The sequence below is a fragment of the Rhinoderma darwinii genome, chromosome 1 (genome assembly GCF_050947455.1).
Source record: "Rhinoderma darwinii isolate aRhiDar2 chromosome 1, aRhiDar2.hap1, whole genome shotgun sequence".
NCBI lineage: Eukaryota > Metazoa > Chordata > Amphibia > Anura > Rhinodermatidae > Rhinoderma > Rhinoderma darwinii.
In genome coordinates this window covers 355,320,556-355,464,734 of record NC_134687.1, presented here as the reverse complement: position 1 = coordinate 355,464,734, position 144,179 = coordinate 355,320,556, and the positions used below count along the sequence as shown (strand labels likewise).

General features: G+C 42.4%; 1 protein-coding gene across 1 annotated transcript; it reads right to left on the bottom strand.

Annotated features, from left to right (window-relative positions):
* Positions 1–68,636: 68,636 nt before the first annotated feature.
* ZDHHC21 (zDHHC palmitoyltransferase 21) lies at positions 68,637–143,832 on the bottom strand. Its single transcript, XM_075851919.1, has 8 exons — positions 143,668–143,832; positions 125,415–125,616; positions 116,188–116,286; positions 110,893–111,004; positions 90,997–91,135; positions 84,367–84,483; positions 70,250–70,293; positions 68,637–69,580 (listed from the first exon to the last, which is right to left on the bottom strand). The coding sequence occupies exons 2-8, from the start codon at positions 125,566–125,568 to the stop codon at positions 69,448–69,450; spliced, it is 798 nt and encodes a 265-aa protein (XP_075708034.1). The 5' UTR covers positions 125,569–125,616; positions 143,668–143,832; the 3' UTR covers positions 68,637–69,447.
* Positions 143,833–144,179: the final 347 nt, after the last annotated feature.

Below are 144,179 nucleotides of genomic sequence, written 5' to 3'. Positions count from 1 at the left end.
AACCACCTCCTGCTTTTATGTTTGTAGACATAAAAACAGAGTGTCATAACGATGCCATATGCGCGAAAATCACGCAGGCACGCACCAAATACGGATGCCACACGGAACTGCTACGCGCGCAAAACGCAGCGGTTTATTTGCGCACGCAATACGCACACGCTCGTGTGAATAAGGCCTAAGACCTTCACACATAGATTTTATTCTGGCAACTTAAACTGTATCAAAAAACACTTTTAAAAACATCAATGTTATTAACAATGTAACATGTGTTTTTTAGGGCATTTTTTGGGTGGCATTTCTCATTTAGTGCCATTTTGTTAATGCTTTTCTCTAGGGTGTTTAAAGTTCTATAGAGAAGCCTATGGGAAAAGCTCTTGAAAAAAGCCATACCCAGAAAATGATGCTTTTGGTAAAAAAAAACACTGACCACAAAATTGCTCCAAAAATGGCACAAACAAAAACGCAGTGTATGTAGTGCTTTTTTTATAGACTTTGTGTAACATCTGGCTGCTAAAAAAAAATAAAAAAAAGCATAAAAAAACGCTTAGAAAAACACCATTAAAAAGGACACCAAAAATGTGAATCCAGTCTAAAACCAAATAAAAAAAATAAAAAAAGTCTGACCTCATTTAAATCCATTAACCAACAGCATTACACTGATATTTATAAAAATGTGGTATTGGCCAATATGTTTCTTCCATCTCAAACTGATAAAATACATTGAAATTAACTGTGACAGATGTTACAACACAGATGGTAAGTAATAGGCTTGAATATTGTTTCTGTGGCATATAAAAATTTTCACGTAAATGTGGAATTTTTTATATAGAATTATCTGTGTTAATATTTAAAATACCTCTCTTCTGAGTTTAAATGTATTAAGTAATTAGAAATGAAGAAATTACCATAAATTAAAGAGGACATTTGGTTTAAATTAAACAACTAATTAGGTCCCATTACATAAGAAATGAAATAGAATCGGTGAGGGTCATGATCACACTGTAGGTGTAACACGTCTTGCACACGATGCTGATGACAGTACATGATTACAGTACGGGACAGTTGTCCGGCAGCGAGGCAGGGACTCCTAGCATCGTACATAACTATGATGCTAGGAGCCCGGCTCCCTGCAGTGTGTTCGGTCCGGGATTAGCGGCCGAAATACGTCCGTCAATTACGGACGTAACATGGTCGTGTGAACCCAGCCTCACAGTCTAAAATCATTTTACATGGGAAAATTTATAGGGGTTGTCCCATGAAGACAACCACTGTCCATATGTCCCATTAGTCCATGTGGATCACATAGAAGGACCCGCTCTATAAGCCAGAACTGGGAGCAGCTCTGTAATGGCCACTGGGTTCACATGTGGCAGATTTTGTTGCAGAAATTTCCGCAACTGAAAATCAATTCCATTCCTCTGAATGAAACTTGCAGAAATCAATGTGCTTGCTGCAGAAACAACCCCATTCAGATGAATGGAACAGATTTTTAGAAATTTCTGCAACAAAATCTGCCGCATGTGAAACTACCCTTAGGGCTCGTCCACATGTAGCGGAATTGCTGCATATTTTCCGTCCGGAATTGCAGAATACAGTAGCAGCAAAGTGGGTGAGCTTTACCAAATCTCATCCACACGCTGCGTAAATATTCTGAGCAGAAATTGACCAGCGGTGCATGTTTTTCGTACTGCAGCATGTCAATTCCTGCTGCGGAAAGTGGACTGAATTGCTGTGTTTTTAAAATGTCTCCATCACTCAACATTGAGAAAAACGCAGCAAAATATGCACAATTTTGTGCAGTTAAAAACGCAGGAAATGGTGCGTTTTTTGCTGCAGCGGAAAGTCTGCTACTTTCAACGGAATTGCTGCAGAAATTTTCTGCAGCAATTCTGTTACGTGTGGACAAGCCCTAATGCTACATTTAAGTGCCTGGTTGGCTGCAGGTTCCCTAGAAAAATAAGCTGCTTGCCGGGGTTGCTGGGAGTCTTAGGCCTTAGGCCCCATTCACACGAATGTGAATTAAGGGCCATGTGCTGCGCATGGAAATCAGGCGCAGCACACGGACCCATTGGTTTCAATGGGGCCGTTCACACATGCGGGAGTTTTCACGCAACAGAGTCCGCTGCGTGAAACTCACTGCATGTCCTATATTGGTGTGTTTTCACGCACCTACGCGCCTATTGAAATCTGCCCATGCACAATCGTCTGCAGTGCGGGATTTACGCATCAATTTGATAGAAGAAAAAAAAAAGATGTGCTTTGGGGGTACATGAATAACGCATGCCAAGCACACTGATGCATAACGCAACACACACAGACCAGGTTCACGCCCGGTTTTCACGCGCGTGAATCTGATACGCTTGTGTGAATGAAGCCTCATTTACACGACAGGGATAATCGGCCAGGTGACGGCTGCATTAAAATCAATGCATGTCTATGGGGCTATTCATAAGGCCATTTTTTTTATGAACCATGTGAACGGCCCGTGAAAAAAATAGGACATGTCCTATTTTTGCCCGTTTCCCTGGATCCCTTAATATAATTAAGTCTATGAGGGATCCGTGAAAACAGTTCCGCACGGGTGCAAATTGACTGTGAAAAACTGTATATTTGCACAGCCGATTTGACACCTGATTGTATGAATACGGTCTTACCTGCACCTCCAAGTTGAAGGGGGTTATCTCTAATTAGACAATCCCTTAAAATACTTTTCAAATAGGAGAATCCCAAATATTTGAATTTGAAAGGGGATTCCCAACGGAAACATTTATGGCATATCTACGGGATAAGCCATAAATGTCTGATAGATGCGAGTCCAAGCTCTAGGACCCAAATCCTCTCTCCAGAATTGGATCACCCTACACCTGTCTGGCCTAGTGAAGCAGCTGACTCATCCTGGCGGAGAATGAATGGCTAGGTGGCCATTCACGTAAGAGTCTCTTTACTGTTATGGCAATACCAATTATGTGTCGTTTTTTTCATTGAATATATATTTTTTCAATAATAAAACATTGCGTAAGAAAAAAAAGTTTGTTTCTTTACTCAGCATATTTTTTTTACATTTTTGTAAACACTTTATCTGACTGGGTTGCAAATAGCTAAATTAGGTACACAGGAGTGATTAAAGAGGCTCTGTCACCAGATTTTGCAACCCCTATCTGCTGTTGCAGCAGATAGGCGCTGCAATGTAGATTACAGTAACGTTTTTATTTTTAAAAAACGAGCATTTTTGGTCAAGTTATGACCGTTTTTGTAGTTATGCAAATGAGGCTTGCAAAAGTCCAAGTGGGTGTGTTTAAAAGTAAAAGTCCAAGTGGGCGTGTATTATGTGCGTACATCGGGCGTTTTTACTACTTTTACTAGCTGGGCGTTCTGACGAAAAGTATCATCCACTTCTCTTCAGAACGCCCAGCTTCTGGCAGTGCAGACACAGCCGTGTTCTCGAGAGATCACGCTGTGTCGTCACTCACAGGTCCTGCATCGTGTCAGACGAGCGAGGACACCGGCACCAGAGGCTTCAGTTGATTCTGCAGCAGCATCGGCGTTTGCAGGTAAGTCGATGTAGCTACTTACCTGCAAACGCCGATGCTGCTGCAGAATCAACTGTAGCCTCTGGTGCCGATGTGTCCTCGCTCGTCTGACACGATGCAGGACCTGTGAGTGACGTCACAGATCTGCACTGTCAGAAGCTGGGCGTTCTGAAGAGAAGAGGATGTTACTTCTCTTCAGAACGCCCAGCTAGTAAAAGTAGTAAAAACGCCCCGATGTACGCACATAATACACGCCCACTTGGACTTTTACTTTTAAACACACCCACTTGGACTTTTGCAAGCCTCATTTGCATAACTACAAAAATGGTCATAACTTGGCAAAAAATGCTCATTTTTTAAAAATAAAAACGTTACTGTAATCTACATTGCAGCGCCTATCTGCTGCAATAGCAGATAGGGGTTGCAAAATCTGGTGACAGAGCCTCTTTAAGGAAGATATATGTAACATATGTGACAATCGGAGAGCAATCTCTCTCCACGTTTGTTGAGTGGGTAGGCTACTCCTGGTGTGATGGCAGAGCTGTGCTGTGTGCACTGAGCCAATTAGATATTTTACTATTTTACTCCCATATAGCATAAGTTTCACTGATCGGCTAAGGTAGGAAGACTCCAGTAGCATCCCCTTCCTCTACTCCTCATCATCAGATAGGTTAAGTGCACACATCTTTTTGGCACTATGTTTAACGTATACTGTATGCCAGGAAAACCATACGTTAAAAATATTAATGAGCCAGAAAGCCACCTGACAGAAAAGACACTCGTTTGGCCTCCGTCAAGCCAATAGGCATCGGCATATCGTTGTTTTAACTGTGTAGGAAAACGCAGTAGTTGAAATCAAATTCTGACAGCAGGCACAAGTGGTTTTATGACAAACTTGTATCATAGGCAGAATACAGACAGCTGTAAAGGGTAACTTTCATTCTGCTGACAGTCTTTTATGATATTAGTGCAAAATTGCTACTGCAAAAGGTGAGCATATCTTTTAAATTTAGCTCATAACCAGATTTTTTATTGCATTTGTATCCCTCTATTACAGTACATAGAAAAATAAATATTTTGATTTAAAGGGGATCTGTCAGCATAATATGCTGCCCTATTTAGGATCACTGAAAGAATGCATCGGACTCTTAGTTATGGGTCCGCTGTATTCATGAGTGCTCCTCCCCACTCTTCAGGCAAATGATTGGAAGGCTGCTGCGTGTGCACTGCAGGGCCGGTTTTAATCAAAGTGTGGCCCTGAACAAAGTTAAAAGTGGGACCCCAAATGCGGAATTAGGGCCTGTTCACATCTGCGTTGAAGTTCCATTGATGGCTTCCGTCAGACCTTTCCGAACCCATGAATAAAAACCAAACAGAAACCATAGCTTTCCATTTCCATTACCATTGATTTCAATGGTAATGTCTCCGTTGCTAATGGTTTCTGTTTGTCTCCGTTCCGTATAGGTTCCCTTTTTTGGCGGAAACGATAGCACAGACGACTGCGCTATTAATTGTGTCCAAAAAAACGGAAACCTTACTGTTTGAATAATGCAGTCAATTCAGAAGGCGGTGTGCCGAGAACTGCATCACTGATTTCTAGTGCGTCCGGAGTGTTGCAAGCCCCAAAGCATATGTCCCCCCTCTCACCCAAAAAAAAATCTATATACATATACAGTTATTAAATCATACCTTCATACTGTTACTGAACATTATAAGACCAATATTACCAATAATAATACAATATAAGGTCCAAATAATACCGCCACTACATAACCACATAGTGACTGAATAATACCCGCATACTGTTACTGAATAATACCGCCACTACATAACCACATAGTGACTGAATAATACCCCCATACTGTTACTAAATAATAGCGCCACTACATAACCACATAGTGACTGAATAATACCCCCATACTGTTACTAAATAATACCACCACACCATAACCACATAGTGACTGAATAATACCCCCATACTGTTACTGAATAATACCTCCTCACCATAACCACAGTGACTGAATACCCCCATACTGTTACTGAATAATACTGCCACAACACAACCATAAAGTGACTGAATAATACACTAAACTGTTACTGAATAATACCGCCACACCATAACCACATAATGACTGAATAATACCCCCATACTGTTACTGAATAATACCGCCACACCATAACCACATAGTGACTGAATAATGCCCAATATTTCCACCATATAGTGACCATATAGTGGTAGATGCCAGTTATACACAGGAGCTCTGCAAATCATAGAAGTGATTACAGCACATGTATATCCAGTGACTCACAGGTGATGTTTTAATTGATTAGAGTTGTTCACTTTCCTTTTTGTCTCCATCCGGCCCAGACCACTGTGATGACTTATTCCAGCCACGACTCGTCTCTGCAGAACTTGACACACAGACATGTTGGTTTCCAGCATCCCTCGCACAGCCCCCTCTTTTATATAGTGCCACACAGCCCCCCTTGTATATAGTGCCACACAGCCCTCCCCTTGTATATAGTGCCACAAGCCTCCCTGCCTTGTATATAGGGCCACACAGCACCCCTCCCTTGTTTAAAATGGCACAAAGCGCCCCTCCCTTGTATATAGTGCCACACAGCCCTCCCCTTGTATATAGTACCACACAGCCCCCCTGCGTGGTATATAGTGCCACACAGCCCCCTTGTATAAATTGCCACAGCCCCCTTGTATATAGTGCCAGACAGTCCCCCCTTGTATATAGTGCCTCACAGCCCCTCCTTTGTATATAGCACCACACAGCCCCCCTTCTATATAGTGCCACATAGCAATGCCCCGGTGTGTACTGCCACACAGCACCCACCCCCCCAAAAAAATATTGTACTTACCTTGCCCCGTTCCCGCGACGGACAGAGTCCTGCACAGCCTCTGGGTGGGATACTTGCACAAACCACCGTAATGCAGTGACGTCATCATGCCTGCCTGTGCAGGGAGTCTTCCCAGCGCCTTATAGGCTGCAGACCTAACGTGGCCTGCAGCCTTTAGTATTCGTTTGTATCTGCCTCCTGAGGACGCAGATACAAGTGAATGTGGCTGTCGCTAGCACCGGGGCCCCCTCTGGTGCTAGTGATGCCACCGGGCATGAAGGGACCCGTGCCACCAGGCCCAGAAATGTTATGGGCCGGGTGGCGCGGGCCCCCTTATCCCTCGGGCCACGAGGCAGCCGTGGGCAGGGGGCCCTAAGAGGATGGGGGCCCTGGGCAATTGCTCAGTTTGCCCCCCCTAACGCCAGCCCTGCCACAGAGAAGGGCGGCTGAGGCAGGAGGAGCATTCCCCTCATGAATATACTGGATACATATCTATGAGTCTAGTGTATTCTTTCAGCGCTCCTATTAGCCACAAGGCAAACATTATTTTAGTGTTGTTTTGGTTACTGGAAGTATGGACCTGTAGCTGTAATATGCTGCCCTTACATAAGGCAGTATTATACGCTGACAGGTCCGCTTTAAACTATAAGGTAAACTTCAAAAGTTAAAGCTAAAGAACATTTATTTTTGTTGTTGTTTGTTTGTCTGTATTTGCTATTCTTATTTTCATGAGTTTTCAGTTATTAAATTCTTATATGCAGATGCCAAGAACAACAATATACTCTTGGTAGAAGAATTATATTGCAGTTTATTATCAAACACCCACAGGCAAAACAATGCATACAGATCTACTTTCTCTAATGAAGCATGTCTGATTTTCACTGAGCTGGAAAATGTAAGTGTTTTAAGCAGGGCAAAGGAGTCAATGAATACAAAAACATATGCTGCGCTCTAATTTCATCTATGATTCATATTTTAGCTATTTCAATTTTAATTTTCTTTGAATTGCATTAGCATTTAGTGTCACACAAATTTAAATAAATTTCTCTTTGTGTCAGTTTAAATAAATACATTATTTCCGGATAAGAAAATAATAACTGTTGGTTTATCTACAGGTCTACATCTACTACAAGAAACACAACTTTCAGGGTAAACTGTTAGGGCCTGTAAACTGTGGGTGAAGCATAATGTGTGTTCTCCAATAAGGGGAAAAAGGGACGGATATACAGTGGATATAAGAAGTCTACACACTCCTGTTAAAATGCCAGATTTTTGTCAAGTTACAAAATCAGTCCAAGATGAATCATTTCAGAACTTTTTCCACCTATAATGTTAGGGATCTGCCAGGTACTACGTCTAGGTATACTCCTGGGATTAATCAATCCACACCTGAGGCCAGACCTGTTAGACCGACACCGTCTCCCACCAACCAGGGTGGCAGGCTCAGGAGTGGGAGAGCCTATCGCGGCCTGGTCAGTCGGAGTTAGCTCCGCCCCCTGTCCTTTATTACCTGCCGTGTTCTCTTCCTCAGTGCTTGTAATTCTTCTGGATTCCTGGCCCTACTGCTGCTTGCTCCAGCCTGCTTCTGCCGTGCTTCTGCCTTGCTGCAGTTCCGCTTAACCTGCTTCGCTTTGCCCCTGGCTTGCTTCCTTCTCCGTGCTCACGTTGGTATACTCCACTTCATCCTGGTCCTGACTACTCATTCCCCGCTCCGTTTCCTCGCGGCGTTCCGTGGGCTAATGCCCCTTCCCTTGCGTGTTCCCTGTTTGTTCTCCCGTGCACTTAGACAGCGTAGGGACCGCCGCCCAGTTGTACCCCGTCGCCTAGGGCGGGTCGTTGCAAGTAGGCAGGGACAGGGCGGTGGGTAGATTAGGGCTCACTTTCCCTTCACCTCCTTCCTGCCATTACATATAATCTGTACAATTGTATTCAAAAACAAACTGAAATATTTTAGGGGGGAAAAATACAAATAAAGAACAAAAATAATGTGCACACCCTTAAACTAATACTTTGTTGAATTACTCTTTGACTTTATGACAGCATTCAGTCTTTTGTCTATCAGCATGGCACATCTTGACTTGGCAATTTTTGCCCACTCTTCCTTGCAAAAGCGCTCCAAATCTGTCAGATTACGAGGGCATCTCCTGTGTGCAGCCCTCTTCAGGTTACCCCACAGATTTTCAATGGGATTCAGGTATGGGCTCTGGCTGGGCCATTCCAAAACTTTGATCTTCTTCTGGTGAAGCCATTCTTTCGTCGATTTGGAGGTATGATTTAGGTCATTGTGGTGCTGAAAGGTGAAATTTCTCTTCATCTTCAGCTTTTTAGCAGAGGCCTGCAGGGTTTTGTGCCAATATTGACTGATATTTGGAACTGTTCATAATTCCCTCCACCTTGACTAAAGTTCCAGCGACAGAAAAACAGCCCCAAAGCATAATGCTGCCTCCACCCTGCTTCATTGTGGGTATGGTGTTCTTTTATTGATGTGCAGTATTGGCTTTGGCCAAACATACCTTTTAGACATATGGCAAAAAAGTTCAACCTTGGTCCCATCAGACCATAACACGTTTTCCGACATGCTTTTGGCAGACTTTATGTAGGTCTTTGCAAAACCTAGCCGGTTTGGATGTTTTTCTTTGTTAGAAAAGGCTTCTGTCTTGCCACCCTACCCCGCAGCCCAGGCATATGAAAAATATGGGAGATTATTGTCACATGCACTACACAACCAGTACCTGCCAAAAAGTCCTGCAGCTGCTTTAATGTTGCTGTAGGCCTCTTAGTAGCCTCCCGGACCAATTTTTGTCTTGTCTTTTCATCAAGTTTTGAGGAACGTCCAGTTTTTGGTAATGTCACTGTTGTGCCAAATGTAATCTGCTTCTTGATGACCATCTTCATTGTGTTCCATGGTCTATCTAATGCCTTGGAAATTCTTTGGTACACTTCTCGTGACTGATGCCTTTCAACAATCAGATCCCTTTGATGTGTTGTAAGCTCTTTACGGACCATGGCTTTTGCTGTTACATGCAACAAAGCAAATGTCAGGAAAATCCTAATAGAACAGCTGAATTTTATATGGGGTTACTCAGAATCACTTTAAATAATGGCGGCTGTGTACGGACTACTATTTAACATGACTTTATATGTGATTGGCTAATTCTGAACACAACCACATCCCCAATTATAAGAGGGTGTTCACACTTATGCAACCACATTATTGTAGCTTTCTTATTTTTATTTTTCCCCTCTAAATGATTTCAGTTTGTTTTTCAATGGAATTGTACAGATTATGGGTCACATTAAAGGTGGAAAAAGTTCTGAAATGATTAATCTTGTACTGATTTTTTGACATGACTTATCCACTGTAGGCATATGGGCATTTTGCTGTCCGACAGTTGATTTGTCACAATACAGTCGCTGTCTTTGGTTTCTCTAGAAAATCCTTCCCCAATGTGCCAACAGTAATTGTGTGCCAAAGGTATCAAACACAATCCCTTGCATGGAATTATGACTATTGCACACACTCCAATGGCATCAGAACCCCTTCTACACTGTGCTGCTCATAGGCATAGCACTCTTGTGTGTAATAGAAAATATTGCCCTGCATGTAGCTCAAAGACACCAGAGATGTCATATTGTGCCCATACACAAAGAAAAGTTGGCAGTGGCTGACTAATATGTATGGGGGGTCTCCTAATCCTCTTGATGGCAGATGGCAGGGAAAAGGTGCTGTAAGGTACTGCAGAACTGTCCTATTCAATTTAATGGGACAACACTGCAATACCTTGCACAGGCGCTACAAATGTAATGGCGTGTGCTAGTGTGAACGAAAATGAAATCAATGTAAGCAATGAAGAGGTTGCGGTGCTTGTACGAGCGCCGCAGCACCTTTAAACAGACGAAGAGTGGGGGTGGTGAGGACCCCCACCGATCATATATTGATGGCCTATCCTAAGGATAGGCCATCAATTTTAAAATCCTGGATAACCCCTTTAATAGTTTACCAGTGATGAGGTTGAAAACATATTACGTTATAAAGGAGATTTGCATAATAGTTTATTTTACAATTAGATCTTATAATGAGAACTGCTAGGAACAGATGTGAGCTGCTGAAAACATTCATGAAAAATGTCAACATTTTATTTACTAATAAGGTACACAGCCTACTAGAAGAGTGGAGAGTCCTGTGATTAATATAAGCGTTGTGCCCCTCCTTGTGGGCAGATGTCTGTACTGCACAGTATTAAACAGTTAATGTAGCTAATGAAGACATCATTATTTACTACGCAGGAGATAACTAAATGTGTAAAATCTCTTAAGGCCGGGTTCCCACGTAGCGTAAATGCTGCGGAACTTCCGCAACTGAATTCTGTGCGGAAATTCCGCAGCATTTACGGTAGCAGCAAAGTGGATGAGATTTAGAAAAAATGTAAAAAAATTGTGTTTTAGTAAACATTAATAATTTGATCTGCAGTGCGGAATTTAAATCCGCAACATTTTAGTTGATTTTCTATTGCGGGTTTTCCCCATTGAATTCAATGGGGATGCAAATCCCGCAACAGAAAGCCAAGTGTTGCGACTTTTGCAGCATATTCGCAGCTATGGAAAAAAAAAAAATACTTACCCAGAAGTCTGTGCTTGCCTTTCCGTTCATGGGTTCCCAAGTTTTAAATTTACTAGTCATAGGCCTACAGCTGTAACAATGTAAAATGCATGGGTAATTAAAAAACACATGGATTTTTCAGATGATTTTTCTCCCAAAAGTTCAAAAACACAACAAAAACGCAACTTGACGCAACACGTGAACTCAGCCTTAGGCTAGATTCACACGAGCCTTTCCTTTTTGCGTCCGCATAAAAACGGAGATGTTTTCATGCGTTGCAGTTCCGTTTGCCACCAGTGTTTGTTCCATGTGGCATTAGTTGTTGATGTCAGTGTTGGTGCATATTTCTTTTTTTTTCTTCTCTGCATTTCAACGAACTGATGCGTGAATCACGGACAGCACACGGATGTACGTCCGTGTGCTGTCCATGATTTTCACGCACCCATTGACTTCAATGAGTGCGTGATCCGCAAAAAACGCACAAGAATATGACATGCAGTGAGTTTTCCGCAACGGAAACACGCTGCGTGAAAAACACTGCTTGTCTGAATGGCCCCATTGAATTGCATAGGTCCGTGTGATGTCACACGGACGTATTCAACGTTCATGTGAATAAGGCCTTAGGGTACCTACATGTTGGCTGTGGTGTGATTGTAATTCCACATGCATAAGCTGAGATTTTTACATGCAATTTTAATTGCTGCAGGTTTTTTTTTTTCTATTGAAGCCAACAAGGAAAATTTGCAGAAAAGTCCAGAAAGATGTGACATTTTGGAGTTTCAAAAAACAGCAGTGTCCTTAAATCCATGCATTCTTTTATTGCATATTTATTATTGTGAACAGAATCTGATCGTTAAATAGGGATCGTATGAGGTTAAACACCATGACCCAAAAGCGAACAAGCTTGGGACAGGTCCCCCAGGTCGGAAGCATATCACCTCTATCAGGGCATCCACAAAAACAGTTAGTAGGGTATCCCGGGACAGCGTGTGCAATACCAACGAGTTAGGACCTTATATGCTGATTCCATGGTTGTGATATTGATTGAATAATGTGAGATTACATCCCAGGAGGAGTTCCAATCTGCAGTCTCACTATGTAGATTAAGGTTTCTTTACCAATTGGTAACATATGAGTGTCCAGTCGGAGTTGGGCAGTGAATTTGTTTTTATACAGGATCGAAATCAGGCCAAAGGAAGTGACCATGAATTGGGTCACTTTGCCTGATTCACCGTGCTTTAATTTTGGGAAGTGCTACCTTTGGTGGCCAACATAGGCAAACATTAACAATTATTATTTACGTTAAGAAGAAAAAAAATACACTAAAAAAAAAAGTTAAATATATAACAAAAATAAATGATGTAATAAAAAAATAAAAAGGCAGAAAGAATGGGGGAGATTTACCAATAGTTTTGCAAGACACATGTATTTACAAGTCAGTCAAAAATTATCTTCACTACACCACCTCATGGCTGGTGTACATACACTATCTTGCTTTAAGTATGTGGGAACCTGTACATCACACCTATATGAGCTTGTGGGACATGCCATTCCAAAACCATACGTGTTAATATGGCATTAATATGGACCTTTTGCAGCTGTAACAACCTGCACTCTTCTGGGAAAGCTTTTTACAAGTTTTTGGAGCGTGACTGTGGGAATTTGTGCCCAATCAGTCAAAAGAGCATTTGTTAGGTCAGAGATGTTTTTACAAGAAGGTCTGGCTTGCAATCAGCATTCCAATTCATCTCAAAGGTGTTTAATGGGAATGAGGTCAAGGTTCTGTGCAGGCCTCGAGTTCCCCTGCACCAAACTCGTCAAACCATGTCTTTATGGACCTCGCTTTGTGCTCAGGAGCATAGTCATTCTAGAACAGGAAAGGGCCTTCCCCAACCTCTTGCCACAAAGTTGGAAGCATACAATTGTCTAAAATGTCTTCGTATGCTGTAGCGTTAACCTTCACTACAAATACGGGGCTTAGCCCAAACCCTGAAAAACAGTCCAAGACCATTACCCCTTCTCCACCAAATTTCACATAGTCTCTATGTATTCCAGTCGGTAGTGTTGTCCAGGCATCTGCCATGCCCAGATTTATCAATCAGACTGCCATAAAGGGAAACCTGATTCATCACTCCTGAGAACATGTTTAGACTCCAACTGATGCTTGGCCTTTAGCATTATAATGTATACCGCTGTTCAAGCATGAAAACCCATGAATCTTTCATTAATGAATCTCCCATACCACAGTTCTTCTGCTGATGTCCCTTCCAGAGGTAGCATATTTTTCGGACTATAAGACGCAGTTTTTAGCAAGAATAAATCTTGCTAAAAAGTCCCTGCGTCTTATAGTCAGCAGTCAAGGGACCGGGTTAACCCCTTCCCGACCCGTGACGTTTCCGGCATATCATGGAGCGGGGCGGGGGGGGGGGTGGTGTATAAAGCGGGCTCCATTCACTGCATGTGTCAGCAGCTAACATGCTGCTCTAACGGCCAGGAACAGCAATTTCGCTGTTCCTGGAGGTTTAAAGGGGTTGTGCCATAAAACACATGTATCCCCTATCCACAGGATAGGGGATTCATGTGCAATTGCTGGGGGTCTGACCTCCAGCGATAATGAGAACGGGGACCGAAGCTCACCAAGAACACTACATGAGAAGCTTTGACGTCCGCGTTCTGTGTCCGGCAGCTTCGTAGAGATGAATGGGATTCGCGAGCGCTATGTATTGAACTCTATGGAGCTGCAGAACAAATAAGCCGGACACAGAACCCGGAAGTCCAGGCTTCTCATGTAGCGCTCTGGGTGACTTTCAGTCACCTGTTCTCCTTATCGCTGGGGGTCCTAGTGGTCGGACCCCCAACGATCCCACATGTAGCCTCTATCCTGTGGATAGGGGATACCTGTGTTTTATGGCAAACCCTTTTAACTAGTTAAATGCCGCGGTCAATAGCGACCGCGGCATTTATAGGGGTTTTCCTATGAAGGACATTTATGACATATCCACAGGATATGTCATAAATGTCAGGTAGATGCGGGTCCCACTTGTGGGACCTGCACCTATCTCTAGAACAGGGCCCCTAAACCCCGTTCTAGATTTCTGTACTCTCCCGTAGTAGGTACGGGAACATGGTAGCTCGCATGCTACACTGCTTCCGTAATTGCCATTCACTACTATGAGAGTTAGGGAAACAGCGTAGCTCAGCGAGTTACGCTGTTTCAGTAACTCCACATGTAATCAAGTGGCTGCTGGTTCAAGTCCCCTAGGGGAACTAATAAAATCTGTAAAAAAAAAAAAAAAGAATGTTGTGAAACAGAATAAATAATTTTTTAACAAATATTTTGTTTCCTATTTTCTGTTGTCTAAAACCCTGGGTGCATCTTATGGTCAGGTGCGTCCTATAGTCCGAAAAATACGGTAGTTTAGAACTCTGTAGTAAGTCATACAAAAGATAGGCGATTTTTACACACCACAACACACACCAGCCCTGGTCTGTGAGTTCTACCGCTTTGTGGCAGAGATTTTGATACACCTAGATGCTTCTACTTCACAATAATAGTCCTTACAGTTGACCGAGGCAAATCACGCATATTAGAAATTTCACTAATTGACTTGTGGAAAAGATGATAGCCTATGACAGTGTCTCGTTTAAAGTCACTGAGATCTTTAGTACGACCCATACTACTACTGATGTTTGTCTATGGAGATAGATTGCATGTCTGTGTGCTTGGTTTTATTTTCCGATTTTCAATGGGTGTGGCTGAAATAACTAAACTTAATATTTAGCAGGGTGTCCACAAACTTTTGGCCATATGGTATATATGCAGTTTACGGAATTTGTGGCATTTTACAATTCATATTACCCATGTTGGTTTACTTTTCAAAATCTGAGGTAGACATAAAAAGTCTTATTCAACACAAAATTAATTTTGTGCACACAGGTTCCATTTGTCTAATTCTACACTTCTCACTTCAAAAAGCCTAGTATTTTCTGATTTTAACAAACGGCAGCTGCAAGCATGCCACTCAATGTATTCCTCTGGACTATCACTTGAAAGTTATACGTCCAGTTGCGCATTAAGAAAGTCATTAGCATAAATCTAAAATTGCTCATAACTCTGTCAAAATTGATAGTTTTTCTAAATAAAAAACACTGCTGTAATCTACATTACAGCGCCGATCACATTATGTAGAAAACAGGGCACTTATAATGTGGTGACAGAGCCTCTTTAAGTCAAAAACTCCACCTGAAATGTTCTGTAAACCTCAAAAGGTGTAACGTTGGTGCTCTGCGCTTGTTGGTGTTCTGCCCAACAAATAAGACTCTTTCTTTGTGGAATAAAAGGTTTGATGCTCCAATAACAGTAAGGAAATTTAGAAAGGTCTTATCTGCGTCTTGAAAATAACTGAGATTAGATTAAATACATTTTCTAACACCAGCGCTCTGCACTCGTCGGCTTGCTAACTCTCACAGCAGGTACAACTGCCAGGTTACCTTTGGTACACGTTGTACGATTCCACACTGCCATGCACGTGCACTTCCTTCTGCTGCTGATGTTGTTAGGTCTGCCCCTAGGGCTGGCGCGTGGTCACTTTCTGCATTTTATAGGGCCAGTCTATCTCTGTCAATCACCAGGTATATTAGTCGGCTTCACTGGTCCCACCCTGCCTGAGAAACATCGGAACAACCTAGTTGTATCTGTAATCAGCCTGTATCCAGCTATCCACAACCAGCCTGTATCCGGCTCTGTTTGATCAGCCTGTATCCAGCTTTTCGCTACAAACCTGTATCCAGCTATCCACTACCAACCTGCATTCAGCTGTTATCAGCATGAATCCAGCTATCTGCAACCAGCCTGTATCCAGCTCTCTGTTATCAGCCTGTATCCAGCTATCCGCTACCAGCCTGTATCCAGTTCTCTGTTATCAGTCTGTTTTGTTATCCGCTGCCAGCCGCAACACTCACCGGTGGAGTAGTCCAGTGGGTCCACAACCCGCTGGTCGTAACAGTTTGCACAGGTCATGGACCCCGCTAGCAATCCCAAACCTATGGCACGGATACTCTATTACCCAATCAAGGAGATCAGTAATCATCAAGATCAAATACTTCAGTTAATAAAGACTTTGGCTGCGCAACAGAAAGTTAATGCTTCTACAGTAACATCACCAGCAGAAGTTAGTGCACGTGCATGGCAGTGTGGAAATCCAGGAATCGTACAACGTGTACCAAAGGTAACCTGGCAGTTTGTCACGGGCACAGGGTATGTGGACCCACTAGGCCGCTCCGCCGTAGCGGGGAGGCAGCTGACCAGGTCACAGTCTAAGCAGAAGTAAATGGCAGACAGTATGCTTGGGTACCTGAAATAGTCCGGGCGGTGGCTGTGGCTTCAGCACGGATGGAGGCAGGTGCGGCAAGTGGCGCCAGACGTGGCGGGCAGTATCCGATGACACTTGATGTGGCAGATGGCACTTGATGTGGCAGATGGCACTTGACGTGGCAGAAGACACTTGACATGGCAGATGGCACTTGACGTGGCAGAAGACACTTGACGTGGCAGAAGACACTTGACGTGGCAGATGGCACTTGACGTGGCAGATGGCACTTGACGTGGCAGAAGACACTTGAATGCGGGTAGGCACAGGAACAACACGGAATACAGGAACGGTAACAGGGCACGGGTAACAGCTGGAACGGGAGACACTACGGAACCATTTGCGAGACAGACTGGGAAAGACTAACAACGCTCAGGCAAGGATTAGAAGGCCAGGGGCCTTCTTATAGACAAGGAAATCGTGGCAGTTGATGGTGATGACGATTTCCAAATTGCGCGCGCTGGCCCTTTAAGGCCGGGCGCGAGCGTGCGCGTGCACCCTACGGAGCGGAAGTGAGCGCTGGCATCTCCTAGGAGGGAGATGGAGGCCAGCGCTCACAGATCCATGGCTGCGGGCGTCGGGAGGTGAGTAAACCCGACGGCCCGCGGCCATGGGCGCTACAGTATCCCCCCCTCTTACGCCCTCTCTTCTTGGGGCCAGAGTGAGAGAGGAACTTTTTAATAAGAGCAGGAGCACTGAGGTTCTCTTCTGGCTCCCAGGACCTCTCCTCAGGACCAAACCCTCTCCAGTCCACCAAATAGAAAGTCCTTCCTCCTACTGTCTTGCGGTCCAGGATCTCCTTTACCTCAAATACATCAGAAGGACCGCTGGGAGCAACTGTGGAACTAGAGGTCTTGCTGTAGCGGTTCAGGACCACTGGTTTCAGGAGGGACACATGGAAGGAGTTAGGGATTCTGAGGGTAGGAGGCAGCCGCAGCTTATAGGAGACAGGGTTAATTTGTTGCAGGACCTCGAAAGGACCAAGGAACCTGGGAGCGAACTTGTATGAGGGCACCCTCAAGCGAATGTTCCGAGAGGACAGCCAGACTTTAGTCCCCGGAAGATACTGAGGCGGCTCTCTTCTCCTAGTATCTGCCTTTCGCTTCATGCATTCGACCGCCAGCAAAATAGAGGACCGGGTCTGTTGCCAGATTTGCAGGAAGTCCCCATATGCAGAGTCAGCAGCGGGAACCTGGGATAAAGTCGACACAGGAAGAGGGACTCTGGGATGTTGACTGTACACGATGTGAAACGGAGTGGAAGTGGTGGACTCACTTGTGTGGTTGTTGTATGAAAACTCCGCCCATGGAAGAAGCTGTACCCAGTTATCGTGCTGTGAAGAGATGAAGTGGCGGAGGTAATTTTCCATGACCTGGTTGATCCTCTCAACTTGCCCATTGGACTGGGGGTGATAGGCAGAGGAAAAGTCCAAACTCACATCCAGGAGTTTACAGAGGGCTCTCCAGAACTTGGAGGTAAACTGAACCCCCCCGGTCGGACACAATGTGAAGAGGCAAGCCATGCAAGCGGAAGATGTGCAGAATGAAGAGACTTGCCAGTCGAGGAGCAGAGGGTAGGCCGGTCAGCGGGATAAAATGTGCCATCTTAGAGAACCGGTCCACCACCACCCAGATGGTGTTGCATCCTGCTGAGAGAGGAAGGTCCGTGATGAAGTCCATAGCAATGTGCTGCCAGGGGGCACTGGGTACAGGCAGGGGTTGAAGCAGGCCGGCAGGCTTGCTGTGAGTCACTTTGTTGGAGGCACACACCGTGCAAGCAGAGACAAAGTCCAGAACATCCTTAGGTAGCGTGGGCCACCAGAAGTGACGAGCGACCAGGTCTTGGGTTTTACGGACACCAGCGTGCCCAGCCAGTTTAGAACAGTGTCCCCAGCGGAGAATTCTTTTTCGGTCTGCCAACCGAACAAAAGTTCTCCCCGGAGGGATATCTCTAAGGTGCAGAGGATTGGCGGTGACAACGCAGGATGGGTCTATGATCGTCTGAAGGGACTCCACCGTGTCTTCCGTCTCAAATGATCTTGACAGGGCATCGGCCCTCACATTCTTGTCAGCGGGACGGTAGTGGAGCAGAAATTGGAAACGGGTGAAGAACAGTGACCAGCTGGCTTGACGGGGATTCAGTCGTTGAGCAGACTGAAGGTAAGTAAGATTCTTGTGGTCGGTGAAGATCAGGATGGGGTGAGCAGCGCCCTCCAGAAGGTGTCTCCACTCCTCCAGGGCCAATTTGATAGCCAGTAGCTCCCGATCTCCAATGGAATAGTTGCGCTCAGCAGAGGAAAACTGTGCCTTTCCTTTGGAGCTCCTCTGGAACAGAAGTGCGCCTGCACCAACAGAGGAAGCGTCCACTTCCAGTGAAAACTGCAGAGATACGTCAGGGTGATGGAGGATTGAAGCTGAGGTGAAGGCTTTCTTGAGGCTAATGAATGCGGACTCTGCCTCTGGAGTCCACACCTTGGCGTTCACACCCTTCTTGGTAAGGGTAGAGATGGGGGCCATCAGAGAAGAAAAGTTCGGAATAAACTGCCGGTAGAAGTTGGCGAAAGCCAGGAACCGCTGTATGGCCCTTAGGCCTTGAGGACGTGGCCATTCCAGGACAGACTTTAGCTTCTCAGGGTCCATCTTAAGGCCTTGATCCGAGATGACGTAGCCCAGGAAGGGCAAAGACCTCTTTTCAAAGGTGCATTTCTCTAACTTGGCATACAAGCGATTCTCTCTTAGTCGCAGAAGAACTTGACGAACATGCCTCTGATGGGTCATCAGATCTGGGGTGAAAATTAGAATATCATCGAGATAAACTACAACACACGTATAGAGGAGATCTCGGAAGATGTCATTAACGAACTCCTGAAATACTGCGGGAGCGTTACACAGTCCGAAGGGCATCACTAGTTATTCGTAGTGCCCATCGCGGGTGTTAAATGCCGTCTTCTATTCGTCACTCCGGCAAATCTGGATTAGATTATAGGCCCCCCGCAGATCTAGCTTGGAAAAAATGTTGGCTCCTCGTATGCGATCAAACAGCTCGGAAATGAGTGGCAACGGGTACTTGTTCTTGACCGTGATCTGATTGAGACCACGGTAATCAATGCAGGGTCGGAGAGATCCATCTCTCTTTTTAACGAAGAAGAATCCTGCCCCGGCCGGGGAGGAAGATTTTCGAATAAAACCCCTCTCCAAGTTCTCCTTGATATAGGCTGACATCGATAAAGTCTCTGGCAAGGAGAGAGGATATACTCGTCCACGGGGAAGAGAAGCATTGGGAACCAGTTCAATGGGACAGTCGTAATTCCGATGTGGAGGCAACGTCTCAGCCTCTCGTTTGCAAAAGACATCCGCAAAACTGGCATACTGAGAAGGTAGATCGGAGAGTGACTGAGGCAGAGGAGGCACAACAGGACGGACTTGTGACAGGCAATGGCTATGGCATCTGGAACCCCATTGAAGAACTTCTCCAGAACTCCAGTCGAGTGTCGGGGCGTGTAGAAGGAGCCATGGCAGACCCAGCAGGATAGGATTGATAGCCTTGGGTAGTACCAGGAAGGAGATCTGTTCCGAGTGAAGAGCTCCGACCCGTAGTGTCAACGGCTCAGTGATGAGCATGATCGGATCAGGCAACGGTAGACCATTCACAGAAGCAACTGCCAGGGGTCTCTCCAGACGGACTGTGGGTAGTTGAAACCGGTCCACTAGATCCTGGTGGATAAAATTAGCAGCCGCTCCAGAGTCAAGATAGGCGGAGGAAGGATGTGATGCCTGTCCGGTGACGATGGCCACAGGTATCGACAATTTGGAAGAGGTTTTAACGTTTGGAGACGTTCCACCTAGAGTTGCCTCTCCAATCAACCCTAGGTACTGGAGTTTCCCGGTTTCTGTGAGCATTGGCGCAAAAAATGACCCTTGAGGCCGCAATACATGCAAAGTCCAGAGGAGCGTCTGCGCTGCTTCTCCTGTTCAGATAACCGCACTCTGTCTACCTGCATGGGTTCCTCAGGTAGCGCACTAGGAGTGGACAATAGTGGTCTCTGGGCAGGGGGTGCTGGTCTGTGGGCCCGGCTCTCCTGACGAACCTCTTGAGAGCGCTCCCGGATTCTCATGTCAACTCGGGTGGCTAACAGGATGAGGGCATCCAAGGTAGAAGGAAGGTCGCGGGCTGCCAGTTCGTCCTTGATGTGAGAGGACAGTCCCTGCCAGGTCGCCACCAGTGCCTCATTGTTCCATGCCAGCTCGGCTGCTAAGGTACGGAAGGAGATAGCATACTCCCCTACTGTGGAGCCCTCTTGCTTGAGGGTCAGCAGAGTGGCTGCGGCAGAGGATGTTCGACCCGGCTCCTCGAACACGGCACGAAAGGACTGCAGGAACAAGGCTAGGTCCGCGGATACAGGTCATTGTTGCTCCAAAATTGGGTTTGCCCATGCGAGGGCCTTGTCAGCGAGGAGGGAGATAATAAATGCCACTTTGGCCTCCTCGGAGGGGAAGAGATGAGGCCGTAGCCTAAAATGCACTGTGCATTGGTTGAGAAATCCTCTACATGCTCTGGGGTCACCGTCGTAGCGAGGAGGAAGAGGCATAGGAACTGAGGATCCGGAACAAACAGGGGGAGCAACAGGCAGTGGCACGGCAACAGCTTCAGGGGGAAGAACCGGGGGTGGAACAGCGAGTAGATCCAGGCGGACCAGGATAGAATTCACCGCCTCAAGGAGTTGATCCTGACGTGTGCGGAGGTCCTGCATCTCTGTCTGAATCTTCTGTACTGGGGTCTTGGGCTGGCCAGCGGGTTCCATGGCCTGAGCGTACTGTCACGGGCACAGGGTATGTGGACCCACTAGGCCGCTCCAGCGTAGCGGGGAGGCAGCTGACCAGGTCACAGTCTAAGCAGAAGTAAATGGCAGACAGTATGCTTGGGTACCTGAAATAGTCCGGGCGGTGGCTGTGGCTTCAGCATGGATGGAGGCATGTGCGGCAAGTGGTGCCAGACGTGGCGGGCAGTATCCGATGACACTTGATGTGGCAGATGGCACTTGACGTGGCAGATGGCACTTGATGTGGAAGATGGCACTTGACGTGGCAGATGGCACTTGACATGGCAGAAGACACTTGACGTGGCAGATGGCACTTGACGTGGCAGAAGACACTTGACGTGGCAGATGGCACTTGACATGGCAGAAGACACTTGACGTGGCAGAAGACACTTGACGTGGCAGATGGCACTTGACGTGGCAGAAGACACTTGACGTGGCAGATGGCACTTGAACGCGGGTAGGCATAGGAACAACACGGAATACAGGAACGGTAACAGGGCACGGGTAACAGCTGGAACGGGAGACACTACGGAACCATTTGCGAGACAGACTGGGAAAGACTAACAACGCTCAGGCAAGGATTAGAAGGCCAGGGGCCTTCTTATAGACCAGGAAATCGTGGCAGTTGATGGTGATGACGATTTCCTAATTGCGCGCGCTGGCCCTTTAAGGCCGGGCGCGAGCGTGCGCGCGCACCCTACGGGATCCAGCCGAACGGAGCGGAAGTGAGCGCTGGCATCTCCTAGGAGGGAGATGGAGGCCAGCGCTCACAGATCCATGGCTGCGGGCGTCGGGAGGTGAGTAAACCCGACGGCCCGCGGCCATGGGCGCTACACAGTTGTACCTGCTGGGAGAGTTAGCAAGCCAACGAGTGCTGAGCGCTGGTGTTAGAAAATGTATTTAATCTAATCTCCGTTATTTTCAAGACGCAGATAAGACCTTTCTAAATTTCCTTACTGTTATTGGAGCATCAAACCTTTTATTCCACAAAGAAAGAGTCTTATTTGTTGGGCAGAACATCCAATTTTAGATTGATACAGATTCTGCTAAAATAATAGTTGCTAATAATATAATGTTCCCTATCGATCACCATTTTTGCTTCCTGTGTTCTCAGTAGTATTTATAAGCCAAAACCAGGAATGGAGAATAAACAAAGAAGTATAATGGTAAGATTGACACCACTTATGTTGCGTTATAGAGCCACTCCTGGTTTTGGCTTACAAATACCGACCAAGATACTGCACTAATAGGGTATGTACACACACGGCGTGTTCTGGGCAGATACACTGTGTAAAGCTTTGGAACGTATCCACCTTGAACACCGCAGGAAATGCCGTCCAAAGAATCATACCACATTGTGGTGCGTTTTTCTGGTGGAATTTCCGCTGCGTAAAGCAGCGTCAGAAAAATAAAAATTCATACTTACCCCCTCCCTCTTCTCTGTGCGCAGACCGGCCTCCTGGGATGACGTTGCAGGTCATGTGACTGCTGCAGAATGCGATTGGCTGCAGCGGTCACATGGGACGAAACGTCATTCCAGGAGGCCGGACTGGAGAAGAAGCAGGGAACTCTGGGTAAGTATAACTTTTCTTACTTGCGATTTTTGCGGTGGAATCACAGCGATTCCACTGTAAAACACCCCCCCCCCCCTTTGTTATGGGTTTAAGCACCCCATGGAATCCAATGGGGAAAACCCGCAACAGAAGAGCTGCGATTTCGCAGCACTAATTGACATGCTGCGGCTGAGGAAACCGCACTGCTGGTCAATTTATGTGCGCTTTTTTCTGCGGCTTTTTTACGCTGTGTGGGCACGAGATTTGTTGAAATCTCACCCGACACTTCTGCTACTGTAACATGCTGCGGAAAATCCGCACTGTTTATGCTGTGTGTGTTCCTACCATTAGAGTGACCAGACCTCATTTAGATGGCAGTATTTAGGTCAGTATTTTACATCAGTATTTGTAAGCCTTTTAAAAGCAGGAGTGGCTCTATAAGGCTGCATTCATATCCACGTCAGGGCTCGGTTCCGACAGAGCTTTCCGTCGGAACGGAGAACTGACTGACACAAACGGAAACCATAGGTGGTTTCGACGGAATCAATAGCGTAGTCAGCTACGCTATTGATTCCGTCAAAATGACGAAACCCCTGCACAACAGAGACAAACGGAAACCATTGGCACCGGATCCGTCACCATTGAAAGCAATGGTGATGGAAACGGAAACCTCTGGTTTATGTTTGTGTCAGTCAGGGCTCCGTTTCGATGGTCTGTCAGAACGGAGCCCTGATACAGATGTGAATGCAGCCTAACATGTAAGAGGTGCCAATCTTTCCATTAAACTTCTTCTCTGTGTAGGTTCCACTCCTGGTTTTAGCTTTCAAATACGACGCAAAATACTGTCATCTCAATGAGGTCTTAGACCGTTTAGACTAAAGGGGGTTTTACACTAGATAATTATTGGGCAAATGATCGTTCATAGAAAGCTTGTTGCCGATAATTACCCTGTGTAAATAGGGTGTAGCGATCAGCAGATAAATCAGCAAGCGCTCAATCATCTGCTGATCGTATCGTTTTATAAAAAAGTAAAATATTATCGTTGTCGCCAGCACATCTCCCTGTGTAAAAAGGAAGACGCGCTGCCGACATGATAATAATGTTTAGGGATGAGCGATCGGAGTAACAACCGCTCATCCCCATACATAGCTCCTTGTGATCGGCGCTCGCTGCACTGGCCCAAATCGTCCGGTGCAATAGGGCCTTTGGATATTTTATACGGATGGTGGCCAAGATCTTTAAAGTGCCCCAGACAACAGAGCAAACAAGAAATGTTATCGGGAAAATAATGAATTTATAAGTAATTAATCTAACCTCTCCACATTACCAAGTAGCTTTCTCTCCTGCAGGCCTCTGTGGGCAAAAATCCTAGCACACAACCCAGCACCTGTTGTCAGAGGTACAGGCACGTCACAGCCATTGCCTGTCATCCCATTGCGAGCACAACGCCTTAAAGAGGCTCTGTCACCACATTATAAGTACCCTATCTCCTACATAACGAGATCGGCGCTATAATGTAGGTGACAGCAGTGCTTTTTATTTAAAAAAACGATCTATTTTCACCACTTTATTAGTGATTTTAGATTTATGCTAATGAGTTGCTTAATGCCCAAGTGGGCGTGTTTTTACTTTAGACCACGTGGGCGTTGTACAGAGGAGTGTATAACTCTGACAAATCAGCGTCATGCACTCCTCTCCATTCATTTTCTCAGCGTATAGGGATCCTTTTAGATCGCTATGTGCTGTCTTATACTAACACATTAACGATACTGAAGTGGTTAGACAGTGAATAGACATTCCACGGGATGTCTATTCACAATCTCTGCACTTCGTTACTGTTTCTATGGTAGTTACAGCAGAGGAAGCGTAATCTCGTTGTAACCTGTCATCTAAAGCGTAATCTCGCGAGATTACGCTTCCTCTGCTGTAACTACCACAGAAACAGTAACGAAGTGCAGAGATTGTGAATAGACATCACGTGGAATGTCTATTCACTGTCTAACCACTTCAGTATTGTTAATGTGTTAGTATAAGACAGCACATAGCGATCTAAAAGGATCCCTATGCGCTGACTAAATGAATGGAGAGGAGTGCATGACGCGGATTGGTCAACGTCATACACTCCTCTGTACAACGCCCACTTGGTCTAAAGTAAAAACACGCCCACTTGGGCATAAAATGACAACGCTGCTTGCTTTATCTGCGCGCTCCTGAGACTGCTATGATACACCATTCATAGCGTATCATAGCTGTCTTTCAGAACGCCCCCACCGAGCGCTTCACCCCTTTACCCAGCAGCGTACCTACCAGTGTATCAGCCATAGTGGCTGATACAGTGCCCTCAGCATAAAGGGTGTCGGTGTTATGCGCGCTCACGCTACAGATTGGGAAGGAGAAAAAATGGAAACGACCAGCACAACGAAATACATCAGACGCAATACAGAGAAGGGCATATGTTACAAACGCTGCACTACAGAAAACAGAAGTTTAGAAATATGTTTATTTTTACATTTCTAGGGCTTGGAACATTGATCTTTATGTTGCAAATGACCCTTTAAAGAGGCTCTGTCACCAGATTTTCAAACTCCTATCTCCTATTGCAGCTGATCGGCGCTGCAATGTAGATAACAGTAACGTTTTTCTTTTTAAAAAACGAGCATTTTTGGCCAAGTTATGAGCATTTTTATATTTATGCAAATGAGCCTTTCTTATGTACAACTGGGCTTGTTTAACCCCTTAATGACCAGCCTATTTTAGGCCATTTTTCAAGTTTTTCCATCGTCGCATTCCAAGAGCTATAACCTTTTTCTTTTTGCGTCGACATTGCTGTATAAGGTCTTGTTTTATGCGGGACAAGTTGTATTTTTTAATAGCACCATTTTGGGGGACATATTTATTGATTAACTTTTATAAACTTTTATTTGGGGGGAAATAGAAAAAAACCTGAAATTTCGCCACTCTTTTTCGCGTCTTAAATCTACGCCGTTTACCGTGTGATATAAATAACACAATAACTTTATTCAGCGGGTTGTTTACGATTGCAACAATACAACATTTGTATAGTTTTTGTATGTTTTACTACTTTCACACAGTAAAAACGCTTTTTTTTCAAAATTATTTGTTTTTGTGTCTCCATATTTGAAGAGCCGTAACGTTTTTATTTTTTCGCTGATGCAGTTGTGTGAGGGCTTTTTTTTTGCGGGAAGACTTGTAGTTTTTATTGGTACCATTTTAGAGTAGATGCGACTTTTTGATCACTTTTTATCACATTTTTTTAAAGTCAGTATTCACAGAAAACAGCAATTTTTCCATAGTTTTTTATTACATTTTTTACGGCGTTCACCGTGCGGGTTAAATAATGTAATAGATTTATAGTCGGGGTCGTTACGGACGCGGCGATACCAAATATGTGTAACTTTTTAACTTTATTTTGTTTTTTTAATAGTAAAGCCTTTTGTAAGGGGAAAAGCTGGGTTTTTCATTTTTTTTCAAATTTTTTTTTTAATTAACTTTATTAAACTTTTTTTTTACTTTTTTACTAGTCCCACTTGGGGACTATAATATGCGATTCTGCGATCGCATTTATAATACACTGCAATACTTTTGTATTGCAGTGTATTACTGCCTGTCCATTTAACACGGACAGGCATCTGCTAGGTCATGCCTGCGGCATGATCTAGCAGGCATTCACTCCAGGCAGACCTGGGGGCCTTTATTAGACCCCCGGCTGCCATTGGAGACACAGACACTCGGCGATCGTATCGCCGGGTGTCGGTGGGGGAGAGAGGGAGCTCCCTCCCTCTCTCCAAAACAACTCAGATGCAGTGCTCGCTATTGAGCACCGCATCTGAGGGGTTAAACGGGTGAGATCGATACTAATATCGATCTCACCCGGCAGAGCAGGGACGCTCCCAACCCTCAGCTGCCTCTGGCAGCTGAGAGCAGGGAGATTTGACAGCTCCCTGCTCTGTTAACTTATGCCGATGCCGCGACGTAAAAGTCTATGGCATCGGAATAAGGCCCGTTAGTGACCGACGTAGAAACACGATGGGCCGGTCACTAACGGGTTAAAGTTATGTCCAACTGGGCGTGTATTGTGTGTGTACATCTGGGCGTTTTTACTTGTTTTACTAGCTGGGAGTTGTGAATAGAAGTGTATGATGCTGACGAATCAGCATCATCCACTTCTCTTCGTTACCACCCAGCTTCTGGCAGTGCACAGACACACAGCGTGTCCTCGCGAGATCAAGCTGTGACGTCACTCACTTCCTCCCACAGGAACTTCATCGCGTCGGATGAGCGAGGACACGCTGTGTGTCTGTGCACTGCCAGAAGCTGGGTGGTAACGAAGAGAAGTGGATGATGCTGATTCATACACTTCCACTTCCATACACTTCCATTCACAACGCCCAGCTAGTAAAACAAGTAAACACACCCAGCTGTAACGAACACAATACACGCTCAGTTGGACATAACTTTAAACACGCCCAGTTGTACATAAGAAAGGCTCATTTGCATAAATATAAAAATGCTCATAACTTGGCCAAAAATGCTCGTTTTTGAAAAAGAAAAACGTTACTGTTATCTACATTGCAGCGCCGATCTGCTGCAATAGGAAATAGGGGTTTGAAAATCTGGTGACAGAGCCTCTTTAAGATCAGAATTCTGACTTGGCCATTACAAAACACATATATTCTTTTTCAACCATTCTTCAGTTGACTTACTCGTGTGATTGGGGAAAATATATTAGAACTGGCATTTCAAACGCTAGTCAAACTAATTTACATCAGTGGAAAATACGCCAAATATAACAAGAGGTGCACACCTCTTAAAAAATTTGGTGCATCTTTGGCTGTCCGTGTGACAGAAATGCAAATCTACGCCTGCTATAAACAGGTGTAAAATTGTGCCATAACTTACACCAATTATGAATTGTAATGAATCTATCGTTCTGGCAGAGGCCCCACACCCTTTGGCTAAACGGTCACTAGTAGCCCAAAACCATAACGATCCCTCAACCTTGCTTGACAATTGGGATGAGCTTTTGGTGCTGGTGTGCAGGGTTCTTTTTCCTCCAACATAGCGTTTTGCATTTGTGATAATACTTTGTCTCATCTGTCTATAGAACATTTTCCATGAACATCATTTTTGTTCCGTTTTTTTCTTAGGGTATGTTCACACGCTTAACCAAAAACGTCTGAAAATACTGAGCGGTTTTCAAGGGAAAACAGCTCCTGGTTTTCAAATGGTTTTTTAAGCCATTCGTGATTTTCGCAGCGTTTTTGACGTCCGTTTTTTAGAGGTGTTTTCTATGAAGTCAATGAAAAACTGCTCCAAACACGGCCCAAAAAGTGACCTGCACTTCGTTTTTTGCAGCCATCTTTTCAAAATGGCCGCGTAAAAAAAACAGCCCGTGGGAACAGAACGCCGTTTTCCCAATGAAATCAGATGTTTGGAGGCATTCTGCTTCAGAATTTTCGCCCGTTTACAGCCGAAAATAGGCCGTGTGAACATACCCTAATAGTTAACACATCAACAGAGGTTTTTGCAGTTTGTAATCTTCAGTAGGTTTTTTGCAGTTAGGCACACGACCGTGATGTTTTTTACTGTCCGCAAAAACGGATCCGTAGTCAACCGCATATATGGCACCCTGACCGCAAATATGGTCCGTAATAAATCTGTATTTACAGATCCGCAAAAAAAAACCCAGGAAGGAATCTTGGGTAATCCCCTGGCGTCACATAGCAACGTTCCGCAATTACGAACGGCTACGTCTCAGTAGCCGTCCGCAATTGCGGAAGGGCCCATAGACTTCTATGGGGAGTCTGTGCCGCGTCTTTGTCTATGGCACGGACACACATCCGTAAATATACGGAAAAGTGTTCGTGGCCAATAGAAATGAATAGATCCGCAATTTGATCCATAATTACGTATCCGTAATTACGGATGAATACTACGTCGTGTGCATGGTGTCCTACCCTTGAGCTTATTTTCACCACTTTCAGGATTGCCCTTTGTGCTTTTGGAGTGATCTTAACGGAAAGCCCACTCCTAGGGAGAGTAGCAATAGTCCTGAATTTTCTCCATTTGTAGACAATGGGTCAGATTTACTATTTCAAATGCGCCAGAATTCTGGCTAAACCCCTTAACGACCATGCCTTTTTTGGCCTTACACTACATTCACACGACAGTGAAAAAAAAATGGCCATTAAAAACTGATCAACTGTCAGTTTTTCATGGCTATTTTGCATCAGTGTCTCCAAATTTTCATCCATTTCCATTACCGTTTTTAATGGCCGTTTGACATCCCTTTTCCATCAGTTTTTCATGGCCGTTAAAAAAAACGGATGAATTTCATTTGTCAGGCTTTTTTTGTCCCAACCCCCTGAAAACACACAAAGGAAGGTCACATGTTCACCTAGACCAGGGGCCTCAAGCACGCGGCCCGCGGGCCGCAGGCGGCCCCTGGGGCTGTCATCTGCGGCCCGCGGGACACAGAGCCGCTAGTATCGGCTCTGCTCCGAGACTCTGGAATTCCCTGACATCGCTGTCCACATATGAACAGCGATGTCTGGGGCTTCCCCAGAGCCGGAGTCCCGAGCAGAGCGCTGGTGTCGGCTCTGCTCCTGGACTCTGTGGAATTCCCTGACATCGCTGTCCACATATGAACAGCGATGTCTGGGGCTTCCCCAGAGCCGGAGTCCCGAGCAGAGCGCTGGTGTCGGCTCTGCTCCGGGACTCTGTGGAATTCCCTGACATCGCTGTCCACATATGAACAGCGATGTCTGGGGCTTCCCCAGAGCCGGAGTCCCGAGCAGAGCGCTGGTGTCGGCTCTGCTCCGGGACTCTGTGGAATTCCCTGACATCGCTGCCCATATATGGACAGTGTGTCAGGGTCTTGCCCAGAGCGGAGCAGAGCGCTGGTGTCGGCTCTGCTCCTGGACTCTGTGGAATTCCCTGACATCGCTGTCCACATATGAACAGCGATGTCTGGGGCTTCCCCAGAGCCGGAGTCCCGAGCAGAGCGCTGGTGTCGGCTTTGCTCCGGGACTCTATGGAATTCCCTGACATCGCTGTCCATACATCGACAATGATGTCAGGGGCTTCCCCAGAGCAGGAGTCCCAGTGATGTCAGGAGCACAGCTGGAGTCCCAGGAAGAGCCTACTAGCGCTCTGCCTGGGACTCCAGATCTGGGCAAGCCCCTGACATCACTGGGGCAGCCTCTACAGAGGGCACTGGGGCAGCCTCTACAGAGGGCACTGGGGCAGCCTCTACAGAGGGCACTGGGGCAGCCTCTACAGAGGGCACTGGGGCAGCCTCTACAGAGGGCACTGGGGCAGCCTCTACAGGCCGAGTTTGAGACCCCTGACCTAGACACTATTTTCTCTGGACCTATTTCTATAAAACTCCTGTATATGATGCCACACAGCCCCCCTGCAGATGCTGCCACAGCCCCCCTGCAGATGCTGCCACACTGCCTCCCTGCAGATGCTGCCACACTGCCTCCCTGCAGATGCTGCCACACTGCCTCCCTGCAGATGCTGCCACACTGCCTCCCTGCAGATGCTGCCACACTGCCTCCCTGCACATGATGCCACACTGCCTCCCTGCACATGATGCCACACTGCCTCCCTGCAGATGATGCCACCTTGCCTCTCTGTAGATGATGCCACACAGACCCGATGTAGATGATGCCACACAGACCCTCCCTGTAGGAATTGTCAGGGACTGTCTCTGTAAATTCTGGACGGTCCCAGAAAATTCAATACAGTTGACCACTATGTACAATGGCCCCTGTACTAGCACCACACTACACTTGTAGTGAGCACAACAATACACTACATTTAACTTTCGTCTACCCTACATACTCACTGATGTAGCGCCGTCTCTCGTCTTCTTCAGGCGTGGTCTCTCGTCTGCACGGGATCTGTGAAGGCGGTGTGATGATGTCATCGCATCACCTTCGCAGAACCCGTGAAGACGAGACCACACCTGAAGACGGCGCTACATCGGTGTGTGTCATAGCGCCGCCTATAGCTGGCAAGGGAACTAGTCGTTCCCTTGCCAATCCCCATCTCACAGATCCATTTGTAACGGTTGTTACATGTATTGACAGCCGTTAAAAACGAATCCATTGACTTCTATGGAGGCCGTCTGGCCGTGAAAACGGCCAAAAATAGGACATGTCCTATTTTTTGACGGCCAATATTCACGGGCTGTTAAAAAAAAAACTTAATTGTTCTGAAAACGGCCGTGTGACAGCCATCACAAGGCTGTTTTTAACGGTCGTGTGAATATAGCCTTAATGACCAAGGATTCTTTTTTTTTTGTCGCATTTCAAGAGTCATAACTTTTTTTTATATTCCGTCGACATTGCCGAATATGTGCTTATTTTTTGCAAGACAAGTTTTATTTTTCAATTGCAGCATTCTGGGTGCATATAATCTAATGATTAACTTTTATTAACTTTATTTTCTATTCCAGCATTGATTTTCGTGTTATAAATTTACGACGTTCACTATACGGCTTAAATAACATGTTACGGATGTAGCCATCTTTAACTTGACTCTGATAACTTGCTGCAACATGATATCACACAACAAAAGTTCATTGAAAAAGTCAAGATAAGAGATCTAGCCATTGTTTATTTAATGCGTTAAAAGCAAGGTAAATACGACTACATCTGTACCTTTATTCTAGGGGTTAGCTTGATTATGGGGATACCAAATACGTAAACATTTTATGTTTTTCTACATTTGCACAATAAAAATCTTTTTAAAAAACAAAATTACTTGATTTTGCATCGCTGCATTCCAAGAGCCGAAATGTTTTTATTTTTCCGTCGATGTAGACATATGTGGGCTTGTTTTTTGCGGGACAAGGTGTCATTTTCATTGGTACTATTTTGGGTCATTACGATTGTGGTGATACCATATATATGTGTTTTTTTTTTTACACTTTTACTAAATAAAATCACTATTTATGGAAAAAAGTAGTTTTATTTTACTATTTTTTACTGTAATCTTTTTATTTTATTTTCATAAACTTTATTTAACCCCTTGGACACACAGCCAGTTTTGGCCTGGTGGACACAGCCTATTTTTTTTTTTTTTAAATCTGACGTGTCACTTTATGTGGTAATAACTTGGGAATGCTTTTACTTATCCAAGCAATTCTGAGATTATTTTCTCGGGACATATTATACTTTATGTTATTGAAAAAATGTGATCGATAAATTCAATATTTGGGAAAAACACAAATTGAGAAAATGTGGAAAAATTAGCATTTTTCTAAATTTAAATGTATCTGCTTGTAAGAGATTTTAATACCACACAAAATAGTTACTAGTTTACATTTCTCATATGTCTACTTTATGTTTGAATCATTTTTTGAACATCCTTTTATTTTTCTAGGTGGTTACAAGGCTTAGAACTTTAGCAGCAATTTCTCAAATTTTCAAGAAAATTTCAAAAAGCTATTTTTTCAGGGACTAGTTCAGCTCTGAAGTGGCTTTGAAAGCCATATATATTAGAAAGTCCCCATAAATCACCTCATTTTAAAAACTGCAGCCCTCAAAGTATTCAAAACAGCATTCAGAAAGTGTCTTAACCCTTTAGGCGTTTCACAGGAATTAAAGCAAAATGGAGGTGAAATTGACAAACAAAATGTTGCCGAAATTCATTTGTAATACAATTTTTCCTGTAACACAGAAGGTTTTACCAGAAAAATGCAACTCAATATTTATTGCCCAGATTCTGCAGTTTTTAGAAATACCCTAGTGTGGTACACAGGCCTCAGGAGCAAAGGAGCACCCAGTGGATTTTCAGGCCTGCTTTCTATTAGAAAATATTTTAGGCACCATGTCAGGTTTGAAAAGGTCTTGTGGTGCTAAAACATAGGGAAACCCCTTGGAAAGACAACATTTTGGAAACTACACCCGCAAGGAATTAATCTAGGAGTATAGTGAGCATTTTGATCCCACAGTTTTTTTGCTAAATTTCTTTGAATTAAACTATAAAAATTAAAATCTACATATTTTCAAATACAACATACAATGAACAAAGGCGAAAAAGCACCCCAACATTTGTAAAGCAATTTCTCCCGATTACGGAAATACCCCATACGTGGTAATAAACTGCTTTTTGGACAGAACAGGGCTCAGGAGGGAAGGAGCGATATTTGGCTTATGATGCTCAAGTTTTGGTGGAATCGTTTTTGGGTGTCATGTCACATTTGCAAAGCCCCTGAGGGACCAAAACCCCCCAAAAGTGACCCCATTTTGGAAACTAAAGCCCTCAAGGAATTTATCGAGGGGTATAGTGAGCATTTAGACACCACAGGTTTTTTGCTGAACTTAGTGGAATTAGTGAAACATCAATATTTTTAACACTAAAATATAGAATTTTTTTCATTTCCACATGGAATAAAGGAGAAAAAGCACCTCAACATTTGTAAAGCAATTTCTCCCGAGTACAGTAATACCCCACATATGGTCATAAACAGCTGTTTGGACACACTATTTGGCATGCAGATCTTGCCGATTTGATTTTTGGGCGCTATGTCGCATTTGCAGTACCCTGAGGTACCAGAGTACAGTGGAAGCCCCCAAGAAGTGATCCCACTTTAGAAACTAAACCCCTCAAGGCATTTATTATTTGCCTGGACAAATGACAGGGCTCAGAAGGTCAAATAGCAATAAAACAAACACCCAAGTAGTGACCTCTACCTTGGAAACTACACCTCGTAGGGCATAATAAGGGGTGTAATGAGCATTTTGACCCCACATGTTTTTTCATTAGAAATTAATGTGTAGCGGATGGTGCAAAGTAAAAATTCAAATTTTCCACTGATGTGCCATTTTAGTGCACAATATATTGTACCCAGTTTGTGCCACTGAAGACAAATATATATCATAAAATGTTAAGCGGGTTCTCCTGGGTATGGCGATGCCATATATGTGGACTAAAACTGTGATTTGGGCACACTGTAGGGCTCAGAAGGAAGGGAGAGCCATTTGGCTTTTGGAGCACAGATTTTGCTTGGTAATAGTTCTGTTTGGGGTTTTGCTGGTATTTCTGTTGATAATGTGGGGGAATATGTAAGCTGTGCGGAGTACATCAGGGCATAATAAGAGGGTATAATAATGGGGTAAATAAAAAATAATTCATAGATGTGTGGCCAGTGACACTGATAAATGGTGTCCAATCTTACCTGTTTTTGGAACACTGTGAGGGCTTATTTGTTGGGGGACAATCTGTAGTTTTCATTGGTACCATTTTGGGGTACGTGTGTTTTTTTTTTTTTTTATCACTTTTTATTCAATTTTTTGGGCAAACAAGGTAACAAGCAAATCTGACAATGTTTTTTTATTCATTTTTTTTTTTTTTCCAGTGTTCACCGTGGGATATAAATGACATTTTACTTTATTCTGTTGGTCGATTCCATTACGGCGATACCATATGTATAGTTTTTTTTTAATATATATTTTACAGCGTTTGCACAATAAAATCACTTTTTTTTTTTATATATATTTTTCATCAAAAAAGCTGTGTAAGGGCTTTTTTTTGCGGGACAGGTTGTAGATTTTATTGGTACTGTTTTAAGGTCCATGCGACTTTTTGATCACTTTTGAACAAAAAATTTGCGATGCTGGCATTGTTTCTTTATTTTTTGCTGTGTTCACCGTGCGGGAAAAATACGATTATAGTTTTACAGTTTGGGCCGTTATGAACGCGCTGATACCAAATATATGTGTACTTTTTTTTTTTTTTAACGGTTTCTTTTTTTTCCTATAATAAAAGACTTATAGGAAAAAAGGAAGTCTTTGTTTTTTTTTATCTTGAAACTTTTATTTTTACACTTTTATTCAACATTATTTATTTTGTCCCACTAGGGGACTTGAACACCTGCACTTCTGATCTTTACTCTAACGGTATTTTCACACGCAGTCAAAAACGTCTCAAAATACGGAGGTGTTTTCAAGAGAAAAAAGCTCCTGATTTTCAGAAGTTTTTGGTGCCACTCGTCATTTTCGCTGCGTTTTTGGAGCTTTTTTTCAATAGTCTATGGAAAACTGCTCCAAAAACGTCCCAAGAAGTGTCCTGCACTACTTTTTTGCGTAAAAAAACGGCTGCAAAAAACGCTCCATCTGCTTCCGATTTTTCAGGCGTTTACGGCCCGAAAAACGGCCGTGTGAACATACCCTAACACATTGCACTACCCACGTAGTGCAATGCATTAGAGCTGTCAGTTATTCACTTGTTGTTCCATTGTTATTCCATTGTTAGGCCCCCGGTTGCTACAGCAAAATCAGCAACCCTGCGATCAGATCGCAGCGATGCCGATCGGCTTCAAACCACTTAGGGTAAGTTCACACGGTGTTTTGAGACGTTTTTCGGGCCGTAAACGTCCCGAAAAACAGCTGAAAAATCGGAAGCAGAATGCCTACAAACATCTGCCCATTGATTTCAATGGGAAATACGGCGTTCTGTTCCGACGGGGCATTTTTTTTAAGCCTCGTTTTCCAAAAACTGCACGTAAAAAGACGCCCGCGAAAAAGAAGTGCAGGTCACTTCTTGGGACGTTTTTGGAGCAGTTTTTCATTGTCAGCTGTAACATACTTAGTATACCAAAGCATTATTGCCTCTCAAAAAAAGTGTAAAACTGACTCTGGCATGGCCTAATACGCAGTTGCTGTAGGCAGACCTGTCGGCCAGTGAAGAGAAGACTGTGTGATTTCATGAGAGAGATCACACAGAAGCCATTCTGACACGGTCCGCAGCGGATAGAACAGTGTCAGAGCGCTACCACGCCCCCTGTCCTTTCCATGTCCAGGAACGCCCCACTGACAGTACAGGGGCTAATTTACATATCCAATAATGTCGACACCAATATCTCCAGAACGGCGAGGGCTAGACAGGTAATTCAAAGTGTCCCAGGGTATGTGCAGCAGCGCCCATAACATGGTGCACTCAGCTGCACATGTATGGTGTAGTGAAAGGTTCTCTTTAAATTGAGACAGAATTCTGGCGTACAAGCTATGCTCCAAATTATTTTTTTTTAACGGTTTTAGAGACTTTTTGCGCCTCATGCAACATCTTATTTCCTTAATTGAAACACATTTTGCCAACTTCCTCTTGGAGAGGTCATTAACAGAGGTTCACGTACTTTTGGATGCTTACACAATGGGGGAGAGGGGTATGTCGAGAGATTTACTGCAGTTTTCTGGTGTAAAAAACTTGCAGATTTTAGTGCATGCCACAGTGGCGCCAAAATTTTCAACTTTTTACGTTTCTCGCCACTTTTAGAAAGTCGAGAGAAAAAGGACATGGCTTAGTCCACCAGAACAACCCATTTTTTTTTTTTATAATTTACATTAGAAAACTTGCGTAAGTTATAGCAGAAATCTGGGTCTCTACCTTACCCCCCTTCCCTATTAGACACATATAATATATATATATTTATATTTCCCTAACCGCTCTTCTCCCCACCGGCTTCCTCTTTATGCCATGGCTCATGCAAGGTAGTGACGCTGGGCAGCATCGGTACCTATGCGATGCAGCACTAATGACGTTGTGTACCTGTGCGTCCATATCAGTCTATGGGGATCCGTAAAACGGGACCCGCACAGGGGCAACTGAGATGTCCGAGTTTCCCCACATTCGTCTGAATTAGGCCTTATACAACACATTCATAAAGTCTTCAGACCCTTTCAATTTTTTTTCACATTTTGTTATGTTGAGGCCTTGTGCTAAAATAAAAAAATTAAAGTTTTTCCCCATATTTCTGCACTCAATACCCCATAATGACAAAGTGAAAACAGAATGTTAGTAATCTTTGCTAATTTATTGAAAAGGAAAAACCAAAATATTGCATTGACATAAGTATTCAGACCCTTTACATAGTACTTGTAGTACAGTAGTTGAAGCACCTTTGGCAGTGATAACAGCCTCCAGTCTTCTTGGGTATGATGCCACAAGATTTGCTCACCTGGAGTTGGGGGATTTTCTGCCATTCTTCTCTGCAGATCCTCTCAAGCTCTGTCAGATTGGATGGGGACAGTCAGTGGACACCCATTTTAGGTATCTCCAGAGATGTTCGATGGGGTTCAAGTCAGGGCTCTGGTTGGGCCACTCAAGGACATTCAGAGTTGTCCCTAAGCCACTCCTGTGTTGTCTTTGCTGTGTGCTTCGGGTCATTGGAAGTTGAACCTTCGGCCCAGGTTTTTTGGATCAGGTTTTCATTACAGGGTAACTAAACGTTCAACAAATTTCTGACACGTCATAGTGACATGTCAGAAGTTTTGATTGTTAGGGGTCCGAGCGCTGATACCCGCCACCAATCACTAAAATGAAGTGGCAGAAGTGCTCATGTGAGTGCTGAGCCGCTTTATTTCTGTTCGGCCTTTTCCGGAAATCAATGTATCGGAGTACAGGATCAATAGAAAGACTATGAGCCTGTACTTCGCTACATCGGCTTTCCGGAAAAAGCCGAACAGAAACAATGCGGCTCAGCGCTCACACGAGAACTTAGTTCTGCCACTTCGTTTTAGCGATTGGTAGAGGTCGAAGTGCTCGGACCACCACCAATCAAAACTTCTGACGTGTCACTATGACATGTCAAAGTTTGTTGAACGTTTAGTTACCCTTTAAGAATATCTCTGTACTTTGCTCTATTCTTCTTTCCCTCAACTCTGACCAGTCTCCCTGTCCCAGCAGCTGAAAAGCACCCTCACAGCATGATGCTGCCAACACCATGCTTCACTGTAGGGATGGTATTGGACAGGTGATGAGCAGTGCCTGGTTTCCTCCAGATATGAAGCTTTCAATTGAGGCCAAAAAGTTTAATCTTGGATTCATCAGACCACAGAATCTGGTTTCTCAGTCGGAGAGTCCTTTAGGTGCTTTTTTGCAAACTTCAGGTGGGCTTTCATGTGTCTTTTACTGGGAGCTTTTTTTCTTGCCACTCTGCCATAAAGCCCAGATTTGTGGAGTGCTATAGTGATGGTTCACCTTCTGGAAGTTTCTCCCATCTGCACACAGGATCTATGGAGCTCAGCCAGAGTGACCATTGAGTTCTTGGTCACGTCTCTTACCATGGCCCTTCTCCCCCGATTACTTGGTTTGGTGGGGAGGCCAGCTCTAGGAAGGGTCTTGGTTGTCCCAAACGTCTTCATTTATGAAGGCCACTGTGCTCTTGGGAACTTTCAGTGAAGCAAGAATTTGTTTTGTACCCTTTTCAAGATCTGTGCCTCCAGGCTTTATATAGACAGGGTGTGTCTTTCCAAATCATGTCCAATCAAATTAATGTACCACAGGTGGACTCCAATCAAGGTGTAGAAACATTTCAAAGATCATCTAGAGAAATGGGAGGTCCCCTGAGCTAAATTTCATGTGTCATAGCAAAGGGTCTGAATACTTATGTCCATGCGAAATTAGTTTTTTCATTTTTAATAAATTTGCAGAGATTTCTAAAATTCTGTTTTCACTTTGTCACAATGGGGTATTGAGTGCAGAACGATGTTCTAAAATAGGAAAAAAATAGATTTTTTTTTGTTTTATAAGACCTGAACATAAACTTTCCGATTGGACTGTAAGGTCCTAACAAATGAAACAATAAAAAAAAATGCCTACATAAGGAAGACATATGGTAAACCTTATATATTTACGTTATTTGTGTGGCATCTATTTTAGAAGCAGATGATTTTAAAATGAGAAAAATGCTAATTTTTTATTTTTTCCATAAATAAGAGTAAACATGCTGACCAAAATTTACCATTAACCAAGTACAATATGTCACAAGAAAACAAAACCTCAGAATAACTTGGATAAGTAAAATCATTCCAAAGTTATAACCACATAGAGTGACACTTCGTTTTGAACTGGGGCTGCATCTGAAATCTAAAATAGGATGCGTCCTAAATGAGCCAATGATGCAATGTACATAATGATAAAAAAACTCTACAGTATTTACTTATATAGGGAACTTCGCATTTTTAGCCCTCACTTTATCTAATTCTATAACCAGACCTTTGATTTGTTTGTTCATTATAATCGAAATATATTAAGATTCTTTGTTGCAAAGCATTATGAATTGCCAACAAAAGCGTCTCATGTCGATCCACAGGGATTGTTTAGAAAACAATGATTGCCTTTATTATAATTGGCAGCTACAGCTCCGAGATGAAGTGGAACAGGAATGCTTAAGTGGTTCTCCAGTATTGAGCTAAATAGGAATGGTCATTTCCTAAATCTTTTGAGATGTCAAATATTTTGATCAGTGGAGGTCCAGGTGCCAAGACACCCACCGATCGCTGAAATGAAGGGGCAGAAGCACTCAGCCAAGCGTTGTTCCCCCTTCTGCCCCTTTGGTTCAGCGAGCGGTTGGGGTTTTAGCACCTGGACCTCCACCAATCAAAATGTGTGACGTCACTAAAACATGTCAACATTTTTAGGAAATGACATTTACTATTTAACTTAATACTGGAGAACCACTTAAGCATGACTGTTCCACTTCATCTCAGAGTTGTCGTTCCAAATTATAATAAAGGCAATCATTGTTTTCTAAACAATAATCCCTATTCACCGATGGCTGAAATGAAGGGGCAGAAGTAAACAGCCTAGCGCTGTGCACCACCGGCTGTAATTAGCTCGGCTGAGCGATTCTGCCCCTTTCATACAGCGATTGGTGGGGGTCTTAGCACCTGGACCTCCACCGATCAAAACGTCTGACATGCAACTATGATTAGTAGGTTTACATTTGTCACCATTTTTAAGATCTCTATGCCATCAGTGAGTAGACGCAAATGACTTTATGAGGCTAAAAAACATTCTAGTTTAATAAAATGATTCAGTGTAAAGAAAGGGAAATCAGCCCTGGACAGGAGAGATTTGTGCTGCTGTTTTCTCTATCAAACAATTTCCTAGACTTATACATTGTAGCACACAGTGCTTCTTATACTGCTACAAAGTCAGAAGGGGGTTTCAGTCTCTGAATGAAAACAATGTTTCCATCCACTGACTACCAGCAGAGATCTTAAAAAGGGTGTGGACTTTCAAACAAAAATTATATTAGAAAAAGGGGAATGGTCCTTGAATAAATAGCTATTTGGACTGCAAGTGAGACCTTTAACCAATGTTGAATGCTTCACACTCAATAGCAGATAACCCACTTGATCATGTACACTTCCATTTTTATTTTGCAGCATGGTTTCTGTTTTTGCACAAAACTCTATAAAATAAATAGATAAAATGTAAACCCCTCCAAACATCCGCCAGACATTTACGAAAGTTAGAAGGCCAAGTATGGACCGAGCTAAGCCCGCTCTGTATGCAATGTGTTTCAGCTATATATTACAGCGAACACCCTGCTCTAAAGGCCAGCTGTATCACTACTTAGATGACACGGTTAATAGCGACCAAGGCACCTAAGCCGTTAGAGTGGGGCCCCCTTTGTCCCTCCACGATGCGATCATGGAGTGCTGATATAGTATCTGCCATCACTACCTCTTGGGGAAGGGCATTTCATTGTTTGACTAGACTAAGGCTGGATTCACACGAACGTGGCGTTTTTGCGGACGCAAAAACGCGGCGTTTTGCGCGCGCAAAAATCACTTGCCAGCTCCGTGTGTCATCCGTGTATGATGCGCGGCTGCGTGATTTTCGCGCAGCCGGCATCATAGAGATGAGGCTTGTCGACGCCCGTCACTGTCCAAGGTGCTGAAAGAGCTAAATCTTTCATCACCCTCGACAGTGAATGCCGAACACAACAGCGAAAAACCTGTAAAAAAAAAAAGATAAAGTTCCTACTTACCGAGAACTTCCCGGCCGTTGCCTTGGTGACGCGTCCTTGGTGACGCGCCTCTCTTGACATCGGGCCCCACCTCCCTGGTTGACGCGGCAGTCCAAGTGACCGCTGCAGCCTGTGATTGGCTGCAGCCTGTGCTTGGCCTGTGATTGGCTGGAGCTGTCACTTGAACTGAAGTGTCATCCCGGGAGGTTGGACTGCAGGAAGGAGACAGGAGTAATCGGTAAGTTAGAACTTCGGGTTTTTTTACAGGTTCATGTATTTTGGGATCGCAAGTCACTGTCCATGGTGCTGAAACAGTTTAACTCTTTCATCACCATGCACAGTGAATGTCTCCCGATTTCGCGGACCGGAATTTTTTTTGCCGGGTTCGGCCAAAACGAGTTTGGCCGAACCCGGTGAAGTTAGCTTCGGTTGTCGGGGTTCGCTCCTCGCAAAGACACTCCGTTTGGATGCTTGGAAACAGAAAAGCACGTGGTGCTTTTCTGTTTCCTTTCATCCTTTTGACAGCTCTTGCGCGAATCACGCAGTTCGCACGGAAGTGCTTCCGTGCGGCATGCGTGGTTTTCACGCACCCATTGACTTCAATGGGTGCGTGATGCGTGCAAAACGCCCAAAGAACGGACATGTCGTGACTTTTTTTCAGCGGACTCACGCTGAGCAAAAACCACGGACATGTCTGCACGGCCCCATAGACACATATAGGTCCGTGCAACGCGCGTGCAAATCACGCGCGTTGCACGGACGTTTTTCACGTTCGTCTGAATAAGCCCTAACTGTAAAGAACCCATTCCTATAATGTCTGAAATTTGTCTTTCTTCCACATGCAATGAGCGTCTTTTGTAAAGTCCTTGGAAAGGACAGATTATGTGCTAGTTCTTTGTATTGACTACTATATACTCAAACAAGGTAATAAGATCACCTCTAAGGACCTGTTCACGTCATAGTTAGGCCTTTCCGTCAAAGGCACCCATGAACGGAAAGCCAAATGGAAACCATAGCTTCCGTTTGCACTACCATTGATTTCAATGGTAATGCTTCCGTTGCAATTGTTTTTTTTTAGCGGAAACAATAGCGCAGACGACACTATTGTTTCTGGTAAAAAAACGAAAGCCTTACGGAACGGAAACAAACTGAAACCGTAATGAAAACAGAAGCTATGGGTTCCTCCGACGGAAAGGTCTAAAGGAACCCATGAACGGAAGTCCAACGCCGATGTGAACACAGCCTAAGGCCCCATGCACACGACCGTAAAAACTCCCGTAATTACGGGCCCATAGACTTCTATTGGCCACGGGTACCTCCCCGTATGCTCACGGGAAGGTGCCCGTGCTGTTGAAAAAGATAGAACATGTCCTATTTCAGGCCGTAATTACTGCACGGGCAGCCCATAGAAGTCTATGGGGCTCCCGTAATTAAGGGTGACTACGTGTGTGCACCCGTAATTACGGGAGCGTTGCTAGGCGACGTCAGTAAATAGTCACTGTCCAGGGTGCTGAAAGAGTTAAACGATCGGCAGTAACTGTTTAAGCACCCTGGACAGTGGCTACCGATCACAATATAGATAAAGCTGTGAAACAAAAAAAAAAGACATTCATACTTACCCAGAACTCCCTGCTTCTTCCTCCAGTCCGGCCTCCTGGGATGACGTTACAGCCCATGTGACCGCTGCAGCCAATCACAGGCCAATCACTGGCTGCAGCGGTCACATGGACTTCCGCGTCATCCAGGAAGGTCGGACTGGATGTCAAGAGAGGGACGCGTCACCAAGACAACGGCCGGGTAAGTATGAATTTCTTTTACTTTTATTACGAAAAGGGCTGTCCCTTCCCTCTATCCTGCACTGATAGAGAGAAGGGCTGCCTATTAGTGCAGTGCAATTTTGCAGCCAAAAACCTGCCCGTAAATGCTGGTGGAATACGGGTGACACCGGACCCGTATTTACGGGCACGGGTCCGTAAATACTGGTGCAATACGGGTCGAATACGTGTGACCAAGGACCCATATATACGCCAGTATTTACGGGTGGACAAAAATACGGTCGTGTGCATGGGACCTAAGGCATCTTTTTTTTCCAAGCTGAACAAGCCCAATTTTTGAAGCATTTACTTGTAAGCGACACCTCCCTTTTAAAAAATCTAGTCGCCCACCTTTGAGCCCCTCTACAGCTCTCTTATATCCTTTTTACAATTTGAAGCCCAAAACTAAATCTCATATTCAAGATGTAGCCTCAAAAGGGATTTATAGAGGGGTAATATTAAATTTGAATCACAGGCTTGTATCGCTTTTTAAATGCCTTAAAATCCTATTTGCTTTTGAAGCTGCTGCTTGACATGGAGTGCTGCTGCTTAGCTTATTTACAACCCGAATACCCGGGTCCTTGTCTTGTTCTGTTACCACCCATTTTATTACATTAAATGTATGTGCATTAATACTATTATTGCGGCCTAGGTGTATACTGTACATCAACATTAAAATTCATCTGCAATGTTTTGCCTATGCTGCCAACTTACCTTGGGGTTTCTGTAATATTTTATAGTCAAGCTGAGTTTTAAGTATCCCACAAAGTTTTATATCGTCCACAAAAACGAACACCTTACTATCAATCACCCATCCACAAGGTCATTAACAAACAGATTTAAAAAAATTAGACCTGACACCGATCCTTGTGGTACCCCACTGCTGACTTCAGCCCATATTAAGTACTACTTCCGTTTTCTATCCCATAACCAATACTTTACCCACGTACATACATGGTCCCCGAGTCCCTGCCTCTGTAGCTTCTGAACAACACGGTTTGATACAGTATCAAATGCTTTTGCAAAATCCAAATAGATCACATTAATTGCATGACCAACATCCAGATTTGCGCTTACCTCCTCAGAGAAATCCATGCTGGTTATCAGTTATTTTATTTACCATTATATACTTTGCAGGTCATCTCTTAGAATACCTTCAAATATTTTACATATCACAGATGTCAAACTTACTCGACAGTAGTTACTTGGTACCACCTTCTTACCCTTCTCAAATATTGGTACATCAGCCGTCCTCAATCCTGTGGCACTGATTCATCTTCTTAGATTCTCTTGTAACAGAGATACAATTTTCTGTCCATTTACTGAGCTCAATTCCCCTAAAACCCATGGACGAATGCAGTCTGGGCCAGGGGCTTTATCAATATTTAATTTGCTCAGACTCAGCTGTACTTCCTCCTGTGTTAACCCCGTAAGGACGCAGCCTAGTTTGGGCCTTAAGGCTCAGAGCCCATTTTTCAAATCTGACATATTTCACTTTATGTGGTAATAACGTCGGAATGCTTAAACCTATCCAAGCGATTCTGAGATTGTTTTCTCGTGACACTTTGGGCTTCATGTTCGTGGTAAAATTTGGTCGATATATTCAGTCTTTATTTGTGAAAAATTGCAAAATTTAGAGAAAATTTACAAAAAATAGCATTTTTCAGAATTTAAATGCATCTGCTTGAAAAACAGACGGTTATACCACCCAAAATAGTTACTAGTTCACATTTCCCATATGTCTACTTTTGATTGGCATCGTTTTTTGAACATTCTTTTATTTTTCTTGGACGTTACAAGGCTTAGAACATAAACAGCAATTTCTCATATTCTTAAGAAAATTTCAAAAGCCTTTTTTTGAAGGTGCCAGTTCAGTTCTGAAGTGGATTTGAGGGGACTATGTGTTAGAAACCCCCATAAAACACCCCATTTTAAAAACTAGACCCCTCAAAGTATTCAAAACAGCATATAGAAAGTTTTTTAACCCTTCAGGCATTTCACAGGAATTAAAGCAAAGTGGAAATTAAATTTGCAAATTTCATTTTTTCTGCTGAATTTCAATTTTATTCAATTTTTTTTTAGTAACAGAGAAGGTTTTACCAGAGAAACACTACTAAATATGTATTGTCCAGATTCTGCAGTTTTTAGAAATGTCCCACATGTGGCCCTACTGCGCTCGTGGACTAAAACACAAGCCCTAGAAGCAAAGAAGCACCTAGTGCATTTTGAGGCCTCTTTTTTATTAGAATATATTTTAGGCAGCATGCCAGGTTTGAAGAGGCGTTGAGGTATCAAAACAATGGAAACCCACCAGAAGTGACCCCATTTTGGAAATTACACCCCTCAAGGAATTCATTTATGGTTTTTGTTATCATTTTGACAGCACAGTTTTTTCACAGCACCTATTTGAATTGGGCTGTGAAATGAAAAAAATGATATTTTTTCCAATAAAATGTCATTTTTGATCAAATTTTCTTATTTTCACAGGGAACAACATACCCCATTTTGTTGCCCAATTTGTCCTTAGTGCGGCAATACCCCATTTGTGGTGATAAACTGCCGTTTGGGCCCATGGGAGGGCTCAGAAGGAAAGGAGCGCTATGTGTTTGTTGGAGTCCAGATTTTGCTGGATTGGTTTTCGGGTGCCATGTCGCATTTGCAGAGCCCCAGAGGTATCAAAGCAATGGAAACCCACCAGAAGTGACCCCATTTTGGAAACTACACCCCTCAAGGAATTCATTTATGGTTTTTGTTATCATTTTGACCGCACAGGTTTTTCACAGCACCTATTTGAATTGGGCTGTGAAATGAAAAAAATTATATTTTTTCCAATAAGATGTCATTTTTGATCAAAATTTCTTATTTTCACAGGGAACAACATACCCCATTTTGTTGCCCAATTTGTCCTTAGTGCGGCAATACCCCATTTGTGGTGATAAACTGCCGTTTGGGCCCATGGGAGGGCTCAGACGGAAAGGAGCGCTATGTGTTTGTTGGAGTCCAGATTTTGCTGGATTGGTTTTCGGGTGCCATGTTGCATTTGCAGAGCCCCAGAGGTATCAAAGCAATGGAAACCCACCAGAAGTGACCCCATTTTGGAAACTACACCCCTCAAGGAATTCATTTATGGTTTTTGTTATCATTTTGACCGCACAGTTTTTTCACAGCACCTATTTGAATTGGGCTGTGAAATGAAAAAAATGATATTTTTTCCAATAAGATGTCATTTTTGATCAAAATTTCTTATTTTCACAAGGAACAACATACCCCATTTTGTTGCCCAATTTGTCCTTAGTGCGGCAATACCCCATTTGTGGTGATAAACTGCCCTTTGGGCCCATGGGAGGGCTCAGAAGGAAAGGACCACCATTTGGCCTACTGGAGCTTTTCTGGTGCTAAGTCATGTGTGCAGAAGCCCCTGAGGTACCAGTACAGTTGAAACCCCCGAGAAGTGACCCCATTTTAAAAACTACACCCCTTAAGACATTCATCTAGAGGTGTAGTGAGCATTTTGACCCCACAGGTACTGTGTAAAAGATAATGCGCAGCAGATGGTGCAGTGTGAGATTTGCAATTTTATATATGTATATGCCATTTCAGTGTCCAATATAGTGTGCCCAGCATGCGCCACCGGAGATATACACCCCTTAAATTGTAATGTGGGTTCTCCTGGGTACGACAATACCCTACATGTGGCTGTTATCAGCTGCCTGGGCATACGGCAGGGCTCAGAAGGGAAAGATGAGGGGGGTAAGCTGTGCGGAGTGCATCAGGGTAAATTGAAAATCAAGGGATGTATGATACATTTTAAAACAATCTTTTATACAGAGCCCTGGTTTTTCGGGACACGTGTCACATTGGTATATTGTGTTCTTCCTTATCCCCCTCTTATAGCAGACTCTGCACCTCTTTTGACTCTTTCCCTTTCCACCGGTTTGGGGACCTTCTCCTGGAAAGTGTTGCCCTGGTACGATGCGCCCCCCCTTCCTGGTCCCTAAAGATTAGATCTTGAAATTCCAGGAAAGTTCCCCTCTGGCCTGCACATCGACGTAGCACATACGCATTGTACAAAGCCATCTGTATGATGTGCCCGGCCAGCTTCTTATACCTCACCGCATGGCGCTGTAGGGCTTCAGGACTTGATTTGACAAGTCCATCCCTCCCATGTACCTATTGTAGTCCAGGATGCAGTCTGGTTTGGGGGTGGCCTTTCCTTCATATATCCTAAATCTGTAGGTATACCCTGATGCACTCTCGCAGCTTATACATCTTCACGCCATACCTTGCCCTCTTACCTGGCAGGTACTGGCGGAATTGAACCCTCCCTTTAAAATGTACCAGGGACTCATCAATAGAAAAACACTTCTCGGGGGTGTATGCTTGGGAAAACCGGGCACTGGAACGGTCTAATAGGGGTCTCCGTTTATACAAACGGTCAAAACTGGGGTCATCTCGGAGTGGGCACGGCTCATTATCAGTATAATGTAAGAAGCGAAGTATTGCCTCATTTATTTATTTTTTTAGGTTCCAGTTAATTTCTGAAGTTGCTTTGAGGGGCCCATATATTAGAAACCCCTATCAAACACCCCATTTTAGAAACTAGACCCCTCAAAGTATTCACAACAGCATTTAGAAAGTTTATGAACCCTTTAGGTGTTTCACAGAAATTTAGAGCAAAGTAGAGGTGACATTTACTCTTTTTATACCATTTTTTTTATAACACAAAAGGATTTATCAGAGAAACGCAACTCAATACTTATTGCCCAGATTCTGCAGTTTAGAGAAATATCCCACATGTGGCCCTCGGGCGGTAATGGACTGAAGCACCGGCCTCCGAAGCAAAGGAGCACCTAGCGGATTTTGAGCCCTCTTTTTTATTAGGCACCATGTCCGGTTTGAAGAGGTCTTGTGGTGCCAAAACATTGGAAACCCCCCAAAAGTGACCCCAATTTGGAAACTAGACCCCTTGAGGAATCCATTGTAGTTTTCATGGGGTGCATGCGGCTTTTTGATCAGTTTTTATTCCATTTTTAGGTGGCGTGGTGACTAATAAACAGCAATTCTACTATTGTTTTTGTATACTTTTTTTTTTACAGCGTTCACCGTGCGCTATAAATGATATATTAACTTTATTCTGCGGGGCGATACGATCACGGCGATACCAGATGTTTATAGTTTTTTTTTAAGTCTTATGGCGTTTGCACAATAAAATACGTTTTGTAAACAATCATTCACTTTTTGTGTTACCTTATTCTAAGAGCCATAACGTTTTTATTTTTCAATCAATAAAGCCGTGCGAGGACTTATTTTTTGCGTAACGAACTGTATTTTCCATCAGGACCATTTTTAGGTACATGCGACTTTTTGATCTCTTTTTATTCCATTTTTTGGGAGGTGAAGTGACCAAACAATTGCGATTGTGGTACGGTTTATTAATATTTTTTTTTACGGCGTTCACCGTGCGGGATAAATAACAAAATAATTTTGTAGTTCAGGCCGTTACGGACGCGGCGATACCAATTATGTATAGTTTATTTGTTTGTTTATATATTTTTATTAATAATAAATGACTGATAAGGGAAAAAGGGGGACTTTTACTTTTATTACTTTTAAAACTTTTATTTTCTTATTTTTACACATCTTTTTTTAACTTTTTTTTTACTTTATTACTTTGTCCCACTAGGGGACATGAGGGCAGGAGGCCCTGATCGCTATTCTAATACACTGCACTACATGCGTAGTGCAGTGTATTAGAACGGTCAGCTACTCACTGACAGCAAGCATAGTGGGTCCTGACGTTGTCAGGACCCACTAGGCTTCCGTCTATGGCATAGCCGGACGCCATTGTTTGGTGTCCGGTTGCCATAGTCACCATCGCCGGCCGCTATCGCGTAGCAGGCCGGCGATGGCAGCTTAACCCCTAAAAAGCCGCGATCTCTATAGAACGCGGCTTTTAAGGGGTTAATCAGCGGGGACACAGCGATCGGTCCCCGCTGTAGGAGCTGTGACAGCTGCTGAACAAGACAGCAGCGTCACAGCTCCTGTATGTGTCGGGAGGACGGCCGAAACGGCCGTTACTCCCGAGACGTACTATTACGGCATGGAGCGCTAACGATACAGCTGCCATGACGTAATAGTACGTCAAGGAGCGGGAAGGGGTTAAGGAAGTAATATCGTGTGGAGAACCCGTATTGCTGTCCCCCTGAATATCTGCCACTGGCAGCTCATCAGTGAAAGAAGCTGAAAAGAACATGTTCAATATCAGAGCACTGCCTTTGACCTCTGCAATTATATTCCAATGGTCCTCTGTAGGAAAGCCAACATTATCAGATTTTTCTTTTCTTTTTGCCATTTATATATTTATAAAAACTTTGGGGATTCATTTTAATGTCATTAGCAATTTTGTTTTTCTGTGGATAACTTTGCTAACTTGATTTAATTTTTACATTCCCTATTGAAATCTTTGTAAGTCTGGAATGCTTTTTCTGAACAGTCCGCCTTCAATTTTTTAAAATGCTTTTTGTTTTTGTCCGATTGTATTTATTACTTTTATTTTTTATTCCTAGACATTGTTACCAGAGGGTATAAACTTACTACACAATTCATGTAATATATCTTTTAAAGCTCCCCATTTAACTTCAGAATCCCGATTTACCATTACATGATCCCAATCTACCTGACTAAGTAAGCTCTTGCCTCAGTCGAGTGAATTTTGCTTTCCTAAAATTCCAGATTTTTGTTGCTCCCCTTCGTATTGTTTTATTGAATATTATATTAAAACTTACCATGTTATGGTCACTGTTGCCCATGTGCTCCACATCTATTATTGTTTCTGGGCTATTAGATAAGACGACACCTAGCTCACTGTTCCCTATGGTTGGTTTATCAACCAACTGAGCAAAATAATGGTCTTGAAGTGTAGCACGTGCAGCAGTCCGTTTTAAAATCGGATGAATTTCATTTGTAAATTTTTTCATCACACACTTCCCTCTGTAGATACTGCCACAGCCCCCCCCTTGTAGTTAATGCCACACAGCTCGTTGTAGGTAATGCCACACACTACCTTCTATAGATATTGCAACAGCCCCCCTGTAGTTAGTGCCACACAGACCCCCTTGTACATAGTCACCCCCCATAGATGGCACCCCCCTACCTTTCTGTGACAGTGAGGTACTTCTCCTGGATCGGAATCCCCGGACACAGTGGTGGGGATTCCGCTTCAGAAGTTCCTGATGTCACTGTGTCCATATATGGACAGTGAAGGCAGGGACTTCTCCTGGAGCGGAAACACCGGCCACATCGCCAGGGATTCCGCTTCAGAAGTCCCTGACTTCACTGTGCCCACATATGGACAGTGAAGTCAGGGACTTCACGTGAAGCGGGATCCCCGGCCACAGCGTTGCCGAAGCTGTGGCCAGGGATTGGGAATTCCGCTCCTTCAGGGAGCAAAAAAAAAAATACCCTCCTCCTCCTCCCGTGCACTTCGCACTGTGAGAAGTAGAGAGAGCGATCGACTGAATACACAGCCGTCACGTGGAGCACATTCAAGTGATGGCCGTGTATTACCCGGCCCCATAGACTTCTACAGGAGCCAGGCGGCCGGCTGGCCGAAAATAGGGAATGTCGCATTTTTTAGACGGCCGGGTTTCCTGTAAAAAAAATAAAAATAAAATGGTTGCGTGAGTAGCCCCATTTGGGGTCTATTGTTCCTACTGCGGCCGTGTGACCGGAGCCTTATTATCTTATTTATACCACATGGTAAACTGCATAAAATTTATAAAAAAAAAAAGGCTTATTTTCCATTACCCACCAAAAAAAAAGTTAAGAAAAGTTAACCAATAGCCTTTATGTACTCCAAAACAGTGCAATTATAAAAACTAGTCTTGCAAAATACAAGCCTTTACACAGCTATAGAAATAAAAAGTTATGACTTGAAATTTGACAATCAAAAAACTGAAAATAAATCAGTCATTAAGGCCCAAAATAGGCTGGTCACTAAAGGGTTAAAATATATTTACCTTGAACGGTGAACACGAGGCCGTAACCACAAAGGGGAATGTAAAAACTTTATGCTAATGTCATACTACATGAATAGCCACACCAGTAAAATGTGCAGAAATAAATTTTCGTATCGGAGTAGACAATTTAATGCGTATTAATATACACTAGGGGCAAAGTGTGGACGTTTTATAAAGAATAATGTGTTTATAGGGATAACCTGGTACATAATCAGGACATTTTGCCTTTCATTCTATGCAGACTCTTTATCTTTCCTAACAAGATGTATTCTGTGCAAATATACCTCCCACTGCACTTAAAACGTGTAGTAATCAACAAAGCCCATTGCAGTCACATTTGCCAAGGAAACCCAGTGGGTGAAAGAGTAGATGTCTTCATAGAAATTGATCTGACTCCCATGAAATCCAATTTTACAGAGTGAGTAGAGAGAGAATACAGAACAAACCAATCCATAAATTATTTAATATGTGACACTGCAGTCCAAGGGTCCATATGTTCGCTTCAATTTTCTGTTGAATTGTCACAGCAAACACAAATGATTTATCTTTGACCTCTTCTCCAGCTTGTCACAGTGGCATCTTATGGAAGCTTGTACTCTTACCCACAATTCTGTTCACATTGTAACATACAAAATGTTGGATTATCACCGAACTACTTAGAAATTATTTGTGACTAAACAGCAAATAAGTGTTTTTATTTCAAAATTTTTCAAAACAAGTAAAAATGTTCACATTTGCCTTCGAGGCGTATGCAGCGCTATTTTACCGCGTCAAAATGATGTAAACCTTCACAGATCTGGCAATGCGTCGTGTCTTTCATTATAAAAGGAAGCCACAAAACACACGTGAACAGTGCAAAACACAGAATGCCAGACACTTCCCTTCATTTATAAAACCCAAAAAATAGAAACAAACCCAAAATTGCTACCCGCTTAACAAAAAAAAAAAATGGATCTTTTTTTATTCTTGCTCCAACTCACACAATCAATCCGTTAATAATGGTAAAGAGCCACATGATAAAAAAAACATTTTACAAAGAAAAATAAAATAAACAGTCCCATACATTGGAAGGTTATGTTTAAGAGCTTAAACAGTAGATTAAAATGATGCGGTGTGCATCAAAATAGTAAAACAATGAAAAATCACAACTCCTTGTAAACCATATAAAGATCCCATAACCCACAATCAGAGAGGTGATATCTGATAACGAAGAAAAAACTGCCCTGGAAAAATGAAAAGTTGCACTAATCAGTTGCCATGGACAACAGGGCGGGTTTTTCTATTAGCCATTTTAGATAAAACCGCCCCAATGCGCTTCGAATAAATTATTGCTGTTAAATTTTGACAATCCATTAAAGCAAAAAAAATATTATATAAAATTTGGAATTTCCGGATAAGGCGTTGTGATTTTGCAATGCCAGGAAAATCTCTCAAATTTATGCAGCAGGAGGCAAATGTCACTATAAACTCATGGCTTCTTGTACTACAAACAGCATAATAAATATATATACACATATATATATATATATTTATTTATTTTAGAGGAAAAGCACAAACAAAAGTATTGACCTCAATGGTATATACAGTCTTATATGTTTACATTTTTTTATAATCCTGTACAGTGTGAACAAAAACTGGTATAACGGTCATACTACATACATATATATATATACTGGATCAATGATATATTTATATATAAAAATACTTCGCAACAACCTTAAGATACTATGAAAAGGCACACATTATAGAACAGGAATAGGGTTTTATGTATCCGTGATTTTCTGTAGATCAGAAATACGACTCCCAATTTATACACAGATAGCGTGTCAACTTCACTAGCAACACACTAAAGAATTAGGCTATTTGTTAGTTCTTTCCCATCTGGCTTCAGTTATCAGTTAGAATAATGTGCAGAATAAGTTCCATGCGGATTCACTGCGGATTTCACCCCTTCTACATTAAAGAGGGTGAAATCTGCTGTGAACACTAATTTTCACGTGGAAAATATTCTGCAGCATGTGAATGAGACATGTTCAAATCTCAGCCACAATACTGGTACTGTAATCGCTGCGGATTTGAGGAAACTGCAGAAAGTGGAAATAAGGCAGACTTATTTTCAATCATAAAAGTTAATAATTTGGCGTTTCTTCCCTTCCAGACGTTGGCATTTTTTTGTGCTTGATGTGGCGATTTTTACAAAAGTGACAACGGAAAGTGAAGCCATAAATTGTATTTTCTAACCCATTGTAACTTTAAACCACATACAACTTACACATGCTACAGGTCCACACCACTTGTGGCATTGTAGATGTCTGGAAGATCAAGCCAATTGGGGCAGGGATTTTTTTTTTTTTCTTTTAGTAAACAGACATTGGGGAGTAGTCATTCAGCGTGCGTGGTTTTACAGAAGCAAGTGCACTGATGGGCTGTCTAGTAATGCCTCTGAGGTACACTACTACATGTGTTATACTGCTATGGATCAGGAGGAGCTCCTCTGGATTCCAGAGTTATCGTCTCAAGTTATATTTTTAAAGTTACAATGGTCGACAAGGAACAAATATCGCAACTTGAGGGACCACTTACTTTGTGATACTAGCCCTCAACATGAGATGGCTGTGTGGCAAATACTCCTTTGGCCGACAGCCATCTCCTTCGACTCCCCTAAACATTCACGTTATTTCTGTTCCTATCAGAAGCTAGAATCCAGGTTAATAGGGACACATAGTATGTAACATTTTCCTCCCCAGGTTGGACAATGTAATATGTGATGTACAGCATAATAACTTGCTCATCAACATTGACCAACAAGTCGGCAGATCAGGATAATATAAACCCCTAGATGAGATAGTACAAGCTCTTCTGAATGAGTGGATCAAGGATGTTTAAAGTCCTTGATCCGCTCCTTTAATGAAACAATATGGTGCTTTAAATAATGTAATATGCAATCTGTCCTACATGGAATATTTTCCTCAGAGGCATTCAAAAACTGAACAAAACCTCATCTGTACTGTAAGGCTTCACATACATAACAAATAGGCAACTCTGCAGTCTATAGTCTACATCATGCAAAAGTACAGTAATTGGGATAAAATAAAGTGTAGACGCTTTAGCACCATTATAAAAAAAATATGATCTATACACCCTACACATAAACATTCAGTAACTGTAGATTATATAAGCGCACGCACACCATGCACAAGAATATATGTACAAAATACTGTCGATTATAGAAGACTGTTTACCTAGGGCAAACCGATAAGATAGTTGCCAAACCCTGAAATTGAAGTACATATCACAGATACAGACATCATATATACACATACAGTTGAGTTTTCAATTTTTGACTGTCTATTCAATAACTGAAGAGGTGTTTAGAACACGTATGTAAATGAACCTACATTAAGTGACATGAGATTAAGTAAATGAAAAAAAAAATTAAAGCACATTTCATTGTGCTCCGGATCAGACAAGATGGACAACCAGGGAATAAGTATGTATCCAATTAGTGCAAAAATCTATTGAAAGTAACCCCATAATTTTGAGAACTGTAATCTACTCAGATTAACAATAAAGACCTTTGTAGAGGGGGAAGGGACGCTTTCTGAGAAATGTATTGTAACAGTGACGTTCAGATGCCGACAATCACTGTCAATCTGCTCATTAATTGCTGCTAGAAAAATATATGGAGTGATATGTACGAACATAATCTCATTATTTGGACCAGAATGGAGAACTTCACTAGAAGACTCTTGCAGACCTGGCAAATTCTTGCATTACAAAGCTGCCCATTTACTCCTCCTGCAGCAACTCGTGGCTGCAATAGCCCCCGATCAGCTGCTTTATCGTCATGCCAGCTTCTTTTTTAAGAGGGGCCGTCTTCTTGAGACGACCCTTTTAAAATAACGGCCTCTCATGCCATCCTAAGACTCTGCAAGGGAGCAATGTGGCACATTACAAACAACTTACGTAAGGATAAATCTATCTATACACCTCTCATACAGGTTAATCATTTTATTGGCACTATATGTGGTTAGGCTCTGCTCACATCTGCATTTTAGCCTCCGTTTAGAACTGAACCCCCAACGTGGTTATAGATCCATTGCATGACAGATATCCCTAGCCCCCCTACAAACCCCAGATGACTTACCCATCAGGTTCTACCGAGGTATGTCATTTTAACCGGAAAAAACAGCGCTGCTTGCAGAGCTATTTTTCAGGTCAAACACTACAGAATCTGCGACAGAGGCTCCTACTGAAGCCTTCGACACGGATAATGGTTTAGCAGATAAAGCTCTATTCACATCTAAGGCTATACAAAAAGACACTATAAAACTCAATAAAAACACACATGCCCAGCATGCATCAAAGGAGCATGGTGGACCTGTAATAGTCTGTAAACATCATATAACCCATTTTTCCATGTGCTATCAATATTTTTAAATGCATATACAGTTGTGCTCTGTCAGACACTGCGCTAGGAGTCAAGAAAAAAGGGTACAAGTCTTGTGTCTGCTACCATTACAGGAAAGCAGACACTAGATTCTTATTTTGCCTTTCAAAAAGAAAAGATAGGCAAATGCTTATCAAAAGGCAACATCTATCTCAATGAGCCTAGGGGTGGATCTTGTAGAGAAGGTTTGACACACGGTCACATTCACGGTCGCTCAACAGTCAGAGATCATGAGAGTCATCTGTTATAATCCATAATTTAGCAGCATCCTCTACTTCTAAGAGGGCTGCACAGGGGTGAAACCCACTAATGAATATTGATGAACAGCCATTTTGGTTGAGAAACACACTGAAATTCAAGAGGGTCATAGAGTAACTTCTAGAAAGAAAAATAACCATCAAAAAATGGACTGTATGTGTAAGATCACTCAAAAGGTAAAAAGAAAAAGAGCTTTTTGATTAGATGCGCTTTACCTCCTTAAACATAATTTCCACCAAAAACATAAAACTGGCCATATATTAGTAACTTAAAAAAAGGTAGAGAAGTAGCAAAAGTTTGGCAATTAATGTTTTTTTATTTACAGTGACATTGGCATTTTACGGCTTTGATGTAAGGCTTATTCACATGACCGTGAAAAACGGCCGTTTTCAGAACAATGATGTTCTATGGGTGTATTCACACGTTCGGTTTTTTAACGGCCCGTGAATGACTGTAAAAAAATAAGATATATCCTATTTTTGGCCGTTTTAACGTCCTGACGGCCCCATAGAAGTCAATGGATCAGTTTTTAACGGCTATCAATACATGTAACAACCGTTAAAAACAGATCTGTGACAGGGATTGGCAAGGGAACTATTAGTTCCCTGGCTGGCTAGTGGCAGCTCGATGACACACTCAGCGCCGACCTCTTCACGTGTTGTCTCTCGTCTTCATGGGTTCCATGAAGACGCGGCGATGACGTCATCGCGCCGCCTTCGCAGATCCCGTGAAGACGAGAGACCATATGTGCAGATGAGGTGAAACGGTGAGTGTCATTGCATTGCCTTCGCAGATCCAGAGAAGACGGGAGACCTTACCTGAAGATGACAGCGCTGCATTGGTGAGTATGTAGGGCATTCATGTCGGGCTGTGTGGCATCATATACAGGGAGGTGTGTGGCAGCATATACAGGGAGGCTGTAAATAGTGTCTAGGTGAACATGTGACCTTCCTTTGGGTGTTTTCAGGGGGCTAGGACAAAAAAAATGCCTGACCAATGAAATTCATCAGTTTTTTTTTTGTTTTTTTTTTAACGACCATGAAAAACTGATGCAAAATGGATGTCAAACGGCCATTAAAAACAGACAGACTGACTGGAAATGGGTGAAAATTTAGAGACAAACTGATGCAAGACGGCCATGAAAAACTGACAGTTGATCCATTTTTAATGGACATTTTTTTTCACTGTCGTGTGAATATAGCCTAAAAATTTACAATGAAGCAAATGGAAAGTTAACAATAAAGCTACACTTCCTGTTGCTAAAGTTTACACAAATGATTAAGGCCTGATTCACATTGTATTTTATACCTACGTTTAGCGTGTGCATTGGGAAGGCTCCCGACGTACACGCTTAATGTGTCCATAGGGCTTCATACGCCGACAGGTGCCAGAAGTGTCCTTTTGGTCTCTGTCGGGCTGGTATACGTCCGTATACCTTCTTTTTTTTTTTGGAGGAGGATTGAATAAGGTAGTAGATTACGTTATTACATCCTGAGGGATACCACTGTATGGCATCAGACAGTGGTATACGTTAAACGTATACCGCGGGGAGCTTCCACAGGGACAGAGTCCATTGGCAGAGCATCAGGTAGTGCTCAGCCTGTGGATTCAGGCCCTGGAGAAGTCCCTGAACCCAGACATTACTGTCCATATAAGGACAGTGATTTAGGGGCTTTCAACTACAGAGAGCTTCCGATGCTCTAGCCGGGGACTCCGGGACTGGAGAAGCCCTGACGTCACGGTCTATATATGGAAAGTGACGTCAGGGGCTTCTCCAGGAGTGGAGACCCTGGGCAGAGCGTTGCCGACGCTCAAGACAGAAGTCCCTGGCCAGTGCACCTGCGATGCTTTGGACGGGGGGACGGGGGACACCGTAGTTGAAAGCCCCTAGCATCACTGCCCATATATGGACCGTGACATCTGGGGCTGCCTCGGGGACAGCGCTTCAAGAAGTTCTCTTCCCAGGAAGTTCGGGCGACATCCCACTGTATGCCTATACAGTGGAAATTGTCACTACCTCCTGTGGCAGGAAAATAACGCAATGTGAAATAGACCTAAACAAAGAAGAAACACTTGCAAAGTAAAATAGCAATAACCAAATGTTGTTAATTAAGTTCCTAACTTTTTATTGTTAACATCTGCATTGGAGGCTTCGTTGTAGTTTCCATTACAATGGACTAGAAAAACACCGCTGCAATGGAGTCAGACGAGCACAGGTGGAATCTCTCATACGGTGAAAACAGGACACAGATGTGAGCAAGGCCTTACTTGTATTTGGCCATTTTTACTGTTTGGGTGGTAATTCTTTATAACTAAGTCAACTTTTGACTTTAGAAGCACAACATTTTTTTTTTATTATTGCCTCTCAACATTAACCCCTTCCCGTCGCAGCCACTTTTGGACTAAATGACAGAGCCCCATTTTTAAAATCTGACGTGTCAATTTATGTGGTAATAACTTTGGAATGCTTTCACCTAGCCAAACGATTCTGAGATTGTCTTCCCGTGACAAATTAAATTTTACCCCTGACATAAAGTACAGTCACTAAATTCATTGCTTATTTTTGAAAAACACCAAAAATTAGCTTTTTCTAAACTTGAATGTATCTGCTTGTAAGGCTTGATTCACATCTGCATTGTGGTATCAGTTCCGTTGAAAATGTAATATTTTTTTTATTTTTTTAAAAAGACAATGCAACGGAAGGTAAAATATGTTTGTTTTTGACGGATCAGTTTACCATATCCGTCCAAACAAACTGACTTTTCCTTGAGTTTGTCATCAGTTATACTGTTTTTATCTTTGTATCTTTCTTGCTTTCATTTTTAAACTGCGCATGTGCACAAAACAAATGGAGCCGTTAAATGTAATGCATAACTGATACAAACGGATGGCATATCCTTTTGTATCCACCATCCATTGACTTCAATGTTTAAAAAAAACAAACTGGAAAGCTCCTTTCTGTCATGTTTGACGGAAATAGCGCAGCAGACTACGGTATTTTTTCTGTCAAAAAAACGTAAACCTGATGGAACGGAGTCCAACTGAGCACAACTGATGCAAAAATGAAACTTATTGAAATCAATGTTTTTTTTGACAGAAACGTTAGCTTCCGTTCTTGTGGTTCTCTGACTGATACGCTAGAACGAAAACCACAAAGTGTTACAGAGTGTTACGAATTAACATTTCCCATATGTCTACTTTGTTGGCATTGTTTTTTTAACATTTTATTTTTCTAGGACGGTACAAGGCTTAGAACTTTAGCAGCAATTTCTTACATTTTCAAGAAAATGTCAAAAGCCTATTTTTATAGGGTCCAGTTCAGTAGTGGCTTTAACCCCTTCTAATCGTAAACCACTTTCAGATTTTCATTTTCGTTTTTTCCTCCCCACCTTCCAAAAGCCATAAGTTTTTCATTTTTCCGTCAATTTAGTCCTATGAGGGATTGATTTCTGCGGGACGAGTTGTAGTTTTTCGTAGCGCCATTTATTGTGCCATATAATGTATTAGGAAACTGGCAAAAAATTATTTGTGGGGTAGAAAACTGAAAAAAACTTGATTCCTCCATTGCTTTTTGCGCTTCGTTTTTACAGAATTCACTGTGCAATTAAAACAACATGTTAACTTTATTCTGCGGGTCAATAAGATTACATCGATACCAAATATATATCGTTTTTTCTATGTTTTACTACTTTTAAAAAAGGCAAAAACTAAGTGCACAAAATAAAATTTATTTTGTGTTGCCAAATTCTGAGAGCCATAACTTTTTCATTTTTCCGTCGATTTAAGCGGTATGAAGGCTTCTTTTTTGCGGGATAAGCTGTAGTTTTTCATGATATCATTTTGGGGTACATGCGAGCTTTTGATTAATTTTTATTCCATTTTTTGTAGGAGGATTCTGGCGGTTTTCATTTTTTACGGCGTTCACCGTGCGGTTTAAAGAATGATATATTGTAATAGTTCAGACTTTTACGGATGTGGCGATACCAATTATGTTTATTTATTTTTTTACATTGCTCTAGGGGGAAAATGGGAAAAGTTTTTCTCTCCAACTTTTAATATATATATTTTTTTACATAAAAAAACAAAAACTTTATTGTACTAATTTTTTATTAGCCCCCCCCCTAGGGGAATTCAACCAGCTAATACTGAGGTATTGAAATACTAAGGTATTGAAGTATATTGTCTTTCTGATAGGCTTCTATTAAGCCCTGCCATAGCAACCATAGTCACCCCACGATTGCATTGCGGGGGGCGCGATGAGCTGCTAGAGGGGGGTCGCCCCCCTCTTTCTATTTCAATGCCGCGGTCGCTATTGACCGCAGCATTTAACGGGTTAAACGAGTGGGATCGGGCACGAGCACTATCCCGCTCGTTACCGTGTCGTGTCGGCTGTAACAAAGCCGACACCCGCATCGTACGGAGTGGGCTCACTCTGTGAGCTCGTTCCATACTTCCCCTACCCGGCTAGGACGTAGCCATAGGTCAAATGTCGAAGGGATTAAAAGGGGCATGTATTTTTTTTAAACCCCCATAAATCACCCCATTTTAAAAACTGCAGCCCTCAAAGTATTCAAAATAACATTTAGAAAGTTTCTTTCACAGGAATTGAAGCAAATTGGAGGTTAAATTTACAAATGTCATCTTTTTTTCTTTTTTTGCATAAATTCTATTTTTAATCCAGTTTTTCTGTAACACAGAAGCTTTTACCAGAGAAACGCAACTCAATATTACCCAGATTCTGCAGTTTTTAGAAATACCCCACATGTGGCCCTAGTGTGAGAATGGACTGAAACACAGGCCTCAGAAGCAAAGGAGTACATAGTGGATTTTGGGGCCTTCTTTTTATTAGATTATATTTTAGGCATCATGTCCGGTTTGTAGAGGGCATTTGATGGCAAAACAAAGGAAACTCCTCAAAAAAGACCCAATTTTAGAAACTAAACACAAGTAATTCATCTAGGGGTGTAGTGAGGATTTTGACCACACAGGTGTTCCATATATTTTATTAAAATTGAGCAGTGAAAATGAAAAATTAAATTTTTTCCACTAAGACGTAGCTTTAGCTCAAAATGTTTCATTTTCTCTTCAAATAAAGGAGAAAAAGCACCACAACATTTATAAAGCAACTTCTACAGAGTACGGAAATACCCTATACGTGGTAACAAACTACCGTATGAATACACATCAGGGCTCAGAAGGGAAGGCGCGCAGATTTTGCTGGATTGATTTTTCTACACCATGTCGCTTTTGCAAAGCCCCTGAGGTACCAGTACCGTGGAAACTACCCAAAAGTGACTCCATTGGCAAACTCGGCTATGTGCATGAGGCCTTAACCAGACAATTTATAGAATGCCTCAGACAGCAGTATTAGGGTATGTGCACACACAAAATAAAAACAGTCTGAAAATACGGAGATTTTTTCAAGGGAAAACAGCTCCTGATTTTCAGACTTTTTTTTAATCAAAGTCGCGCTTTTCGCGGCCGTTTTTGGAGATGTTTTTCTATAGTCTATGAAAAACGACTCCAAAAATGGCTCAAGAAGTGACATGCACTTCTTTTTTTGAAAAACGGCCAAGTAAAAAATGCCCCGTTGGAACAAAACGCTGTTTTTCCCATTGAAATCAATGGGCAGATGTTTGTAGGCGTTCTGCTTCCGATTTCTCAGCCGTTTTTCGGTACGATTACAGACAAAAAACGGCTGAAAACACGCCGTATGTACATACCCGAATCGATCAGCTGTTATGGCTGCCTCTGGGCACCGGAAGTTATGCAGATTGCTCTGGTCACAGTATAGCGGCCCTACTCCAGCTCTGCTCCTATTTAAGTGAAAAGGAGCAGAGATGCAGCATGGGCGCTATACAGTGTACAGAGCCATCTGCTCCCGGCAGCGATCACTGCATAACTTCCGGTGCCCGGAGGAAGCCGGAACAGCTAAATGGTGCGGGGTCCGGGTGTCGGACCCTGACCGATTGTATACTGATGACCTATCACCCCCCATTGATTTCAATGGGAGGCAGAGGCGTTTTTTCCCCCAGACGGCTTATGGCAACTTGCGGGTAAAAAACAGCGGCATGTCCTTCCTTGCCACCGTTTCCACCTCTGATCTGCCATTGAATCAATAGGAGGCAGAAAAAGCCTGCGGCGCCTGAGCATTTTTTCCCCGCGGTCCTTGTATTAGCTTCAATGGCTGCGGGCGAAAAAAAACGCAGAAACATACGCGCAGGCAGTTAAAAATCTGCTATAAAATTCTTGAAGGAATTCGGAGGCAGAATTCTTCTGCCTGCAAAACACTCAGTGTAAACAGCGCCTGCAGGTCAATATTCTGTTCAGTATTTAAAACCAGGAATGGGTCAAACAAAGAAAAGCTCTAAATCTTTTCATTATACTGCTCCGTGTAGGTTCCACTCCTGGTTACGGCTTCCAATATTGTGCTTTGTAAATGAGGCCTTAAAGAGGCTCTGTCACCAGATTTTGCAACCCCTATCTCCTATTGCAGCAGATCGGCGCTGCAATGTAGATAAGAGTAAAATTTTTTTTTTAAACGAGCATTTTTGGCCAAGTTATGACCATTTTTATATTTATGCAAATGAGGCTTTCTAAAGTACAACTGGGCGTGTTTAACCCCTTCAAGACCCAGCCTGTTTTGGCCTTCAGGACCCAGCCTAATCTGACATGTGTTACTTTATGTGATAATAACGTTGGAATGCTTTTACCTATCCAAGCGATTCGGAGATTGTTTTCTCGTGACATGTTGTACTTTATGTTAGTGAAAAAATGTTGTCGATAATTTTGGTATTTATTTCTGAAAAACACCACAATTTAGAAAAAAATTGCAAAAATTAGCATTTTTCTAAATTTAAACGTATCTGCTTGTAAAACATATAGTAATACCATACAAAATAGTTACTAGTTAACATTTCCCATATGTCTACTTTATGTTTGCATCGTTTTTTGAACATCCTTTTATTTTTCTAGGACGTTACAAGGCTTAGAACTTTAGCAGCAATTTCTCATATTTTCAAGAAAATTTCAAAAGGCTATTTTTTCAGGGACCAGTTCAGTTCTGAGGTGGCTTTGAGGGCCTTATATATTAGAAAATCGCCAGAAGTCACCCCATTTTGAAAACTGCACCCCTCAAGGTATTCGAATCAGCATTCACAAAGTGTTTTAACCCTTTAGGCGTTTCACAGGAATTAAAGCAAAGTAGAGGTGAAATTTACAAATTAAATTTTTTTTCAGAAATTCATTTCTACTACATTTTTTTTTGTAACACAGAAGGTTTTACCAGAGAAATGCAACTCAATATTTTATTGCCCAGATTCTGCAGTTTTTAGAAATATCCCACATGTGGCCTTAGTGTGGTAATGGACTGAAACACAGGCCTCAGAAGCAAAAGGAGCACCCAGTGGATTTTGGGCCTCCTTTTTTTTAGAATATATTTTAGGCACCTTGTCAGGTTTTAAAAGGTCTTGTGGTGCCAAAACAGTGGAAACACCCCAAAAGTTACCCCATTTTGGAAACTACACCCCTCAAGGAATTTATCTAGGTGTATAGTTAGCATTTTGACGGCACAGGTTTTTCGCTAAATTTATCAGAATTAGTCTGTAAAAATGAAAATCTACTTTTTTCTGAAAATACATAGAAATTTTTAATATTTACAAGAGATAATATAGAAAATGCACCCCAACATATGTAAAGCAATGTCTCCCGATTACGGCAATATCCCATATGTGGTAATAAACTGCTGATGGATCCACAGCAGGGCTCAGAAGGGAAGGAGTGCCATTTGGATTTTGGAGCACGGATTTTGTTGGATTGGTTTTCGGTGCCATGTCGCGTTTGCAACGCCCTGGAGAGACCAAAACAGGGGAAACCCCCCAAAAGTGACCCCATTTTGGAAACTACACCTCTCAAGGAATTTATCTAGGTGTATAGTTAGCATTTTGACCACAGGTTTTTTGCAGAATTTAGTGGAATTAGGCAGTGAAAATGAAAATCAACTTTTTTTCTGAAAAAGCATAGAAATGTTAAATTTTTACAAGGAATAAAGGAAAAAAGAACCACAACATTTGTAAAGCATTTTCTCCTGATTACGGCAATACCCCATATGTGGTAATAAACTGCTGATTGGACCCACGGCAGCGCTCAGAAGGGAAGTAGCGCCATTTGGATTTTGGAGCACGGATTTTGCTGGATTGTTTTTCGGTGCAATGCCGCCTTTGCAACGCCCTGGAGAGACCAAAACAGTGGAAGCCCCCCAAGTTTCCCCATTTTGGAAACACCCCTCAAGGAATTTTTCTAGGGGTATAGTGAGCATTTAGACTCCACGGGTCTTTTGCAGAATTTATTAGAATTAGGCGGAGAAAATTAATATCACAATTTTTTTCCACTAAAATGTTGAATTTTCTCATTTTCACAAGGGATAAAGGAGAAATAAACAACCAATTTTTGTAAAGCTATTTCTCCCGGGTACGGAAATACCCCACATGTGGTCATACATTTTTTTCATTAGAAATAAATTAACCCTTTCAGGACTGATCCATTTTTTGCTTTCTTATTTTCGTTTTTCACTCCCCACCTTCCAAGAGCCATAACTTTTTTATTTTTTCGTCAGTAGAGTGATGTGAGAGCTTATTTCTTGCGGGAGGAATTGTAGTTTCTATTGGTACCATTTAAAGTGCCATAAAAAGTACTGGGAAACTGAAAAAAAATAGGAAAATATAGGAATATAGGAAGAAAATCTGATTCCATTTTTTGGGGTTTTCGTTTTTAAAGCTTTCGCCGTGCGGTAAAAACGAAAACTACAGCGATTTTGGTGGTTTAAATTATTTAAGTTTTTTACGGTGTTCACCGTGCGAGGTAAATAATGGTATATTGTAATAGTTCGGCCTTTTACGGACGTACCGATATCAATTCTGTTTATTTTTTGACATTACTTTTGAAGAAAAATGGGAAAAGGTTTTTTTTTTTAACTAAACTTTTTTCTTTCTCACTACTAATAACTTTAATTCTTCTACACATTTTTTTAGTCCCCTTAGGGGACTTGTACCAGCGATCATTGGATCCGCGGGTACAATATGCTGCAATACTAATGTATTGCAGTATATTGTTACTTTTACAGACTCCTGTAACAGCACGATCGCTGTTCCTGTCCGTTAGTCCCGGGTGTCAGCTGTAATACACAGCCGACACCCGCAGAGTATGGAGCGGGCTCAGCACGTGAGCCCGCTCCATACATCAACCCCCGCACCATGACGTGCTATTAAGTCATAGTGCTCAAAGGGGTTAATGCACAGCGGATGGTGTGAATATTGCAATTTTCCACTGATATGCCATTTTAGTGCATATGTCGTGCCCAGTTTGTGCCCCTGAAGACAAATACCTCAAAGCTTTAAGCAGGTTCTCCCGGGTATGGCGATGCCATATATGTGGACGCAAACAGCTGTTTGGGCACGCTGCAGGGCTCAGAAGGGAGGGACGCCATTTTGCTTTTGGAGCGCAGATTTTGCTTGGTAGTTTTTCTGTTTGGGGTTTTGCTGGTATTTCAGTTTATAATGTGGGGGCATATGTAATCTGTGCGGAGAACATCAGGGCATAATAAGAGGGTATAAAAATGCGGTAAAGAAATAATAATTCATAGATGTTTAGCCGGTGTCGCACTGATAAATGGTGTCTGCGCTTTTAGAAAACACTGCACATTTTGCATCGCCATATTCCTGGGAGCCAGAACGTCTTTATTTTTTCACCACCGGAGCTGCGTGAGGGCGTATTTGTTGCGAGACAATCTGTACTTTTCATTGGTACCATTTTGGGGTACATGCGATTTTTTTGATCACTTTTTATTAATTTTTTTGCAAGCCGGGTGGCCAAAAACAAGCAATTCTGACAATGTTTTTTAGTTTCTTTTTTGCGGCGTACACCGTGCACTATAAATGACCATTATATTTTATTCTGCGGGTCGGTACGATTACGGCGATACCATATGTATATAGGTTTTTTTTATGTTTTGCAGCGTTTGCGCAATAAAATCACTTTTTTATAAAATAATTTATTTTCTGTATCACCATATTCTGAGAGCCGTAACTTTTTTATTTTTCAGTCAAAAAAGCGGTGTAAGGGCTTGTTTTTTGCGGGACGGGTTGTAGTTTTTATCGGTATTATTTTCGGGTACATGCGACTTTTTGATCACTTTATATTCTCTATTTTGGGAGGGGTGGTGACCAAAAAATAGCGATTCTGGTGTTGTTTTTTATTGATTTTTTTTGGGGGGTTTTCATCGTGCGGGAAAAAGAACATTATAGTTTTATAGTTGGGGTCGATACGAACGCGGGGATACCAAATATGTGTACTTTTTTTAACGTGTTCATTTTTTTCCTATAATGAAAGACATATTATAGGAAAAAAATGCAGTGCTTGTTTATAGAACTTATAACTTATTTTTACACTTTTTTTAAAACATTTTTATTCTTTTTTTTACTTTTTTCACTTGTCCCACTAGGGGACACTTAGACTTGCAGCTTTGATCGCTGCTAGAGTACATTACACTACACACGTAGTGTAATGTACTCCAACTGTCATTGTGACGTGACAGTCACACTGAAAGGAAGCCTCGGAGGACCGGTGGAGGCTGCTCCTCCGAGGCTTCCGTACATGGCAACCCGGAGGTCATTGTCTGACCTCCGATTGCCGTGACAAGTATCGGTAGCCCCCACGATCACTTTGTGGGGGCTGCCGATGTGCTTCAAACCCCTTAAATACGGCGACGGCAATCCGTCGCCGCATTTATGGGGTTAATTGCCGAAATCAGCGGCGATGGTCCGCTGACCGGCAAGGCTGGAGTGTCAGCTGTCAGGGACAGCTGACCTCCCGGTTCCCGGACACTGTCCGTCAGGACAGTGTGCACCGGGAACTACTCCGCAATAGTACGTCTGGATGCGGGAACTAACCCCGCTGCAGGACGTACTATTGTGGCGCAGCGCGGGAAGAGGTTAAAGTTAAAGTACAACTGGGCGTGTATTGTGTTCGTTACATCTGGGCGTTTTTACTTCTTTTACTAGCTGGGCGTTGTGAATAGAAGTTTATGATGCTGACCAATCAGCATCATCCACTTCTCTTCGTTAACACCCAGCTTCTGGCAGTGCACAGACACACAGCGTGTTCTCGAGAGATCACGCTGTGACGTCACTCACTTCCTGCCCCAGGTCCTGCATCGTGTCGGACGAGCGAGGACATATCGGCACCAGAGGCTACAGTTGATTCTGCAGCAGCATCAGCGTTTGCAGGTAAGTAGCTACATCGACTTACCTGCAAACGCCGATGCTGCTGCAGAATCAAATGTAGACTCTGGCACGATGCAGGACCTGGGGCAGGAAGTGAGTGACGTCACAGCGTGATCTCTCGAGAACACGCTGTGTCTGTGCACCAGAAGCTGGGTGTTAACGAAGAGAAGTGGATGATGCTGATTCACAACGCCCAGCTAGTAAAAGAAGTAAAAACGCCCCGATGTAACGAACACAATACACGCCCAGTTGTACTTTTACTTTAAACACGCCCAGTTGTACTTTAGAAAGCCTCATTTGCATAAATATAAAAATGGTCATAACTTGGGCAAAAATGCTCGTTTTTAAAAAAAAAACAAAAAAAAAACTTTACTCTTATCTACATTGCAGCGCCGATCTGCTGCAATACGAGATAGGGGTTGCAAAATCTGGTGACAGAGCCTCTTTAACATGTGCCTTGGGTAACTTTTACAATGTGAGTCTTTCCCCATTTATTTTTCAATTTAGTTGACCAAAACAAAACTACTTCTAACATTTACTTAGCTGGGACCCAAAACCTACTATAAACCTAATATAATTTTAAGGCTGGATTTACCGACACCGTAAAACATTATGCTGTGGAACTGGCGTACAAGTACGTAAGGAAATCCGAATGTATTCGTTGCAGATTTTGGTGCGGACATAGCCACGGATTTCACTCAATGCATTACAATGAATGGAATCGGATGTAAAAATCTACAGCATTTCAGCAACAAATCTGTCACGCTGCACTTTTAAAAATCCACAGCATGTCAAGATTCCAAGGCAGATTTACGCTGTAAAAGAATGAGGTTTGTTAAAACCCATTAAAGAGTTTTTTCCAGAATCATAAATTATCACCTATAACATTTTCTGATTGCTAGGGGTCCCACCCTGGGACCTCCACAGATCGTAGGAAGGGGGAACTAAAACCTCATTCCTCCTCACTGCTCGATCGTAGTAAGGAGGCACTGAATGGAGCGGTGGTCAAGCATGTGTGCTGCCGCTTTATTCAAAGTCTATGGGAATGCTGGAAACAGAAGAGTACAGCGCTCATATGTGCTTTTAATATTCTCATTTACATTGGAGTGGTGGACGCATGCTTGACCGCTGCTACATTGAAGCTCCTCCTCACTGTGGGGGGTGCAGTGAGGATCTGGGGGTTCAAAACCTCATTCTCAAAATCTGTGTGCATTGGGGCCCCCAACAATCCAAAAATTATCCTGTGGATAGGTGATTGATGGAAAACTCCTTTAACTTACATTATACTGCACTTTGTTGCAAAATTTTGGTGTAGATGCCACAACCAAAATCCTGCAGGAAAAATACTCGATGTGTAAATTCACCCTAAGAGACACTTAGGCCCTGTTCACAAGGAGTATTTTAACAAGCTTTTTTGAGCGGAAACCGCTCCGCAAAACTCGTCAAAAACCGGCGGAAAATGCCTCCCATTGATTTCAATGGGAGGCGGGGGCGGTTTTCTCCCGCGAGCGATAAAACTGCCTCGCGGGAGAAAGGGACATGCCCTATCTTCGCGCGTTTACGCCTCTGATCTCCCATTGACATCAATGGGAGGCAGAGAAAGCGTATTTCTGAGTTTTTTGCCTGTAGCACTCAAGGGGCGTGAGCGAAAATCGCAGCAAACGACGTGCAGGAATGACAAAATCTGCCTCAAAATCCCAAACGGAATTTTGAGGCAGAATTTTCCTCCTGCAAAAAAACTCAGTGTAAACGAGGCCTTATACTTAGATGCCAAATTATATTTTTTAAGTCAGTGTAGTTCTGGTTGGTAAGATTTTGATTGCAATCAGTTTAATCAGCAGTCATTTTATCATTGACTGCTCTGGTTATATACTAAAGGCAATTATGGTTATGAACACTTATAATAGCTTGGGTAGGTATACTAACGTGTAACTGGGCATTCAATATAGCAAATTGGAATGCTGTGGTTGACGAAAGAAGTGCAAATGTATGAGATAAAGTCCGAGTGCATCGTCATTTGGTTATCAATCTAGAGATTGTGTCACAAATAGGGGACTAATGTGAGCAAAGGAAATAAACATGGTCAAGAACTAGAATGCAGTCTGCACAAACAATGCATAACGGCCACGCACGTCTTCATTACGATTGCATACTGGCCATGAGTTATTTTGCATGTGATATTTCAGTAACGTCTGATTAATCATGCATTAAAAATGGTGATGCTGCACCTAGCCATTTTAGCTTTAAAACTAATTTAGAAGTGTTCGTGCACGGAATGTTTTTATTAAAAATGATATAATTAAAACCACTTCTACATTTGACCTGTATTTGCAGACAACACTGGATTACAAGAAAAACATACATGGTTAAACATTCAGTAACATAATATCAATATAGAGCAGCAAAATCAGAGGGTATCCAAAATTCCCAGTTAGAAACAGCCAGAGTACCATATAATCTGTCAAAGAAATAGTAGTAGCAATCTTTACATTAAAATAACCCTTTGTATTGTTTATAAAATCTGACCGTTTAAGTTAAAAGAATTTGACGTAGTCAGTTATCTGTTTATACACAGCATTAGCCCAGAAAATGAAGACATTAAAAACAAAAATGATAAAAAAATTAAAAAAAAAGACATTGCTTTATAGTATACAAAAATAAATACTATTTGGTTTATTAAGAATAAAAATAATAATAAAAAAAGACTGATTAGAACAGATTCCAGGTGTCAGAAATAGTCAGTGCATTAAAAAAAACAAAAAACACAACCCAAATAAAATAATATGAATCATTTTTAAAAAAAGGAGTAGTTGAAAACTTTTGCCTGACATAAATCTTAATCCATGGTTTTAGTTCTTAGCCTGAGGGAGCTCAATGTGTCCTGAGGGGAAAAGGACATCTTGAAAAGATACAACGTTCAGCACATATATACATATCTTGTACTGTTCCCACAACTGCATTGAGATCACTATTAAAACAAAGCCTGGGGCACTTTGTGATGTCTAAGATTGGTGGGTGGATTATAATTGACTTGAAGACTGTCATAGCACTGTTATGATAAAACCTGCAACTTGCTTCCAGCGTGGCGAACCCATCTGTGCCCACCATCCATCTGTTTAAACATGATTGGCAAAGTAGTAGGAGACTCGCAGTGGTCGCCTCTGCCTGAAAGGAATGAACCACAGGATCTTCCAGCGAGTGCCAAAAACTTCTGAGAAGGTCTGCTGCCATGGTTTTCGAGCTCTCGATCTACAGAAGACAGCATTATTAGTGAAAGACGGCATTCCCATGGTGCATTTCAGTCAGCGTAGACAATACAGGGTTGGCTGGGGATCTATTAGACAGCTTAGATGAATTGTGTTTCCTAGCATCACAAATGCAGCTTTCCTTTCATTGTGACATGCAGCTGCGTTTTACCACCACCTAGCAGGGGCTGAAACTTTATTGTCAATCAACGAAGGGCAACTTCTAAAGTTGTAGACAATCCTGGGATGACAAGAACTCATGTCAGCTGAACAGTGGCAAGTCCTTTCATACCTCTTTGAACCTTGGAAATACCATTTTACAAAAACTATGAAAATGTCACCTCCCCATCAGGATGACAAACTAATGAAAATTAGAACAAACAATAGATATCCGTCGTTTAAAAGCCAGGAATCACTTTTCTCTTACAATCAAAATTAGACAGCACGGATTACATGTTTGCAGTGAGTTTTGAAAACCTAAAATGACACGTACAATTTTGAAGGAGTGCTAGAGAGGGCTAGATATCTATAGGTCAATATATCTATATGCATACATAAACACCTGTAAAGCTTATTGATATACGTGTGTAGAAAATAACATGCAATAACAAAGGGAGGGAGATACATATTCTAAAAATCAGCTCTTAACTTTGAAGTAGTCACTGTTACGTACATTTCATCACAACAGTTGGACATCTTTTCTATAGTAGTCATATCCTAAAGAGAGGAGAAAATCGAGTTAGAGCCCACAGTTTTGATGGATGTTCACACAGTGGAATAATATTTCTGAAAGCTTCATAGGTGTAAAAAAAAAAAAAAAAAAAAGGAAACTTTATGATTATATATATATATATATATATATATATATATTTTAAAAAAATGTGCCTACGTGCAATGCAATATGTATATATATATGTATGTATGTATGTATGTATGTATGTATGTATGTATGTATGTATGTGGCCAGTTGTGGCATGACAACACCCTGCGACAGTGTGTTCCCTGGGGCTTTACCCTATACACACAATTGGAGCTGGAATGGAATAGTAGCACCGGGGTCTCTGTTTAGACACTCCGGTTGCTCTGTCCTGACCGCTGTTCACACAGTGTTGTCCACTTCTGTGGATTATGCGGTCCATAAGTGTTTGAGCACATGATCTTTCCATATAACTCACAGACGCTCCCTTCAGATTTGCAGTAGTAAGCTCCTGTTTACACATGAGTGTTTATTTGCAAGGGCCTGTTCTCATCACCATTGCCCGTCCGTTGAGCAGTTCCGTCGGGTTAACCCCTCAAGGAAAGGCAAATGAAAGCCTAAACCTTGATATCAATGGTGAGGTACCATTGCTAAAAGTTTCAGTTTGTCACCGTTGCGACAGGGTTCCATTGTTTTGACGGAATCAATATCGCAGTCGACTGCAATATTGATTCCGTCAAAACAACGGAACCCTGTCACAACGGTGACAAGCAGAAACCTTTACCAATATTTTTATTGCATCACGGTAAACAATTGTTTTTTGCACAGGTGTATGCTGTATGTATTTATATCACTTATTAGCACTATATGTACTTTACAAAAGTGTATCAGTGTTTTGACTCTATATTAAAAGTCCTTTTATCGTTTACGAGTCATAGCGTATTTTATGCCTAGTTTTAAATATGTATCACATACTATGACAATATTGTGTTTTTGTATGAATTGTGTTAATCACTTGTAATAAGGACCTATTGCCACTTCCTTATATGAACCACCATTATGTACACATGAATTATGCTTGAGAAAGGCTCCTGTACTTGAGCCGAAACGTCGCACCAGGGCGAATAAAGAAACCCTCTGTTTCATGGACTGTTGGAATGCTGCCTACCGGTTTGTGTAATGTGTTATATATATACACAAGTGATATATATATATATAGCAAAATGAAAATCCATTCTCCACCTCCCTCCCCCGAATTCACAAAACCATGGGCTATTTGCAGATAGTTTTGATAACAAAGTTGCTTGCATATTTTATTTCAGATGTATTTGAGCAATAGAATAAAAAAAAAAAAAGAAGAGAAACTGCAAAATTGCACATAGCCTTGACATGTATGCTATTACCCACTTTACAATGTTTTGCTAAAAAAACAAAAACAACTAAAATATGGAAAGTTAGATTTTGCTTTTCGTAAATAGTGATAGGTTTTAGGGTATGCTCACACGGCCTATTTTCAGATGTAATTCGGGAGTTTTACGCCTCGAATTACGCCTGAAAAGACGGCTCCATTACGCCTGCAAACATCTGCCCATTGCTTGCAATTTGGTCTTACGATGTTCTGTTCAGACGAGGTGTCATTTTACGTGTCGCTGTCAAAAGACGGTGCGTAAAAAGACGCCCGCGTCAAAGAAGTGCATGTCACTTCTTGGGATGTTTTTGGAGCAGTTTTTCATTGACTCCATTGAAAAACAGCTCCAATAACGTCCGTAATGGACGACTTGAAAAACGCGAGTACACGCAGAAACGTCTGAAATTCAGGAGCTGTTTTCGCCTGAAAACAGCTCCATGATGACCGACGTAATTTGTTAAGACGTGTGAACATACCCTTACATTTAGAACTGGACCGTTTAGTTTTCGCATTGCCCAATTCTGCTATAGAAACTGTCTATAATCAATGCTACTGAAGAGTACAGAATTCTAAATGAAGGGCTCATTCAGACGAGCGTATATGTAGTCCGGAGCGTGTGAAGGGTCCGTGAAAAAAACAGTACATGTGTTACTGCGTGTCACACATCCCTTCATAGACTTTAGTCTATGGGGGATCCGTGACAACACACGCCACACCTTGGACGTGAAAAACTGCAGTTTTTCACATCTGAGTTTAGCTACACTCGTCTAAATGTAGCCTAGGAAATATATGGGACAGAAACAGGTTGTAAACCTACTACTGTGAACAAATACACTTAGTTAAGCATTTACAGCCAAATCAGATTGATCAGTTTTTGCTACAAAGATACCACTGGCATAAACCGGATTGGTCATGATCAGCAAAGCATAAAACGATGACAATATTTGAAGAAGAAAATGAAGTCAGTACACAACTTAAAGGGGTTTTCCACCTTCTGACAACTGATGACCTATCCACCGAATAGGTCATCAGTATATCAACTGTGCGGGTCCGACACCTGGACCCAGCACCGATGAGCCGCTCCGGTGGCCTGCGGGCACTGGCTGTTATGGCACATAATGCTATGTACAGAGCCGGAAGCAATTGGCTCCGTACATAGCATAGCGGCCGTGCTGCAGAACTGCAGGTCTGCTCCTATTCACTTGAATAGGACATAAACCGATTGGTATATGCAGGAGGAAGGTCTAATTAGTGTATATATGTTAATATGTGCTACACTAGTTCCTATATATAAAGGCTAGACCTCAATAAAGCCAAGTAAACCTTGGTGTATTGCCCTAAATTACGAATATAGAACCTATAAAGTGTAGGGTGCAATTAACACAAATATTTGAAAAAGAGTGTATAAATTTTATTGAGTATCACAACATTAAAAGATAGGTCATACAGAGCATAGGCAAAGAGACGTCTAACAATGCAGAAGACATACAAGGAACAGTAACGGACAATGTCAAGGGTAGTGTAACAAAATACTTCTAGGTTAAATTAGCATAATACAGTCAATGTTACAAAAAACCTCTATGGAAGAGAGACTGTAAGAAAATAACTGCAAACAACGCAAGTGTGGCCACAAGTACAGAGCTTAATGTTAAAATCCAATGTGTGGTCCACACAGTACCTAAGGTATATGGTACGGAAAGTTTAAATGAAATAAAACCTAGAAGATAGGAAGTATGACATACCCATTGTATTCCTCTGCAAGGAGAGAACGTCAGTCCCGACGCGCGTTTCGGCGAACATAGCATAGCGGCTGTGCTGCAGAACTGCAGGTCTACTCCTATTCACTTAAATAGGAGCAGAGATGCAGTACTGCAGCTCGGTCTCCATTCCGTGGCTGGAGCTAAGTGCTTCCGGCATGTACGTCCGATGCACGGAGGCATCGGACCAGCTGATCTGTGCGGGGTTCGGGTGCTGTTTGTTTCAATTGTGCAAGGGTTCCGTCGTTTTGACAGAATCAATAGCGTAGTCGACCATTGAAATCAATGCTGATGCAAACGGAAACCTATGGTTTCCGTTTGTCTCAGTCAGGGTCCCGTTCTGACAGGAAGCTCCGACGGAACACCAGAACGGGCCCCTGACGCAGATGTGAATGAAGAGATGGAAGACAGCAAGTCATACATGACAGGATATCATATGATGATGGAAGTTTAACACACAACAGTCCTCCAAAAAATAATGCAAGAAATGTTATATGGAAGCCTAAATACCTCCTATCCACTTCTAACAGGAAAACGAATTCTACCCAATCCTCGTGTTAAAGGGGTTGTCCCATGAACGAAAGTGCCCCTAAAAGTACTTCTTATTTGAAGCATTCAAAAAATATGTATGCATCCCAAGTTACTGAACTTTTCATGCTTCGATTGGCGGCCCCTGCCGTTTCTTCATTATGGATCCTTTCGAGAGAGGATTTCGAGAGAACACACACACACGCGCACTAAAACAGACTGTGCTGCTGGACCGATCTATGGACTATCAGTAAACGGATTACACTTATTAAGCTCTCTTCTTGGCTTTAGCACTGCTAAAACAGCAGAGAATGTGCAGGAGAGCCGGGGACATACAGACAGTACTGGGCAAGCGTATTGTCCTCAGCTATTGGATGTACTGAAAAAAACCAGATAGAAATGTGATGCTGCATTAAACCACTAACCCTGATCCTCCGTCGCCCCTGTGCATATTAGGGCAGCGTTCAAATAAGTTAACTAGCTGCAGGCTGTATCCTCGGACACCCCTCTGTGCACCCTGTCCGCTACATATTTGTGAGACACCTCAATCGGTTGGCTGGCCGCACACAGTATACTCTGGGCAACACCTCTGTGCGCTGCGGTCTTTCCTGTCCGTAGTACACTGCCTATGCACAAAGTGTACTGCCTGCAAGTAAAACAGCAGCGGCTGGGGAGCACGGAGGGGAGGCACATCTTGTCAGGAACTGACAGTTGCTGCACTGATAGGCAGAGAGTGTACTGCCTGCAGGGAAAGCGGCAAGGGCACATGGAGGGGAAATTTAGTCTTGTACACATTTCAGGACTTTGGGAGGTGGCATAATGAGTGGATATGCCGTTTATAGTCTACCAGGATTCTCTAGTTTCAAATACTATTTCACTTTGAACAGCAGCAAGATGGGAAGGGGACTGCACAGAGTGATGAGGTAGCTGGGGAAGGGCCAATCAGTAGGCACACGCAAGGAATTATGGGGCTTGTAGTAAACAGCAGTGGCGTAGCTATAAGAGTCAAAGCGGTCGCAGTTGCCACACAGAACGCTAGTAATTTAAATCTTTATGTGCCGTGTAGCCGGAATTACCTGGTAATGGGCAGGTCTCCTTAGACGTCATGGTCACATGGTACACTCAGTGTACCATGTGCCCATGTCGTCATGTGAGGGGCGTTCCAGCCAGTGTGGAAGAGCTGGAGCGGAAGATCCTGGTGAGCTGCAGAGGGTAATGCATGTGTGTTTTGTGCAGCCTGTGTTTGCGTTGGAGAGGAGAGTTGTGGGGCTTTAAATTACAGGCCCTCCCTCTCCTCCGCAAACACAGACAGCACAATACATTACAAACTGGGGGTCGCGTGAAGACCTCCGCTGGGAGTCGCGAGACACTCACCGAGATCCTGGTTCCAACTGTATCTGCGTAGATACAGTTGAATTCAATGCTGGAGCAAGAAACTGACGGCTCCTTGCTCCAGCATTCACTGCGCCGTGAGCGGCTCGGCGCAGACCGGCACGATTTAGTGACGTCATCGCGCCAGTCTGCGTCGAGTCACTTATAGCACAGACCAAAGGAGAAGGATCTCCTCCACCAGTCATGGGAACGGTGATAGGTAAGTGATTTTACTATATTTCTATGAGGAACAAATGGGGGCATTATACTGTATAGGGGGCTGATATGGTGGCAGCTATGAAGGCCTTATACTGTGGGAGGTATAGCTATGGGGGACATTATACTGTGTACGGATATTATAATGATTTATAGCAAGGGTAGGCCATACATTTTTCAGTCCCAGAAACCCCCTTTAATGTCATTCTGTGGTTCACCAGAAATATCGGAGTTGGGAATAGCTCTTAAAGAGGCTCTGTCACCAGATTTTGCAACCCCTATCTGCTATTGCAGCAGATAGGCGCTGCAATGTAGATTACAGTAACGTTTTTATTTTTAAAAAACGAGCATTTTTGGCCAAGTTATGACCATTTTTGTATTTATGCAAATGAGGCTTGCAAAAGTCCAAGTGGGCGTGTTTAAAGTAAAAGTCCAAGTGGGCGTGTATTATGTGAGTACATCGGGGCGTTTTTACTACTTTTACTAGCTGGGCGTTCTGACGAGAAGTTTCATCCACTTCTCTTCAGAACGCCCAGCTTCTGGCAGTGCAGACACAGCAGTGTTCTCGAGAGATCACGCTGTGTCGTCACTCACAGGTCCTGCATCGTGTCGGACGAGCGAGGACACATCGGCACCAGAGGCTACAGTTGATTCTGCAGCAGCATCGGCGTTTGCAGGTAAGTAGCTACATCGACTTACCTGCAAACGCTGATGCTGCTGCAGAATCAACTGTAGCCTCTGGTGCCGATGTGGCCGACACGATGCAGGACCTGTGAGTGACGACACAGCGTGATCTCTCGAGAACACGGCTGTGTCTGCACTGCCAGAAGCTGGGCGTTCTGAAGAGAAGTGGATGATACTTCTCGTCAGAACGCCCAGCTAGTAAAAGTAGTAAAAACGCCCCGATGTACGCACATAATACACGCCCACTTGGACTTTTACTTTAAACACGCCCACTTGGACTTTTGCAAGCCTCATTTGCATAAATACAAAAATGGTCATAACTTGGCCGAAAATGCTCGTTTTTTAAAAATAAAAACGTTACTGTAATCTACATTGCAGCGCCTATCTTCTGCAATAGCAGATAGGGGTTGCAAAATCTGGTGACAGAGCCTCTTTAAGTGTCAATCATCATATTAGAGGTTATCCCTATTATTATTATTATGATAATGCACTTATAGGATTAAAATGTTTTCCCCGGATAAGATTTTGGTCCTGCCGCTGGGCAAGACGGCTGGGCAAAGGCACGCACACAGAGGTCTGGTGGTGTTGAGGAGGTGTAGGGGGCCCCAAGCGGAATTCTTGCACCAGGGCCCATGAGCCTTTAGCTACGCCCCTGCTCTAGTGCCATCACACGTGTCTCCTCTGGATCCCTCCCACAATCTCTAGTGTTCGGCACGGTACAGCAGAGCAAGGAGGAGTTGTCATTTAGGAAAAAATGTGCCGCAGTGAAGAGAAGTTTGAATGGAACGGTGGTCATGCGTGCGCCCTGCTACTCTATATAACGTCTATAGGGCTGATGGATCGTTAGAGTACAGCACTTCCATAGACATTCGATGGAGCGAATGAGCGTGTGAGTGACCATTACTCCACCATTCAAATGCCTCCTCACTGCGGTCGAGGAGCGAGTAGGAATGAGATTCAGAACATCTATCTAGGAAACGGGGGTCCCAGTGATATTACATTTAGCACCTATAATGTATAACTAAAAGTTATACCATTTTCCAAAATAGCTTCTGTATTAATTCCTCACAGTTATCAAGATCTCTGCTTGTTGTTGTTCTGTAAGAACATTAATGGTTTGCTTTCAGTATATAATATTCTGTCCACGGTCATGTGTTGGACACACAGGTGCTGGGATCGTTACAGTATGTGTATCGGAGCTGTGTCTTCGAACGATCCCAGCACCTGTGTGTCCAACACATGACCATGGACAAAATATTATCCACTGAAGGCAAACCATGAATGTTCCTACAGAACAACAACAAGCATAGATCTTGAAAACCACTAGGAATTAATACAGAAATTATATTGTAAAATGTTATAAATTTTAAATATTCAAAAAAAAAAAAAAAAAAACATTTGCTGAAACTGGACAACCATACATTGATGAAAAAGAGAGGTTACATTCATAACAGATCATGATAATCCTTTAAAATTAGGTCCCAGATTAGTCTGCATAAAGGATGTAAACCAGCTGAAACATCTGGTCACATTATGATGAAAGAAAGACACTTAACTTTGGGAAATAAGATTACCATACTATACAAGTTCATACTATACAAGTGTCTGGGTAAAGTCTAATTACTTTATCTGGGTCACCGATAATCTGCTTGTGTAGACTGTATTCACAAGCAGAGGAGAAGGGGAAGGATCATTACTGGAATCATGATCAAATTACCCAGTCTGTGTAAGATTTTTTTTTTCTCCCAAATTATTCAGCCTTCAACAAACATAAACAAGAGCACAGTGCCAAATATTTATATTGACCCTATATTTTAACCCCTTCCCCCTGCTTGCATTCTGGGCCCTAATGTCCAAGCCATTTTTTACATTTTTCCATTGTCACATTCGAAGAGCTGTAACTTTTTTATTTTGCGTCGGCATAGGTGTATAAGGTCTTGTTTTTTGTGGGACGACTTGCAGTTTTTATTGGTACCATTTGAGAGTAGATGCGACTTTTTGATCACTTTTTATCACATTTTCCAGTACATCCCTCATGACAGCACTACAGGAGGTTGCCCTCTTGACCTCTGTAGGGACAGGAAGATGGAGAGGTTAAAAGGCCCCTCCCACCACCCACTTGCCAGTGTTCTTCCTGTCCCCACAAGGGTCAGGAGCAGAGAGCGTCGCTCCTGTATTAGTGCAGGAAAGAAACTCGGGCAGGGGGCAAGATCGGGGGGTCCGTGCACTCCCCCTTCTCTTCCCCCTAAAGCCCAGGCTAACACCCCTCATACGACGGGTCCCTTAGCTCCCTCCCTAAGACACCTACCGAAGGAATCCTAGGCAGGGTTCTGGTAGTGTGTGGGGGCTGGGGTTTCCCAAGCAGGCTTCGGCCGGACCGCGGACCAGGCGGGGACCGGCAGCTCCATAGGCATGGACGCACCGGCAGGGATCCTCGCTGCACCGCATAGCAAGCCTTAGCGCCGGCTATGGCGGCTGCACTCCAGGTACACGCTGGACGAATAGCCGACCGGATATGACGTCGGGCTACTTCCGGTCCGCGGCCATCTTGGAAGGCGGGAAATTCAAAACGCCCGCATTTAAAGGGACACGCACAGGTATGTAGTTAGAGCGGATAACTCTAACTTGGATTTATTTTTTGTGGTTTGCATATTGCATTGCCTGTTACCTGTCGCGATATGGAACTTCCTCGTCCTGATGGAACTCCAGATATGTCCCAGGGTCACGTGAGTCTCACCCTTGGGGAAGGGTATGACCCCTTATGTATGTACACCATACTTTACCTACCTTCTGTTTTCTCTAGGAAAAAGATTTCTCTCAAAGACAAACTGATAAAAAGAAGGTTAAAAAATGTGCGACTTGTGCAAAAAAATTGCCAGAGTCCCATAAAAAACAATTGTGTCAGGATTGTATTGCCAAAATACTAAAGGAGGAACAACCAACGTTCATGTCCGAACTTAGGACTATGATTCGTGAGGAAGTGGGTCAGTCAGTAGCCTCCCTCGCCCCTCCGCAAGAAACTCCCTCACACTCCCGGGCAAAAAGACCACGGATTGAAGTGGATCAAAAATATTGGCCTCCTTCTCAGGGGTCGGACTCTGAACAGGAGTGCTATTACCTATCGGAAGATGAGTTAGAAGAAAGAGACGAACTCTTACCTTCAACTTCTTCCACTCAAGAGAAAAAAAATTTCTTCTCTTCCGAGATGTCGGATACCTTAATTCAAGCAATACGGGAAACTATGGATATTCCCGAAGTGGACCAACCACATACCATCCAGGATGAGATGTTTGGAGGTCTAACGGAAAAGAAAACAAGGGTTTTTCCGGTAAACGAAAATCTTAAGAGAATGGTGACAACTGAATGGGAAGATTCAGAAAAAAGGCTCTTCATTTCAAGAGATTTTAAGAACAGACTTCTCTTTGATCCAGAGGACACTAAGCCTTGGGATGAAATCCCAAAAGTAGATGTCCCAGTCGCCAGGGTTGCTAAAAAAACCGCAATCCCCTTTGAAGATTCCTCTCAGTTGAGGGACGCCATGGACTGAAAGGCAGACGGACTACTGAAAAGAGCGTGGGAATCTTCCTCTGCCTTGATCTCAACTAATATCGCGGCCACATCAGTAGCAAGAGCAATGTTCATATGGCTAAACCAGCTAGAGACCCATCTGATGATGAAGACATCACGACAAGAGCTACTAGAATCTCTACCGTTACTAAAAATGGCAACCGGATTCTTGGTAGACGCTTCAGCAGAATCTATTAGATTTGCTGCCAGGAATGGGGCTCTCTCAAATGCTGCTAGAAGAGCATTATGGCTCAAAATGTGGTCAGGAGATACTAAGTCCAAAAACAAGTTGTGTTCTATCCCATTTACAGGGTCTCTGATGTTCGGTCCTCTCCTTGATAACATACTGGAGAGTGCAACAGATAGAAAAAAGGGGTTTCCTGAAGAGAAACCAAAAAAAACCCCTCAATTTGCAAGATTTCGCCAACAGAGGGATCCTACTTCACAGAACTACAGCGGGAAAGGGAAGTCCGGTCGCTGGAGTTACCCCAAAGGGAAAAGGGGTTGAGGATATCTCCTTAACCCAAATAATTCATTCCAGCCCTCAAAGCAATGACGCCAAGAGTGTGGGGGGAAGACTCCTACAATTTTATCCCGAATGGTCGAGAATAACCCAGAACCCCTGGGTTCTAAAGATAATAGAAGAAGGATACAAAATAGAATTTTCCTCCATTCCTCCAGAGAAATTCCTAATAACCCAGTACCAAGCAAAAGATCTTCATCAGATACTTATCCAGGACGTCCAGAAACTACTCAGATTGAGAGCCATTTCCCCAGTTCCCCACAACGAGATATGCAAGGGCCACTATTCAAAAATCTTCTTGGTCAAAAAACCAAACGGTTCCTACAGGACAATAATCAACCTGAAGTTCCTAAACAAATGCGTGAATTATCGGAAATTCAAGATGGAGTCTATCAGATCGACTACTCCTCTAATAAGGGAAGAGGCATCAATGTGTACGATCGATTTAAAGGATGCGTATTATCACGTTCCTATCCACCCCGCGTACCAGAGATTCCTCAGATTCGCAATTCAGGACGGTCCTTCCATTCTCCACTTCCAGTTCGTCTGCCTCCCCTTCGGCCTTTCCTCCGCCCCCAGAATTTTCACAAAAATTATGGCAGAGATCATGGCATTCATAAGAAGTCAAGGTATAGTAATTATCCCATATCTAGACGACTTCTTGTTGACAGCAGATACTCCGGCTATCTTAGTCAGTCATCGGTCACAGGTTCTTTCCCTACTACAAGAATTGGGATGGATAATCAACTTTCAGAAGTCGAGTCTTCCTCCCCAGAAACAGAAGGTCTTCTTAGGAGTACTGCTGGACTCCTCCCTTCAACATTCCTTCCTTCCAAGAGAGAAACAAATACTCCTACTGGCAGAAGTAAGAAAATTTTGGGGGAAAGACACCTGTTCCATAAGGGAATGTATGCGGATGTTGGGAATGATGACGTCTTGCATCCAATCTATTCCATGGAGCCAATTTCACTCCAGACCCTTACAGAATCTGATCTTGTCCCGGTGGGATCGAAAACAAAACTCCCTGAATTTAAAAATTCAAATTTCCGAGACTGTGAAATCATCCCTCCTGTGGTGGCTCTGCACAAACAACATAGACAAGGGAGTCCCCTGGAGAACTTCTCCTTATGTAGTGATTACCACAGATGCCAGCAAACACGGCTGGGGGTCAGTAATCCAAGACCAACACTTTCAGGGCACATGGACTGGTCAAATGAAGATGATGTCTTCAAACTTCAAAGAACTAAGAGCTGTATGGGAGACACTTATAAGAGCTTCACCCACCATAAAAGGGAAGCATATAAGAATTTTATCGGACAACACGACAGCAGTGTCCTTTCTTCGCCATCAAGGGGGAACAAGACACACTCTTCTTCAGGGCCTCTCTGCACAAATTTTCAGTTGGGCAGAAGAAAACGTCCTATCAGTCACGGCAGTCCACCTAAAAGGCTCAGAGAACCTATCAGCAGATTTCCTGAGTCGGGAAAAAGTAGACCCAGGAGAATGGTCCCTAAACAAGGAAGTCTTTTGGTCCCTAACCCGAAATTGGGGTTATCCACAAATAGACCTGTTTGCCACGAGGAAAAACACTCAAGTAGAGACATTCTTCTCCCTAAATCTCAGAGACAACCCATTGGGAGTAGATGCATTGTCCCAACACTGGGACATGGATCTGGCCTATGCCTTTCCTCCGTTTCCTCTAATACCAATGGTATTAAGAAAAATCCAGGAAGATTTGACAAAGCTCATCATTATTCTTCCCTATTGGCCGAAAAGAAATTGGTTTCCAATCGTACAATACCTAGCGTTGGAAGATCCTATCATGCTCCCAGTCAAGGAGAATCTTCTCTCCCAGGGTCCCTTATTCTTCCAGGGAATAGAGACTCTGAAATTGTCAGCCTGGATCCTGAAAGGCAGATCTTGAGGAACCACGGTCTGTCAGACGAGGTAATTTCAACTATCTTATCAAGTCATAAAGAAGTTACCTCAAAAATCTATCAAAAGATTTGGAAGAAATTCTGTTCCTGGCATGGAATCCCAGGACCAGATCCCTTTTCTCCCAACATTGCAAAAATCCTAGATTTTTTACAATCGGGATTCAAAAAAGGACTTCGCCCTAGTACCTTAAAGGTACAGATTTCAGCCTTAGGTAATTTTTTTAACACTCCTCTGGCTGAACATCGGTGGATCAGAAGATTCACCCAAGCGGTCTCTAAACTGAAACCTTCCCTAAAGAAATCAGTTCCTACCTGGGATTTGAATGTAGTGTTAACGACTCTTTGTGAGCCCCCCTTTGAGCCGCTCGACGAAATTAGTATGCATTTTTTAACTCTAAAAGCTGCATTCTTAGTCGCTATTACTTCAGCAAGAAGGATTGGAGAAATACAATCTCTGTCAATCATAGAACCGTACCTAAAAGTACAAGAGGATAAGATCATCCTAAAGCTGGATCCCTCATTTATTCCAAAGGTATCTACCGCTTTCCATAGAGAACAAGAAATAATTCTACCTTCCTTTTATCCAGATCCAAAAGACCAACAAGAAGAAAAATTCCATTGCCTGGATGTCAGGCGAACAATTCTTCAGTATCTGGATAGAACCTCCTCCTGGAGACGAGATAAAAATCTATTTGTCCTATTCGGGGGAAAGAATAGAGGAAAGAAAGCCTCAAAAGGCTCTCTAGCAAGATGGGTAAAAACCACCATACAAGAAGCCTACAAGTCCCAAGGACTATGTGCCCCACAAGGCATCAGAGCCCATTCAACAAGGGCAGTCTCGGCATCCTGGGCAGAAAGAAGAGAAGCCTCTATGGACCAAATCTGCAGAGCTGCCACTTGGTCAAGCCATCATACGTTTTACAAACATTATAGACTCGATGTGCTGTCCGATACGGATTTACGTTTTGGACGGAAAGTCCTTCAATCCATAGTCCCGCCCTGAGCATTATAATCTGGTATTGCTCCTGTAGTGCTGTCATGAGGGATGTACTGGAAAATAGGAATTAGACCTACCGGTAATTGTATTTCCAGGAATCCATCATGACAGCACCATTACATCCCTCCCTGATTGAATTCTGATTTGTGCATTTAACATGTCAGTTATTATCCCTAGAAATAAAATAGGGTTGCATCCATCCTGGTGTAGTAATTGAAAAACACTGGAAAGTGGGTGGTGGGAGGGGCCTTTTAACCTCTCTGTCTTCCTGTCCCTACAGAGGTCAAGAGGGCAACCTCCTGTAGTGCTGTCATGATGGATTCCTGGAAATACAATTACCGGTAGGTCTAATTGCTATTTTTTTTAAGTCCGGATTAACAGAAAACAGCAATTTTTCCATTGTTTTTTATTTTATTTTTTACGGCGTTCACAGTGCGGGTTAAATAATGTAACAGCTTTATAGTCGGGGTCGTTACGGACGCGGCTATACCAAATATGTGTAACTTTTTTGCTTTATTGTAGTTTTTTTTAATAGTAAAGCATTTTGTAAGGGGAAAAAGTGGGTTTTTCATTTTTTTTTTTCACTTTTTTTTTTTTTTTTTTATTAACTTTATTCAACTTTTTTTACTTTTTTACTAGTCCCACTAGGGGACTTCACTATCCTCCGATCGCATTTATAATACATTGCAATACTTTTGTATTGCAGTGTATTACTGCCTGTCCGTTTAAAACGGACAAGCATCTGCTAGGTCATGACAACCACCGACACCCCAGATCGCACTGATGCCACCGTCTTTTCAAAACCTCAGATGCTCCGGTCGCGATTTACGGCAGCATTTGAGGGGTTAAGCGGCCAGGAATAGCACGATCACAGTTCACGGCAGTTAATCCCGGGTGTCAGCTGTGATACACAGCTGACAGCCGCACCGTATGGAGCGCGCGCCAGACTTCTCCCCCTGCACCAGGACGTCCTGGTGCGTGAAGGGGTTAAACTAAACATTACACTACACATGTAAACCAAGATGAACTGTCATTTAGTCCAATGTGGGCAAACAACAAGAAATGTGATCTGAAAAAAGGTGGGAGAAAATAAATAATTCCTTACCGTTAGTATGCCGATAATCTGTGTGTAAAACAAAGTACACATTCCTCCAAACATGACAATACCCATAAACGTTGATATCCTAAGCAATGCCAGTTCATGTCTAAATACAAATAAATCCTGCAAGGATAAAATAAGATCAAATTAATGCACTTTCATAATAATGCTGTGAACGAGTATTTTCCCCGGCCGATATGCTTGTACTTGATCTCACTTAAAAATGCTTCTCTGAAGCAGGATTCCAGTAGGGCTACGCTGCATCCTGAGGTAGGAAGCGAGTCATAGCAAAAATCGTGGGCATGACTTCACAAAATTTCTGACATTTACAGTCACTTGCGATTTCTTCCCCATAGGGAACAATTGAAGTCAACAAAGAATTGACTGCAATTAACACAAGACTTTGTGTCACTAAGAACTTCTGATGTGTCATAGGGATATAACATAAGTTCTCATAGGTGGGCACCTGCGTGCTAAAAACCCACACATCACTAGATCGATGGAGAGCTATGCCTCTTTGGCGTTCTTTGACTAAGAGAAGTGAAGACAGGCCATAAACAGTCTATGGGCTGTCCACCTTCTGAAAGAAGCCTACAGGAGTTCAAGGGGCAAGGCACTGTGCAGACCCTTCATTTTAGCTGTTCCCTTCTGATAAGCGTAAATGACAGAAGTTCTCTATAATAGCTAATGTACGCAACTTGATTATAGCTTTGTACAACCTCCAAGTTGCACGAAAACCTAATAAAGCGCCTATGGGGCCATACTGTACCTCCACCTCCGTTTGTAGGCAAAGAATTTGGCATGCTCCATCGACATTACAATTACATAGCAACCCAAAAAAGCAAGCCAACCATCTACTTGAATTGCCAGAGATCTAAAATAGCGGTGTGTGTGAGCTATATATATATATATATATATATATATATATAAATAAATAAAAATTTATTCATTTCTACTCCATAGATATATGTGCTTCCAGAAGCACCACAACAAGCACGGCAGCTTTTCAGTGATTTTCATACATTGCCCTCTACTGTTCTACCTCTCTATTATGCATGTTTTGTAAGGTCATCTTCACATAACGTTTATGCTCTCCATTGAGAGTATGTGCAAGAATATATATTAAAAAAAATGTATTCAAACATTCTTCAGTGTATCAATTAACTTAGATGGGCCAAACGTAAACCAAAAGAGTACACTTGACTAAATTTGAATGCTTTTGTGGGGACAGAAAAGAGTAAATCTAGTCTACCACACTATTCTGTCCTCCAAACAAAACGTATACTCGGCGTACAAGGTGTTTTTTTTCCTTTTTTAAATGGTTGACGTACGCAAAGGTAATGCTTAACGTTTGCATACGCTAAACGTATACGTTTTTAACTCCTTTATGGTAGAACAAAAAGAGGTTTCAACGTATAAAGGCTGTGTACACCTTTGAAATAGACATTTTTATTGAACAAAATAAAATAAAACGATCAGTGTGTTTTGTGCAATTTTTTAAATACTTTTCATTAAAAATTATTACTACATTTTGAGATACAGCTGCTTTGTATCCTGTATGCAGAGCAGCTGTATCTAGCGCTAAAAAGCTGTATCCATAAGGTAACCGGCACGGACTGGTTTAGTGTCAGCGGTTCCTGCATGGCTCTGACATGCAGGATCAAGCGGTTACCGGTCACATCTAAGTTGAACCCGTCAGTGACTGATTGAGGTCTCAGCCAAAGATACAGCTGCTCTGTATACAGGACACAAAGCAGCTGTATCTCAAAAAGTAATTAGAAAGTTGCACCAAAAAAAAACAAAACACACTGATGCAACATTTTATTTAAAAAAAAAAAAAAGGTGTACACAGCCTCTAATGTGGTTACTCAGGAGCATTGGAGATGTGGAGAGAAGTTTAGAGCTCACGGAGCTGGCCCTGGCTTGTGCCAGCGTGAAAGAGGAGGATGGGCAATCTCAGGACCCAGAGCTCAGTAGCTGGGTAAGTTAAAAAAAAGGGGCAGGGGATAAAGTGTTAAGGAGGCTAATCCTGAGCAGGCACAACCTAGCAAATATGACTGTTTCGCTGATATTAGAGATGCAACTCCAGGGCCAGCATCACTACAGCAGCGAATTTCTCCTTGTAACCAAGACTATACTGCTGTAGGAAGGATAGGATAAGGAGTGTAGCAAAGGTCAGATAGATGCTGATAGTGGTAGGGGATTCTATTAGGCGGAGACATCAGGTCATCTGTCACGGAGACCGTGAATGCCAAACTGTGTTTGCCGAGTGCTCGGGTTTAGCATATTGCGGATCGTATAGACAGATTGTCTTAAGACCCAGCGGTCATGGGCCACATCAGCATCAATAACAAAGTTAGTGAGAGATGTTAGATTCTTAAAAAATAGGATTTTTGGGAACTAGGACAGATGCTCAAGCCCAGGACCTCCAAGGTAGTGTTTCCGAAAATACTACCCATGCAATGAGCGTCACTAGAAAGTTAGCAGAAGAGGGGGAGGTAAATAAGTGACTAAGGCCGGATTCACACGAGCGTCTTCGGTCCGTGATATACGGTCCGTATGTCGGCCACATTTCCCAGACCCAACACACTGCAGGAAACCGGGCTCCTAGCATCATAGTTATCTATGATGCTAGGAGTCCCTGCCTCGCTGCGGGAAAACTGTCCAGTACTGTAATCATGTTTTCAGTACGGGACAGTAGTTCCGCAGGGAGGCAGGGACACCTAGCGTCTTAGAGAACTAGGATGCTAGGAGCCCGGCTCCCCGCAGTGGTTACGGTGCATGACATACGCAAGACATACTGACCATATATCACGGACCAAACACGCTCGTGTGAATCCGGCCTTGGAAATTGGTGCAGGAAAAAAGGGGTTGGGTTCATGGAGAACTGGGCTGAATTTTCTATCGACTACAAGCTCTATCGTAGGGATGGTCTGCACCTAAATAGGGGGCTATGCTGGGGGAAAGAATGGTTAGATGGCTGGAGGAGCTATTAAACTAGGATATGGGGGCGGAAGGGTGGGGTATACAAAAACAGGGTTAGATAGAGTAGCTAGTGTGGGATACAGCTATGGTTAATAAGGATTTAGCGGGGGCTGGGGTTAGCAAGTCAAGTGGGGAGGTGACCAGGAATAAATACGGACCTAAGAAAAATAAAAGGTGTTGGTATTTTTAAAAGGTATGCTGGCAAATGCAAGTAGTCTTGAAAATAAAACGGGTGAGTCGATTGACCGACAGATTGTGATGTAGTGGGCTGAACAGAAACCTGGCTGGATGAGAGGTATGACTGGGTAACTAATGTGGAGGGCTACACCATATTGAGAAGATACAGAAAAGATTAAAAAGGTGTGGGTTTTTTCTGTTTGTAAAATCCAGTCTAAAGGCCCATTTACACTGGCCAATTATCAGGCAAACGAGCGGTCTCCCGACAAGGCAGAGATCAGCAGATGAACGAGCAAACGCTCGTTCATCGGCTGATCGTATCGTTTTAAACGTGCAAAATATTATCGTTGTTGGCAGCGTATCTTCCAGAGTAAACAGGGAGACGTGCTGCCGACATGATAGAAACTCTGCTTAATTAGAAAATATTACAGAAAGACCTAGATAAAATGGCAGCCTGGGCAAAAACATGGCAGACAAATTTTAACGTTGATAAACATAACTTAATGCACCCATGACGCAATAATAGTATTAATGCATATACATTAAATAGAATAAACCTGGGGATAGAACAAAAGAAGAGATAAAAACCCAGAATTCAAATGTAACATTACCCCCCTCTATAAACCCCTTGTAAGGCTACATTTTGAACATATTATTACGTTTTGGGCTCCACAATGTAAAAAGAATATAAGAAAGCTGGAGAGAGTTCAAAAGGCAGGCGACTAGATTTTTAAATGGAACAGGAAGTCTCTTTTTCAATGAAAAGCTAGAAAAATTGGGCTTGTTCAGCTTAGGCTATGTTCACATCTGCGTCAGTGTTCCGTCTGAGCTTTCCGTTGGCACGGAGCCCTGACTGACACAAACAGAAACCATAGGTTTCCATCAACATTGCTTTTAAACGGTTTCCGTTTGTGTGAGTTGTGTAAGGGTCCCGTCGTTTTGACGGAATGAATACCGTAGTAGACTACGCTATTCATTCCGTTAAAACTACGGAACTTTTGCACAACTGATATAAATGGAAACCATTTGCACCTGATCCGTCACCATTGAACTTAATGGTGATGGAAAAAGAAACCTATGGTTTCCGTTTGTGTCAGTCAGGGCTCCATTGCGACGGGAAGCTCCGACGGAACGGAGACCTGACGCAGATGTGAACACAGCCTTAGATGTGATTTTATTAACATGTATATGTATGGTCAATACCAAGAACTTGCACATCATCTGTTCTTTCCAAGGACTTTACAAAGGACCAGGGGACATTCATTGAATGTGGAAGACATGGGTTTTGTAAAAGACATCCATATAGGAAAGAGATCTTCCAAAGTTTGACTACTCATGGAGGTAGTGATAGCAGATACTATGTCAGCATTTATTTGTTTATTTACTGACTAATGGCATTGAGTGTTCTAACAAATCGAGCAGTAAAATATATGTAATTGATTGAGAAAGGTTGAACTTGAAAGTCTTTTTTTCAAACTCTAACTACGTATACATTGAATGGATACACAATGGGATGCCTATACGCTAAAAGGGGATATCCAGGAAGTGAAAATTTTTTCTTAGGGGCTGCAAATGAAACAAAACAAAAAAAAAAACAGGACTTATCTACCCATGCCCCCGACAATTCAGCACTGTCGCTCCAGCAGCAGTCCCGGTGCTTGTTAACATGCATGTAGCACGTAACCGTTGCAGCCAATCAGAGGGCTCAGTGGGGCTCTCTGGTGACGAATCGTATTACTGGCATAACGCACGAAATACAACATATAGCCGCTGAGCCATCTAATTGGCTGCAGCGATCACAGGCTACATGCATGTAAACAAGCACCGGGACTGCCGCTGGAGCGACAGAGCTGAATCGCCATGGGCAAGGATAGGCAAGTATTGATTTTTTTGTTTTATTTCATTAGTAGCCCCTAGCAAAAAACATTTTCACTTCATGGATAACTCCTTTTATGTATATGTAGACTGAAACATTAGAATGGCATATTTGTTACACATTTCTGCAAAAATACATTATTTTCAGGGTATTAAAAGACTATGCACACCTTTGAATGGATTGGGATTTATTTATTTTTTACATAAATCAATGTCTGCCATTTTCCAAAAACCTTTTAAATAGATTTTTATTTAGACAAAATACAATAAAATAACTTTTTAAGATACAGCTTCTATGTTTCCTGTATACATAAAAGCTGTATCATTCCGTCAAAGTCTAATCATTCAGATCAGCTGAACTGAACTGACGACTTGGCTGAAAGCTGGCCCAGCGTCTCTAACACATATGATTCAGCTATTAAAGATCACATCTCCGTTCAGAATTCAAATGAGATCGTTATTAGCTTAATCATATGAGATGTGATTGTTATTAGCTGGATCCTGTGTGTCAGATTCCTGCATGACCAGCTTTCAGGCGAGCCGTCAGCTCAGCTGAACTGACAGAACGATACAGCTTCTATGTATACAGGATACAATGAAGCTGTATCTTAAAGTAAAAAAAAAATGTTTAAACAGACTGTCATCACATTATAAGTGCCCTATCTTCTACATAAGGAGATCGGCGCTGTAATGTAGGTGACAGTAGTGTTTTTTACTTCGAAAAACGATCTATTTTTACCACTTTATGAGCGATTTTTAGCTTTATGCTAATTAGTTTCTTAATGCCCAAATGGGCGTGTTTTACTTTAGACCAAGTGGGCGTTGTACAGAGGAGTGTATGACGCTGACCAATCAGCGTCATGCACTTCTCTCCATTCATTTACACTGCACTAGTGATGATGAATATAATGATATATACATCACTACCAGCCAGGACGTGATGTTTATTCAGAATCCTGACACGTCTGAATCTTTTCTGTGAGATTTCCAGCAAGGCAACCGTAATCTCGTTTTAAATGACAGTTTACATCGTAATCTCGCGAGATTACGTTTGCCTTGCTGGAAATCTCACAGAAAAGATTCAGATGTGTCAGGATTCTGAATACACATCACGTCCAGGCTGGTAGTTATGTATATTCATTGTCAGGACACTGCAGTAATGTTATAGTGTGTTTATGTGACTGCACATAACGATATAACTATATCGCTAGTGCAGTGTAAATGAATGGAGAGAAGTGCATGACGCTGATTGGTCAGCGTCATACTCCTCTGTACAACGCCCACTTGGTCTAAAAGTAAAAACACGCCCAGTTGGGCATTAAGAAACTAAATTAGCATAAAGCTAAAAATCGCTTATAAAGTAGCAAAAATGGATCGTTTTTCTAAATAAAAAGCACTGCTGTCACCTACATTATAGCGTCGATCTCCTTATGTAGAAGATAGGGCACTTATAATGTGGTGACAGTCTCTTTAATAAGAGTTTAAAAGCTGTTAAAGATCACATAAAACATTGCTTTAAAAAAATAAATAAAAAAAATTCCTTTCAATAAGGTGTACTCCGCCTTTAAAAATAGTAAAATACATAAAAATATTTTATACCCAGTTGATGGTTTTCAGAGGCAAAAAGTAATAGTAGTGGCAGAAATCTAGAATGAGTGTATAGCCACTAAGGAGCTGTGTATAGAAGCAAAGCTGGAGAAACAGCCAGTGGTTATCTTCTCCAACACAGTTGTTTATCCTGGAGGAAAATTAAAAAAACAATTAAATCAATAACACACATGAAATAGAACATATTATTGTCTTTTTCATGACGGATTAGAATAGAAGGGGTAGCATAGCATAGTAGACAAAGCTGTTCTGCCAGTCAAAACCAATAGAGATGGAACCCAACTGAAGTGAACCGATGGCATAAAAATTCAATTGAAATCAATGGGAGCATTTTTTTTTGTAACGGAAAAGAAAGAAAAACGCCAGTGATCAGTGCTTAAAGGAACAGTGTCATCACAAAAAAAAATTTCATATGTTCAAGATGTTAGTGCTTTATTAAAAACGTTTATATTTATTTGTGTGTTTGTGTTTTACTTTTTCTTATTTTTACACTTTTTCTTCCCTATGGGGGCTGCCATTTTTTGTTCCATTTCTGTGTGTGTCGATTAACGACACATACAGACATGGAATACGGCAGCCACAGTCCCATAGGGACTGCGAACGGCTCCCGTCCCATTCACTTGTGTGTACGGCGTCTGTGTGGGAACTGCGCATGCGCCGCTCCCACACAGTCCAATTTGAAATTGGCGCCGTCCGGCGCCATTTTCCTGTGGACCGGAAGTCGCGGCCGGACAGTAATATTACTACTTCCGGTCGCGGCTTCCGGACTTGTGCACTTGGACCAGCGGCAGCAGACGGAGCGGACGGGCCGGAGGGAGTCGCGGCGGCAGGAGCAGGTAAGAGATTTCAATGTATGTTCGTGTTTGTGTGTGTTTACTACTGTATGTAAACCTACTACACTGTGTGTTAGCTCAAAAAATGGCGACACACAGTGTAGGAGGTTACACCGTTCAAACCCCTCGTTTATCCCGGCACTAGCCAGGATAAAGGAGGGGGGGATGCTGAGAGCTCACTAGAGCGAGGGCTTTTTACCCAATTTTTCAGCAGAAAAGCTATGTGGTTGCTTTACCACATATTTTTGGGAATGGCTCCATCTAGTGACCAGAAATGGTAAATACTATAAATTTGAATCCAATTGAATCCAATTTATAATATTTCCTGACTCGTGAAAAAAAATAAAAAAAATTTGAACAATGTTTAATCACCCACACACTAAATGTTTAATTTACAAAAAAAAAACATGTTTTTCTGGCAACACATTGCCTTTAAGACTACATTCCTACAGTCACGATTGCATTACATGGGGTAGGTTAATGTGATTTTCTATATAAACAGTTATAACATTTTTCCTGGAACCATTTCCTTTAACCTCTTAAAGGCTAAGGACACATTTGGTGCATTTTTTTTTAACCCCTTTGCGCATTATGTATAACCATATCATGGGAAGGGTCACCTCCTCGCATCCTGACGTGCATGTACACATAATTTTGGAATTTATTTCTGAAAAACACCAAAATTTTGCTAAAATTCAAATTTTTCTAAATTTAAACGTATCTGCTTGTAAAACAGATCATAATACCACGCAAAATAGTTACTAGTTAACATTTCCCATATGTCTACTTTATGTTTGCATCGTTTTTTGAACGCTCTTATTTTTCTAGGACGTTACAAGGCTTGGAACTTTAGCAGCAATTTCTCATATTTTACAGAAAATTTCAAAAGGCAATTTTTTCAGGGACCAGTTCAGTTCTGAAGTGACTTTGAGGGCCTTATATATTAGAAAATCCCCAGAAGTCACCCTATTTTGAAACCTGCACCCCTCAAGGTATTCGAATCAGCATTCACAAAGTGTTTTAACCCTTTAGGCGTTTCATAGGAATTAAAGCAAAGTAGAGGTGAAATTTACAAATTTTATTTTTTTTCCCCCGAAATTCATTTTCAATGAAAACATTTTTGTAACAAGGTTTTACCCGAGAAATGCAACTCAATATTTTATTGCCCAGATTCTGCAGTTTTTAGAAATATCCCACATGTGGCCCTAGTGTGGTAATGGACTGAAACACAGGAGCACCCAGTGGATTTTGGGCCTCCTTTTTATTAGAATAGATTTTAGGCACCTTGTCAGGTTTGAAGAGGTCTTGTGGTGCCAAAACAGTGGAAACACCCCAAAGGTGACCCCATTTAGGAAACTACACCTCTCAAGGAATTTATCTAGGGGTATAATTCGCATTTTGACCACACACATTTTTCACTAAATATATTGGAATTAGTCTGTAAAAATGAAAATTGACTGTTTTTCTGAAAAAAACATAGAAATTTTTAATATTTACAAGGAATAACGAAGAAAATGCACCCCAACATTTGTAAAGCAATGTCTCCCGATTACGGCAATAGCCTATATGTGGTCATAAACTGCTGATTGGACCCACAGCAGGGCTCAGAAGGGAAGGAGCGCCATCTGGATTTTGGAGCACGGATTTTGCTGGATTGGTTTTCGGTGCCATGTCGCGTTTGCAATGCCCTGGAGGGACCAAAACAGTGGAAACCCCCAAAGTTACCCCATTTTGGAAACACCCCTCAAGGAATTTTTCTAGGGGTATAGTGAGCATTTAGACCCCACGGGTCTTTTGCAGAATTTATTAGAATTAGGCTGCGAAAATGAATATCACAATTTTTTTCCACTAAAATGTTGAACTTTCTCAATTTCACAAGGGATACATTTTTGTAAAGCAATTTCTCCCGAGTACGGAAATACCCCACATGGGGTCATACATTTTTTTCATTAGAAATTAATTAAACCTTTCAGGACTGATCCATTTTTTGCTTTCTTATTTTCGTTTTTTACTCCCCACATTCTTAGAGCCATAACTTTTTTCTTTTTCCGTCAATAGAGTGGTGTGAGGGCTTATTTCTTGCGGGAGGAGATGTAGTTTCTATTGACACCATTTTAAGTGCCATAAAATGTACTGGGAAACGGAAAAAAAAAATTATTTGCGGGCTGATACAGGAAAAAAAATCTGATTACACTTTTTGGGGTTTTCATTTTTACAGCTTTCGCCGTGCGGTAAAAAGGAAAACTACTTTATTCTGCGGCTCAATACAATTACGGTGATACCAAATTTATATAGTTTTTTTTTATATTATACTACTTTTACAAAGAAAATTCTAATTGTTAAAATAAAAATTGTTTTGTTTCGCCACATTCTGAGAGCCGTAACTTTTTATTTTTCGGTTGATTGAGCAGTGGGAGGTCTTATTCTTTTGCGGGACGAGCTGTAGTTTTTATTGGTACAATTTTTTGGTATATAAACAGTGATCCAAAAGCATACATTTTTTTTTTTTAGAGCTAAAGTGACAAAAAACACAGCGATTGTCGTTTTAAATTATTTAAGTTTTTTACGGTGTTCACCGTGCGAGTTAAATAATGGTATATTGCAATAGTTCAGCCTTTTACGGACGTAGCGATACCAATTTTGTTTATTTTTTTTACATTACTTTAGAAGAAAAATGGGAAAAGGGGGGTTTTTCAAACTTTAAACTTTTTTCTTTCTCACTACTAATAACTTTAATTCTTCTACACATTTTATTAGTCCCCTTAGGGGACTTGAACCAGTGATCATTGGATCGCTGGTACAATATACTGCAATACTAATGTATTGCAGTATATTGTTGGTTTTACAGGGTTCTGTAACCGCACGATCGCTGTTCCTGTCCGTTAGTCCTGGGTGTCAGCTGTAATACACAGCTGACACCCGCATGCGTATGGAGCGGGCTCAGCACGTGAGCCCGCTCCATACATCACCCACGCACCATGACGTGCAATTAAGTCATAGTGCACAAAGGGGTTAATGCACAGCGGATGGTGTGAATATTGCAATTTCCCACTGATATGCCATTTTAGTGCATAATATGTTGTGCCCAGTTTGTGCCACTGAAGACAAACACCTCATAAAACGTTAAGTGGGTCCTCTCGGGTATGGTGATGCCATATATGTGGGCACAAACTGCTGTTGGGGCACGCTGCAGGGCTCAGAAGGGAGGGACGCCATTTTGCTTTTGGAGTACAGATTTAGCTTGGTAATAGTTCTGTTTGGGGTTTTGCTGGTATTTCAGTTTATACTGTGGGGGCATATGTAATCTGTGCGAAGAACATCAGGGCATAATAAGAGGATACAATAATGCGGTAAATAAATAATAATTCATAGATATGTGGCCGGTGTCGCACTGATAAATAGCGCCTGATCTTATCCGATTTTGGAACACTCTGCACATTTTGCATCGCCATATTCTGAGCCCCATAACTTTTTTATTTTTTCACCACCGGAACAGTGTGAGAGCTTATTTGTTGCGGGACAATCTGTAGTTTTCATTGGTACCATTTTGGGGTACATGCGATTTTTTTGAACACTTTTTATTAAATTTTTTTTGCAAATAGGGTGACCAAAAACAAGCAATTCTGACAATGTTTTTTTAAGTACATTTTTTTTGAAGCGTTCACCATGTGCTATAAATGACAGTTTTACTTTATTTTGCGGGTCGGTACGATTACGGCGATACCATATGTATATAGGTTTTCCAGTACATCCCTCATGACAGCACCACAGGAGGTTGCCCTATTGACCTCTGTAGGGACAGGAAGATGGAGAGGTTAAAAGGCCCCTCCCACCACCCACTTGCCAGTGTTCTTCCTGTCCCTACAGGGTCAGGAGCAGAGACGTTGCTCCTGTGTTGCTGCAGGAAAAAACTCGGGCAGGGGGCAAGATCGGAGGGTCCGTGCACTCCCCCTTCTCTTCCCCCTAAAGCCTAGGCTAACACCCCTCGAACGAGAGGTCCCTTAGCTCCCACTTTAAGACACCTACTGGAGGAATCCTAGGCAGGGTTCGGGTAGTGTGTGGGGGTTGGGGATTCCCAAGCAGGCTTCGGCCTGGCCGCGTGACCAGGCGGGGACCGGCAGCTCCATAAGTTTTGACGCACCGGCAGGGATCCTCGCTGCACCGCATAGCAAGCCTCAGTCGCTGGCTATGGCGGCTGCACTCCAACAAATAGCCGACCGGAAAGGACGTCGGGCTACTTCCGGTCCGCGGCCATCTTGGAAGGCGGGAAATTCAAAACGCCCGCATTTAAAAGAGACACGCACAGGTATGTAGTTAGAGCTGATAACTAACTTAGATTATTTTTGTGGATTGCATATTGCATTGCCTGTTACCTATCGCGGTATGGAACGTCCTCGTCCTGACGGAACTCCAGATATGTCCCAGGGTCACGCGAGTCTCACCCTTGGGGTAAGGGTTATGACTCCTTATGTATGCACACCATACTTTACCTACCTTCTGTTTTCTCTAGGATAAAGATTCCTCTCAGAGACAAACTGATAAAAAGAAGGTTAAAAAATGTGCGACTTGTGCAAAAAAATTGCCAGAGTCACATAGGAAACAATTGTGTCAGGATTGTATTGCAAAAATACTAAAAGAGGAACAACCAATGTTCATGTCTGAACTTAGGGCTATGATTCGTTAAGAAGTGAGTCAGTCAGTAGCCTCCCTCGCCCCTCCTCAAGAAACTCCCTCTCACTCCCGGGCAAAAAGACCACGGATGGAAGTGGATCAAAAATATTGTCCTCCCTCTCAGGGGTCTGACGCGGAGCAGGAGTGTTATTACCTATCGGAGGGTGAGTTAGAAGAAGGAGAGGAACTCTTGCCTTCAACTTCTTCCACTCAAGAGAAAAAAAATTTCTTCTCCTCCGAGATGTCTGATACCTTAATTCAGGCAATACGGGAAACCATGGATGTTCCCGAAGAAGACCAACCACATACCATCCAGGATGAGATGTTTGGAGGTCTAACGGAAAAGAAAACGAAGGTTTTTCCGGTAAACGAAAATCTCAAAAGAATGGTGACAACTGAATGGGAAGATTCAGAAAAAAGGCTCTTCATTTCAAGAGATTTTAAAAACAGACTTCTCTTTGATCCAGAAGACACTAAAGCTTGGCATGAGATCCCAAAAGTAGATGTCCCAGTAGCCAGGGTTGCTAAAAAAAAAACGCAATCCCATTTGAAGATTCCTCGCAGTTGAAGGACGCCATGGACCAAAAGGCAGACTGGCTACTGAAAATAGCGTGGGAATGTTCCTCTGCTTTGATCTCGACTAATATCGCGGCCACATCAGTAGCAAGAGCAATGTTTATATGGTTAAACCAGCTGGAGACCCATTTGATGATGAAGACATCACGACAAGATCTACTAGAATCTCTACCCTTACTAAAGATGGCAACCGGATTCTTGGTAGACGCTTCAGCGGAATCTATTAGATTTGCTGCCAGGAATGGGGCTCTCTCAAATGCTGCTAGAAGAGCATTATGGCTCAAAATGTGGTCAGGAGATACGAAGTCCAAGAACAAATTATGTTCTATCCCGTTTACAGGGTCTCTGCGTTTGGTCCTCTCCTGGATAACCTGCTGGAGAATGCAGCAGATAGGAAAAAGGGGTTTCCTGAAGAGAAACCAAAAAAAAACCCTCAGTTTGGGAGGTTTCGCCAACAGAGGGATTCTACCTTACAGAACTACAGCGGGAAAGGGAAGTCCGGTCGCTGGAGTTACCCCAAAGGTAGAAGGGGTCGAGGATATCTCCTTAAAGAGGCTCTGTCACCAGATTTTGCAACCCCTATCTGCTATTGCAGCAGATAGGCGCTGCAATGTAGATTACAGTAACATTTTTATTTTTAAAAAACGAGCATTTTTGGCCAAGTTATGACCATTTTTGTATTTATGCAAATGAGGCTTGCAAAAGTACAACTGGGCGTGTATTATGTGTGTTACATCTGGGCGTGTTTACTTCTTTTACTAGCTGGGCGTTCTGACGAGATGTATCATCCACTTTTCTTCAGAACGCCCAGCTTCTGGCAGTGCAGACACACAGCGTGTTCTCGAGAGATCACGCTGTGTCGTCACTCACTTCCTGCCCCAGGTCCTGCATCGTGTCTGACGAGCAAGGACACATCGGCACCAGAGGCTACAGTTGATTCTGCAGCAGCATCGGCGTTTGCAGTTAAGTCGACGTAGCTACTTACCTGCAAACGCTGATGCTGCTGCAGAATCAACTGTAGCCTCTAGTGCCGATGTGGCCGACACGATGCAGGACCTGGGGCAGGGAGTGACGTCACAGCGTGATCTCTCGAGAACACGCTGTGTGTCTGCACTGCCAGAAGCTGGGCGTTCTGAAGAGAAGTGGATGATACTTCTCGTCAGAACGCCCAGCTAGTAAAAGAAGTAAACACGCCCCGATGTAACGAACACAATACACGCCCAGTTGGACTTTTACTTTAAACACGCCCAGTTGGACTTTTGCAAGCCTCATTTGCATAAATACAAAAATGGTCATAACTTGGCCAAAAATGCTCGTTTTTTAAAAATAAAAACGTTACTCTTATCTACATTGCAGCGCCTATCTGCTGCAATAGCAGATAGGGGTTGCAAAATCTGGTGACAGAGCCTCTTTAACCCCAATAATTCATTTCAGCCCTCAAAGCAATGACGCCAAGAGCGTAGGAGGAAGACTCCTACAATTTTATCCCAAATGGTCGAGAATAACTCAGAACCCCTGGGTTCTAAAGATCATAGAAGAAGGGTACAAAATAGAATTTTCCTCCATTCCTCCAGAGAAATTTCTAATAACCCAGTACCAAGCAAAAGACCTTCATCAGATCCTTATCCGGGACGTCCAGAAACTACTCAAATTGAGGGCCATTTCTCCAGTTCCCTACAACGAAAAATGCAAAGGCCACTATTCAAAAATCTTCTTCGTCAAAAAACCAAACGGTTCCTACAGGACAATAATCAACCTGAAGGTCCTAAACAAGTGGGTGAAATATCGAAAATTCAAGATGGAGTCTATCAGATCGACTATTCCTCTAATAAGGGAAGAGGCATCAATGTGTACGATCGTTATAAAGGATGCGTATTATCACGTTCCTATCCACCCCGCTTACCAGAGATTCCTCAGATTCGCAATTCAGGACGGTCCTTCCATTCTCCACTTCCAGTTTGTCTGCCTTCCTTTCGGCATTTCCTCCGCCCCCAGAATTTTTACAAAAATTATGGCAGAGATCATGGCATTCGTAAGAAGTCAGGGCATAGTAATTATCCCATATCTAGACGACTTCTTGTTGACGGCAGATACTCCGTCTATCTTAGACAGTCATCGGTCACAGGTTCTTTCCCTACTACAGGAATTGGGATGGATAATCAACTTTCAGAAGTCGAGTCTTCCTCCCCAAAAACAGAAGGTCTTCTTAGGAGTACTGCTAGACTCCTCCCTTCAACATTCCTTCCTCCCAAGAGAGAAACAAATACTCCTAATGGCAGAAGTAAGGAAATTTTGGGGGAAAGACGCCTGTTCCATAAGGGAATGTATGCGGATGTTGGGAATGATGACGTCTTGCATCCAATCTATTCCATGGAGTCAATTTAACTCCAGACCCTTACAGAATCTGATCTTGTCCCAGTGGGATCGAAAACAGAACTCCCTGAATTCAAAAATTCCAATTTCCGAGACTGTGAAATCATCCCTCCTGTGGTGGCTCTGCACAAACAACATAGACAAGGGAGTCCCCTGGAGAACTTCTTATGTAGTGATTACCACAGATGGCAGCAAACACGGCTGGGGGTCGGTAATCCAAGACAAGCACTTTCAGGGCACATGGCCTGTTCAAATGAAGAGGATGTCCTCAAACTTCAGAGAACTAAAAGCCGTATGGGAGACACTTATAAGAGCTTCACCCATCATAAAAGGGAAGCATATAAGAATTTTATCGGACAACACGACAGCGGTGTCCTTTCTTCGCCATCAAGGGGGAACAAGGCACACTCTTCTTCAGGTCCTCTCTACAACAAATTTTCAGTTGGGCAGAAGAAAATGTCCTATCAGTCTCTGCAGTCCATCAGCAGATTTCCTGAGTCGGGAAAAAGTAGACCCTGGAGAATGGTCCCTAAACAGGGAAGTCTTTCTGTCCTTAACCCGAAGATGGGGTTATCCACAAATAGACCTGTTTGCCAGGAGGAAAAACTCCCAAGTAGAGACATTCTTCTCCCTAAATCTCAGAGACAACCCATTGGGAGTGAATGCATTGTCCCAACCCTGGGGCATGGATCTGGCCTATGCCTTTCCTCCGTTTCCTCTAATACCAATGGTATTAAGAAAAATCCAGGAAGATTTGACAAAGCTCATCATTATTCTTCCCTATTGGCCAAAAAGAAGTTGGTTTCCAATCGTAAAATACCTAGCGTTGGAAGACCCTATCATGCTCCCAGTCAGGGAGAATCTTCTCTCCCAGGGTCCCTTATTCTTTCAGGAAATAGAAACTCTGAAATTGTCAGCCTGGATCCTGAAAGGCAGATCTTGAGGAACCACGGTCTGTCAGATGAGGTAATTTCAACTATCTTATCAAGTCATAAAGAAGTTACCTCAAAAATGTATCAAAAAATTTGGAAGAAATTCTGTTCCTGGTATGGAGACCCAGGACCAGACCCCTTTTCTCCCAACATCGCGAAAATCCTAGATTTTTTACAATCGGGATTCAAAAAAGGGCTTAGCCCTAGTACCTTAAAGGTACAGATTTCAGCCTTAGGTAATTTTTTCAACACTCCTCTGGCTGAACATCGGTGGATCAGAAGATTCACTCAAGCGGTCTCTAAACTGAAACCTTCCCTAAAGAAATCAGTTCCTACCTGGGATTTGAATGTAGTGTTAACGACTCTTTGTGAGCCCCCCTTTGAGCCGCTCGACACAATTAGTATGCACTTTTTAACTCTAAAAGCTGCATTCTTAGTCGCTATAACTTCAGCAAGAAGGATTGGAGAAATCCAATCTCTGTCAGTCATAGAACCGTACCTAAAAGTACAAGAGAATAAGATCATTCTAAAGCTGGATCCTTCCTTTATTCCAAAGGTATCTACTGCTTTCCATCGAGAACAAGAAATAATTCTACCTTCCTTTTATCCAGATCCAAAAAACCAACAAGAAGAAAAATTCCATTGCCTGGATGTCAGGCGAACAATTCTTCATTATCTGGATAGAACCTCCTCATGGAGACAAGATAAAAATCTATTTCTCCTTTATGGGGGAAAGAATAGAGGAAAGAAAGCCTCAAAAGGCTCTCTAGCGAGATGGGTAAAAACTACCATACAAGAAGCCTACAAGTCCCAAGGACTATGTGCCCCACAAGGCATCAGAGCCCATTCAACAAGGGCAGTTTTGGCATCCTGGGCAGAAAGAAGAGAAGCCTCTATGGACCAAATCTGCAGAGCTGCCACTTGGTCAAGCCATCATACGTTTTGCAAACATTATAGGCTGTCCGATACGGATTTAAGTTTTGGACGGAAAGTCCTCCAATCCGTAGTCCCGCCCTGAGCATTATAATCTGGTATTGCTCCTGTGGTGCTGTCATGAGGGATGTACTGGAAAATAGGAATTAGACCTACCGGTAATTGTATTTCCAGGAATCCATCATGACAGCACCCTTACATTCCCTCCCTTATTGAAATTCTGATTTGTGCAATTAACATGTCAGTTATTATCCCTAGAAATAAAATAGGGTTGCATCCATCCTGGTGTAGTAATCGAAAAACACTGGCAAGTGGGTGGTGGGAGGGGCCTTTTAACCTCTCTGTCTTCCTGTCCCTACAGAGGTCAATAGGGCAACCTCCTGTGGTGCTGTCATGATGGATTCCTGGAAATACAATTACCGGTAGGTCTAATTCCTATTTTTTTTAGGTTTTGCAGCGTTTGCGCAATAAAATCACTTTTTTATAAAATAATTTATTTTCTGTCACCATATTCTGAGAGCCATAACTTTTTTATTTTCTAGTCAAAAAAGCTGTGTAAGGGCTTGTTTTTTGCAGGACGGGTTGTAGTTTTTATCGGTACTAATTTCGGGGACTTTTTGATCACTTTATTTTCTATTTTGGGAGGGGTGGTGACCAAAAACATAGCGATTCTGGGGTAGATTTTTTATTGATTTTTTTGGGGTGTTCATCGTGCTGGAAAAATAATATTATAGTTTTATAGTTTGGGTCGTTACATAAACGCGGCGATACTAAATTTGCGTAATTTTTTTAATGTGTTCATTTTTTACACTTTTTTGAAAACATTTGTATTACTTTTTTTTACTCGTCTCACTAGGGGACATTTAGACTTGCAGCTTTGATTGCTGCTAGAGTACATTACACTACCTACGTAGTGTAATGTATTCTAACGGTCATTGTGATGTGACAGTCACACTGACAGGAAGCCTCGGAGGACCGGCCGGAGGCTATTCCTCCGAAGGCTTCCGTACATGGCAACCCGGAGGTCATTGTCTGGCCTCCGATTGCCACGACAAGCATCGGCAGCCCCCATGTTGGGGCTGTCGATGTGCTTCAAACCCCTTAAATGCGGCGAACGCAATCTGTCGACGCATTTATGGGGTTAATTGCCTAAATCAGCGGCGATGGTCCGCTGACCGGCAAGACTGGAGTGTCAGCTGACGGAGACCACTGACCTCCCGGTTCCTGAACACTGTCCGTTAGGGCAGTGTGCGCCTGGAACTACTCCGCAACTGTACGTTCTGATGCGGGAAGAATACCCTCTGCAGGACGTACAGTTGCGGCGCAGCGCGTGAAGAGGGTAACCCCTTAATGATCGGGCCTGAAAAGGACATAACCCTTTAAAGAGTCTCTGTCACCACATTATAAGTGCCCTATCTCCTACATAAGGAGATGGGCACTATAATGTAGGTGACAGCAGTGCTTTTTATTTAGAAAAACGATCTATTTTTACCACTTTGGGCGATTTTTAGCTCTATGCGAATTAGTTTTTTAATGCCCAAGTGGGCGTGTTTTTACTTTAGACCAAGGGGGCGTTGTACAGAGGAGTGTATGACTCTGACCAATCAGCCTCATACACTTCTCTCCATTCATTTACACTGCACTAGCGATATAGCTATATCGTTATGTGCAGCTACATACACACACTATAACATTACTGCAGTGTCCTGATAATGAATATACATCACTACCAGCCTGGACGTGATGTGTATTCAGAATCCTGACACATCTGAATCTTTTCTGTGAGATTTTCAGCAAGGCAAACGTAATCTCGTTTACATTGTAATCTCGCGAGATGACGTTTGCCATGGTGGAAATCTCAAAGAAAAGATTGACGGGTCAGGATTCTGAATAGACATCACGTCCTGGCTGGAGGTAATGTATATTCATTATCAGGACACTGCAGTAATGTTAGTGTTTGTGTATGTGGCTGCACATAGCGATATAGCTATATTGCTAGTGCAGTGTAAATGAATGGAGAGAAGTGCATGACGCTGATTGGTCAGCGTCATACTCCTCTGTACAACGCCCACTTGGTCTAAAGTAAAAACACGCCCAGTTGGGCATTAAGAAACTCATTAGCATAAAGCTAAAAATCGCTCATAAAGTGGTTTAAAATAGATAGTTTTTCTAAATAAAAAGCATTACTGTCACCTACAGTATAGCGCCCATCTCCTTATGTAGGAGATAGGGCACTTATAATGTGGTGACAGAGCCTCTTTAAAGAGGCTCTGTCACCAGATTTTGCAACCCCTATCGGCTATTGCAGCAGATCGGCGCTGCAATGTAGATAAGAGTAACGTTTTTAGTTTTTAAAAAACGAGCATTTTTGGCCAAGTTATGACCATTTTTGTAGTTATGCAAAGGAGGCTTGCTAAAGTCCAACTGGGCGTGTATTATGTGTGTACATCTGGGCGTGTTTACTTCTTTTACTAGCTGGGCGTTCTGACGAGAAGTATCATCCACTTCTCTTCAGAACGCCCAGCTTCTGGCAGTGCACAGACACAGCGTGTTCGAGAGATCACGCTGTGTCGTCACTCACTTCCTGCCCCAGGTCCTGCATCGTGTCGGACGAGCGAGGACACATCGGCACCAGAGGCTACAGTTGATTCTGCAGCAGCATCGGCGTTTGCAGGTAAGTCGATGTAGCTACTTACCTGCAAACGCTGATGCTGCTGCAGAATCAACTGTAGCCTCTGGTGCCGATGTGGCCGACACGATGCAGGAAGTGAGTGACGTCACAGCGTGATCTCTCGAGAACACGCTGTGTGTCTGCACTGCCAGAAGCTGGGTGTTAACGAACAGAAGTGGATGATGCTGATTCATCAGCATCATACACTCCCATTCCTAACGCCCAGCTAGTAAAAGAAGTAAAAACGCCCCGATGTACACACATAATACACGCCCAGTTGTACTTTTACTGTAAACACGCCCAGTTGTACTTTTGCAAGCCTCATTTGCATAAATACAAAAATGGTCATAACTTGGCCAAAAATGCTCGTTTTTAAAAATAAAAACGTTACTGTAATCTACATTGCAGCGCCGATCTGCTGCAATAGCAGATAGGGGTTGCAAAATCTGGTGACAGAGCCTCTTTAAAGACCAGCCTATTTTAAACCTTAATGACCAAGCAATTTTTTTTCGTGTTTCCATCGTTGCATTCAAAGAGCTATAACTTTTTTATTTTTGCATCGATATAGCTGTATAAGGACTTTTTTTTGCTGAACAAGTTGTGTTTTTTAATATAATCACCTTGGGGTACATATAAATTTATTGATTAACTTTTATTAACTTTTTTTTGGGGGGTAAGACAAAAACCCAGCAATTTTGCCACACTTTTTTGCGTCCTAAATTTACGCCGTTTACTGTGTGGCATAAATAACACAACTTTATTTAGCGAGTTGTTACGATTGCAACTATACCAAATTTATATAGATTTTGTATGTTTTACTACTTTTACATCGTAAAATCTCTTTTTTTTCAAAATTATTTGTTTTTGTGTCTCCATATTCGAAGATAGCTTTTTTTATTTTTCCACCGATACAGCGGTATGAGGGCTTTTTTTTTTGTGGGACGACTTGTTTTTATTGGTACGATTTTGGAGTACATGTGACTTTTTGATTACTTTTCAGCACGTTTTTTTTTAAGGCAGGATTCACAAAAAACAGCAATTTTTGCATTCTTTTTCATTTTATTTTTTACAGCGCTCACCGAGCGGGTTAAATAATGTAATAACTTTATAGTTGGGGTCGTTACGGACGCGGCAATACCAAATGTGTAACTTTTTTTTTTTTTAACTATAAAGCAGTTTGTAAGGGGAAAAAGTGGGCTTTTCATTTTTTTTTTTTAACTTTTTTATTTATTAACTTTGTTAAACTTATTTTTTCTTTTTACCAGTCCCACTAAGGAACTTCATTATGCGATCATCCGATCGCTATTAGGGCTTATTCAGACGAATGTGATATGTCTGTGCAGCGCGCGTGATTTTCACGCGCCTCGCACGTCTATGGGGCCGTTCAGACAGTCAGTGATTTTTACGCAGCGTGTATCCGCTGCATAAAACTCACGACATGTCCTATATTTGTGCGTTTCTCGCACATCACGCACCCATTGAAGTCAATAGGTGTGTAAAAATCACGCGCAGCATGTGACGCAAACATAAAAACAGTGTCATAATGATGGCGGCTGCGCGAAAATCACGCAGCCAAGCATCATATGCTGATGACACACGGAGTGGTTATGTACCTTTTCCGCGTGCAAAACGCACACGCTCGTGTGAATCCGGCCTTAGGGTATGTTCACACACTTAATAAATACCTATATAGAACCAGACCTAACAATAAACGTTATGGTAAACGTCCACACATATCAAAGAAGAGCAAATAATGAATACCTATAACTGTATGTGAGGACAGATATTAGCACCCCTAAGGGAAAAATATAAAACCAAGTACAACCAAAAAAATTTTTGCAAAAAATATATAATCCTTTATTACAATAAATACAAGAACATGTTGGCCATCAAGACCTAAAAACCACAAACAATTAAAATATGCACAGTGGACAACATGAGATTTATTGACAAATGGCATATATACAATAAATCAGAAAATGCCAAACAAGAGTCATACTGACAGTCATGCCATAAATGTGTATAATCAAATAAATATATAGCAGAAGCCTGGAGCTGTATCTCCAGAAAGATATGCAAAGACTGAACAGTATAATATAGACCCTGGTCAAAAATGACATGCAAAAAGAACTAAGTAGCCAACACTGAGTAGTCAGTGTGAGTATGTAGGTATAGAAACCAGGAAATCACCTAAAGTCATAAGTCCCAGAAGCCATACCAACCAATATATTGCATGCCAGATCAATGAAAATGAATGTCCACAGGAGCCCCGACGCGCGTTTCGCGGTAGCTTTTTCAAGGGGTATGTTCAAGGGGTATGTTCACACACTTAACTGAAAACGTCTGAAAATACGGAGCTGTTTTCAAGGGAAAACAGCACCTGATTTTCAGACGTTTTTTAAGCCACTCGCGATTTTCGCTGAGTTTTTTACGGCCGTTTTTGGAGCCGGTTTCATTAGAGTCTATGAAAAACGGCTCCAAAAACGTCCCAAGAAGTGGCCTGCACTTCTTTTTTGCGGCTGTTTTTTTACGCGGCCGTTTTCAAAACGGCCACGTAAAAAAACGGCCCTTTGGAACAGAACACCGTCTTTCCCATAGAAATCAATAGGCAGATGTTTGGAGGCGTTCTGCTTCCGATTTTTCGGCCGTTTTTGGGCGTTTACGGCCAGAAAAACGTCAGAAAATAGGCCGTGTGAACATACCCTCATAATACACTGCAATACTTCTCCTTTGTTAGGCCCCCCAGCTGCCATAGAAGACACCGGCACTCTGCGATCACAGGCAGGGTGCCTGTGGGGTGAGAAAGAGCTATTGAGCGCCGGATCTCAAAAGTTAAACGAGCGAGATCGATACTGATATCTATCTCGCCCGTTCGAGAAGGTATGCTCCCAGCCCTCGGCTACCTCTGGTAGCTGAAAGCAGGGAGATTTAATGGCTCCCTGCTCTATTTATTTATCCTAATGCAGCACCGTAAAAAGGCTTATGTAACAGAATAAACCCAGTTGGTGACCGCCATAAAAACACTATGGGGCGGTCACGAACGGGTTAATGACCAGCTAAAGGTTTCCGTTTTTGACGTTCTACCTTTCAGCAGCCATAACTTTTATCTTTTTCAATCGACATGACTGTATGAGGCCTTGTTTTATGCAAGAAAAATGCAATTTTTTTTGCGAAGTTGGGGGGGGGGGGGGGGGGTTAGGGCGGGGAACACTGAACAGGCCCTAAGGGAAAACTTTATTTACAACTTTAATTTTTACTAATGATGTATTAGCATACTCTTGTATGCTAATACATTACTGTAAAAATGACACAGGCTTCCGTTAGGGCAGCACATAGTCTAACAACAGGCAAACGGAACAGACAGCCCTGGGGTCCTTTCTAGGTTCCCAGGGCTGACTGCAGACAGATTCCCTGGTCTTCAGTCGGGTTACCAAGTTTCCAGCGATGCCATCGAAGAGGGGAGTTCCCTTTGATCATACCGCAGTCATGGACCGCAGCGATCTAAGGGTTAAACACCCGGGGTCGGAATGTTTTCCGATCCTAGCTGTATTCAGCAGGCTGCTCGAAGTTCAGGAGCTGTAAGTTAAAGCTCCTGCTTAGAGGAGGAGTGCTTCCAGGAGAGCTCATCAAGGTTCTTCTACAGCGATGCCAAAAGATGTCGCTGCAAACGGAGGACCTGCACGCATGACATCAAAAGATGGTGGCCAGTCGTTAAGGAGTTAATAGTGTTTTTATTGTGCAAACGTAGTAAAACATAAAAAAACTCTAGTTTAGTATTGCTGTAATCGTACCAACCCATAGACTAAAAGGTAACATGTTATTTTAACCACACAGCAAATAGAATCAAATTTTAAAAACGCAAAAAACAATGCTGGAATAGCCGTTTTGTTCAATTCGTTGAAAGTTAATCAATTTATTAAATGCACCCAAAAATGGTGCAATTAACCCCTTTCCGACATCCACCGTATATATGCGTCGCACGCCGGGTGGGGGAATATGTAGCGGGCTCACGGGCTGAGACCGCTCCATAGAGTGAGTGTGTCGGCTGTGTGTTACAGCCGACACTTCCGGGTAATGACCGGGATCCCGTTAGAGAACGATCCAGCTTGTTTAACCCGTTAAATGCCGCGTTCAATAGCGATCGCGGTATTTAGATGACTAAAAACAGGGGGGCGACCCCCTGTAACGTCCCAACACCCCCCCCCTCCCCTTCGCGGCGAGATCGGGGGGAGCCGTTGGTTGGCACAGCATCTTTGTACTCCTATGAAGCGCTGCCTCCGAAGCCTGACACTGTCAGAATGACGATATACTGCAATACATTAGTATTGCAGTATATCGTGCAAGCGATCTAACGATTGCTGGTTAAAGAAAAAAATTAAAAATTAAAAATAACGTTTTTTTTAACAAATTTAAAAAAAATAAAGAAATTAAAAGCTCAAAAAACCCCCCTTTTCCCTCAAGCACAATGTAAAAAAAATAAAAAGCTAACATAACTGGTATCGACACGTCTGTAAAAGTCTGAACTATCACAATATATCATTATTTAGTCCGCACGGCGAACGCCGTAAAAAATAAATAAATTAAAACCATCAGAATTGCTGTTTTTTGGTCCCTCCTTGAAATGAAATAAAAAGTGATCATAAAGTCTCCCATAACCCAAAATGGTACCAATATAAACTGGCGCTCGCCCCGCAAAAAATAAGCCCTCACACGGCTAAATCGACAGAAAAATAAAAACTTTATGGTTTCAGAATGTGGCGACAAAACGTAAAATTTTATTTTTAACAATCAGTTTTTTCCTTGTAAAACATAAAGAAAACTATATAAATTTGTTATCACCGTAATCATATTGACCCGGAGAATAAAGTTAACATGCCGTGTTTACCGTACGGTGAAAGCCGTAAAAACAAAACCTCCCAAAAGGTTGTGGAATCGCAGTTTTTTTCCCACTATATCATATGGTACAAAAAATGGTGCTGTGAAAATCTACAACTCGTCTCGCAAAAAACAAGTTCTCATACAACAATATTGATAGAAAAATAAAAGGAGTTAAGGCTTTTGGAAGGTGGGGAGGAAAAAACAAAAAGGTGAAAATCCGAAAAATGGCTGCGGAGGGAAGGAGTTAAAAATTAAACTCAAATCACATGGCTATGTTGACGGAAAAATAAAACAAGTTATCATTCTTGAAATGTGAAGACGAAAAAAACTGAAGAATGCTTGGTCAACAACGGGTTAATTAAATATATGTATTTTTGCAAACAAATTAGTTTTGCAATTTACTTTGTATTCATAATTTTGCTTTGTTTCAGTTTTGCAGGTTCGCTGTATCCACTGTGCAAAGAAGCTGAAGCCGAATAGTTTGGTAGTCTGATGGCTCGGCTGAGAACAGCTCCTGCGTGCCTCTGAAACCTCATCTAAGCCCAATACTGTTGATCCACTTTGATTTCAGTACTAAGCTTAGATGAGGCAATTAGGCCATGCCAAAGGGCATTTAGCTATGGCAAACATAGGTGCCTTTGTTAAGCCCCCGATTGCCAAAGTAATTCATAATCAGCCTGCAATAATGTCACCGACAGGCTCACAGGAGCCCCCTCCATTGGTGAAACTCCTTAAGTGTAGCAGTCGCTATTGATCCCGTGCCGGCACGATCACTGCACCATAAGAGAGCAGCAGCTCAGGGAAAGGGCCCCTCCACATACTATCGTTCACACTGAGTTTTTTGCAGGAGGAAAATTCTGCCTCAAAATTCCGTTTGGGATTTTGAGGCAGATTTTGTCCTTCCTGCATGTCGTTTGCTGCGTTTTTCGCTCGCGCCCATTGAGTGCTACGGGCAAAAAAACTCAGCGTCAATGTCAATAGGAGGTCAGAGGCGTAAATGCACGAAGATAGGGCATGTCCCTTCTTTCTCCCGCAAGGCGGTTTTAACGCTGGCGGGAAAAAACCGCCCCCGCCTCCCATCGAAATCAATGGGAGGCATTTTCGGCCGATTTTTTACGAGTTTTGTGGAGCAGTTTCCACTCCAAAAAGCTCGTCAAAATACTCTGTGTGAACAGGGCCGTGCAGGGCAGGAATGGTTTAAAACCTGGCAAAAAGCAATTGTAGGTCACTTTTTTTTTTTATATGGTAATAGGCTAGCTTTCTGCATCTTCGATCCTTGCCCACTTACATTCTGCCGGTAATGGTGATACGGTCAAGTGATAGGCAGAGTGCATATTTTGCATGTCCTCCTACAAACTAAGCCTTATTCACACGAGCACGTCCGATTTGCGTCTGCAAAAAAGGGACCTTTTTCATGCAATTGACTGTCCGTATGGTGTCCGTTTCTCATCTGCAAGCACTTCCTTCTTTTACTTTTTTGTCTGCATTTTTTTTTAGCAACTGATGCGTGAAACACAGACATCACACCGATGTTGTCCGTGTGCTGTCTGTTGTTTTGACGCACCCATTGACTTAAATGGGCGACTAGGTCCACAAAAACAGACCAGAATAGGCCATGCAGTAGGTTTCACGAAACAGTCACACGCTCTGTGAAAAAACACGGATGTGTCAATAGCCCCATTAAATTGCATTGGTCAGTGTGCGGTCAGTTAATTAAACGGACATGAAATACGCTCGTGTAAATAAGGCCTAAAATACAGAGGTGATCCAACCTGGTACCTTTTATCAACAGTGCATTACTAATAACTTATGAAAAGGTCAAAACACACAGACGTCGGCAAACAACTTTGAACAACAATGCTGGAAGAAAGGAGGTGGCAGAGAAATGGAAGGCTAGGAAATAAAGGAACACTTTACTTCAAAAGTTCTTCAAATCCCATTTTCTAATATTAATATGTTTATTTGATTGCCACCTGTTTTTTAATGTATAGGAAGTGAAAAAAAATGGTTTCGATTTTACCATGGACAGTGGTGATCCATCTTTCTGACACAGTGCCCACATCGACTGCAGTGGTGAGATCGTTTTGGTCTCATCATATTACATTTGTTGCATAATTCCCAAAATTCTTTTTCTATAGAAAGTAGAAAAAATATTACTATCATTTAGCATTCTAGATTCATTTAAAAAGGACTGATCACATAATAATAATTATTATTTACACAGCACCAACAAATTCTGCATCACTTTGCAATTCAGTGGATACATGTACGGACAAGATATGGAATAATCAAAATACTATCCAATTAAATATCTCAATAAATGTAACTAAACTTTACACGGTGCCGTCCAAGATAAAGAATAAAATTACAAAAGGGGAAAAAGAAAACAATTCCAGGACATAACCAGCACATACAGAGATGCAAAAAAATACTTACATTTACTATACACTTTTTTTTAAATATATAGATACCATTTCCCTGGGGAAATGGTATCTATATATTTAAAAAAAAAAATTATAAATTTAAGTATATTTTGCAGCTCAGTCTGTGCTGGTTATGTCCTGGAATGGTTTTCTTTTTCCCCTTTTGTAACAGACAAGATATGGCCTCGCATAGCGACAAAACAATTTAACAATTCAAACTAGAGGAGTGAGGGCCCCGCTCGCCAAAGCTTACAAGCTATGAGGACATAGGGTTGAGATAAAATGTAACAAGAGCTTGTTTTATACTATGGTCCAGCTATCTTTTATAAACATACGGTAGCACATTGGATCTCTCAGACCTGATGAGACTGGTGTACTTGCTTTAAAAATCCACGTTTGCATGGCTATATAATCTTTTTTGAAAGGTTACCCGCTTAAAGAGGCTCTGTCACCAGATTATAAGTGCGCTATCTCCTACATAATGTGATCGCCGCTGTAATGTAGAGAACAGTGGTTTTTATTTTGAAAAATGATCATTTTTGAGCAAGTTATAGACAACTGGGCGTCGTAAAGAGATCACGCTGTGCTGCGATTATGTCCCACACAAACTTTACCAAAGTGTCAGGAGTGTGAATAGACATCGTGTCCTGGCTGGAGGCAATGTCTATTCACAATGTCTACTCACAAGACACTCCAGTAAAGTTAATGTGGGTGTATGTGACAGCACAGCATGATCTCGCTAGATCACGCTGTGCTGAGTATGAATGGAGAGAAGTGTATGACGCTGATTGGTCAGCGTCATACACTTCTCTTTACAACGCCCACTTGGTCAAAAGTTAAAAACGCCCAGTTGGGCATTAACCCCTTCACGCAATATCACGTAACTGTACGTGATGAGGGTTAAGGGCAAGTATGGAGCGAGCTCACGGGCTGAGCTCGCTCCATACACAGCGGGTGACAGCTGTTACACGCAGCCGACACCGCCCTGCAATGAGCAGAATCAAAGTTCACTTTGATTCCGCCCGTTTAACACCTTAAATGCTGCGATCAATCGCGACTGCAGCATTTAAAGTGTTAGAATCAGGGGGGCGCCCCCTCAAACACGCGAGAAAAGTTAACATAACTGGTATCGCCGCGTCCGTAAAAGTCCGAACTATCATAATATAGCGTTGTTTAACCCGCTCGGTGAATGCTGTAAAAAATATACATATAAAACACGCAAATTGCCGTTTTTTGGTCACCTTAGCGCTCCAAAAAAATGAAATAGAAAATGATCAAAAAGTCGCATATACCCAAATATGGTATCAGTGAAAACTACAGCTCGCCCCGCAAAACTAAAGCCCTCACATCGCTAAATTGATGGAAAAAAAAAAAAAAGTGATAAAAAACATATGAATTTGGTATCGCCGTAATCGTATCAACCTGTAGAAGAAGGTGCATATGTAGTTTTTACCGCCTGATGGACGCCGTAAAAACAAAACCCCCCAGAATATGACGTAACCCCACAAATATTTTTTTTTCAGCTTCCCAGTAGATTATGCGGTACAATAAATGGTGCCATGAAAAACTACAACTTGTCCTGCAAAAACCAAGCCCTCGTATGGCGATATAGATGGAAAAATAAAAAAATTATAGCTTTTGAAAGGTGGGGAGAAAAAAACAAAAGTGAACATTTGAAAAAGGGCTTGTGCATAATTTCCTCAAAAATGATCGTTTCTCAAAATAAAAAGCAGTGTTATCTACATTACAGCGCCGATCAGATTATGTGGGAGATAGGGCACTTATAATGTGGTGACAGAGCCGCTTTAATATTAAAATGAGCATTTTAGGAGCCCCGTTAGGGCTCGTCGACACGTAACAGAACTGCTCCGTATTTTCCGTCCGGAATTGCGGACGGAAAATACACAGTAGAATACAGTAGCAGCAAAGTGAGTGAGATTTAATAAATCTCATCCCGACAGTGCGTAAAATTTCTGTGCAGAAATTCACCTGAGTTGCGGATTTTTCATACTGCGGCAAGTCAATTCCTGCCGCGGAAAGTGGACTGAATTGCTGCGTTTTTCAGAGATGATATCGCCATCTCCCAGCATCGAAAAAAAACAAAAGAAAAATCCACACCATTTTAGAGTAAAAAAAAAAAAAATGCAGGAAATGGTGCGGTTTTACTGCAGCGGAATTCCTGTTAGTTTCTGCAATTCCATTACGTGTGGACAAGCCTTTAGAGAGTTCATGAGTCCTGTGTATTCATGAGATAAATTTAGTCTCCACCCACCTAGAGCCGACGAACTCCTGCCAGTGTCCCCCCTCCTCCTCCCCCATTGCTGCTGAAACCTTACACATGCTCCGTTTAAGCTGCAGTCGTCTTTCAGCGGCAGATTCAGTGTGATATTACAGCTTCTCACTCGATCAGCTGATTATTTTTTCACTGCAACGCCGGAAAAATTGTTGTTTGAACTGAGAATGTGTGAGATTTGAGCAGCAGTAGGGGAGGAGACACTTAAAGGAGCTTGCCAGCTCTAGGTGGGTAGAGATTGAATTTAGCTCATAAATATAGTTCGACTCATGAGCTCCCTCAGACTCTAGCTAGACTCCTAAAATGCTGTATTATTTTTAATTTCAGGTGGGAAAACTTTCAAAATATGATTTTACAACCATTCTGACATGGAATTTCAAAGTAAGTACACCAGCCTCATGAGGTCTTCGAGATCTATTTAATAATGTATGCAGTTTGTATCGTGAAATCTGGTAACCGATCCTCTTTAAAAGGGGTTTTCTGAGATGTGGGCAAATATATGAAAGCACCACTAAACAATGACGATACAGATTCAGCAAGTGTCTGTGCTGCATGCCACGCACATAAAAAGAGGAAACAGAGTGCAGGAGTTTGTTGACTAAGTTCACATTACTGTAGCTGCACTCTAAAGCCACATGCACACGCTGCATATTTTGCTGCGGAAAATATGCACCAAAACCGCAGCAATATGCAGGAAATTCTCAGGTAAAAACCGCACCTAATCGGGAGTTTTTTATGTCTTGATGCGTTTTTCGGGGCGTTTACATGCAGCGTGTTCTGGTGCGATTTTCCTCAGCACTAGGCAGATACAGTTTGGAAGTAGAAACGCAAGATAAATTGACAGGCTGCCGATTCTAAAAAAAAAAACACTGCAGGTAAATTTCCATCGCAAAAAATACTGCAGCGTGTACAGAAGATATCTTGGAATCTCATTGACTATGCTGGTACTGTATTACTCTGCGGATTTGCCGTACGCAAATCCGTGTGGCAAAACCGCACTTAATATGCATCAAGCCTAAAGGCTCTTTTACACGGGCCAATGAGAGGATGAAGGCTTGCTCATCGGTTGATCACATCTTTTATGTGGCAAACAAAAGATGGTTTCTAGTCGGCAGAAAATCTTCCTATGTAAGCAGGGGATGTGCTGCTGACAAGTTGCAAATATATTGGGACGAACGATCGTAGTAGCAATGGTTCGCGCCTATACCACTGATCATGGCTCACTGTAAATAAAGCAAACAAGCGTCAATCGACATGCTGTATTGTCAATTGGCCATTGTTTAAAGCTGGTAAACTCGAATATCTGCCTGTGCTAAACCACCTTAGGCATCCTATTAATAACATACACTATTTCTCCTCTGCAACTCAGACACCGGCTAGCCTATGCTAGATTTTCGAGAGAACGGAATAAATGAATACCGTAATTAAAGTAAATTCCAAAAACACTCAGTAAAAACTGCACAATATTATTTTGGCACATACATGAAGGTACACTTAAAATGGATATAACTACATATTTTTGCTACATGTACACATATATATATATATATATATATATATATATATATAAGTGCGTCACCAAGGATGAGACCAAGTTAGTCATGTGCAACTTCACAATCACTGTGCTGGAAGAGCTACAGATCCTCCTATGTACGTCATTGCCTTCTGTGGGACATATGCACGTGCAGTTAGCGGAACAGAAAAAAATACTGTACTGCACATATGTAGCCTATGCGTGTTCAAGGGACCGTGTTTCTTTTCTATTCAGTTATGGTTGCCGGTATTGCAAAAGTGATAACAGAAATTGCAGCCATAGCGGTTCTCACCTTTTAATTAGCTTATGTGACGTTAAAGCAGTGCTGCCCCCTAGTAGTTTGAAAGCCCGTTCTGACAGAAGTTATAAGCCGCACTCTACTTTGTCTAGCTGCTACATAGAGACTCTTTCTCTGATTTAGCAACATAATTGACTTCTTTTGTGGTTATGTTTAGTTATACAAGGTTCAGTAGACTAGTGAAAGATAAATGGAGATAAATGTTTAATTTTAGCATGGACTGACAATGGGCGATAAGGCCCAGACATTACCACGTTCTGGCTGGTAAGGCCTGGGTAAAAATCTTTAGCAACTGCTTAAAGACTATGTAAACCTTTGAAAGGGAAAGGTATTCATTTTTTTAATAAAAAGGTGCATCAGTGTGTTTTGTGTAACTTGGTAAATACTTTATCAAAAAATTGTTGTACTTTAGATACAGCTGCTCTGTATTCTCTATAAAGAGCAGCTTTATCTAACGCTATTCACTGAATCCGTCAGTTCCGTGGACCTGACACGCAGCATCCACCTGTAAACGATCACATCTATGTTCATGGCTTAGTACACAGACCAATATCTCTAGTGATCGATACTGCATTCTCTCTCAGATGTTACACAGAATGCTGCAGTGACCATTTCAGATAGAATTTCCCTTGCGTAACTAAGTTCTGTGTGAACATTTGTCAAATTGGTGAACTTCTGGGGTAAGCTGGCAGATTTAAAATGATTCAAAGTACTTTGTAAAAATTTGAATCATACAGTAGAAATTGTTTTTAGGTTAGAACCATTACCTGTAAGTGGAATTTTTGGACTATCTTGCAGTTTACCAGGATCTGCAGTTGATGCTCTTAAGAGTGAAATCACACAAAATAAGGAAGCTGCATAATAAGCTGAAAGACATAAAAAAAAATTATATATATATATATATAAACACCAAAGAATTGTATTAAATTATTATTATTATATCGTTTTTTACTACATTATTGTACAATCATCTGGATACAGTCATACCTCTGTACTCTCCATTTATAGTAAGGCATCAGAGAGAATTTGCCATCTATGGACACCCAATAGATACACCTTTGGTAGCATGTTTTGACTTCAAACTAGAAGGTAAGGCCTCATGCACGCGGCCGTGCCTGTAATCACGGCCCGCAATATGCGTATTGATACAGAAAGGTGTCCGCAGCCAATAGAACTAAACCGGTTCGTAATTGCGCACCGTATTTACGGAGATTTTTTTACGGTCATGTGCATGGGGCCTTAGGCAATGTTCACATCTGTGTCAGGGCTCTGTCCCGTCTGAGCTTTCCGTCGGAACGGAGCAGACTGACTAACACAAACCAAAGGTTTCCGTTCCCATTACCATTGATTTCAATGGGGACTGATCCGGTGCCAATGGTTTCAGTTTGTCTCCGTTGTGCAAGGGTTCCGTCGTTTTGACGGGATGAATATCAGTCGACTACGCTATTTTGGTTTCAGTCTGTGTCAGTGAGGGCTCCATTCCGACGGAACGGAGCCCTGACGCAGATGTGAACAAAGCCTTAGTGAGGAGTTTCTACTTGCAATATTATTGTACTAGTAGTACCTAGAAAGAAACTAACGTTTCTCAAACAAATAGTAAAACAAAAGCGGGGAAAAAAAAAGTCTTGTTGGTTATGAAGACTTAACCTCAATAGCTGCTTCATTTCACTGAGTTTAAAGGGACTCAGTCTCTAGTTTATCAATTCCCAATCTCCTAACTAATCTAATAGGCGCTTTGCTGCTGATAACTACAGTGTGATTGGTTTTAAAAAACGTTTATTATTTGCAAAGTTCTGAGCATTTTTCTAAATATGCGAATGTGGCTCTAGTAGCCAAATAGGAGGTGACTTTCTTGTCACTCTGGACGTTTACTGTTTTCTGTATGACAATGTCCAATCAGCATACAGCTTCTCCTCTTCCCTGCCCAGCAACACAGCGTGATCGTATAGTATACAGCTTCCGTTCCTGACTCAACTGGCGATATCTCCATATGCCACCAGAACCACTGTTCTAGGTGGTCCACAGCCCGAGATATGGCTGTTTGAAGCGATCCCCCTTCCCTCCAGCTTTAGTTTCACAATGTGTGTGAAGCAGCTTTATGCCGATAGGACAGCGTCAGAGGCTGTGAGGTAGCTCCACCTCCGGGGAATCGCTGCGGTTACCTCCCACTTGTCTAATAAAGGCTCATTTACATATTTAGAAAAATGCTCATAACTTAGCAAATAAACGTGTTTTTTTTTAAAACAAAATCACACTGCAGTTATCAGCAGCAAAGCACCTATTAGATTAGTTGGGAGATAGGGAATTGATAAACTGGTGACAGAGTCCCTTTAACCCCTTCCCGCTTTGGCCACTTCCTGACAGAGCCTCATTTTTCAAATCGGACATACTACCACAAAGAGAAATGCTTTTACCTATCCAAGCGATTCTGAGATTGCTTTCTCATGGCACATTGGACTTTGTTACTGTCAAAATTTGCTCGATACAACCAGTATTTAATTGTGAAAAACACCAAAATTAATCCAAAAAATTAAAAAAAATTAGAATTTTTCAAAATTTAAAACGTATTTGCTAGTAAGGCAGGCAGTTAAAGAACACAAAATTGTTGCTATTTAACATCCCCGTATGTCTACTTTAGATTGGCATCATTTTTTGAACATCATATTATTTTTCTAAGATGTTACAAGGCTTAGAAATTTAGCAGCAATTTCTCACATTTAAGAAAATTTCAAAAGGCGATTTTTTTTTTTTCAGGGACCAGTTCAGATCTGAAGTGGCTTTTAGGGCCTTCTATATTAGAAACCCCCGATAAGTCACCCCATTTTAAAAACTTTACCCCTCAAAGTATTCAAAACAGCACTTAGAAAGTTTAAGCCTTTAGACATTCCACAGGAATTCAAGCAAAGTAGAGGTGAAATTTACTCATTTCATTTTTTTTTTTTGCAGAAATTCATTTTTAATCCATTTTTTTTTTGTAACACAGAAAGTTCTACCAGAGAAATGCAACTCAATATGTATTGCCCAGGTTCTTCAGTTTTAGGAAATATCCCACATGTGGCCCTAGTGTGCTAATGGACTAAAGCACCGGCCTCAGAAGCAAAGGAGAACCTAGTGGATTTTGGACCTCCTTTTTATTAGAATATATTTTAGGCACCATGTCCGGTCTTTGTGGGGCCAAAACAATGGAAACACCCCAAAAGTGACCCCATTTGGGAAACTACACCCCAAGTAAATTATATAGGGGTATAGTGAGCATTTTAACCCCACAGGTTTATTGCATTGGAATTTGGCCGTGAAAATTAAAATCTACATTCTTTCAAAGAAAATGTAGGTTTAGCTAATTTTTTCCCTAATTTCACAAGGACTAAAAAAGAAAAAGCAACGCAACATTTGGAAAGCAATTTCTCCCGAGTAAAATAATACCCCACATGTGGTCATAAACGGCTGTTTGGACACACTGCAGGGCTTAGAATGCAAAGAGCGCCATTTGGCTCTTGGCCTCTGCAAACCATTCCTGCTAAATTTGAGCTCCATGTCACATTTGCAGCGCCCCTAAGGGACCAAAGCAGAGAAAACACCCAAAAAGTGACTCCCTTTAGGAAACTACACTCCTTGAGGAATTCATCTAGGGGTGTAGTGAGCATTTTGACCCCACTGGTGTTTCATAGATTTTATTAGAACTGAGATGTGAAAATAAAAACAATCCTTTTTCTTAAAAAATATGTAGCTGTAGCTCAAAAGGTTTCATTTTCTCAACAAAATAAAGGAAAAGAGGAACCCCAACATTTGTAAAACAACTTCTCTGGAGTAGGGAAACACCCCATATGTGGTCATAAACTACTGTTTGGGCACACGGCAAGGATCAGAAGAGAAGGAGCGTCATTTGGCTTTTGGAGTACAGATTTTGCAAAGCCCTTAATCCCTTACCGCACCAGTACGTCCTTGTATTGCAATGCTTTTTAGGCACCGGGACGTACCGGTGCGTCCTGGCTAAAAACGGTCACCCTGTCAAAGAACAGGGTGACAGAACTGTGCCGTCAACTGTTTATTAGTTGATCGGCACATTAAGACGGCGGGGAACCAAACACAGAGGTCCCCGGCCGGCGATTGCTGTGATTGGTCAGTCTGCTGTGACTGACCAATCTGAGCCAGTGCAATTACTGCCGGTTATCGGCTGTCCGACACCCCGCTGTAACGGCCAGGACCGGAGCTAGGCTTCCGATCCGGCCAATTAACTCCTTAGAAGCAGCGCTCAAAGCGATCGCTGCATCTAAGTGTCTTCTAGTCTGTCGGCAACCATGATGGTTGCCACGGGCGCAAGTGTCAGCTGTTTGTCACAGCTGACATCCTGCTCTATTGGCCAGGAACGGAGCTAGGCTCCGATCCGGCCGATTAACCCCTTAGATGCAGGTATCGCTGCATCTAGGTGATTAGATCGCACCCTATGGTTGCTAATGGCCGGAAGGCGAAGCCTAATAGGCTTGCTGTCAGTGAATAGCTGACAGCTCTAATACACTGCACTATGTAGGTAGTGCAGTGTATTAGAATAGCCATCAGGGCTTCATACCTGTCCCCTAGTGGGACAAAAATTAAAAAAAAGAATAAGTTAACAAGTTAAAACAAGTTAATAAAAATATTAACAGCTAACAGCCTTTTTTCCCATAATAAGTATCTTCTTATAGGAAAAAAAAAAAAAAGTACACATATGTATCACCGTGTCCGTAGCGATCCGAACTATAAAAATATGATGCAGTTTTACCCGCACGGTGAACACCGTACAATAATAAAATAAAAAAACTATTCCAGAATCGTTGTTTGTTAGTCACTACCGCTCCCCAAAAAAAAAAAAAAAGAAGGGGGATCTAAAAGTTGCATGTGCCCCAAAATTCTACCATTAAAAACTACAGCCCGTCCCACAAAAACAAGCCCCCCCACAGCATTTTTTGCCGGAAAAATAAAAAAGTTATGGCTCAGAATATGGCGACACAAAAAATAAATTTGAAACATAAGTGATATTATTGTGCAGATGCTGCAAAACATAAGAAAAACTATATACATATGGTAATCGTACCGACCCGCAGAATAAAGTAAAATTGTCATTCATAGCGCATGGCGAACACCGTAAAAAAAAAAAACAAAAAAAAAAACCATCAGAATTGCAGGTTTTTGGTCACCTTGCTTGCCAAGAAATGAAATAAAAAGTGATTAAGAAAAAAACAAAAAAAAAAAAACAAACCGCATGTACTCCAAAATGGTACCAATGGAAACTACAGATTGTCCCACAACAAATAAGCCCTCACACAGCTCCGGTGGAGAAAAAATAAAGTTCTGGCTCTCAGAATATAGCGATGCAAAATGTGCAGAGCGTTCCAAAAGCGGATAAGATTGGGCACCATTTATCAGTGAGACACCGGCCACATACCTATGAATTATTATTTATTTACCCCATTATTATACCCGCTTATTATACCCTGAAGTACCCCGCACAGATTACATATGCCCCCACATCATAAACTGAAATACCAGCAAAAGCCCAAACAAAACTACCACTGCGCTCCAAAAGCTAAATGGCGCTCCCTCCCTTCTGAGCCCTGCAGTGTGCCCAAACAGCGGTTTACGTCCACATATATGGCATCACCATACCCGGGAGAACCCGCTTAACAATTTGAGGTATTTGTCTTCAGTGGCACGAACTGGGCACAACATATTGTGCACTAAAATGGAATATACCCGTGGAAATTTTCAATTTTCTCTTTGCACCATCCACTGAGCATTCATTTCTAATAGAAAAAAAAACCTGTTTGGTCAAAATGCCCTTAATAAAATGCCTTCAGGGGTGCAGTTTCCAAAATGGGGGTCACTACTTGGGGGTTTGCTTTACTATTTGACCCCAGAGCCCTGTCATTGTGGGCTAATGCTGCGAAAATCACCAAAATAGGCCTCATATGCGCCTTTAACTCCTAAGCCCCGTCATATGTCCAGGCAAATGATAAATGCCTTGGTGTCGTTTACAAAATGGGGTCACTTCTCGGGTATTCCACTCTACTCTGGTACATAAGGGAGCTCTGCAAATGCGACATGGCGCCTGTACGAAATCTGCGCTCTAAAAGCCAAATGGCGCTCCTTCCATTTTGAGCTCTGCCATGTGCCCAAACAGCAGTTTAGGGCCACACATGGGGTATTGCCGTACTCAGGAGAAAAAAACAACACACAATTTTTTACCCAATTTCTCCCATTCCCCCTTGTGGAAAAAAAAAATTGGGTGAAAAACGACATTTTTGAGAAAAAAATTTATTTTTTTCATTTTCACTGCCTCATTCTAATACAATCTATGAAACACTTGTGGGATCAAAATGCTCACTACACCCCTAGATGGTTACGCTGAGGGGTATAGTTTCCAAAATGGAGCCACTTCTCAGGGGTTTCTACTGTACTGGTACCTCAGGGGCTCTGCAAATGCGACATGGCGCCCAAAAAACAATCAACCAAAATCTACATGCCAATTAGCACTCCTGCCATTCTGAGCCATGCGGTGTGTCCAAACAACAGTTTATGACCACATATGGGGTATTGTCGTACTCAGGAGAATTTGCTTTACAATTGTTGGGGCGCTTTTTCTCCTTTATTCCTTGTGAAAATGAAAAAAAAATTCAGCATTTTAGTGGAAATGTAGATTTTCATTTTCACTGCCTAATTCCAATAAATTCAGCAAAAAAAAACAGTGGGGTCAAAATGCTCACTATACAGCTAGATAAATTCCACGAGGAGTGTAGTTTCCCAAATGGGGTCACTTTGCACTACTTTGGCCTCTCAGTGGCTTTGCAAAGGTGACATGGCGCCGCAAACTAAACCATTCCAGCAAAACTTGAGCTCCAAAAGTCAAATGACACTCCGTCCTTTCCCTGCCCTGCGTCCACACAGCAGTTTATTACCGAATATGGGGTATTGCTGTGCTCAGAAGAGTTTGTTTTACAAATGTTGGGGTGCTTTTTCTCCTTTATCTATTGTAAAAATGAAACAATATGAGCTAAAACTAAGTTTTATTAGAAAAAAAAATTTCGATTTTCAATTTCAGGGCATAATTCATTTCTAAAAACTAATTCCAATAAGTTTAGTAAAGAAACTGTGGGGTCAAAATGCTAACTATACCCCTAGATAGATTTCTTGAGGGGTGTAGTTTCAAAACTAGTGGGTCACTTTTGGGGGGTTTCCACTGTTTTGGCACCACAAGACCTCTTCAAACCGGACATGGTGCCTGAAATGTATTCTAAAAAAAAAGGAGGCCCCAAAATCCACTAGGTGCTCCTTTGATTCTGAGGCCTGTGTTTCAGCCCATTAGGGCTCTAGGGCCACGTGGGATATTTCTAAAAACTGCAGAATCTGGCCAATAAATATTGAGTTGCGTTTCTATGGTAAAACTTTGTGTTAAAGAAAAAAAAATGTATTACCAATGAATTTTGGCAAAAAATATGAAAATTGTAAATTCCCCCTCTACTTTGCTTTAATTCCTGTGAAACACCTAAAGGGTTAAAACACTTTCTGAATGCGGTTTTGAATGCTTTGAGGTGTCTAGTTTTTAAAATGGGGTGATTTATGGGGACTTTCTAGTATGTAAGGCCCTCAAAGCCACTTCAGAACAAAACTTGTCTCTAAAAAAATGGCCTTTTGAAATTTTCTTGAAAATGTGAGAAATTGCTGCTAAAGTTCTAAGCCTTGTAATGTCCTAGAAAAATACTTTTAAAAAACAATGCAAACAAAGTAGACATACGGGAAATGTTAACTAGTAACTATTTTGTGTGGTATTACTGTGTCTTAATAGCAAATAAATTTAGAAAAATGCTAATTTTTGCTAATTTTCTCTGAATTTTGGGGTTTTTCACAAATAAACACTGAATATATCGACCAAATTTTACCACTAACATAAAGTACATTGTGTCACGAGAAAACAATCTCAGAATCGCTTGGATACATAAAAACATTCCAGCGTTATTACCACATAAACGGAAACGTCAGATTTGAAAAAAATTGGCTGTGTCCTTAAGGGGTTAACCTTACCTATTTATATATATATTTTTTTTTACTTTAATGTACTGGCATATTTCTATATACTGATAGTACACAGGCAGTCATTAGGTCAGACCTCCGTATGCCCTAACGACAGGAAATATGGTCAGACAGCCCTGGGGTCCTTCAGTGGACCCTGGTCTGTCTGCCCATATATGGTTTGTCCCTCGATCGCTTCACACGGATTGCCCCCCTTCTCATAAACCCCTTGACTGCTGCGGTCAGCTTTGATCACAGCATTCAGGGGAATAACGGCGGAGATGAGAGGTTTCTCTGATATCAGTCGTTAGAGCGGGGCTGCGGCTGTGTAATACAGCTATTGCCCCACTCCTGACAAGAAGTACGCGCGCTGTCAGCATGAGGTGATGCGGCTGGTGCTGCACTAATGAGCAGTGGCGCATGTATTGAAGACAGAACATGGGGGTGTTTTGCAGTGCGCCCGCCATGTTCTGTCTTCAGTGTCGGCGCTCATTATTGCAGCGCCGGCAGCATCACGTCATGCTGACTGCGTGCGCACTTGTCAGGACTCAGGAGCAGGGCAATGGCTGTATCACACAACCACAGCCCCGCTCGAACTACATGCATGTATTACTATACTTAGCTGTGCGGCCACACAGCTTAGTATCGAAATACATGAAATAACAGTATTGAACCATTTCAGGGTGCACGGTATCGAAGTTTCGATGCATCGTGTATCCCTACACAGTATTGGTTTACAATTGCAGAGGCTCTGATGTGAAATAATAAAAGAAATCCCTGAGAAGTAATCCCATTTTGGAAACTACACCCCTCAAGGCATTTATTAAGGGGTGTAGTGAGCATTTTCATCCCACAGGTCTTTTCCATAAATTATTGCGCTGCGGATGGCGCAAAGTAAAAATTTACATTTTTCCCTAGATGTGACATTTCAGTGGCAAATATGTCGTGCCCAGCTTGTGCCACTGGAGATACACACCTCAAAAATTGTTAAAAGGGTTCTCCCGGGTTTGGCAATGCCATATATGTGGAAGTAAACAGCTCTTTGGGCACACTGTAGGGCTTAGAAGGGAGGGAGCGCCATTTAGCTTTTGGAGCGTGGTTTTTGCTTGGTAGCAGTTTTGTTTGAGTATTAATGGTATTTCAGTTTATAATGTGGGGGCACATGTAATCTGGGCATAGTACATCAGGGCATAGTCAGGTGGTAGAATAATGGGGTAAAATAATCTATAAATGTGTGTTACGCTGTGAGGCAATCCTTTATGCACAGGCCAGTGCCGAACTGATAAATGGTGTCCTTTCTCATCCCCCTTTTGGTCCACGCTGCACCTTTGCAGTTTGGGGAATTTTGCTGGGAAGTGTTGTCCTGTTATAATACGGGCACTCTCTCTTCCAACAGATATGTTTGGGCCCTCCTCTTCCTGGTTTCCTAATTTTAGGGCCTTGATAAATCGCCACTTGAAACAGAAGGTGTTCCCCTCAGACCTGCACAACAGCAATTTTGGCAGTATTTTTCAGTTTTGTTTTTTTTACGGCGTTCACTGTGTGCGACAAATAACAATATTTTTATAGTTCAGGTCATTACGGACGCGGAGATAACAAATATGTATGGTTTTATTATCTTTTTTCAATAATAAATGACTTGATAAGGGAAAAAGGGGGATTGTGTTTTATTTTATTACTTTTTTATTTTTACTTTTTTTCACTTTTCCTTAGTCCTACTAGGGGACTTAAAGGTCCAACTGTTTGTTTGTTTGTTTGTTTGTTTGATGTTCTAATACATCGCACTACCTATGTAGTGCAATGTATTAGAACTGTCAGTTGTTCACTGACAGCAAACCGATCAGGCTCCGCCTCTGGCCGGGGACTAATCGGCTTCCGTAATGGCAGACTTACTTACTAAAACGTAAAGTTATATGAAGCAAAACAGAAAAAAAAGTGACTTGTAACCTACCCCATATTGCAGCCGCAGTTACATGTCCGTCTTCAAATCGTGGGAAGAGGATGAGTTTTGGAATAAACACTGTGTTGTAGAGCCAGATGAAAAATACAAGCCCAACACAGCACCATCCTTGTGGATCAACAACAAAGTGTAGAGGTAACCCCATTGTTCATAGTCTGATCACTTCCCGGAGAAAATCTGTCAAAGAACCAGTCTGTTATAAAAAAAAAGAAAGGAAGGAAAATTAAAATAAGTCATACACTATGTCCTAAAAATTAATTATAAATGTCCTTCTTGGGCCCCCCTTCTCTTCGCTTTATAGCCGATGGCTGCGGCTCGCAGCTTTCAGCAGCAACTCTTAAAGGAACAGTGTCATCACAATTTTTTTTTTAATATGTTAAAGATGTTAGTGCTTTATTAAAAACGTTTATATTTATTTGTGTGTTTGTGTTTTACTTTTTCTTATTTTTACACTTTTTCTTCCCTATGGGGGCTGCCATTTTTTTTTCCATTTCTGTATGTGTCGATTAACGACACATACAGACATGGAATACGGCAGCCACAGTCCCATAGGGACTGCGAACGGGGCCCGTTCCATCCACTAACATGTACGCCGTCTGTGTGGGAACTGCGCATGCGCCGCTCCCACACAGTCCAATTTGAAATGCGCGCCGTCCGGCGCCATTTTCCTGTGGACCGGAAGTCGCGGCCGGACAGTAAGATTACTACTTCCGGTCGCGGCTTCCGGACTTGTGCACTTGGACCAGCGACAGCAGACGGAGCGGACGGGCCGGAGGGAGCCGCGGCGGCAGGAGCAGGTAAGAGATTTCTATGTATGTTCGGGTTTGTGTACGTTTACTACTGTATGTAAACCTTCTACACTGTGTGTTAGCTCAAAAAATGGCGACACACAGTGTAGGAGGTTAGACCGTTCAAACCCCTCGTTTATCCCGGCACTAGCCAGGATAAAGGAGGGGGGGGATGCTGAGAGCTCACTAGAGCGAGGGCTTTTTACCCAATTTTGCAATGCTGCAATTTTGGGAATAGCTCCATCTAGTGACCAGCAATGGGAAATATTATAAATTAGAATTAATTTATAATATTTCCTGACTCGTGAAAAAAATAAAAAAAATTTGAACAATGTTTAATCACCTACACACTAAATGTTTAATTAAAAAAAACAAAACATGTTTTTCTGGCAACACATTCCCTTTAAAGTGACTCATCGGTCCAGCACTAGCAGCAAGGGGTGTTGCTAGGGTCTTAAAAGATCAGGGGCAAAAGCCCTAAGACATGTTTGTCCACCCCACAAAAAAACACACACATTAAATACACAACACACACACTTCTCAATTAATTAAATTAACTTGTTGATGATATTCTATTTCAGTAATCCAATTCAAAAAGTGAAACTGATATTATATAGATTCATTTATACAGTGGACCAATACCAGCAGATGACATGGCTCCCCAAACCATCACTGACTGTGGAAACTTCACTGGACCGCAAGCAACTTGGATTGACGCCTTTCCACTTCCTCCAGACTCTGGGACCGAGATTTCCCAATGAAATGCAAAATTTACTTTCATCTGAAAACAGGACTTTGGACCACTGAGAAACATTGTTGGTCCACTGTGTTATATCAAGACCAAAGACAACGAAGCCGTCCAACCAGGACATTTTCTAGCACTTCATGCTTCCCTCTGCTGACAAGCTTTATGGAGATTCTCATTTCACTTTCCAGCAGGACTTGGCACCTGCCCACTCTGCCAAAAGTACCAATACCTGGTTTAATAACCACAGTATCACTGCTCTTGATTGGCCAGCAAACTCACCCGACCTAAACCCCATAGAGAATCTATGGGGTATTGTCAAGAGGAAGATGAGACACCGGACCCAACAATGCAGACGAGCTGAAGGCTGCTATCAAAGCAACCTGGGCTTCCATAATACCTCAGCAGTGCCACAGGCTGATCACCTCCATGCCACGCCGCATTGATGCAGCAATTCATGCAAAAGTAGCCCCGACCAAGCATTGAGTGCACATATTGTAAATTTCATTAGGCCAACATTTCGGTATTAAAAGTCATTTTTAAATTGGCTTATATAATATTCTAATTTTCTGAGACACTAAATTGTGAGTTTTCAGTAACTGTTAGACATAATCATCTACATTAAAAGAAAAAAATGCTGGAAATAGATCACTTCGTGTGTAATGAATCTATATAATATAGGAGTTTCACTTTTTAAATTAAATTACTGAAATTAATTAACTTTTTGATGATACTCTAATTTATTGAGAAGGACTAGTATGTACGGTGTCATAACCTCATTGGTTACTTTGTAACAAGACCAAGCGTGCCTTATGTTACCTTGCAATTGTATATATGGTTGTATTTGTACTAGGGATGTCACGATACCAGAATTTGGACTTCAATACCGATACTTTGTGTAGTATTAGGGTATGTTCACACGCTGAGCCAAAAAAGTCTGAAATTACGGAGCTGTTTTCAAGGGAAAAAAGCCCCTGATTTTCAGACGTTTTTTGAGCAACTCGCATTTTTCGCGGCGTTTTTCGCGCCGTTTTTGGAGCTGTTTTCATTGGAGTCTATAAGAAAACAGCTCCAAAAACGTCCAAAGAAGTGTCCTGCACTTCTTTTGACGAGGCTGTATTTTTACGCGTCGTCGTTTCACAGCTGTCAAACGACGACGCGTAAATGACAGGTCGTCTGCACAGTACGTCGACAAACCCATTCAAATGAATGGGCAGATGTTTGCCGACGTATTGTAGCCCTATTTTCAGACGTACAACGAGACATAATACGCCTCGTTTACGTCTGAAAATAGGTCGTGTGAACCCAGCCTTACGATACTCGATACCAAATCAATACTTTACCAACAATAAAAAAAACAAAGTTCTTCCATTCTCTGATGTGAGGCGCGAGGTGTAATGAATTTTGAATGTGCCTCACATTAATAGTAATGACCTAACAGGAAATATGTTAAGACTGCCCTGGGGTCCTTCAATGGACCGTGGGCTGTCTGTCCATATATGGTATGTCACTCAATCGCGTCACAGGGATTCCTGTGACACGATCCAAGGGGCACCCCCCCCCCTTCTCATTTACCACTGAATGCTGCATTCAGCTTTGATCACAGCATTCAGGGGAATAACAGCGGAGATGAGAGGTTTCTCTGATGATCGCCGTTAGAGCGGGGCTATGGCTGTGTAATACAGCCACTGCCCTGCTCCTGACAATAAGTGTGCACACTGTCAGCACGAGGAGATGCGTCCGGCGCTGCACTAATGAGCGGCGGTGTTTTGCAGCGCGCCCGTCATGTTCTGTCTTCAGCGTCGGCAATCATTAGTGCAGCGCTGGCCGCATCGCATAATGCCGACGGCGCGCACACTTGTCGGGACTCAGGAGCGAGGCAATGGCTGTATTACACAGCCACAGCCCCGCTCTCATACATTCATGTGTTACTATACTAAGCTGTGCGGCCGTACAGCTTAGTATCGAAATACATGAAATAACGGTATCGACCCGATTGGGGGTGCACGGTATCAAAACAGTATCGAAGATACGATGCATCGTGCATCCCTAATTTGTACTATCAAAAAAAAAAAACGAAATAAAAAAAATGTGTTTTAAAAAAGAAAACCAGTCACAACAACTCTTTCCAAATGGATCACATGCAACACGTAAATGAGGCATTTATCTCCTGTACAAATGACTAAAGCTCTTGTATTTGCCCTTCATTTACTACTAATCTGTGTAGTCTACAGCTTGGAAAGTGTCTGTTACTCAGAAGGGAGGTGCAAGCTTGTATTTCACAGACTGGAACAGGAAGAGTCAGAAATCATTTTCCCACATCTTAAATGTAAAGGTCCTTTTACAGGGGCCAATTATCGGGCAAACGAGCGTTCACAGAACGCTTGTTCCCGATAATTGCTCTGTGTAAATAGGGCAGCGATCAGTAGACGAACGAGCAACCGCTCTATCAGCTGATCGTTTAAAAACCCCTTAGTGACCACCAATACGCCTTTTCACGTTCGTCACTAAGGGGCCTTAGGCTAGGCTGATGCCTTTTCACGTTGGCCTAGTCTAAGTCCTGCACGGGTCTCCCGTGCAGGCTGGTGCCGGGGCTCAGCTGTCTGATGACAGCTGAGCGCCTGCTCCAACGCCCGCGATCGAAGTTTACTTAGATTGCGGCCGTTTAACCCGTTAAATGCCGCCGTCAATAGCGACCGCAGCATTTAACTTGTTTACAGAGGGAGTGGCTCCCTCTGTCACCCATCGGCGGCCCGCAAATGCAATCGCGGGTCTCCAATGGGTTGTCATGGCAGCCGGGGGCTTGATGAAAGCCCCCAGGTCTGCCCTGGACATATGCCTGTTAGGACGCGCCGGAGGCACGTCCTAACAGATTGCCTGTCAGATTTACACTGACAGGCAATAATGCTCTGGTATACGAAGTATACCAAAGCATTATAGCAGCGATCTGAAGATCGTACAGTAAAGTCCCCTAGTGGGACTAATGAAATAAATAATAAATGTGAAATAAAGATTATTAATAAAAATTACAGTAAAAAAAATAAAACCATTTTTTTCCATAAAAAGTGGTTTTATTTAGTAAAAGTATAAAAAATAAATAAAAAACTACACATATATGGTATCGCCGCGACCGTAATGACTCCATTAATAAAGTTAATATGTCATTTAAACCGCAAGGTGAACGTAAAAAAAAAACGCAAAAAACAATGGCGAAATTGCAATTTTTTTTCATTGCCCCCCAAAAAAGTCATAATAAAAATGAATAAATAAGTCCCATGCACCCCAAAACAGTACCAATCAAAACTACGTCTCGCCCCGCAGAAAACAAGCCCAAAAAATCACGACATTGACGGAAAAATGAAAAAGTTACGGCTCTTGGAAAGCGACGATGCAAAAACAAATAATTTTAGTTCAAAAGTGTTTTTATTGTGCAAAAGTCGTAAAACATAAAAAACCTCTACATATGTGGTATCGCCGTAACCGTACCGACCCATAGAATAAAGGTAACATGTTATTTACGCCGCACAGTGAACGGCGTCAATTTAAAAACGCATAGAACAACGGTGGAACTTCAGGTTTTTTTTTTTATAATCCCCCCAAAAAAAGTTAATAAAAGTTAATAAAAAAAATTATATGTACCCTAAAATGGTGCTATTAAAAAGTACAACTAATCCCGCAAAAAACAAGTCCTCATACAGCTATGTAGACAAAAAATAAAAAAAAGTTATAGCTCTTTGAATGCCGACTATAGAAAAACGAATAAAATAGCTTGGTCATTAGGGCCTAAAATGGGCTGGTCACTAAGGGGTTAAGTTTTAAATAATCAAAATATTATCGTTGTCGGCAGCAGATCTCCCTGTGTGAACAGGGAGACGTGCTGCCGACATGATAGTAATGGATGGGGACGAGCGATCGCAGTAACCAGCGCTTGTCCTCATACAGCTCCTTGTGAAAGGAGCGCCGATCAACAAGCTGTCTCGTTGATCGGCACTCGTTGCACCGGCCAAAATTGGCAGATGTAAAAGTACCTTAACTTTGATATCTTATTAACCCCTTAAAGACGCAAACAATTTTGCTACACATGAAATACCATATAGCAGATCATATGACTATTCAATGATGTCAATATAATGACATACCGTATTTTTCGGACTAGAAGACACAGTTTTTAGCAAGAATAAATCTTGATAAAAGGTCCCTGCGTCTTATAGTCCGCAGTGAATTGACCCGCCATCGCCCGGCGCCATGACCGCTTCATTACTTAACCCCTTCCCGACCCATGACATGCCGGCACATCATGGAGCTGGAGAGGGATGATGTATGGAGCATGCTCACTCACTGAGCCCGCTGCATACACTGCAGGTGTCAGCGTCTGACACGCTGCTCTAACGGCCAGGAACAGCAATTTCGCTGTTCCTGGCAGTTTAAAGGGGTTGTGCCATAAAACATATGTATCCCCTATCCACAGGATGGGGGATACATGTGTGATCGATAAGGAGAACGGGGACCGAAAGTTACCAAGAGCGCTGCATGAGAAGATGTGACTTCCGCGTTCTGCATGCGCGAGCGGCTCTCCATTGATCTCTATTGAGCTGCGGAACAGATAAGATGGACACAGAACCCGGAAGTTCAGGCTTCTCATGTAGCGCTTTGGGTGACTTTCAGTCCCCTGTTTTCCTGTAGCCCCTATCCTGTGGATAGGGGATAAATGTGTTTTATGGCAAACCCCTTTAACTAGTTAAATGCCGTTGTCAATAGCGACCGCAGCATTTATAGGGGTTTTTCTATGAAGGACATTTATGATATATCCACAGGATATGTCATAATTGTCAGATAGATGCAGGTCCCACCTCTGGGACCCGCACCTATCTCTAGATTGGGGCCCCCTAAACCCCGTTCTAGTTTTCTGTGCTCTCCCGGACACTTGATTACATGTGAAGTTACTGAAACAGCGTAACTTGCAGAGCTATGCTGTTTCCGTAACTCCCATAGAACTGAACAGTAGTTACGGAAACAGCGTAGCTCACATGCTACGCTGCTTCCGTAACTGTCATTCACTACTATGGGAGTTAGGGAAACAGCATAGTTACGCTGTTTCAGTAACTCCACATGTAGCCAAGTGGCCACTGGTTCAAGTCCCCTAGGGGAACTAATAAAATTTGTAAAAATAAAAAAAATATATTAAAAGTTAAAAAAATAAAAATAAACTTCCCCCATGTAAAAAATAATTTGATATGGCTGTGTCCGTAAAAGTCCGATCTATTACAATATACAATAATTTAACTTGAACGGTGAGTTTAAAAATGTAAAACATCAAAATAGTTTTTTGGTCACCTTAGTGCTTAAAATATGAAATTAAAAAAAAAAGTGATCATAAAAAAGAAAAAAAAAAAAAAAAAAAAATCGGATGTACCAAAAAATGGTGCCAATAAAACTACAGCTCGTAGTAAGCCCTCACACCACTCAATCGATGAAAAAAAATATAAAAAAATGAATGTGGTGAAACAGAATAAATTATATTTTAAGAAATATTTTTTTTCCTATTCTCTGTTGTCTAAAACCTAGGTGCGTCTTATAGTCCGAAAAATACGGTATACGGTTTGTGTTCCCTCTTTGCCTTTTAATATTAAAAAGGCTTTTCTTTCTAGTCCGTGCTGGTATTAAATCTGTTTTTGCAAAGAACAAGATGCATACATAGTGAACACAGACAGCAAATACAGCTATGTGAACTAACTATATATATATGCCCCACCAGCAATAACTACATATCAAATGTCACAACTTCCTTTCTGTTAATAGGAGCCCAATTGCAAAATATACTGTTACATAAACACATTACTTGGCAACAAATGTGTTTCTGCTCCGTTCGCCATACATTTGTACAGTGCATATTGTTTCAGTGTGATGTGGCCTGACAGGCTTCACATCTTAGTAGAATCACAATAAGCCACCAAACAGAAGCTGCTCCATGAACAGGTATGGAAAGTCAATATAATTTTTACTGAATTACAAGATCATTCTATTTAAACCAGTTAGGCGAAGTTCAGGAGCGCACACAAGCAATTGTCAATTGCTTTATTAATACAAATAACGTTTCATGTTCGATTGTCCATTTAAAAAAAAGTTGTTTCACAAACATGACCCCTTTTTAAAGAGACTGTCACCAGATTATAAATGCCCTATCTCCTACATAATCTGATCAGCGCTGTAATGTAGATAACAGCAGTGGTTTTTATTTAGAAAAACTATCATTTTTGAGCAAGTTATGAGCAATTTTAGATTTATGCTAATTAGTTTCTTAATGCCCAACTGGGCGTGTTTTTACTTTTGACCAAGTGGGTGTTGTAAAGAAGTGTATGAGGCTGACCAATCAGTGACCAATCAGCGTCATACACTTCTCATTGTTCCAGCCCAGCTTCTTTCACTGCACAATCTCACTGTGCTATGGATCATGCTGGGCTGGAACAATGAGAAGTGTATGACGCTGATTGGTCGCTGATTGGTCAGCCTCATACACTTCTTTACTACACCCACTTGGTCAAAAGTAAAAACACACCCAGTTGGGCATTAAGAAACTAAATCTAAAATTGCTCATAACTTGCTCAAAAATGATCGTTTTTCAAAATAAAAACCACTGCTGTTATCTACATTACAGCGCCGATCAGATTATGTAGGAGATAGGGCACTTATAATCTGGTGACAGAGTCTCTTTAAATAGAAGCCTGCCCCCAAGTGTCTGGATATACATTTCCCCAAGCAGCAGCAAACCAAGTAATGCATGGATGGGCCAAGTCTGCCACAGCAGGTTCATAGAGGGGGACCACCCCCAATAACGTCCATATGCCCTAATAGAGCATAAGGGAAAGGATTATCTTTATAAAACAGCTCCCCAGAGAGGACCTGTCGTCTCACTGTCCTGACACATCCCATTCACAAGGGGGATGGTAACACCCAATTATCAATTTACTTATACATTTCCAGGAGGAATGACGGAGGAAAGGTACAACGCAGAGTTCCAAGAAAAGATGCTCCACAATTGTGATTTTATGGGTAATGTAAGGAATTACTAAAACACATATCAGGAGAGTGCGGAAGGGTCTTCTTTAACCACTTCCCGATGTTCGTCATACATACAGCGGATGTTGGGAGGAAAAGTATGAACGGGCTCGCAGGCTAAGTCCGCACCATAACTTGCGTGTTGGCTTTATGTTATAGCCCACACTTCACTACACCGAGCGTGATCCAGTGCATTTAACCCCTTAGATGCCACGGTCAATAGCGAGAAAGAGGAGGGCAGCCCCCTCCGATGCGCTTGAGGCGTGCCGATGTTTGTCATAGGAGCCTGGGGCCTAATGAAGGCCCCCAGGTCTGCCATCTTCGTACTCCTATTAAGACCTGCCAGGGCCTGTAATAGGAGCCTGTACAAATCATGATATACTGCAGTATATTAGTGTATAGTCAAGTCCCCTAGGGAGAAATAATAATAATAAAAAAAAAGTAAGTACAGTTTTTTTTAAAATTTACATAAATAAAAATAGTTTTTTAAAAAAGTTCAAAAAAAACCCTTTTCCCACAAAAGCTTTGTTAAAAAAAAAAAAGTTAATGAACTTGGATGCTGCATGTCCGACACACAGGACTAGCGCTCACCAAAGTAGGGATGCCACGATACCAGAAATTGGACTTCGATACCGATACTTCGTGTAGTATTACGATACTCGATACCAAAACGATATTTTGCCAACAATAATAAAAAAATAAAGTTCTTCCAGTTTCTGATGTGAGGCACGAGGTGTGATGAATTTTGAACCTCCATGTGCCTCACATTAATAGTAATTATCCCCATCGTGTTCCTCAGGTATAATGGACAACATTGGGTTAATGTGTGAGATACAGGATGGGGTTAATTGCTATTAATGTGAGGCACATGGAGGTTCAAAATTCATAATTCCTCACATTAATAAGTGAAAGAAAGCAGTTTTTTATTTTAGAACAGCATAAACTTGAATGACGCCATAAATGTGTTGTTATGGTCGCGGCAATACCGAATATGTGTGTATTTTATGTATCAAGACTTATTTAAATTTTTATTGTAAAAAATGTGTAATTTTTTTTTTTTTTTACTTTTACATTTTTTAACTTTAATGTACTGGCATACATCTATATGCCAGTACATTAGCCCGTGTATGGATAGTACACAGGCAGTTGTTAGGACATACCCAAGTATGCCCTAACAACAGGAAATATGGTCAGACAGCACTGGGGTCCTTCAATGGACCCTGGGCTGTCTGCCCATATATCATATGTCCCTCGATCGCATCACCGGGATTCCCTGTGACACAATCCAAAGGGCATCCCCCCTTCTCATATACCCCTTGAATGCTGCAATCGGCTTTGATCGCAGCATTCAAGGGAATAGCAGCGGAGGTGAGACGTTTCTCTGATCTCTGCCGTTACAGTGGGACTGTGGCTGTGTAATACAGCCATTGCCCGCTCCTGACAATAAGTGTGTGCGCGCGGTCATCATGAGGTGATGCAGCGTACGAATGAGCGGCAGCACAGGCATTGAAGACAGAGAACATGGGGGTGTTTTGCAGTGCGCCCGCCATGTTCTGTCTTCAGTGCCGACAATCATTAGTGCAGTGCCAGCCAAATCACCTCATGCTGACCGCGCGCACGCACTTGTAAGGACTCAGGAGCCCCGCTCTAACTACATTCATGTATTACTATACTTCGTTGCACGGCCGCACAGTTTAGTATCGAAATACATGAAATAACGGTATTAAACCGTTTGAGTGTGCACAGTATCGAAGTTTCGATGCATGGTGCAACCCTACACCAAAGCAGTCAGTCCCGCCGACCTGACGGACGTGGCTGTGACTGCAAGATACATAGAAGCTGTTCTCAAAAAGTTAAGATTTTACTTAAATAAAACCCAATTAAAAAAAACTTATTTAAAATAGAATAAAGCATTGATTTATAAAAACAAATGCCTTCAAAAGGTTTGCATAGCCTTTAACCCCATAACGACCGCCCACCGTCTTTTGACGTCGGCTGGTGCAGGTACTCAGTCTACAGCGACGCCTTTTGACGTCGCTGTAGTAGAGTGGGTTTAACGGCACCCTGGTCAAGACTGCACTAAAAATCGGCTGTATGTAACAGGTCCGGTTCTTAGTGCAGCCATCAGGACCTGCCGATTTCGTCGTAACAGCACGTGACCGCTGTGACAGCCAATCACAGCGGTCACATGCTGTTACTGCGTACAGAGCCGCCGGGAGTGTCTAAATAACAGCTCCTGCTCTAAGAACGAGCTGTTGCTAGCAGCTCTGTTCTTAGAGCAGTGATCAGGAGCCAATAGTATTGGTTCCTGATCTTTTGTGATCACTATGAGATCCAATCATAGTGATCACTACAGTAAAATAAAAGTAAACACATGTATCTGTTTCTCCTCACTGTTCTAGCTGTGGAGAGAAACAGATACAAGTGTCAGTGTCCCCTCACAAAATCACTTGTCCCTTACACAGTTTATTAAAAAAAAACAACATTTTTTTCAGTATTTTATAGTATATACATATATATATATATAAATATAAATATATTTACTGTATATACTAAGAATCGTACTATAAACTACTTTCTTTTTAGGGTCCGCTGTTAGACGGCGTGTACGCTGTTAGGCCTCATGCACACGACCGTAGCCGTGTGCACGGCCGTGATTTTCGGGTCGGCCGGCTGCGGACTGTAAGCCGCAGGCCGCCCGCAAATTGCGGGACATGCACATGGCCGCCACCATTGTTTTCAATGAGCCCGGACCGCAGAACAGGGCCGTAATAAGACATGCCCGTTCTTTCTGCGGTCCGGGCTCCCGGGCTGTGCAAGGACCGCAAAAACTACGGTCGTGTGCATGGCCCCATAGAAAAGAATGGGGCCGCAATTCTCCCGTGGATTTTCGGGGGAATTGCGGCCGCAAAAACACGTTCGTGTGCATGGGGCCTTAGACGGCGTAGGGTGCTGTTCTGGGCTTGGGTTTACGGTTTGTGTTAGGCGTAGGGTTTAGGTTTGAAAAAAACGGCTTTTGCGAGCCGTGCTGTCATTATAAAGTATAGCAGCACGGCCCGTAAAATAGAAAAATAGAACATGTTCTATTTTTTTAACGCCACGGGCACCTTCCCGTGAGAAAAAGGGAAGGTACCCGTGGGTAACAGAAGTCTATGAACCCGTTATTGCGGGTCGTAATTACGACCCGCAATAACGGGTGTTTTTACGGTCGTGTGCATGAGGCCTTAGTTGATAAAAAAAAAATTTAAACCGCTAGTTCCATTTATTATTTGCGGTTTAGACTGTATATTCATTATGGCTGCCAGAAGATACAGCGTTGAGGAAGCCTATCAGATGCTATGCTCAGATACGGATTCTGCATCTGAAGTTGAGCTTTTAGGGTATGTGCACACGTAGTGACCAAAAACGTCTGAAAATACGGAGCTATTTTCAAGGGAAAACAGACCCTGATTTTCAGACGTTTGAGCAACTCACGGTTTTCGCTGCGTTTTCTACATCCGTTTTTGGAGCTGTTTTCATTGGAGTCTATGAGAAAACGGCTCCAAAAACGTCCAAAGAAGTGTCCTGCACTTCTTTTGACGAGGCTGTATTTTTACGCGTCGTCGTTTGACAGCTGTCAAACTACGACGTGTAAATGACAGGTTGTCTGCACAGTACGTCGGCAAACCCATTCAAATGAATGGGCAGATGTTTGCCGACATATTGTAGCCCTATTTTCAGACGTAAGACGAGGCATAATACGCCTCGTTTACGTCTGAAAATAGGTTGTGTGAACCCAGCCTTACTTGAAAGCGACAGCGAAAGTGTCGCTTCAAGGGATTCTATGGATATGAGACCCAGCACCAGTGATATGGGAGACGGCGCAGTTGCCACAACGTCCGTTCAAAGTGCAGCCCCTGAAATTGCACAACCTCACCAAACCGATTTAGTGTGGGAACCAACGAGTTTATTTTCTCCCACCATAAATGACTTTATTGCTACTCCTGGCATAAGTCCCAATGTCAGTAATTTTTCACCACTAAATTATTTTAATATTTTTATTACGGACCAAGTTTTGGAACATTTTGTGCAGGAAACAAATTTGTATGCCAGGCAGTACATTGCCAATAAGCCTTCGTCACCTAATGCCAGGTTGTGGAATCCCACAAATTTCAAAGGGCGTCTCTCATTCCGTCAATTCATACCCTCAAAAAGTGCAAAATACGGGGTAAAGATCTACAAATTATGTGAAAGCACTACTGGCTACACATGTGCATTTAAGATCTACGAGGGTAAAGACAGTGAATTTAATCCACCAGGGTGCCCTCCAAATATTGGTACCACTGGTAAGATTGTGTGGGGTTTAATTGGCCCTTTCCTACACAAGGGGTATCATGTATACACGGACAGTTTTTATACCAGTGTGCCATTGTTTAGCGCCCTTCATTGTGCCAACACCGGAGCCTGTGGCACAATACGCAGGAATCGCAAAGGTTTCCCACGTCAACTTGTGGATAAAAAACTACGAAAGGGGGAGTCATGCACTTTTCAAATTGAGAAGATGCTGGCTTTAAAATTTCGTGACCGCAAGGACATCTACATGATCAGCACTGTCCATTCAAGTGCAACAGCAACTATTAGAGAACGTGGGGCCTCTGCAGATAGACAAAAAGCCTGTGTGTGTCATCGGCTATAAAATTCAGGTTGCGATGCAGAACGCATTTGTCCTGTACAAAAAAATCAGCGGGCAGGGCGACATTCTTTGAATTTCAGGAGAAAGTGATTGAAGATCTCCTATTTCAATCTGCAGACCAGAGAGTAGTCCATGAGTCAGAGGATGTACACCGACTTGTTGAAAAACATTTTTTACACCCCATCCCTTCAACATCTAACCAAAAATACCCCAAAAACAGTGTCGGGTCTGCAGCAAACGAGGACAGCGAAGTGAGTCACGATATTATTGTTCCGCTTGTCCTTCCAACCCCGGTCTATGCATAAGTCCCTGTTTGTCCTTATCAATACACTATGGGCTTTATTACAGTTTTGTTCGGGTTTTTGGTGGACCTCTTACACCCGACAATACTTCTAGAAATAGCGACATTAATTTGGGGAGTAGTGGTCCTTTACTGTATCTATACATACGGTGTGGGACACTGCCCCTTTATTTATTCTACAGGTGATTGGTTGTTTTGTGCACATGGCGGTTCCTACCTTGCCGGGCAGGGGCTTGTCATGGTGTACCGCGTCACTTGGCACATTCGTCCCTTATATAGGGATTGATGGAGCTAAAGAGACGTTGTATGACCAGTCACTTTGAATAATAAAGTCATTACAGCCCTACAAATTTTCTTTCATCCTGTGAACATGCTCTAGTTTTCCACATAGCTGGATACATTCTTCCTCCTTTTTTTTGGATATATTGCCTTTTTCCGCCAACAGTTTAATACATTTTCCCACTCTAACTTACTATATATCAGAGCGGGTTGATATACATAATGTCTATGGACTGACATGATTTCAGGACAGCTGCTTTCTTAGCACGACATAGTCATAGGGTGTAGAAACTGTTAGGGACATCTATTTCTCAATCTAGAAAAGTAGAATCCTCCCATTTTCAAAGGAAAATGTGTGTCCTGAAAGCCTCCGGGTGCTCCCTTCCTTTTGGGTCCTGCCGTGTGTCCAGGAAACACATTAGGGCCACAATGGGGATATTTTTGAACACAGGAGAAACAGGGTGATACATTTTCTGGTGCATTTCCTTATTCTCATGTCCTCTGTACAAGAAATCTGACCTTAAAATGACACATTTGTGAAAAAAAGTGAAGTTACATTTTCTTTCCACCTGCTTTGCATTAATTCCTGCGAAAACTGTGGGGTCAAAATACTTACTACACACCTAGATGAAAAATGGGGTCATTTATGGGGAGTTTCTATCTTTTTGGCAGCTCAGTGCCTCTATAAATGTGTAATGGGACCTGAAACATTTTCAAGCAAAATGTGTGTCCTGAAAGTCTTCGGGTGCTACCTCCCTTTCGGGCCCTGCCGTGTGTCCAGGCAACGCATTAGGGTCACTATGGGGGCAATTTTGAAAACAGGAGAAACAGGGTGATAGATTTTGGGGTGTGTTTCTTCATTCTGATGGTCGCTTTACAAAGAAATCAGTCTTCAAAGTGATACTTTTATATAAAAAGTGTTTTGTTTTTTTATTTCACCTGCTATGCATTCAATTTAGCAAAAAACTGTGGGGTCAAAATACTCACTACACCCCTAGATAAATACCTTAAGGTGTCTAGTTTTCTAAATGGGGTCGTTTATGGGGAGTTTCTATCGTTCTGGCAGTTCAAAACCTCTCCAAATGTACAGTGGGGCCTAAAACATTTTCAAGCAAAAATGAGACCTGAATGCCTCCGGTTGCTCCCTTCCTTTCGGGCCCTGCCGTGTGTCCAGGCAACGCATTAGGGTCACAATGTGGGCATTTTTGAAAACAGGAGAAAGAGGGTGATAGATTTTGGTGTGCATTTCGTCATTCTCATGGTCGCTTTACAAAGAAATCGGTCTTCAAAGTGATACTTTTATGAAAAAAGTGAAATTATATTTTTTTACGCCTGCTTTGCATGAATTCTTACAAAAAAACTGTGGGGTCAAAATACTTACAAAACCCCTTAATAAATACCTTAAGGGGTGTAGTTTTCAAAATGGTGTCACTTGTGGGGGTTTCCACCATTCTGACACCTATGAGCCTCTGAAAACCTGGCTTGGTGCAGGAAAACAAAATGTACTTCAAAAGTTCTAAAATCATTACTAAACTTGTAAGTCTTCTAAATTGCTCAAAAAAAAAATTTTTTTTTTCAAAAGTGCTGCCAAAATAGAGTAAAGCGATGGAAATATATATTTAATAAAAAAAATTGTACTGTATGTATGTACATGTGGCATATTGCAGTTAAAAATAGGGAAAAATGATAATTTTTACAACATTTCTTCAATTTTTCTATTTTTTCATTAATTTCCGCAAATCTTATCAGTCTACTTTTACCACTAAAATAAAGTACAACATGTGACGAAAAAACAATGTCAGAATTACTTGGATATTCAAAACTTTCGCAGAGTCATTCTCTGATAAAGTCAGACATACCAGATTTAACAAATCTGGCTTGGTCATTAACGTCTTTTCAGGCCCGGTCATTAAGGGGTTAAAGAGATGACTGACTGTGTATAGGTAGCCTAATAGACCAGAGAACCCCTGTAATGACAGACACGTCTGTACTTGTATATAAAATGCAAAATAATATACAATTTCAATTTATGAATCTTCAGGAATCTCCAATCATATTAAATGAGGAAGAAGATGTAGTAATACAGCCATTGATGTAGTAATGCATAGTAGAGGTGTGGATATGTTGTGAAATGGGAGATCAATAGAATGTGTCAGCCAAGGCAACGAGTAACCATCATCATTACAGGAAACAAAGTCCCTCTCCACGCCTCAACCGTTCCAGAACACACCTTTTTTTTTTTCCCCATTCTTATCAACCACACCTATGACTATAGGTTAAACCTGAAGAGGCACTATGTACACGCAGCAGTATATACAGTTGGTGTTAGAAGGAAGTGTGATAAATAAAGTGGTTCGGTGGAGAGGGTATGGGCACATTTGTGAGAAGATAGAAATAGTGGTGTCCTAGGCACACGTAACTTCCACTGATCTCAGTGGTGAGCCACAGCATAAGGCCCCATGCACACGTCCGTGCCCGCAATCACGGCCCGCGATTGCGGGCACGGCCGGCCGCCGACTGACAGCCGCATTTTCGGGCCGTGCTCCCATACAAAGTATGGGAGCACGGCCCGCAAAATGCAAAAGAACGGACATGTTCCATAATTCCCTGAACATTTCCACGGCACGGACACCCTTGCGTAGTGCTACGGAAAGGTGTCCGCGTTCAATGAAAGTGAATGGGTCCGTTTTTTATGGTCGTGTGCATGGGGCCTAACTCGGATGTATCGAATGCTCAAAGTGTTCAGACTCCTTCGCTTTAGGGATCAATCTGAGGTCGAACCCTCAGACCTCCACTAACACCATATAGTGATAGGTCTTTATGACAAGTCAGACGCTAGATAAAAGAAACACTTTTCACATGGTACCCATTTTTACTACTCGAAGAGCCATGTAATGCCAGATGTTGCAGTGCGCTTTAGTTTTTTCCTGCCATTTTTTAAAGGGGTTTTCCAGTCCCTAAAAACTGATGGCCTATCCTCAGGACAGGCCATCAATAGCTGATCGGTCGGGGTCCGACTCTCGGGAACCCCTGACGATCAGCTGTTTTGAAGGGGGTGCAGTGCTTGTACGAGCGCTGCTTCCCCTTCATTTCTACTATTTCACTGTGAATCGTCGACACTGATGTAGTGGCGACTCACAGTATTGCAGCCTTCTCACATCCCATTCACTTCAATGGGAGAAGGCTGCAATACTGTGATCAAAACAGCGGATCAGCGGGGTCCGGGAGTTGGACCCGGACCTTTCAGCTATTGATGGCCTGGCCGGAGGATGGGCCATCAGTTTTTAGGGACTGGAGATTCCCTTTAAGTAAAATTTTTCTTCCATTACCCACAATTACATAAATAGCATAAAAACAGCATGGAAATATGGCTAGTGACTTTTTCTGCAATAACTATGGGGGATTGCGTCTGCTTATGTTTAGGATATAAAATTAAGAAAAGGAGGGGAAAAAAATAAAATACGTGTATGTTTGATATTCTTTCAGATCCTTTTACCAATTTTTTTATTTATTTTTTTAATGATGGATTTCAATTTATTCCCCGAAAACACGTTATGCACCTAGATATACCGGCCCATTGACTCTTACGATATAATAGAGGTTACTGTTAGGCTCTGTTCACATCTGCATTGTGGAAGCCACGACGCAGCGCCGGATTCATCAAAACCACATTCAATTCCACGGGGGTCCGTTTGGTTTCATCGAGGTGTCCGACGAACCCTGCACTTTATTTCCCATCAAGTTGATGGAATATGCATCAAAGCCTCCAACGCAGATGTGAACAGAGCCTTACATATATCTTTTATAGCCTTAAAAGGGGTTTTCCCACGTGGGACATTTATGACCTATCCACAGAGGTGGGACCCGCATCTATACGACATCCTGTGGATATCATAAGTGTCCCTCGTGGGAAAACCCCTTTCACTATCGTGGCAGACTATTCTATCCAGTACAAAGAAGGATTCAGATGTAAACCCGTCAAATGTCTACTAAAAGGACAATCTTCTAACATAAGTTTTGCCCCATCGAAACCAACAGGAATGTTACATTATATACTAATAAATACATCAGACTTGTGCCCAAACGTGGTGTGTACAGAGCCTTATTATTCCAATACACCTTTTGTTTTACTTTTTGGGGGAATAGTCAGTCGCATTCTATGCGACATACAGTATGATTCTTAACCTCCAAGGCACCAGTGATAGTCATGGGAACGTTTCATAGCTCATGCTGTATTTTGTCAGAGTGGTGAGGGTGACAATATTGATACCCGAGCCCCTCAGCTGCCCTACAATATGCCAGGAGTGAATTCATTGCCAGGTGTGGCACCCATCCCTGCAGTGACAGATGTACCAGGACTACATTATACCACATGCACTTGTCTCTACGGTGGGTACACTCACCCCTCATACAGCGAGCAGGGACTAGGAGACCCCGTGTATCGGCTGCCTCACATCTGCCCCGCTCTATGCTCCCGCCTGCAATCACCGGCTCAGCTTCTCGTCACGTTCCGCCCTCAGCTTCCTGTTCCTGCTGCACACAGCGTGCACCGCCCCGCACCGACCACAACAACACAGGGACAGCACGCCTTCCCCTTCCTGCCCACTTCTCCAATTACAACGCTGCCATGACTCGCTGAATCAGGAGGCACGGTCAACGTTTCTTTCTGACCGTGGTCAGGTCCGCTGCGCTGAGTGAACGCCACAGTCTACCTCATCAGCCTGCAGTAGACATTGTTGTACACTTCATACTATACATTGTTGCCTGTCCGTGTCTGCACATAGCACACGGGGCACATTCATCCATTCAAACACTGGAAGGGTATGTGCACACACACTAATTACGTCCGTAATTGACGGACGTATTTCGGCCGCAAGTACCGGACCGAACACAGTGCAGGGAGCCGGGCTCCTAG

What these genes read in the sequence shown, in the direction of transcription:
- ZDHHC21 (XM_075851919.1), bottom strand. Translation starts at nt 125,568, where the DNA reads ATGGGGTTACCTCTACACTTTGTTGTTGATCCACAAGGATGGTGCTGT. An exon ending in AGATTATCGGCATACTAACG is followed by an intron (nt 70,294 to 84,366) that starts GTAAGGAATTAT and finishes TCCTCTCTTTAG; the next exon opens with GATATGACTACTATAGAAAA. An exon ending in TCCAACTGTTGTGATGAAAT is followed by an intron (nt 69,581 to 70,249) that starts GTACGTAACAGT and finishes TGTCTTCTGTAG; the next exon opens with ATCGAGAGCTCGAAAACCAT.